Source organism: Equus caballus, chromosome 10 (assembly GCF_041296265.1).
Source record: "Equus caballus isolate H_3958 breed thoroughbred chromosome 10, TB-T2T, whole genome shotgun sequence".
In the NCBI taxonomy this organism is placed as follows: domain Eukaryota; kingdom Metazoa; phylum Chordata; class Mammalia; order Perissodactyla; family Equidae; genus Equus; species Equus caballus.
In genome coordinates, this window is record NC_091693.1 from 19229502 (window position 1) to 19342786 (window position 113285).

General features: G+C 51.0%; 6 protein-coding genes and 2 long non-coding RNA genes across 34 annotated transcripts; 3 read left to right on the forward strand and 5 right to left on the reverse strand.

Annotated features, from left to right (window-relative positions):
• Positions 1-16756: 16756 nt before the first annotated feature.
• On the reverse strand, positions 16757-25610 carry LOC102148037 (uncharacterized). The gene is made up of 4 exons (XR_287838.4): positions 25496-25610; positions 21882-23145; positions 20082-20210; positions 16757-17121 (listed from the first exon to the last, which is right to left on the reverse strand). It is a non-coding gene; the product is annotated as an uncharacterized lncRNA (long non-coding RNA).
• A 733-nt stretch (positions 25611-26343) lies between these two features.
• BCAT2 (branched chain amino acid transaminase 2) lies at positions 26344-41433 on the reverse strand. Of its 8 annotated transcripts, XM_005596383.4 has the most exons (12): positions 41319-41433; positions 40719-40875; positions 37042-37116; positions 36515-36718; positions 31865-31975; positions 31665-31784; positions 31405-31568; positions 29574-29716; positions 29324-29409; positions 28980-29120; positions 28833-28907; positions 26344-27768 (listed from the first exon to the last, which is right to left on the reverse strand). In XM_005596383.4, the coding sequence occupies exons 4-12, from the start codon at positions 36695-36697 to the stop codon at positions 27730-27732; spliced, it is 1062 nt and encodes a 353-aa protein (XP_005596440.1). In that variant the 5' UTR covers positions 36698-36718; positions 37042-37116; positions 40719-40875; positions 41319-41433; the 3' UTR covers positions 26344-27729. The 8 variants fall into 8 exon arrangements, with proteins under 8 accessions (XP_005596440.1, XP_070080779.1, XP_070080781.1 ...); XM_070224678.1 differs by having other exon boundaries at positions 31405-31784; XM_070224680.1 differs by having other exon boundaries at positions 40719-41423.
• Positions 37376-41782, forward strand: LOC138915938 (uncharacterized). Its single transcript, XR_011422445.1, has 5 exons — positions 37376-37496; positions 37902-38034; positions 39600-39720; positions 40129-40302; positions 40537-41782. It is a non-coding gene; the product is annotated as an uncharacterized lncRNA (long non-coding RNA).
• Positions 41771-55981, reverse strand: HSD17B14 (hydroxysteroid 17-beta dehydrogenase 14). Its single transcript, XM_023650074.2, has 9 exons — positions 55464-55981; positions 54961-54999; positions 54495-54577; positions 53867-53933; positions 50905-50996; positions 42990-43094; positions 42676-42743; positions 42464-42560; positions 41771-42367 (listed from the first exon to the last, which is right to left on the reverse strand). The coding sequence occupies exons 1-9, from the start codon at positions 55549-55551 to the stop codon at positions 42194-42196; spliced, it is 813 nt and encodes a 270-aa protein (XP_023505842.2). The 5' UTR covers positions 55552-55981; the 3' UTR covers positions 41771-42193.
• On the reverse strand, positions 55960-79152 carry PLEKHA4 (pleckstrin homology domain containing A4). Of its 7 annotated transcripts, none has more exons than XM_014729679.3 (20): positions 78208-79152; positions 77662-77848; positions 76405-76512; positions 74469-74541; positions 74256-74356; positions 73989-74098; positions 73189-73404; positions 72547-72826; positions 71833-71919; positions 71114-71161; positions 70900-70980; positions 70585-70734; positions 69278-69376; positions 66703-66843; positions 65572-65671; positions 65424-65500; positions 58235-58396; positions 57249-57307; positions 56738-56850; positions 55960-56390 (listed from the first exon to the last, which is right to left on the reverse strand). In XM_014729679.3, exons 2-20 carry the CDS (start codon positions 77743-77745, stop codon positions 56128-56130), a joined length of 2352 nt encoding a protein of 783 aa, XP_014585165.2. In that variant the 5' UTR covers positions 77746-77848; positions 78208-79152; the 3' UTR covers positions 55960-56127. The 7 variants fall into 7 exon arrangements, with proteins under 7 accessions (XP_014585165.2, XP_005596443.2, XP_070080767.1 ...); XM_005596386.4 differs by having other exon boundaries at positions 77662-77751; positions 78208-78719; XM_070224666.1 differs by having other exon boundaries at positions 70900-70998; positions 77662-77751; positions 78208-78719.
• Positions 79153-79776: 624 nt separating this feature from the next.
• PPP1R15A (protein phosphatase 1 regulatory subunit 15A) lies at positions 79777-83673 on the forward strand. The gene is made up of 3 exons (XM_005596389.4): positions 79777-80297; positions 81038-82816; positions 83242-83673. The coding sequence occupies exons 2-3, from the start codon at positions 81047-81049 to the stop codon at positions 83590-83592; spliced, it is 2121 nt and encodes a 706-aa protein (XP_005596446.2). The 5' UTR covers positions 79777-80297; positions 81038-81046; the 3' UTR covers positions 83593-83673.
• Positions 83674-84660: 987 nt separating this feature from the next.
• TULP2 (TUB like protein 2) lies at positions 84661-92882 on the reverse strand. Of its 13 annotated transcripts, none has more exons than XM_070224670.1 (14): positions 92446-92476; positions 92214-92346; positions 91932-91964; positions 91419-91470; positions 90615-90741; positions 89688-89825; positions 89318-89434; positions 88374-88495; positions 87406-87717; positions 86407-86519; positions 85768-85882; positions 85584-85682; positions 85188-85359; positions 84662-84942 (listed from the first exon to the last, which is right to left on the reverse strand). In XM_070224670.1, the coding sequence occupies exons 3-14, from the start codon at positions 91961-91963 to the stop codon at positions 84809-84811; spliced, it is 1533 nt and encodes a 510-aa protein (XP_070080771.1). In that variant the 5' UTR covers position 91964; positions 92214-92346; positions 92446-92476; the 3' UTR covers positions 84662-84808. The 13 variants fall into 13 exon arrangements, with proteins under 13 accessions (XP_070080773.1, XP_070080772.1, XP_005596445.3 ...); XM_023650068.2 differs by lacking the exon at positions 92446-92476 and adding an exon at positions 92721-92882 and having other exon boundaries at positions 84663-84942; positions 92210-92346; XM_070224669.1 differs by having other exon boundaries at positions 84663-84942; positions 92210-92346; positions 92446-92490.
• Positions 92742-112927, forward strand: NUCB1 (nucleobindin 1). Of its 2 annotated transcripts, none has more exons than XM_023650072.2 (13): positions 92742-93026; positions 93429-93565; positions 96401-96508; positions 98515-98647; positions 103765-103868; positions 106554-106739; positions 106992-107082; positions 110178-110236; positions 110470-110562; positions 110644-110736; positions 111028-111198; positions 111658-111754; positions 112009-112927. In XM_023650072.2, exons 2-13 carry the CDS (start codon positions 93440-93442, stop codon positions 112119-112121), a joined length of 1374 nt encoding a protein of 457 aa, XP_023505840.1. In that variant the 5' UTR covers positions 92742-93026; positions 93429-93439; the 3' UTR covers positions 112122-112927. The 2 variants fall into 2 exon arrangements, with proteins under 2 accessions (XP_023505840.1, XP_070080782.1); XM_070224681.1 differs by having other exon boundaries at positions 92891-93026; positions 93429-93595.
• The last annotated feature ends 358 nt before the right edge of the window (positions 112928-113285 follow it).

Consider the following 113285-nt stretch of genomic DNA (forward strand, 5'->3'; position numbering starts at 1 on the left):
GACATGTGATTGCATTTGGAACTCACCCAGATAATGCAAGATAACCTCCCATCTTGAGATCCTTAATTTAATCAGACTTGCAATGACCATTTTGGTCATATAAGGTAATGTAGGGGAGGAAGACAAATTCTCTATTCTCTGGTTCTTTCTGGCTGGGCTATCAATTAAATTGACATGAGACAGAATAACAGGAGAAAATCAAACAAAGCTTTATAACATGTATACTTGGGAGAGACCCAGGAAAACTAAGCAACTTGCCGAAATAGCAGAGGCCGTCATCTTAAATACCATCTTCAGCTAAAGACAAAGGAGGATGTTAGGGGTAGGGAGAGTCAATGATGGGGGATTACCAGAAAAACACAGTAAACAAGAGTAAGGTTATTATGCAGATTTAAGTCCTTAACTTCCACATTGATAAGTGTTTCTAGAGATAAGGCCATCCCCACTTCTTCCTGGTATAGAGAGGCAAGTTACAGATGGAGATTTCCCTTACAGATGTAAATGTCTCTTACAAAGGGAAAATTCTACTCTGCAGAGCTTCTCCCATGTCTGCAGTTTTTAAAAGCAACCAGCTCAAAATAATCATCAAGCCAAAGAGAAACATCTTGGAGTGGCCAATTCTGTTCCCCCACAGTCCCACCTTTGAAACTTTAAGAAGGCCAGAAGCTGAGTGGCAGATTGTTCCATCTCATTGAACACATTTCTTAGTCCTGATAATAGATCAGTCCACTTAAATTCATTTTAGAAGGCAGTGATGGAGGTGGGCTCCAAAGCTATGCTTATATTGTGGAAGCAAGCAATCAGGTATTTAATAAGAAATATTTATATGGAAATAAAAAGAAAAACAAGGTTAATGGTTGGAGCAAATTACAAACCAGTTTCTGAGCTCAGAGGACAGCCAGTTAAGAAGATTTTTAGATGTCATGGTCAAAGCATCTCTTGCAGCTAAAAACGTCTCTGCTGATGTCATCAAGTGTTCAAGCATCATTTGAGTGGCTTACACAGCAACAGGCATGCTATCATGGTGATATCTAAGTTTATATCAAGTTGTTCAGCTTCAGTTTGCAGGACTTTAGGAACAAGGGTGGTTTCAGTCCTTAATAATTTCAAATTAAAATGATGGGGGAAAATTGAAAACATTTTGGAGATTTGTAGTCAGATATTTCAAGAGACTAGAAGAATTCAGAATCCAGTCCAGTTTAAAGGTAGAAAACAAAAGCCTCAAAGACCATGAACAGAACTGGGATCTAATATCCACAAATGTGTATTTGAGTTTTTACTGAAACATAATTTTTGTCTCTAAAATCACCCTCATTTTTACCAAAGATAGCCAAGTTAAGTCTGATTGGTTTGTAACGTAAGTCTAGTTCAGTAAATTTGGCCCAATTATTTACCTAAGCACAGCAAGAATAGCAATTGACCATAAGGGGTCTTTTAAACCTGCTTTGCTGGAACTTTCTATGAGGAATCTCAGATTGAACTTTAAAGGCCTCTTGAGGCCAGGAAAGCCAAAGACTTATCAGACAAAGGCTGTAATACTTACATATTTGGGTGAATTTTTCTCTTCTCGAGGTCCCCAAAATATTTCGAGGTTCTAGGCACCGGCCAGATAAATGACCTTCCTTACTTACCCAGTAAGGTTGCTGGGAACCCCATAAAAAGGTACCAGGCCAATATTTCCAAGTAGATTTATTCCATAAAGTCCAATCTTTGTTTCTCAAAAGCTGTCTGGTTATATCTTAGTCTATGCATGTTCCTCTCAAATATGAAATTCCAGTTAAAGCTTTGGTAAGATAAGCAATATTTCTAATTATTTCCTGTTATAAGGAGAACAGATTCTTATTGAACTTCTGCAAATAACTATATTGCCATGAAAATAACAATACTTACTCACTAAGAGTTTCCTAATTCTGGAGGGATCAGGTAGGAAGAAAAAGATAAATGTTTCACTTTTGTTTACAAAAGTATAATTTACCAAATTGTTCAGCCACAGATGCCTCAAGAGAAAAGAGAAAGTGTTCTCTTATTCTGAAAAACGAAACATTTGAAAAATCAGTGATACTTCAAATGAAATCATAAAAATTATAATCATCCTCATCAGTTCATTCAGTCCTGTGTAATCAATTTTTGATCTTAGTCTTGTTAGAGGTTTTATGGGGTCATCAGCTTCTCCATTAGAGTTCTGTAATTTCTTTCCCAGTCCAGTTTTACAATCTGAAAGTTTGTCAGACACCTGTATTTTAGAATAAGTTTCAGAGTCCTTTCCATGAATCTCTAACGATGAAAACATTCATAAAAATAGAGTAAAACAAACCTGTCTGTAAATGAGTAGAGACTTAAAAATGACAATTGACAAAGAAACTTGGTTATTTCTGTGACTTACAATACCTTAAGATAATAACTAGAATTATGACTGACAACCAGGACAGATTAGAATTTTTTGGAATGTTATATAATTTTTAAAACACATCAATATCATTTACCTGCACAATATCATAGGTCCATGTGAGATGATGCTTACTTATCCATTTAACCATGGTGACAGTTAAAGAATTTTAGGTGAATGCAGAGAATTAAACAGCTGGAAGAAAAACCTTCACATCTGTGATTAAAGACCTGATTAAAACAATGTGTGTTTTAAATCCCTACTTTTCTGGTATACTACTCAAAGAAAAAAACTTTCATAATCTCTTTACCAAAAGCAGACTAAAAGTTTATAAAAATTATCTTTTAAAGAGAGGGAAAAAAATTCTAATTTTGCACCGGCTTACTTTTGATATTAAAAATTATTTACTTAATTAAATTCATTTTAATTTTAGCCAACTTGACCATGCACAAAACTCTTTTTTCAGAAGTTCTTTTTCACAAACCTTCTTTTACTTTCTTTTTACATTCAGAATTTGTCTCATGCCTCCTTTTTTTCTTCTAGTACTTTAGGACAAATTTATCTTTCTTAACCCAACAAACAAAAATATTTCCATTTTTTATACTTTCTTTACTAAAAACATACATCTTACTTTCCTTGAATACAAATATATTTTCCTTACGTTTTAGTAGCTTTAACTATATATATTAATTAGAATTTTTAAACCTTAGAAACCTCAATTTTTAGTGAAAGCTAAGCAAGCAATTATAAACTGTCTTTTACATCAGCATTCTGTGGCTGGACAAATCTATAAACATTTTTTATAATTTTTAGAAACACATTACTTTATAGCACAATCTTTTTGTAAAACACAAGACATGTTTATCAGTAGACCCAAACACCTTTTAGTTTCTCTGTAATAAGACAAAAGTAGGCAAACTTATATTTAGTAATTAATATCTAATATTTTATCGTATTCAGAAATAATGTAGATATTCAGTGAATTTTCTATCATTCAATTGAGCAAAACTTTAAAGTTTCAAATGACTAAAGAGATTACAGAAGTTATTAAATACATGTCATAAAATATAATTATTGCTAAAAGTTTAAATTCTTATCTCATTTACACTTAAGTCAGTTGTTCCCAACAATTATGTTTAGATTACCCACAAAAACTTCATTAGACATTAGACAAAATTAGCTATCATTCTAAGTTATTATGCTGACAAATTTGTAACAGGGATAACATGAGCTTTTTTAACTAGTGAACCCAGGCTGCATGCCTGCATCATATCCAATGCTGATAACTCTAAGGATCTCTTTATTTTAATCAAACCAACAACCTTAAACAAGTTTTTCATTTGCCAAAGGTTATTTCATATCACGTTACCTTGAAAGACATTTGGGTTAGTTGCATTTAGAAATAATTTTTGTAAGCGCTTACATTAAGACAATTAAACAGAGCTCTTAATTTTGGCCATACCATCCGGAGGCAAAATATCACACACCTATAACATACCTAGAGACACATAAACACACAGGTAAACACAGACAGAGAAGTTCAATTTTTGTTATGAATCAGGTGCAATACAAATCTCACTAGTTTCTGAGAAACGTTTGTATTTCAAAGAATGGCTCTCAGGTCCTAGAGGAGATGGGAGCAGAAAATCTGCATCATAAAGGCACAGAGAAAGAAGTCAAGTTTCCTTCAAGATGGAGTTTCTGGGGCACATTTGCCTTGTCTGTTTCTAATGTCTCAATCTTTTGTCTCAGTCAACATCTAGGCGCATTCTGAGGAACAGGGGAAGCTTTGGGTTGGCAAAAGACAGGTGAACTTTGAGCTGTGCCATACCTCCTTCCTTGCAGAGATTTGCAAGACAAAGACCACTGCTTCCATTTTCCCAGAGAACTGGATTACAGTCTGACGAAAGAGGCTGACTCACTCCTCCAGCCACACCCTTCCAGTTGCTCTCTTCTATCAGGGAACTTTTTAACTTAAGATGTGCATGAGTGATTTGCATGTTCTAAAACTTTCAGGACAATGTATCACATCTTTAAAATTCTGCACAAAGCATTTAACAAAGGTCTTTTCTGTAAGTGTACAATTTAACCCTAGACCAATTTACCTTCGGGGGGGGGGGGGACTTATCGTTATCTTTTTTATTAGCACCTGGTATTAGCCTCTAGCTTTTATCTCATACAGTGTGGGCCCAGGCAAGCCTACTGAACTCCCTTTTGTAAGTTTAATTAACACTGCCTGAAGGGCAGATTTATATGCTGTCTTACAGTCAGGCAGGGGAAAGCTTCCTCAGCGAGCCACAATGTTTATCCCTACAATACAATCTACAATGCCATCAGGCAGGAAGAGATACAATCATTTTGATGAGGATCAAGGGTGCCCCAGGGAAAGAAGCCCAAGGTGTCCTGGCCCACAGCCAATCCACACCACCTTCCAGGAAGTATAGGACGTCGTGACCAGAACCCCACTTGCACTGATACTATTTAATGACTTTTTTTACATGATCTTTCCTTTGTCTGGGAAAAAATAACTTACATACCTGTGCCTTATAAATTTAGCCCTAATCCTCAACCCATTGCAGCTCTTACTGCCCGTGGGTCCTGTCCCCATGCTATTCTCTGAATAAAAGAAGATTACTACCCGACCTTGAGAGTCCAAGAAATCTTTCTTTCAACTCCCCAGCTCACCAAGCCTGAAGCAACTTCACATAAAACCCATAAATATATCAGTTTTTCTGCAAAATTTTATTTGAATTCCATCAACTCCTATACCTCTAATCATAGCTTTCATTGGGACTTTATCAATAGCTCTTGGTCTTATAATTTTGGACAAGGGAAGCATCCTTAGTCAGATATTTTAAAACATACTCAGAGGGCTAAGCGGTTAAGTTCCTGCGCTCCACTTCGGTGGCCCAGGGTTCACCGGTTCAAATCCCGGGTACAGATCCATGCACCACTTGTCAAGACACGCTGTGGCAGCGTCCCACACAAAATAGAGGAAGATTGGCAGCAGATGTAAGCTCAGAGCTAATCTTCCTCAAAAGAAAAAAAAAATAGACTCAGGCAAAGTTGATATAACCTCTTCATATAAAATAAGCTCAAATATTCCAACCTTTATAATCTTACCAATACTTACACTTTTATATGTTCTCAATTTAATTGCAACCTGAGTCAGGGTCTTAAGTCTAGTCATTTTTTTTCTTCTTTTTTTTATTTGGCTTTTTTATAGGTACCAATACAACAATTACGATGAGAGCTCTCACAAGTTTTTTCCCCTTAATTTAGAAGTTTTCTCAATTTATTTTTTTTAATTTATTTTTTATTTCTCTCTCTCTCTTTTTTTTTTTTTTTTTGAGGAAGATTAGCCCTGAGTTAACATCTGCTGCCAATCCTCCTCTTTTTGCTGAGGAAGACTGGCCCTGAGCTAACATCTGTACCCATCTTCTTATACTTTATATGTGGGGCGCCTGCTACAGCATGGCTTGCCAAGCGGTGTGTAGGTCTACACCCAGGATTTGAACCAGTGAACCCTAGGCTGCCGAAACAGAATGTGCAAACTTAACCACCGGGCCACCAGGCCAACCCCAGTTTTCCCAATTTAAAGGATCCATTGTCTGGCCACATTGACAAGTAGGATCTTAACAACAACTCATACCAATAAGCTTAACCATGGACACAAGAAGCACCCCCAAAAGAGATCCAGAAAGTTCACTCCCAAAAATAGTCTAAGAAAGCAAAGGCCTTCATTGCACAACAAGCAACAAAGGTTGAGATGACAAAGGCCCCTAATGAAAGCAACTGGGATCCCTTTATGACAAACTTCCCTGAGAGCTGACACAGCTGGATAAAGAGAGTGTGTCCCAGAACCCCAGTCTACTTGACTGGCCAACAAGATGCATGCTGGTACATGCATCCACCAGATGGCGGAGACCAGAAAGGTCACAAAGCCAAGCTCACAAGACACAGAACAAGACAAAAGAAAACACCTCATCTGACGCACATTAACAGCTTTAGCTGAGCCTTGGATCTCCTGGAGCCAGAATAATACCTAGGAGGGAGGTGCCATGTAGGTGGGGATTGTGTGTGCTGTACAGAGTGCCTCATCATTGCATAGACATTTTCTTTTTTCTTTTTTTTTTAAGATTTTATTCTTTTCCTTTTTCTCCCCAAAGCCCCCTGGTACATAGTTGTGTATTTTTAGTTGTGGGTCCTTCAAGTTGTGGCATGTGGGACGCCACCTCAGCATGGTTTGATGAGCGGTGCCATGTCCGTGCCCAGGATTCGAACCAATGAAACACTGGGCCACCTGCAGTGGAGCACGTGAACTTAACCACTCGGCCACGGGGCCAGCCCCGCATGGACATTTTCTTGAAGTTGGCAGGGGGACCTGTGTCTACCCCATTCTGTGATCCAATTTATCCTTCCACAGGAGGCTTCTTGAGGTGGGGAGCCCCCTAATGGCTCTTAACTGCTTGACCTGCATCCACCAAATTTGTGGTCTTTTTGGCTTCCGAGATGCCCTCAGCAAACAGCTTTCACCTCATGTGCATATTCCCAGACAACAGGCTTACAGAGATGCCTGCGTCTTATGACAAATAACAAAAAGAAAAAGACAGAGACAATGAAAAATACTATCTCTTGGAGGAAAAGGATCTACAACCAATGAGTGCTCAACCAAATCCTAGAGTCGCTGAGTCCAAGAAGCTAGCTTCACCATTATGTTCTCCTGCTGATCTAAATTTAGAAAAGCAGAAAAATTCAACCCTCTTGCTTCCATTGGACCGTGCAGGCAGAGATCTGGGAGACGGACGTGGTAAGAACTCTTACCTCCCGCCAGCTCTTGTCAGGGGTCCAGGATCTCTTGCCTGCAGTAGTTAAGGAGCGAGCACCGTCCAGCCAGTGAAGCTTTATCCCATCCAAGTCACCAAACTGTAGGGGAAGAAGACATTTCCTCTACCCTCTGTGTCCTTCTGGTTGGGCTACCAATTGAATTGACATGAGACAGAATAACAGGAGAAAATCAAACAAAGCTTTATAACATATATACATAGGAGAGACTCAGGAAAACTGAGCAACTCACCAAAATGGCAGAGGGTCTCATCTTAAATACCATCTTCAGCTAAAGACAAAGGAAGATGTCGGGGGTAGGAGAGTCAGTTATGAGAGATTACTAGAAAAGCACAGTAAACAAGAGTAAGGTTATTATGCAGATTTAAGTCCTTGCCTTCCACAATGATAAGAGTGTCTGGAGATAAGGTCATCTCCCCTTCTTCCTGGCTCAGAGAGGGAGACAGTCTTTACAGATGGAGAGTTCCCTTACAGATGTAAATGTCTCTTACAAAGGGTAACTTCTACTTCTGCTTGGTTTTCAGAGCTTTTCCCATGTTTGCTGTTTTTAGAAGCAACAAATCCGAAATAATCCCTATGCCAAAGGGACACATTTTCGGGTGGCAAATTCTGATCCCCGACTGGAACAGTCTACAAAATACTCAACTGACATTCCTCAAAACTGTCAAGGTCATAAAGGACAATGGAAGACTGAAAAACTCACAGCTTGGAGGAAACCGTAAGGACACACAACAACTAAATGCAATGTGGCAATCTGGATGGATCTTGGAAGAGAAAAAGGACATTATGGAAAAATGGACGACATTTGAATAAAGCATCTAGTTCAGTTAATAGTATTGTACTGTTAATTTCTTGGTTTTGACAAATACACCGTAGTTATCAAGAAGCTCACATTAAGGGTAGCTGGGCAAAGGGTATAAGAACTCTGTACTATCTTTTCAACTTTCCTGTAAATCCAAAGTTGTTCCAAATTTAAAAGTTTGTTTTTAAAAATATCAGCACCCCACCAGAATGGAAAGATGAAAAAGAAAAAGCAAAAGTCACACAAAATAACCTAAACTGAACTAAAAATAAAAACAAACCTGAAAACAGCAAGTGTTGTCCAGCAGCCAGAACCTGCATACACAGCTAGGGGGTGTGAACTAATGAACACATCCACTGCAGGACTGCTGACTGATATAAGCTAAAGCTGGACATACAAACTTTATTCACGAAGGCCCCAAATTGGAACCCACCCTGTGATATTGTGACTTATAATAAGACAGATACATTTGGTCTTGTCCTGTTTCTGGCACACAGCTCCTAAAACACTTGGAATGTCCTAAGTGGTCAGAATGATAAAGGTGTCTCGTTATGCATACTAAGCCCCTTTCAACCACATTTGAGTTTATGCTAATGCAGGTGACTTTTGGAAAGCACTTAGGGATGGGGGATGGTTGCCAAGGGAACCAACCACGTGACCAGAGAGTGAGAACTTTCAGCCCCACACCCACCTCCCAGGAAGAAAGAGGGGCTGGAGGTTGAATCAATGGCCAATGGCCAGTGGTACCTATGTAAGGAAGCCTGCATAAAAACCCAAAGAGACAAATTCAGAGAGTTTCTAGGTTGGTAATACACAGAGGTGCTGCCGGAGTGGCATGCTCAGAGAGCATGAAAACTTCGCGTCCTTTCCCCATCCCTTGCCCTGTGCATCCCTTCCATCGGGCTGTTCCTGAGTTGTGTCCTTTTATAATAAACCAGTGACCTAGTAAGTCAAATGTTTCTCAGAGTTCTGTGAGCCACTCTGACAAATTAACGGAACCCGTAGAGGGTGTGGTGGGAACCTCCCGCCAGTCAGAAGCACAGGTGACAACCTGGACTTGCAATTGACACTGAAATGGGGAGGAGGGCAGTCTTGTGGGACTGAGCCCTTAGCCTGCGGGCTCTGACGCTGTCTCCAGGTAGATAGTGTCAGAACTAAGTTGAACTGTAGCACACCCAGCTGGTGTCACACAATGGCTTGGTGGTGTTGGAAAACTCACATGTTGGAACTGGTGTCAGAATCGTATCTCCAAATGTTCGTTGACAAGGGAACGGGTGATAAATTGAGATGTCTTTAATGAGCAAACCAAAACTGCACAAAACGGTGAAAAACATCTCAGAGACCAACACTGAAGGAAAGAAGTCCTATTTTATTTCTCTTTCTCCTCTCACACACGGCTGGGAGGGGTGTGAATTAATACATCTAGCCTATCCCCGAATTCCGCTGGTCTGACCTTCAAAACGCGCCCACAGTCTGATCACCTCTTGCCCCTCCCACAGCCATCACCCTGGTCCATCACTGACCAGTCTCCTCACAGGAAGCTCCCTGCTTCCGTCCTCACCTCCCTCTGTCTGTTCCCCACACCGCCAACAGAGGGAGCCTTTTGCCACTTACGCAAGGTCCAGTTCCTTTTCTGCTCCATTATGTAGCTTCAAGGTCACACCTAGAAAAGTCTAAGAGATCACAGGAGCCCACAAGGCTCTGAAGCATCTGGCGCCTTCCCTCTCTGCTCTCTTATCCCACCCTTTCCCCCTGGCTTGTTCGCTCCATTTCAGCCACACTGCTCTCCTGGCAGTTCCTGAAACACGTAGGACACCTTCTAGCCTCAGGGCCTTTGCACTGGCTGTTCCTCTGCTTGGAATCTTCTTTCCCCAGACACCTACGTGGCTCGCCCCTCCTGCTTCAGGTGGTTGCGCCAATGCCCCTGACTACCTGGAATGAGACAATATTAGAGAAGCGTTAATTTCATTAGGTGTGGTAAAGGGATTTACAGCAGAGGAGAACACTTTCTGGTAAAAGAAAGAAATAAAAACAAGGCCAGAGTTGAGGTGACGACATTACCACCTCAAAGCTGAACTATGAGCAGACATAAATAATTACATTTTAACCTTGACTGTCACCAGGTGGCCAGAGAACAATGCCGTGGTTTTTTCCTGCAGTTAGGACATTTAGAAAGCTCTGGGCACAAGATATGCTGTAACTGGAAAAGGCAACCAATCAGAACTGGACTCGGACATAGCCTTGCAAACTCTTTACTTTTTGCCTTTAAAAACCAGCCACTCTAAGACGGAGTGGGGAGGTCACCTATCAACTTGTGGCATGAGGTATACTTCCCGGACTTGCAAACCATTTTTTTTTTTCTTAAACCCTGCTAACTTTTTTTTTTTTTTTTTTTGCAGGGGAAGATTTGCCCTATGCTAACATCTGTGCCAATCTTCTTCCTTTTTTGTTCCCCCCTAAAGCCCCAGTAGATAGTTGTATATAGTTGAAAGTTTTTCTGTGTGAGCCACCACCATAGCATGGCTACTGACAGACGAGTGGTGTGGTTCCACACTCAGGAACCGAACCCGGGCCACCAAAGCAGACTGCCCCGAACTTTAACCATGAGGCCATCAGGGCTGCCTCTGCAAACTTTTTAGGTAAGAAAGCCTCTTTTCCTTTAAAATTACATTTTTGCCTTGTAAAGCTGTTTATTTCACTTAACATTTCTGGTGACCAGGATGGGATGTGAAGCGGCTGCCTGATCTCCTCCTGGGGGTCGACTGGATGCTGCATGAGGGCACAACCCAGAGCCACCTGACGGCTCCCCCACAACACCAATGGACCCAGGAGGACGACCAATGGAAGGCCCTCTCCTGTCCTCGACCTCCCACGCTTTGGTAGAGGTCTAGAGGCTGTTCCAGGAGGGGAATCCTTCATATAGTTCAGCTGCAGCTGAATTACAGGGAGGTTCCCCCTTTGGGATGGGCACCTTTTCTTCTGAAGTTTGCTCTAGAGAAACAGCAGATGGCCAGCCACCTGCCACCCCTCCTGCCTCTTTTATGTACAAAAATTATGGGCCAAATACTTGCAAGTCCCTTCTTACCTGGGTCCAAACCACCAAAGATGATCTAAGATTACATTGGCCACAATGGGGCTCCTCTGACATTTCCCAATTGGTTTATTTGTGTGCTCAATTAGAAAAAAGGGGATGTCGCACCTCTCAGAAACAATGGGAAACCTGTTTTAATTGGTACCTGGAGGCTTCCAAAAGGGGAAATGAATCCGTCCTCAATTCTCTGAGAAAGAAGCACTCTAAAATAGAGGAAAGACTTAATCAGTTAGGAGCTTCAAACTCCGGTGATGACTGGATGGAATAAAAAAAAATCTGAAGATCTACTCGTTTCTCCTCCTTCCCCCACCTCTTCCCCTTCATCTACCACCACCTCCTCGTGCCCCCCACTTACCCGGATCTGTCAGAACTCCCTACTTCAACTCCTCTGAAAGGCCTGACCTAAAATTAAGCAATAAGGGAGCAGGCTGCATGGCCTAGTGGTTAAGTTCAGCATCTTCCACTTCAACAATCTGGGCTTAGCTCCTGGGCATGGAGCTGCATCACTTTTCAGCAGCCATGCTATGGCAGAGACCCACATACAAAATAGAAGAAGGTTGGCACAGATGTTAACTCAGGGTGAATCTTCCTCAGCAAAAAAAAAAAAAAAAAGTAGTAAAAATAAAATAAAATAAAGCATGTAAAGATGGGTAAGCTTTTGAGATAATTCAAGATCGTAATGGCCATTCTGCGGAATCTTTGTTTCCGATAAGTCCACCTTAGGGATTACCCTTAAAAGAGAAGATTCAAAACCTCTCCTCATGGAATGCATTCTTTGATTAATATGCAGAAGCTTCGGAAAGACACAATGACTTCAAAAACAGCTCTAAAAAGAATCCTTCAGCAAAAAGAAAATAATCTTTAATAGAAATCTTTGGCCACCTGAACGAGTCCATCTGCCAGGGAGCAATTTGGATCCAACTATTCTTTTGAGTTTTATGCCTGAGACACGGCTAAAATTTTAAAGATCTCTGTTCGGGTCTGTCTGTGTATGTTTACGTATGTGAGCTTCTCTCTCTATGTATTTGTCTGTCTCCAGATGATATAATTTCTAAGAGTTCTGTTTAATTGGCTTGAAGTAAGCACTTAGAAAAATTAGTTCTAAATGTAATAGATACTAGCCCAGATGACCATAAAAGATAACTTACATTTGTTAGTTTAGGGGCCGGCCCAGTAGCATAGTGGTTAACTTTGAGCACCCTGCTTTGGCAGCCCAGTGTTCACCAGTTTGGATCCCAGGCACCAACCTACACAGCACTCATCAAGCCACGCTGTGGCGGCGTCCCACAGAGAAGAACCAGAGGGACCTACAACCAGGATATACAACTACATACTGGGGCTTTGGAGAGAAAAAACAAAAAGAGGAAGATTGGCAATAGATGTTAGTTCAGAGCCAATCTTCCTCACCAAAAAAATGCATACCTGAAAAAAAAAATTTGTTGGTTTAATAAAAGCAGGCATGTCTTCAGAGTTATCAATATTAAATATAATGCAAACACAACTTTTTCTGCCTGGGTTTACCAGTCGGGTGTGTTCATGCTGTTTCTGCTGTGGAATTTGTCAGCAGGGGGAACGACTTGGGGTGATGGTTAACTATTTAATGTCTAGTTCAAACATAGCTGTTAAAATCAAATGTTCAAATAAATGTAAATAAAATAGAAGCTTATACTAAGTTAAACTAAATAATGGATATTTATAAAATATCTAAATCATTTCTGGATAGGCTGGTATACTGAGACATTGATTGCTAAACATAAGTGTGTCTAGTTTTGGCTTTCTTTTTTTTTTTACAGAGACGATGTTTGAGTCTATCAAGAGACGTGTTTTGTGCCACATTGAAAAGTTTTCTGTAAGGAGAAATATGCTTCTAGAAATTATAAAATATGTTTATGGCCTTGCTAATCTACTACAGGATGGTAAGATATGATAGACAGTTCATAATTGTCTTCTTCCTAGTTTTCACTGGAAAGCAAAGATTACAAACCGTTAAAAAAAAAAAAAAGCTGGAAGAGGAGCTGAGCAAACAAAATGAAACAAAGAGAAAATGTCAGAAAACTTAGAATAATAAATGTAAATTAATTCTATGCAAACTAGGTGCATTGATGCTGACAGAATGCAGACAAAGCAGCAGGAGCTCCTTTGAAGGTAAGAAGCTGGGCTGGCCCGGTGGCGCAGTGGTTAAGTGCGCACGTTCCGCTTCAGCAGCCTGGGGTTCCCTGGTTCGGATCCTGGGTGCAGACATGGCACCACTTGGCAAGCCATGCTGTGGCAGGCGTCCCACATATAAAGTAGAGGAAGATGGGCATGGATGTTAGCTCAGGGCCAGTCTTCCTCAGCAAAAAGAGGAGGATTGGCAGCAGATGTTACCTCAGGGCTAATCTTCCTCCAAAAAAAAAAAAGAAGAAGATAGAAGCAATGAAACTCTCAAGAGAACTTTCTCCTACTGTGGAAGGATTTACTGTAACTTATTTTTCAAACCATGGTCATAGACCATTGGTAAATTATGAGAAACATTTATTTAAATAAAAAATGTATATGGTATCTACATTTATCAATATAGATAAATGAGTAATACATATATCTTCAATTTTATCTGTAATACATAGGTAAATTTATTATTAAATTTTTATTTCAATTACTTATATGATTTTATATATATAGGTATATGCTGGACCATAGTATACCATATATTTCTTGCTATGAAATGATGCAATATGTTCAAAAGCCACTGATCTTTGGGGCTAGCCTGTGGTGCAGCGGTTAAGTTTGCATGCTCCACTTGAGTGGCCTGGGGTTCATAGATTCAGATCCCAGGAACTGACCTACGACCACTCATCAAGCCATGCTGTGGCAGCATCCCACATAAAACAGCAGAAGATTGGCACAGATGTGAGCTCAGTGACAATCTTCCTTAAGGAAAAAGAGGAAGATTGGCAGCAGATGTTAGCTCAGGGCAAAATCTTTATCACCAAAAAAAAAAAAGGAAGCTGGTACAAAATTAGAATTTTATTTTCTCTCTCGTAAAAGGAGCATTTTCCTGAACTTCTAGTCTGCTGTCTATAAAGAGATTACAAAAAGTTTTTCCTTATTTTTGAGTAAGTCTAATCAAAAGACAGGAAAATCTAGATTTTATTAAAATAATTTCCTGTATTCAGAAAGCCTGAGGTCTCTCTATTAGGGTTTATTTATTTATTTATTTTTAAAGATTTTATTTTTCCTTTTTCTCCCCAATGCCCCCCGGTACATAGTTGTATATTTTTAGTTGTGGGTCCTTCTAGTTGTGGCATGTGGGATGCTGCCTCAGTGTGGCCTGATGAGCAGTGTCATGTCCACGCCCAGGATCTGAACCAGTGAAACCCTGGGCTGCCGAAGCAGAGCATGCGAACTTAACCACTCGGCCACGGGGCCGGCCCCTTGATATACTTTTTTTTAGTTCATAATAGTTTACATCAGTTGTACGTTATTTCTTGTCTGTCACCACATAAGTGCTCCCCTTCACCCCCTGTGACCCCCATTCCCCATCCCCTGGTAACCAATGAACTGTTTTCTTTGTCCCAGTACTTGTTGATATTCCACATATGAGTGGAATCATCTGGTGTTTGTCTTTCTCAGACTGGCTTATTTCGCTTAGCATAATTCCCTCTAGGTCCTTCCATGTTATTGCAAATGGGGTGAATTTGTCTTTTCTTCTGGCTGAATAGTCTTCCATTGTATATATATATCACATCTTCTTTATCCAATCATCAGTCAGTGGGCACTTGGATTGTTTCCATGTCTGGGCTATTGTGGATAGTGCTGCAATGAACATGGGGAAGCATCTGTTACTTTGGATTGTTGATTCCAAGTTGTTTGGGTAGATACCCAGTGGTGGGATACCTGGGTCATATGTCATTCTGTTTTTAGTTTTTTGAGAAATCTCCATGCTGTTTTCCACAGTGGCTGCCCCAGTTTGCCCTCCCACCAGCAGTGTGTGAGGGTTCCTTCTCTCCACACCCTCTCCAACATTTGTTATTTTTAGTCAGTGATTATAGCCATTCTAACGGGCATAAGATGGTATCTGAGTGTAGTTTTGACTTGCATTTCCCTGACAATTAGTGATGTTGAACATCTTTTCATGTGTTTATTGGCCATCTGTATATCTTCTTTGGGAAAATGTCTATTCATCTCCTCTGCCCACTTTTCGATCAGGTTGTTTGCTTTCTTATTGTTCAGTTGTGTGAGTTCCTTATATATTATGGAGATTCACCCCTTATCAGATATATGATTTGCAAATATTTTCTCCCAGTTGGTAGGTTGTCTCTTTGTTTTGATCCTAGTTTCTTTTGTGTTGCAGAAGCTCTTTAGTCTGATGAATTCTCACTTGTTTATTTTTTCTTTTGTTTTCCTTGTCTGAGAGGACACGGTATTTGAAAAGATCCTTTTTAGTTAGATGTCAAAGAGTGTACTACCAATATTATCTTCCAGGAGTTTTATAGTTTCAGGATGTATCTTCAAGTCTTTGATCCATTTTGAGTTAATTTTTGTGTATCAGGTGTGAAATAGTGGTCTACCTTCATTCTTTTTTTTTTTTCTTTTCTTTTTTTTTTTGGGGGGGGGAAGATTAGCCCTGAGCTAACTGCTGCCAATCCTCCTCTTTTTGCTGAGGAAGACTGGCCCTGAGCTAACATCCGTGCCCATCTTTTCCTACTTTATATGTGAGACGCCTACCACAGCATGGCTTGCCAAGTGGTGCCATGTCCACACCTGGGATCTGAACCAGCCAACTCCAGGCCCCCAAAGCGGAATGTGCAAACTTAACTGCTGCACCACCAGGCTGGCCTCCACCTTCATTCTTTTACATGTGACTGTCCAGTTTTTCCAACACCATTTATGGAAGAGACTATCCCTTCTCCATTGTATGTTCTTGGCAGCTTTGTTGAAGATTAACTGTCCATAGATGTGTGGTTTTATTTCTGGGCTTTCAGTTCTGTTCCATTGATCTGTGTGCCCGTTTTTGTACCAGTACCATGCTGTTTTGATCACTATGGCTTTGCAGTACATTTTGAAGTCAGGGATTGTGATGCCTCCAGCTTTGTTCTTTTTTCTCAGGATTGCCTTAGCAGTTCGGGGTCTTTGATTGTCCCATATGAATTTTAGGATTCTTTGTTCTATTTCTGTGAAGAATGTCATTGGGATTCTGATAGGGATTGCATTGAATCTGTAGATTGCTTTGGGCAGCATGGACATTTTAACTATGCTTATTCTTCCAATCCATGAGCAAGGAATCTCTTTAAGTCATTATCAATTTCTCTCAGTACTGTCTTATAGTTTTCATTACATAAGTCCTTCACCTCCATGGTTAAATTGGTTCCTAGGTACTTTATGTTTTTAGCTGCGATTGCAAATGGAATTATGTTCCTGAGTTCTCTTTCTGTAAGTTTGTTATTGGAGTATAGAAAAGCAACTGATTCTTGTAAGTTGACTCTGTACCCTGCAACTTTACTGTAGTTGTTAATTATTTCCATCAGTTTTCCAATGGATTTTGGGGGGTAAAACCTTTTGATATTTTTAACAAACTTCCCCCAGGCTTCAAATCCTGGGTAAAATCTTTCTTTTGACTTAAAAAGGAACTTTGGGAGTTTTCAATGAGCTCTGAGACTTCTCAAAGAATTTATTCTCTCTACAAAGAGGGAGATATTAAATGAATTAGATGCTTGGTATATTAAATTACATTATGTTATGTCTTTATAAATATATGTTGTGATTTCCAGAAATTATGTGAAATTCCTGGAAATCTAATACGTCCTTGTATACAATGTTGTCTGCACCAAAACTGAAGATCAGGAAAGCTCCTTGGCTGACTTTCACACAAAGGCAGAGACAACAAAATGTACAAAGTTTATGACACATGTGGATGAAAACCATTCTGCTTCTCTTGCAAAAAAAAAAAAAAAAATGACCCCTCATTGCCAGACTTTTGCCATCCTGATGTCCTTGTAACACAGCAACAGTCTGCTCCTGGATAAGAGAAATTAAGATGAATGAACAATGGGTATAAATTAAACAGTCAGTGCTATGGGAAACCCAAGACAGCCACTTGATTCTTCCCAGCTCCCTTGCAAACCTCGTTTTTTCATTTTTACATTCCTTCACCCACTATAGTGTGCTAAGAAAAACTATTTCTGTCCCCAGAGGCCTCAGAACTCCTCCCTCTGTGTGCTTTGAACACCTGCAGCTGGATTTCATTCAAATGCTACTTAATATGCATTATCATAATTATCATTATGTTCCAGTTATTGTATGTGTGTCTTCTTGATAGGGTAAAGCCCTCCTTTGCCATAAAGCTGACAATCTCACAATGGCAAAGAAGTTATTAGAAAAATGTATTTCCCACTTTGGGTTTGCCTTCCACAGTCTCCAGTGATCAAGGTATCCACTTCACTGGGCAAATCATACAAACCTTAATGAAAACCTTTTCTTTTTTTAAAAGATTTTATTTTTCCTTTTTCTCCCCAAAGCCCCCCAGTCCATCACTGTGTATTTTTAGTTGTAGGTCCTTCTAGTTGTGGCATGTGGGACACCGCCTCATCACAGCTTGATGAGTGGTGCCATGTCCACACCCATGATCCAAACCAGTGAAACCCTGGGCTGCCGAAGTAGAGCACGTGAACTTAACCACTCTGCCATGTGGCCAGCCCTGAAAATCTTTTAAATTTCTTGGACTTGTAAACTTTTTGGTTCCTATCATTCTCGATCATCAGGCAAAGTTAAGACAACTAATGGAAAAACTGGATTCAAGTAGAAAACAAATTAAATTAATTTTTAATTATGTAATCATGAGATTACATGAACTCAGGAAGATGCTCTAATGTTTTGTTTTTCCAGATTTAAAGAAATGTTTTCTCTTAAGCTAACTAGGACTTATAGCAAGTTATAAGCAGAATTGAAGCATTTATCTTTTTCTCCCTACCTGACCCCTCGAGAATTTGCAAACTTTTGATAAGTGAGTATGCTTATTTTCATGGCAATATGGCTGTTTGCATAAGTTCAATAAGAATCTGTTCTTCTTATAGCAGGACACATTTGGAAACTGTGTCATATAGCCCAAATTTTTGGTATCCTCTCTATAACGGACCCCAATCAAATATGGAATGTCATATTTGAGAAAAACATGCATAAACTTGGATATGACCAAATAGCTTTGCAGAACAAGGACTGACTTTATAAAACAAATAAAGCCACTTGGAAATGTTGGCCTGGTACCTTGCTTACAGGGTTCCCTTCAAACTTAGCAGGTGAGTAAAGAAAGACACTTCCCTGGCAGGTGCGAGAACCTCAGGATATTTTGGGGACCTTGAAAAGAAAATAATTCACCCAAATCTGTAGGTGTTGCTGGTGGATTCTAATGACAAGTCCTTGGCTTGTCTTTCTTGGCCTGGAGAGTTCTTTAAAATTCAATCTGAGATTCTTTTTTTTTCTTCTCCCCAAAGTCCCCCATTATGTAGTTGTATATTCTAGCTGTAGGTCCTTCTAGTTGTGTTATGTGGGACACCACCTCAGCATGGCTTGATGAGTAGTGCTAGGTCCACGCCCAGGATCCAAATCAGTGAAACACTGGGCCACCAAAGCAGAGCTCATGAACTTAACCACTCAGCTGTGGGGCCGGCCCTGAGATTCTTTATAAAGTTTCAGCAAAGTCAATTTAAAAGAGCCCATATGATCGATCATATTCTTGCTGTACTTATGTAAATAATTGGGCTAAGTTTATTAAAACTAGACTTATTTTGCAAGCCAATGAGTCTTACTTTGGCTATCTTTGGTAAAAATGAGGGTGATTACAGAGAGAAAAATTATGTTTCAGTAAAAACTATAATACACATTGGTGAATAATGTATTCTAATTCTGCTAATTATCTTTGAGGTTTGTATTTTTTATCTGTGAACTGGACTGGATCTTGAATTCGTCTAGTTTCTTCAAATATCCGGTACAGATCTACAAACTAACATTTTCAATTTTTTCCATCCTTTTCATTTAAAATCACTGAGAACTGAAACCACCCTTTTGTCCTGAGGCTCTGCAAACCGAAACTGGACAGCTTGGTATAAACTTAAGAGAGAGCACCACAATTGCCCATGTTTAGACAATCTTCATGCTGTTGCTGTATAAGCCACTCAAAAGGTTTACCTGAACATCTGATGACATCATGAGAGACATTTAAAACTGCCAGAGATGCTTTGACCCTGACATCTAGAAATCTTGACTAGCAGCCATTGACTGGATTCTGGAATTAATTTATAATTTTCTCCAGCCATTAACCTTGTTTTTCTTTCTGTTTCATCAGATTTCACTTGAGTTTCCAGGCCCTAACCTTGATTGGTTTACAAGCCTCTTCTGGATTCCCCAAGGATTGGGGTCCGTTATAGAGAGGATACCAAAAATTTGGGCTATTTTGTTAATAAATGTGGTCATCTATTTAATTATCAAATGTGGTCTTAGGTGTTGTTCCAAAGCCGTTGATAAGAATCATGCAACTAAAATATTAGTCATGCAAAGCATTCCTCACACCTCCCACCTGGTACCCAGAAATATTTTAAAATACAGATACAACAGTTTCATTTTTCTGACCCTGATCTTTGCCCTTTCCCAGCAGGAAGCAGCTTTCCCAGCAGGAAGAGGTCTTTGCCCCCATTTCCCAAGATTGAGGAATGATCATAATACAGTGAGGACTAAAATCGAGAATGAAGGAGTTAAAATTTCCCTGGATTAGGGTGAAAGTGTGCCTCATACCCACAAGGTTGACATGGGAAACAAAGTAACCAAAATTTCTGAGCTTGTTTTGCAGAACAACAAGAGGATCACTGATAAGAGAGCAGCTTGCTGGCAGCTCCCCCCTCACCTGAATAAACACTGCACAGTGGTGTCTGGACACCACCCCCCCACCGGCAACCCACATGATGCTGGTTCCAGCCACAACCTACCTTCAGCCCATGCCACCCTCTGATGCCTCCTACGTGGGACTGGATGGGACCCAAACAGTGTAGGGAGCACTTGGGCATCAAGCAAACTGCATACGCCTCAAATTGATCCAAGGAGTCACCCTGGTGAACCTATGAGCAACAGGGGAAAACAATAAAGAAAGAGAGAAGAATAAGGCCACAGTCAACGTGATGCTTATCATGATCACTTCAAGGCTGAGCTATGAGCAGAAATTTAAAATTACATTTTAACCTTGACTGTTGCCAGGTGGCCAGAGAACAATGTGGTAGCTCTTCCCTGGTTAGGACATTTAGAAAGCCCCGGGCACAAGATACATTGTAGCTGGAAAGGAAGACCAAGCAGAACTGGGCTCAGCCTTAATCTTGCACACTTTGTCCTTTTTAGATTTAAAACCCAGCCACCCCAAGGCCGAGGGGGGGGTCACCTATCAACTTGCGGGTTGAGGTGTACTTCCCTGGTTTGCAAACCTTTATTTTTTTTTTTATTAATGTTATGATAGATTACAACCTTGTGAGATTTGAGTTCTACATTATTGTTAGTCATGTTGTGGGTACACCACTTCCCCCTTTGTGCCCTTCCCCCACGCCCCCTGTTCCCTGGTAACCACCGATCAGATCTCCTTGTCAATATGTTAACTTCCACCTATGAGTGGAGTCATATAGAGTTCATCTTTCTCTGACTGGCTTATTTCGCTTTGGCGGCCCAGGGTTTCACCAGTTTGAATCCTAGGCGTGGACATGGCATCGCTCATCGAGTCATGCTGAGGCAGCATCCCACATGCCACAACTAGAAGAAGCCACAACTAAAAGACACAACTATGTACCCCAGGGGCTTTGGGGAGAAAAAGGAAAAAATAAAAAAACGTTTTTTAAAAAAAGTGTTAAAAAAAAGAAATGTAAAAATACATAAATATATTTATGTAAATATATTATACAATAGAAAGTATATAATTTGTAATATTGATTTTACCAGTGTGTCCTATTTACTCTGTCCCCCCTACTCCACTCCATTGGAACGTGAGCCCCAGGAGGGCAGAGGCGTCCTCTTGACTTGTTTCCTGTTGGATCTCCATTCCTAGCCCAGGGACTGGCACACAGCAGGAGCTTAAGCATTGTTCATGGCATGAATTAATTCCCTTTGAAAGCCCCTCCCCTCGGGGCGGGTATTTGCTTCGCTCCAGAAGTGAGAGGTTCCCAGGGGCGGGGCCGGGTTTCTCCTGCTCAGCGCATCTCGCTAGGCCCCGCCCACTTTCAGTGCCGGGAGTTGCGCTCCCGCTGATGCTCCAGAGCCTCCCAGGCTCCGCCCGGTCCAGGTCAGTGTACCAGGCACAGCTGTCCTCTTTAATCCTCCCAACAAGCCTATGAGTGAGTTGCTATTATGACCCCCATTTTATAGATGGGGAAACTGAGGCCCAGGGAGGGAGTCACTTTACCCATAATCCATACAGCCAGAAAACAGAGGAGCTACGATTTTAACCCACACAGTCTAGCCTCACAGTCTGCGTTCTTAACTAGGAACCTTACTGCCTGTGGAAGGCCCAGGGAGGCATATGGATTAAGTCTAAAACGCTATGCACGCTCTTACCGATACCAAATTTAGTTTCTTGGAAGAAATACTTCCTGGCCACTAGGATTTGGGTGTGTGTGGGAGGAGGGATCCCATTAGCCTTCCCTGTCCGATCGGACTGTCCACCGCCCCTTATATAACGAAGGCCCAGGGCATGGGGCGTCCGCCTGGGTCACTGCCAGCCCCGCAGCCCCTGAGACCCCGGCCACTTGCACCTGCAGATCCTCATCGACCCAGGGGACAACCATCAGTTCACCAAGCACCCTCGCCGCCTCGGTGTCCGCGCCTCTGCTCAGCGCCTCCTGCAAGCTCGCTGGGGGCGGGTGGTGGGAGCCAGCGGACGCCTCCAGGAGCGGAAGGTGAGCGCCGGGGAGACTTTGGACCCTAGCGTGGCAACCAGTGACGTCATGAGATTTCAGCCATCCGATTGGCTACGGTCTCCAAGTTTCCGCTTCTCGGTCTGAGGAAGGAGCAGAGAGCGCAGGAATAGGGATTCTTAACGAGGGGTTAATGAATCAGGACTATGCATCTTCTTTGGAGAAATAGCTATTCAAGGTCATTGCCCATCTTTAAACTGAGTTGTCCTTCTGTTATCAAGTTGTAGGAGTCTTTATGTATTCTGGATACGAGACCCTCATCAGATAGATGATTTGCAAATATTTTCCCCATTTCATGGGTTGTCTTTTCAGTCTCCCGATAGTGTCTTTTGATGCACAAAATTTTTAATTTTGATGAAGCCCAGTTTACCTATTTTTTCTTCCATTGCCTGTGATTTTGCTGTCCTTTCTAAGAAACCACCACCAAATCGAAGGTCACGACAACTTATCCCCATGTTTTCTTCTAAGAGTTTTATAGTTTTAGCTCTTACATTTAGGTCTTTGAGTTAATTTTTGTCTATGGTATGATGTAGGGGTGCAACTTCATTCTTTTGCATGTGGGTATCCAGTTGTCCCAGCATTGCTTGTTGAAGAAACTCTTCTTTCTCCATTGAATGGGGTCGGATTCCTTGCCAAAAATCAATTGGCCATAGGGTCTGGCCCCGTGGCCGAGTGGTTAAGTCTGTGTGCCCCGCTGCAGGCAGCCCAGTGTTTCGTTGGTTCGAATCCTGGGCGCCGACATGGCACTGCTCATCAAACCACGCTGAGGCAGCATCCCACATGCTACAACTAGAAGGACACACAACGAAGAATATACAACTATGTACTGGGGGGCTTTGGGGAGAAAAAGGAAAAAATAAAATCTTTAAAAAAAAATCAATTGGCCATAGATGTCTGGGCTTGTTTCTGCATTCCCAATCTATTCCATTGGTTTATAGCTCTGTCTTTATGCCACTACCACATTGTCTTGATTCCTGTAGCTGTGTAGCAAGGTTTGAAATCGGGAAATGTGAGTCTGCCAACTTTGTTATTTTCCAAGATTGTTTTAGTATTTGGGGCCCCTTGAAATTCCATATGAATGTTAGGATCATCTCTTCCATTTCTGCAAAAATAGAAAAATAAAAAGGGGAGTTTTTTGTTAATTTGTTTTGTATTTTGATACATATTACATTGAATCTCTAGCTTGCTTTGGGGAGCATTGCCATCTTAATAATATTCAAGTCTTCCAATCCATGAATACAGGCTATCATCCCATTTATTTGTATTGTCTTGAACTTCTTTCAGCCATGTTTGGGAGGTTTCAGTGTACAACTCTTTCCTCTCTTCGGTCGAGTTTTTTGTTTTTGCTTTTCTTTTGGCGAGGACGATCGGCCCTAAGCTAACATCTGTTGCCAATCTTCCTCTTTTTGCTTGAGGAAGATTGTTCCTGAGCTAACATCTATGCAATCTTCCTCTGTTTTGTATGTGGGACACTGCCACAGCATGGCTTCATGAGCTGTGTGTAGGTCCAAGCCCACAATCTGAATCCATGAACCCCGGGTCTCCGAGGCAGACTGCACAAACTTAACTGCTACACCGCCGGGCTGGCCCCACATTTTTAAGTATTTTATTCTTTTTGATGCTCTTGTGAAAGGAATTGTTTTCTTAATTTCCTTTTTAGATGTTCGTTGCTGGCGTAAAGAAATACAACTGGTTTTTACATGTCGATCTCATATCCTCCAACATTGCCGAATTTATTTATTAGCTCTGATAGCTTTTTGTGTGGACTCTCTAGCATTTTCTCTATAAGGATCATGTTACCTGAAAATAAATATAGTTTTACTTCTGCCTTTACAACTTGGATATCTTTTTATTTATTTTTCTAGCTTAATTGCTCTGGATAGCACTCCCAGTACAGTATTAAACAGAAGAGGCGAAGGCAGGCATCCCTTTCTTGCTCCTGATCTTAGGAGGAAAGCTTCCAGTCTTTGACCATTGAGTATGATGCTGGCTGAGGGTTTTTCATAAATGCCCAAGCCAGTGTTTCTTAAACATCTCTTAAAAGGAATCTTCCCAATCAGGTGTCCCTCGAGATGTTTGTAAGTTTTTTAGTGCCGTAAAACTGTTTTTAGCCAATCACACTTTGAAAACTGCTGAAACTGTGCTTGGATGCTGGAGCTGGAAATCACCTCTTTCCTTTCTCTTCCCGCCTTTGATACTTTATTCCAACACTGGCCGCTAGATGACGCCATAAGCACCTCTCAGCAGCGCCTGAGACCAGAGCTCGCCGTAGCTGGGTTATGACTGCAGGTGAGATTTACTTACCATCTCGCATATATTTTTCTAATTTTATTTATTTATTTATTTATTTTGAGGAAGATTAGCCCTGAGCTAACATCTGCTGCCAATCCTCCTCTTTTTGCTGAGGAAGACTGGCCCTGAGCTAACATCCGTGCCCATCTTCCTCTACTTTGTATGTGGGATGCCCACCACAGCATGGCTTGCCAAGCGGTGCCATGTCCACACCCGGGATCCCAACCGGAGAACCCCACTGAAGCAGAACATGCGCACTTAACCGCTGCGCCACCGGGCCGGCCCCTGAATTGTTGTTTTTTTAGAAACCAGTAAAATCGATCATACTCAAAAGCATGATTGTGGAACATGAGTAGTGAAAATGAGGCGTTTACAGCTTTAGAAAATCAAATTTGCCATGTGGATTTATTATATATGAATCTCAGGATATTTTTTGTTTTTTTCAGAATTTTGATCACTAAATGAAAATTTACATTTTGGTTCTTTCCACTTAGTGTGTATTTATTATTTTCGAATGAAGAACATCCTTAAGCATGAAGATGACAAAATATTTTTGAAAAAAAGCTATTTTCCGAAGCCATTTAAGCCTACCATCCCTTAAGTATTGTATAATTAAACACATTTAATCTTTACAGATATTCATTTTCCCACAGAATTGGACAGCTTTTTGAATAAAGCTGGAGAATCAGAATCACAAGGCAAATTCAGTTATCAAAAGTAATAAGAGCAATTTTCTAGTGCTTTCCATATGCCAGGCCCTGTTCTAAGCACTTTACATATGACAACTCATTTAATCCTCAGCACGGCCTTAAAGAGTGGGTACTATTATCTTCATTTTAAAAATGAGAAAACTGAGGCCCAGAGAGGTGAGCTCACTTCCTCAACCTCACACAGCTATTAGGCAATAATTTTAAAAAAAGAGTTGATCTCTACTTAGGCAATGGAAGAGTGTTATCTGAAATGTGAATGTGTATATGCCTATAATTCTCTTCTTCATCCTATATTTGCCTTGAAAAAATAATCAAATAAAGCAATAATGCCAAGCAAACCTGCTGGCATCTTCTCACAGAATGTCTGTCTCACCCAGAAAAAGCTTGAACCCTTTTTTTTCCTAAAGATCTTATTTTTCCTTTTTCTTTCCAAAGCCCCCCAGTACATACTTGTATATTGTTTTTAGTTGTGGGTCCTTCTAGTTGTGGCATGTGGGATGCCACCTCAGTGTGGCCTGATGAGCGGTGCCATGTCCACACCCAGGATCTGAACCAGCGAAATCCTGGCCCACAGAATCGGAGTACGTGAACTTAACCGCTTGGCCGTGGGGCGGGCCCATCTTGAACCCTTTTGAAATGGGAAGAAAAGAAGACATACCTCTCCTGGATTCTTTCATCACATGAAGAGGTTTCCCAGAGGCCTCCAGGCAAATTTCTCTTTGTGTCCCCTTGGCCCATGACCATCCCTTGAGCAATTCTTGATTAAAAGGAATGAGGTGTGACAATGGTTTGCTGCTGCCGCAACAAATCAGAATTCTAGTCCTAAAGCCGATGGCTGCTGGATGGGCCACAGACGGAGTCTGCCCAGTAGTCCCACATTCTCCCTCCAACTGGATCAGAGGTAACGTGACAGGTTAAGCTGATAACAGAGACAAATTTGACTCCAGCTCTACAACTGGATATGCCTGGTCCTCATGTCCTGGTCCTAGTGCCCGGCTCTTTCTACACCTCCACATACCATTATTCAAGTGTGTGTGTGAAAGGGCCAAAAATAGCATACAAAGAATCACAAAGGTAACAGGGACTACGTTTTACAGACTTCTTGATGTTCACCCCCTCCATCAAGGGTCCAGCCTCACTCCACACCCACCAGGGCCCACGATCAGCAGCATTGTCTGGGGAGCTGGGAAGCCCCGGAAGAATGAGCAGGGGTAGCTCTGGGTGTAGAAAGACCCCTTTTGTTACTGAACCCCATTTGTTTTTGCCCATCGCCCAGAAAGCAAATTGCCGAAACAAGATTACAGCAGACAGAGAGTTTATTCACAAGGCAGCCAAGTGAAGAGGTGAGAGAACAAGTCTCAAATCCGCCTTCCCAAAAATGGGCACTCAGGGATATTTATGGGGTAGGAGGGCAAGGCGGTCTGACGTGTGGGGATAGATAATTGGAGGTGAGAAGAGGTGAGATAATTGATCTGCACAAGCATAGTCAAGGTTCATGGCTCTTCAGAGGACGCATGTTCTCAAAATAGTGGTCTTAGCATGATCGGAGGGTGGAGTTTTCAGCCTCGTGACGTCAAAAAAGGTCACTTATCAGGCATCTGCGTGGGCCCAGTTGGTGGGTTGGTGCACTCAACCTGTGTGAACTGGACAAGGGGTCCTAATTCCTGGAAAACAGCTCAAACGTCCATTACCACGGTGACCCAGGCACCAGGGAGCTGTTATCTGTAGGAACCTAGTGGGAGACGGATAATATATTGCCTAAGCAGCACAGCTAACGTGGGGGGGGGGGGGGGCGCAACAACTAAAAGCTATAATTAATAATTGTAAAAGAAATATTTGAATTACTAGCCACCTAATCAGTAATGACTATCTGTTTACTGGCGTCACTTGGGGGCCAAAATTGAGGCCAGAGAGGAGGCTGGGACAAAGACCTAGGCAGGAGAAGACAAGGTTTGAGCCAACACAGGGCCCAAGAGACAGAGAGGAAGAGACAGACAGGGCAGAGTGACAGGGCTTGGGGACTGATGGGGAAGGGTTACAGTACCAAGGGGTCTGGCCTAGTGACTGGATGTATGGTCAGCTGTCCCCAAGATGGGGACGTGGGGGAGGCGCTGATTAGCAGGGGAAGATGGTAAACTCAGTTTGTGATAAAGTCGAAAAACCTCTCACATCAGAGAAACTGCCAGGACATTCGGGGCTCGGACCACTGGGTCCTTGAAAATGAAACAGGCTGAGGACCGCGATTCCTGGTTAAAATCCTAGAGTCCCTGACTTGCATCATTGGAAATGACAGCTACCATCTTGTTCTTTGGCATTGTATTTCAAAATTGCAGCAAGAGGAGGAAAAAAATATGTTATCAACGGCAGCACCGGGAGATCCGGCTTGAGAACGGAAAGATGCGGAGTCGGGGGCTAAGTGCATCCTTGACCCCACAACACGGAGCAGCCGGGAGTCCAGATTCTCGAGGCCTGAGAGATGGGACTAGGGGCCCAGACGCTTGGGTCAGGCCCTTAAGGCTTTGGGAGTGTAGCGACCACGGGGGCACGCCAGAGACCAAGGCGTCCGGGCCCCTATTTATTTTATATTGCACTTCAGGTGAGTCATTGGTAGGGAAGCGAGGGTCAGGCAGACTAGATGCGACACGTCAGTGGATCCGAGGAGTGGTCGGGCACAGCCCGCTGCGTCACACTGGGAACATCCACTCGTGGGCTCCTGTTCCATACTGCAGAAAATAGAGGGCGGGCATGAGAGGGACGCCATACTGCAACTCCCAGCAGGCCCTGGGGCGTCCCAGGCTGAGTGCTGGTAGAGTTGCACCCCCCAGGACCTCATGGGAAATGTAGTCCATTTCCCGGAATCCTGCAACAATCACGGTGGGGGGGGGGGGGGGGAGAATCGCAGCAAACACGGCGCAGAGGAAGAAGGGAAATGTAGTTCTCCAAAGACGAGTAGTTGTTAGGCCCCAAAGGCTCTTGGAAAAAAATCGTTTTCAGCTGAGAAAGCCCGGATAGTCAAGAGAGGTGTGGTTCTAGGACCCGCTGCACAGGAGTTTATGGAAGCTAAGAGGAAAGATGGCTCTAGGTCCAGTGCAGGAAAGGAGCCCAGAAGTTCTCAGGAGAGATATCTCAGCTCAGACGAATGGAAATACCTCCAGAGGCTTATGAGAGGAAACATTCCTGGGGCAGAGAGGGGGCCAAGGTCCAGAGGCTTGTAGAGGAACATTACTCAGGCCAAAGGGGTAGCCCAGGGCTCTAGGGTATCCACCAGGACGGACTTCGTGGCCAGAAGGCTGGCTTAAAGTCCCAGAGGCTCATGGGAAGGGGATTTCAATCCCGGGAAGGACACACATGTGCAGCAGAGGCTCACGGTAAGGGATTTCTCCCACTGGAAAGATACTCAGGGCCGCAGAGACTCGTGGGAAAGGGGTTTCTCCCACGGGAAGGATACTCGGGGCCGCAGAGACTCATGGGAAGGGGGGTTTCTCCCACGGGAAGGATACTCGGGGCCGCAGAGACTCATGGGAAGGGGATTTCTCCCACGGGAAGGATACTCGGGGGCTGCAGAGGCTCATGGGAAGGGGATTCCTCCCACGGGAAGGATCCTCAGGGGCAGCAGAGGTTCAGGGAAGGGGATTTCTGAAGCCAAGGGTCCAGAGGCTCGCAGGAAAGGGTCATTTAGCCCCAAGAGGGATTCTAGGCCACAAAGGCGCTCAGTTCAAAGGCTCGTGGGACATGAACTTCTCTGGGGAACAAGCATCTAGTGCATTTCCAAGCGAGTGCACCTCACCTGAATCGCCTTCAGCTCCTCCTGGAAGCGGAGGATAAGCTCAGGCCCATTTTCCATGGTGGGAATGTGGAGGTGCTGGGGAAGACAATGCCGTGAGGACGGGCCTCCTCCCCCTTCTTCCCATCTCCAGTGGCAGCCCCTCCTCACCTTGCCTTCGTACAGGATTTGGTGCACAGGGCAGACCTGGCAAGCGGTGCCTGAGCCAAAGATTTCCCGGACCCGTCCTTCCTCCAGCGCCCGCAACACCTCTTTCATGGTGATCTTCCGCTCTACCACGCGGAACTCACCCTGCAGGCCAGAGACAGAAGCATAGGAGTCCAGCCTCTCCCTCCCTAAGGATGCTGAGAAAGACAGAGAGCCAAGCGAGGGAGACACACACCCAAAGAGAGGGGGGCAGGGACATGCCAGTGTGCCCCAGCCCCATGATGCTCTGGGCCCCCAACACAGCAGCATCCCACCACTCCCACTGCCCGAAGACACCACGTCCTCACCCAGGACTGAGCCAGGTCCAGCAGACTCTGTCTAACCACTCCAGGCAGGATGACACCGTCCAATGGGGGCGTCACCAGTTCCAGCACTGGATCAGGTGTAGGGAAGGGGGTGTTACCCCACACCCTCATGCACACCCTCCCATCCTCTGAGGAGGCCCCCACCCCCAATCCCTGAGACCTGCAGTCTGCTAGGAATTTATGGTACCACCCACTTCCACCAGGGCTTGGGTTGGGTCATGGGTGGGCTCACCCCCATCCTCGTGGGTCCAGTAGACGAAGATGTTCATGGTTCCCACCTCAGTGAGCTGGTGGTCAGGCCCATACAGCCAGAGGACCTGTTCACAGCCCTTCCTTTTTGCCTGCTGTTGCACAAACACCGTGGGCGCATAATTCCTGGTAGAGAGCAACATGGATGACCAGGGCAAGGGACCCCCATCCTTCCCCACTGTGGCCTTAGATGGGTCTTTAAGTACCAGGGCTGACCCTGCTCTCCCCAACTCACAGCCCTCCAATGACTCCCCAGGGCCCCCGAGACAGAATCCCTGGGCTGTAGCTTGAGGTCACGGCTCTAGGTTGTCCGTCTCCCCTCACCCCCCTTTCCCCACTCTCCAGATCACAAGTGCATCACTGTTTGCTTTGCTGAGATCACTTCCTTACCCAGCTCCCCAACTGACCAAACCCCCAAGTGTCCTTCCTTCAAAACCACCTGTGATGTTGCCTCCTTTCACAGCCGTTTCCAACCCTCAGGCTGGGTTCCAGGCCTTCTCTGGGCTCCCCCAATAAATTAAGCCCCCTCGATGACTTCCCATATCATCCTTTCAATACTGTCTCACCCAAAGCCGACCCTTCACCTGGTCACAAGCCACCCATGGCTCCCTACCACCTTGGGATAAGATCCCAGCCCTTCAGTCTGGTGTTCAGGGCCTGTCCTGGTCAGTGACTACTTGTTAAGCCTTTTGCAAAAACCAGACTTATTTTTCTTTGCTGCCAACTTCTTTTTTTTTTAAGATTTTATTTTTTATTTTTCACTCCAAAGCGCCCCAGTACATAGTTATGTATTTTTTTAGTCATAGGTCTTTCCAGTTGTGGCATGTGGGACGCCGCCTCAGCATGGCCTGATGAGCGGTGCCATGTCCACACCCAGGATCCGAACTGGCAAAACCCTGGGCTGCCGAAGCGGAGCTCGAACTTAACCACTTGGCCACGGGGCCGGCCCCTGCTGCCAACTTCTGTGACTCTGCCCCCCCAGCCTGTCCCCACACATGTGGCCCCCAGGATTAGAAACTGTTTACCATCTTTTGTACCCAGGAAATCATCTCCTTTCTACCCATCACACTCAGCTGAGGTGTCACCACCTCCTCCGTGAAGACTTTCCCAATGCCCCAGTCACCTCCATCAGAGCACATGCTGCCCTAGATATTAGGACTCCCACAAGCCTGGGAGGCCCTGGAGGGCTGGGCCTGGATCTGACTCATCTGTATCCCCAGCACAAGGGCTGGGCCCTCAGGAGACATCACAAGATGTGTGTTGAAAGGACCTGAATGAACTACCAGCTGGGGCCACACTTGCCGTCCCAGCATACCCTTACACCCCCACCCAACCTGATCACCATGCAGGAGCCCCTTCCTACTACTGCAGGAGCCAAGGCCCCTGGGGACAGAGAGTTACTCAGACAGTTCACACACAGGGTGATGGGCGCTGGAGGCCCAGGGGACTGTAGAGCTGGGCCTGGGGGCACCGGCAGAGCCTGGGTGTTCAGGGGAGGCCACCTGGGGGAAAGATTCATTTCTGGAGGCTTGGGGGGGGCGATCCTGGTTCCCCCACTGACCTCTACCCAACCCCTTCCCATCTCTGAGACAATCTGTCCACAGCACTTAGCACAGACCCCCCTCCGCAAGTCCCCCCCACACATTGCCAATGACATCACATCCCAGTGTGCGAGCAGAGCTGTCCCCAGCCATGAGAAACAGGAAGGGAAGGACAGGAGACATCCAAAGACACACCCCAAAGTGCAGGCACTATACCCTGTGTCTCTGAGTCGGGTGCACCAGACTTTTGGGGGTGGGGGAGGGACTACTTACCCCCCCAGCTTGTAGTCGCCGACCCCACCCACCCAGGCTCGGATGAATGTCGGGTCAGCCAGGAGAGAGACAGGGTTCATGATGCCTCCAGGGAAGTATGAGCCCACGGGGCAGAGAATGACGTACAGCAGGGCTTGTGTGGAACAGCTGACACCTAGAGTGGGCTGCGATGGGCAGGGGGCATCAGGGACCACAGACCCCCCCACCCGGGTCTGGTTCCCCAGCCCCACCGTACGCCCAGTCCCAGGAGGCAGGCCCACCTCATTCCCGATGAACACAGGCCGCACGTAGAGGCTGGTGCCAGCACTGCCAGGAACCCAGTCCTTGTCCACTTCCACCAGGCGGCGGATACACTCGAGCAACTCGGCCTTATCAAAACTCTGGGTGGGATCCAGATGAGTCAGGGGGCCCTCACCCCACCCCATGCCCTCCTCCCTGAAAGCTGGCCAGGGCCCCTCACCGGCAGGCAGAGGCGCAGGGCCGAGCGCAGCAACCGGTCTATGTTGAGCCAGGGTCGGAAGAGGCGCACCCGCTGGTCACTGCCTCTGAATGCCTTCATACCTTCAAAGATCTGTGGGGGACAGGTGGGTGGGGGGCAGAGACCACCTAAGACAGTCATGGAGAGACAATGAAAGACACCAAGACAGAGACTAACACACGAGGATACAGACACAGAAGGATGCAGACACAGGGAGCTGGGGAGACACTAACATGCTGAGCACAGTGATGGAGAGAGAGAGAGAGGAAAGAGAGACAGATACAGAGACCCAGAGAGACCTGAGAAAGCAAAGGACAGAGATGAGAAAAAGCAAACAGAGAGACCCAGAGACAGAGGTACAGAGAGAATGCCCTGTTTAAACCCTTCCCAGGTTACTGCTACTATTTCTCAGGAACGATGACTATGTGGGAGTGATTTTTTTTTTTTTTTTTTTGCAGGGAAAGATTCGCCCTGAGCTAATATCTGTTACCAATCTTCCTCTTTTTTTTTTTCCTCCCCAAAGCCCCAGTACACGGTTACATATCCTACTTATAAGTCCTTCTAGTTCTTCCATGTGAGCCACCACCACAGCATGGCTACTGACAGAAAGGTGGTGTGGTTCTGAGACAGAAATGAACCCAGACTGTTGAAGCAGAGCACACCAAACTTTAACAACTAGGCCATCAGGGCTGGCTCAGAATTGATGTTTTTAAAAAGAGTCCTTGTGTTTTAGAGGAAGACTGAAATGGCTATGGATGAAATAATACAACATCCAGGATTTGCTTCAAAATCATACAGAAAGGGGAAGAGAGTGGAAGTCTGCATGAAACAAGATGGTGCCCAGTAGGTGCTCACCGATGGAGGAGGGTGATGGGGGAGGGGGGATGTTATATTCTTCTACTTTTATGTTTGAAACTTCTCATAATAAAAAGTTTTTTCAAAATACAAAAGGAAAAAATTTGATCCCCACCCCACCCTGTTGTGTCCCCTGGCCTTGGAGGCCCCACAAGATCTGGTCTCTCTCACCTCAGCCTCCCATACTAACAACGCCCACTGGGTCCCCACTGTTGGCCACTTCCTGCTCCCAGGTTTTGCACTTGGTGGGTCCTCTGCCAAGAAACTCTCCTCCTTGCTTTTACTTCATGTCTTCCAATTCACCTCTTAGGGCTCAGCCCTAATGTTACATCCTTCACGGTGTTACGTCCTCATCCCCGGACAACTCAAAGCAGCCTGATTTCTGCCCCATGCTTACCTTTTTCCTTCTTCACTGTTGGCGTCACTACAAATGGGAAGTGCCCCAGGGTCCCCTGTGTCCAGGGCAGTGCTTGGCACAAAGTAGGTTTTTGCTGAATGAGTGAATAACTGAATGCATGAATTAAGAACGAAAAAAAAAATTAAAAGAATAGGGGCAAGAGGTGTGAGGGGGAAGAAGCTTTATCAGATAGTAAAACAGATTATAAACCTACAGTACTTAAAACAGCGTGACACTGATATATGAGTAAACAGAATGAACAATGGAAGAGACTAGAAAGTGATTATAAAGCAATGGGGGGAAACATGGTTAATTCAATTAAATAGTCTTAGAACAACCAAATATCCATCTAGAAAAAAGATATTAAATTGGATCCCTCCCTCACACTTCACACTACAAAAAAATTCCAGGTGGATTAAATATTTAAATGAAAAAAAATTAAACCATAAAAGCTATAGAAGAAAACACAAGATAACTGTTCTATATCTTGAATTGGCTATGGTATTCTAAATATGAGAAACCACAGGAGCCAAAAAAAGAAAAGATTGATACATTCAACTGCATAAGAATAAAACAAACTAGGGAGAGATTTTCAACTCCTATCACAAATGGTTTATCTAACATGTAGAGTACTTCAACAAATAAATTTTTAAAAACCCACCCTGATAGAAAAAACAGCCAAGAAAATGGACAGTTCACAGAAAGGAAATAGTAATGGCTCTTATGCTTGTGAAAAAATGGTCAACTTCATAACTGGGGTGTGTGTGGGTGGGGGAAGGCAAATTAAAATCACTTTGAGATACCTTTAAAACCACTCAGGAGATTGTGAAAGATCTAAAAGTTTGACAAGGGTTGTCCAAGATATGGGGTAAAGAGGCTCTGCTGGTGAGTGTGGAAACAGATACAACTTCTGAAACAATGGATATGGCAATGCCTATAACAATTAAAAGCACACATACCCTTTGACCCCATGGTTCCAGAAATTGAAAAGAGATAAAGATACACTTGCACTTGAAGGAAGTGATGTGTTTACTAGATTGTTTATTGTAACATTGTTTATAATAGTACTACAAGAATAGAAACAACCTAAGTGTCCAAGAATAGGGGATTACCTAAATGAGGCATTGTTAGGATGGAATACTATGCAGCAGCAAAAAAGAAGGAAAAAGTTCTTCAAGAGCTGTTCAGGAATCTCCAAGGAAGAAAGCAAGATGCCAAACAGTGAGTGGACAGGATGCTACTTTCTGTGTGGCAAGAATGGAGTGGACCAATTATACACATCAATGCTGATATCCAAACAGCAGAACTCTGGACGGACATGGGAAGGGGTAATTGGCGCTGCCTCTGGGGGCGGGCAGCTAGGTCGCTGGGAAACTGGGGGGTTCTATACCCTTCTGTACATTTAGAATTTTGAACTGTGTGACTATATGACTCATTTTTTAAAAAGATGTTTTTAATTAAAAAACACCCTGGATGGTGAAGTGGTGCACCTACAACATGACTGACAAACATTAATGTACCATTGAAATTTCACAAGATTGTAACCTATCAATAACTCAATAAAAAAAAACTGAAAAAAAAAACTGACGTAAAAAAAAAAAAAAACCACCCTGGATAAGATTTAAAATTTAAAGATACAGGGAGATAAGGGCATAAAGTAGATTAATGGTTGTCAGGGGCTGGAGCAAGGGGCATGGGGCACGACTCCTTAATGGGTATGGGGTTTCTGTTTGGGGTGATGACAAAGTTCTGGAACTAGACTGTGGTGATGGTTGCACAACACTGTGAATATGCTAAATTGATACTGAAATATAGGCTTTAAAATGGTTAAAACAGTATATTTTATGTTATGTGTGTTATTATCTATGTGTATTATTACCATGATAATAAAAAATAACAATACAAGTGGTTCACTTGTCATTCCACGCGTGGCCCAGAGTGAGGATGACATGGGACGTGACTTTCCCGTGCCTTTGGCTGGCCTCAGTTCCCTAGATGAGAGGGATGGCAAAAAAGTATGTTTGTACACCAGGGCCTCCAAACCTCTTCATGTGCACTCACTCAACTGAAGGAAAGGTACTGGGTCCCCAGCTGGACGACAAGCTGCTGTGTTGGGCTGAAAGGAGAAGTAAATAAATGGTGGTCTCCCCAAACCACCTTCCCGAGGGCATCTGTGGACAGAATCCCGACTGTCTGTCAGTATCTAACTGCCACCGAAGGTGTGTCTCCTCTGCACAAAGTTGACTGGTTCTAGTTAAATGTCCAGAGTAGGTGAGAAAAAAAACTCCTCAAAATTCTGGGGGAAAAAAAAAAAAGAAAGCAAAACACACCCAATGTCACAGAACCCTGACCCAGGGACAAAAATTAGTCAAACGGCAAAGCAGCTACCAGAGCTGCAATATGTTTACCTAAACCTTGTCCCAACTAAAGTTTCCTAAGGTAGACTCCGCTTCCAGCCTTAGCTTTAAGTTGTAAGCCAAATGCCTCCCGGGTCTCTCTCCTCACTGGCCCCTCACCAAGTCCGGCAAAGCCGATCCGCTCCTGAGTCCCTATCTGGGGACAGTCCCATGCTCTACCCGGTCCCTGGCCAAACCCCTGAGCACCCTCACCAGCCCTCCTTTGCCCTCTCTCGCCCAGCCTCCCAAAGCCCTCATGTCCCTGAATCTCTCAGCCTCGTCCCCTCCAGGCCATCCCTTGGCTCCAGCCCCAGCTCAGGCCCGCATCTGCCTATTCTCTTCTCTCTTGACCTTCACCCCAGCCTGACCTCCAGGCCTCCAGCTCATCCTCCACATGGCCTGAGAGGGGTCTCACTATACCCAGAGCTGCCCCTGCCCCTCCCCTGCTCAGAGCCCTCCACGGCTCCCACTGCCCTTGACAAGGTCTTAGCCCCTCAGCTCCTCTGTAGCCCTGATGACATCCTCAGCCTCTCCCACCACACTCCAATCCAACAATTCCCCCAAAATATGCTGGGCTCTTCTTGTACTACCTTTGTACTGGCTGGCCCCTCTCCCTCTAACATCCTAAGCTCCCCTCTTTGCCAGGACAGACCCCACTTTCTTTCAAGTTAGAGGTAGGATTCGGTTAGGTTCCTCTTCTGGCCCCCCACAGTGACTCAGCTGCCTCCATCAGAGCACAGATCTCACTGCGCTGGAGCCAAAACATGGAGTTTTTAAGTGAAGAAACTGGGTCTGCTCATCTCAAGGAAACTGGCATCACCCAACACGGGGCCTGGAACATGGGAGGCCTCAGAAAATGCATGATGAAGGCATGGAAAGAGGAAACACACAAAACGCAAACCCAGGAAGGTGGCCCCAGCAAGAGACACAGCAGGAGGGAAGAGATGTAGAGAGGAATGGGAGAGAGGTCGGCTGCCATGCTACCTGCATTGAGTAGTGAAGGCCGGAGCAGGCCGGGTGCAGCATGAGGTTCTGGAAGGGCTGGATTCGGGGCTGGCCCCAGCCTTTCTCCTCCTTCCATTCCACCATCAGCATGTGGTCAGTGAATATCTTCCCAAACACCAGGGGCTTGCTGAGGTCAGGCTTCTGATGAGGCGCCTGCGTCATTTCCAGCTGCAGATCTGCAGCCTGAGAAAAGACAGGGACACGGGGTGTCCTAGAATCCGGCCACAACCTCTAAACTGAAAAACTGCAACTCCCATGAACCCCTGGAGCTAAGACCTAGAGAGTAGAGGGACCTGTAGCCCCACGGGCTTCTGGGACATGCAGTTTCACTTCTCTCCCACTAGCTAATGGCAGGCCATTAGGCTACCCTATTGCCACCCACCTTCACCTTTGGGCCCTGGACCTTCTGCAGATGCCCAAATCTAGCCCCCAGCCCTCTCCTCCCTCAGACCGAGGAGTCCCAGCCCCTCCTCCTTAAGATGCAAAAGTATATCTCCTCCTTTCACCTTGAAGTCGGACGAGGCATATCTTCTGGGACCACACAGAAGCCAAGTGACAGGGAGAAGTTTTCGGGCGCAAATCTGGGGGTGGGGTCAGAAGTAAGAAAGGTCGTGAGGCCAGGAGAGAGAGAAGAGGGCCCTGGCACCCCTTTTGCCACCTCTTGCACATAGGAGGTCCCTCTGGCCTGCTCTGTCCCAGGTCCAGCACATCCGAGACAGGGCATGTGGCCCTGGCCAAGACCTTTTCCCTGTCCTGATCAGCATGCAGCAGCAGGATATCCTGAAGGAGGCCAAGTCCCCTTTATGCCCCTACAAGGGCCATCCCTAGAAAGAGTTGAATCAGCCCCCATTCCCTCCTCCACGTTGGGGCAAAGTCAAACGCAGGCACCTCCCACCCCGGGGAACTTTGGCCCCAGCCCTGAGAGCAGCTCAGACCGAAGACGATGAGGGAAGGTGTGCAGGTAAGTGAAGCCCTCCCTGGGGGACCCAAATCCTGACAAGAGTTCGAAAAGTAAGAGACCTATGTATAGATCATGCTCCCCAGGAATAGCCCCCAGCCCCCTCCGCCCTCAGACCCAGGAATCCAAGCCTTTATTCTTTCAGGGTATTCGATCAACTCGGCTCAGATTACCTGAAGCTCCTAATCCTACACCTTGGACATCAGTGATTCCAATTTTGTTCAGATCTCAGGGCTGAGGGGCAGCTACATGGACCTGGGGGCCACCCTAGTCGTCAACAGATACTGCTCAGATGAACACTTCCCTTGTGGTCCTGGCCGGGGCGAGCAGGGGAGAGCAGTTCTGGCTGTGTCCAGCAGGGTGGCCTCTCCCCAGTGTTCTTTGCCCTCACAGTGCCTCTTTCTCCAGCCCGGCAGGAAGGCAGCTGGCTCATGAGGATGGGGGAGACGGAACAGCCTAGCCTGCTCCTGCCTTGTGAGCTGGGTGAGCTGACACCAGTCAGTGAGAATGGACGTGAACGGCCGCAGTCGCTGGTCGGTAGGTGAGTCATGGGGAGAGGGGGGCTGCAGTGCTGCAAAGTCCTAAAGTCTGAGCCATGAAGTCTGAGGAGGGGCCCTGGATGGTGTGGGGTCCAAGGGCTTCTGGGATGATCAGAGTGTAGGTCCTTGGTATGGCCTCTAGGTGGCGATGTGTAGCCTGCCCAAACCCGTGGGTACGTTTCTGTCCAGCACAGGACACTCACAGTATGGAGAGAATACGGACACACGCGAGAAGCCAGCCAGCATCTGGGTGGGAGAGCGGCCCTCAGAGGGAGCCAGAATGGATAACGATAAAAGAGTATGAGAGGGAAGACCATGATTGTGAAAATGACAGACATGCAGCAATAAAAACACAAACATTAACAGACAGAAATCAGGGCCAAGAGATGTCAAAACAGATATGATCTTAAAGAGAGAGAGAGACTGAGACAAGAGACAAAGGGAGAGAAACTCAGGCAAAGCAAAACCTGGAGAAATCAAGAAAAAACACTGAAGGGGGGCATAAAGAGAAGTCATGAGAGAGAGAACAAGGGAAGAGGAGAGAAAGACGAAAACCAGACTTCAGGTGACAGAGCACAAACTGAAAGGGAGATGCAGAGAAATGAAGAAAGACTAGGAGAGACAGCGATGCTAACATCTGGAGAGAAACTGTCTCAGTGTGACTTAGATACAGAGATACCCAGGAGGGAGAGAAAGCAGAGGCAGAAAAACACACCCACAAAGCAGAGACAAGGTGCTGGGCTCGGGGTCCCATTTATAAATCTGCACTGGCCTTAGAGACCCTGTCACACTAGGAGAAGCTACCTTCACCCTTCCAGGATATTTCTCTAGGGACAGGGGTCTTGCCTCAGCTCAGAGAAGGTGCCCCACCAGGTGACACCCCAAGCCACAGGGATTGGGCCCAAAGGAGACTCTCAGATGGTAGATGGGCTTTGGGACAAAGAATGTACAAGGACTGGGGCTGAATTAAGAAATGGAGAAGGCGTGAGGCGGAGTGCCAGGGCAGGCCTCTGTAACAAGATGGAGCCTCGTCCAGTGTCTCATGACAGCCCAGGACTGCCGCCGCCACAGTTCAGGACTGTCCTCCCATCACGGCCCAGGAGTGTCACCATTAAAGCCCAGGATTGTCACTGATAGCTTAGCACTATCCTCTACATGTCAGGACTGCCCTGAGAAGAGTCCCCGTCGCAGTGGAGGGCCACCCTTGTCTCAGCCTGGGACTGTATCACAGCCCCAAACTGTCCTTGTCACCGCCCAGGATAGATCCCGTCACATGTAGAACTGTCCCATTGGAGCCCAGAACTCTCCCATCACAGACCAGGACTGTCCTACGACAGCCCAAGACCCTCCACATCACAACCCCCAGACTGTCCCTGTCACCGCCCAGGACTGCCCCATCACAGCCCAGGAGTGTCGCCATCAAAGGCCAGATTGACCCAGTCACAGCCCAGGCCTGTCACCATCAGTCACCGGGACTCCGAGAAAGTAAAAATCGAGCCTGTTATCCATCAGATAAGAGTCCCAGATAAAGTCAGGTGCAAAGTTAACAAGTAACCCTTCTCCCAAGGTTATGCTGCAGCTGTCAAGAGTAAAGACTTCCTTCCTTGAGTTCTTGCTGTTTCTTTCCTCACTGAGAAACCTTGGCTGTATTCATAGACTCCTGGAAACTGCTGGTTGACATCCGATCAGTAAGAACGGACTGTCCCCCTCCCTCTCTGGAACATCCGTCCCTTTGATAATGAGAAGCTGCCTCGATTGCCAACTCCCCGGGTGCACAGCTTCTGATAAGAGGTTTTAGGAACACAACCTCCCACATCTACCTTAATCTTTAGTTCCAAGAAAGTATGGTCTCGGGTCCAATTCCCAGTCCAGCCCTGAGGCTGAGCGCGGTGCCTTCATCCTGGCCCCGCCCCTCGAGGTCCTGGGGGTCTGATCCTGGCTCCCCCACAAGCTGACTCTTCATCCCCCTACCCCAGTCACGTGCCTCTCCCGTTACAGTCTCCTCCTCCATGTTTCCCTCTTCATACCTCCCATGCGCGTCCCCTTCCCACCATTTACCTCCCCCTCCCCCCATCAAGCCTCGTGCTCTTTTTCAGGGAGCCCCCTCCTCCTCGGCGCCCCACAGCGGAACCTGAGCGCCGGAGGAACGGCTCCAAGCCGGACGAGTGGTCCTCCCGGAAGTGCGCCTTCCCGCGGGGTTCCCCTGCCCTCGGCGCGGGGCCGCAAACCCACCTGACCCACAGAGGCTGTTGCCATGGTCGACGTGGCGGGTAACTGTCCTCTCCCCGGACGCGGTCCCGAGGAAAGACGTCCCGGCCACGCCCCGCTCACAGCCCCTCCCGCGGGATGGCCGCCCGCCCGGCCCCCAAGGCGGGCCCGGCCTCCCCAATTATAAGGCGCCTGCCCGGGGCCGGGCTCTGCTGCAGAGCGCATGCGCTGGAGCCCGTGCCGCGTGGGGGGGGGGGTGGAATGGAAACCCACCCTCTTCCCATCCCCCCACCCAGGATCCTTTCCCGCCACGGTGATACAGAGCGAGAGAGCCCGTGCAGCGGTCCCCAAAAAGGCATTTTAATGGATACTGTCATGAAGCGCTAAGGAGGAGAAGCAGCCCAAGGTAAAAGAGTGGAAAGGCCGGGGGCAGAAACCTCCGCACGTCTCCATCCCTTAGAGAAAAAGAAAAGCTCACTAGATTTGTCGGCGGGCGCAGATCCCATGGAAGAAGGCACAGATGAGAAAGGACCCCTCGGAGGGTGGCAGGTGGGGATGAAGGGGTTGCGGTCAAACCCTGTTTAAAGGTAGTTTTTGTTTCCAGCGAGAAGAATTATGTGTATTATTCTTTGTACCTGTTTAAGACATCAAAACACACACGGTTCACCAGGGCTCCTTGCAGTCTCTTTCCTCCGTGAGGCCCGAAAACTTTCGATACCCAAGCGCCCCTCATCAGTGAGCCTCTAAGAACAGCCCCGGGAGCAGGATTTCCTGGCTATGCCCCTTCCTGAGTGACACCCCAACTTCAGGACCCCCCGAGGCAGAGGGAGCCAATTACAGCCCCTCAGGATCCCTCTCATCTCTAGCAATTCAAAGCCCGCATCCGTGCCCCGTATTTGGCACTCCTCGGTCACGGTGCCCCCAAAATCTTCAGTGGTCAGAGTTCCCTCTACTCCCGCATCCACGTGACACCAAAATCGTGTTCCTGCTGAATCCTCAAAGGCCGGTTCCTCGGCCATTGTGCCTCCGTAATTCTACCCTGGGACGTTTTGCCCCCCAAACCCTGTCCCCGGGTCACCGTCCCCCAGCTCGAACAGCCACAGGCAAATTCCGATCCCTCCCGCTCAGGGCGTCGCCCAGATTTCTTTCTTCTTCCCCAGCCCTCCTCCCCCAGCACCTAGCCTGGGGCCAAGGGGGTGCGGCGCCCACTGACCGCGCCCCTCCCACTCGGCCAATCAGCGATTGCCGCACACCCCCCGGCGCGGCCAATCCGCAGCAGCTCTGCAGCTCCACCCCGTCGCCTGGGGGACTTGCCAGGGACTGGACCCCCGGCCCCACCTGGGGAAATCCAGGGTCCTCGCTTCCCTTGCCGAGGAGTTCACGCCCCCCAGTTTCCTCCTCCCCCAAACCCAAGAGTCCCCACCCGAGCCTTCTCTTCCCTTAGGACTTTTGGCTTCGGCCACCCTCCTACTATACAGGCAGCGATATCAAAATAATTTTCTTCGAAGGGCCAGGAATAAAGACGAGGCCTTTTTGCGTCAATTCCTCCATTATCTTTTAATTAGAGTTTAATGTACTCTTCCCTGCGGGCCTTTTAATTAGCGCACAGCCAAAGCCGACCAGCAATACTTTTCCCAGGAACCCCTGGAGACCGGCTCCTGCTGCAAGGCCTGCCAGGAGTTGAAGTCCCTTGGGTGGAGGCCACGCGTGGGAGCGCGTGGGGCGGGGTCCTGGTGTGGCAGGACCCATAACGGGTGAAAAGTAAATGGAATGATGCCCTCCGCCTCCGGGCTGCAAATTGCTTTATGGGGCCCTGTGGGGTGGATTGGCACATGGGAAGTGGTAACATCCGGAGGTGCACCTGAGCGGCAGCGGGTAGAGGCTGGAATTTGGGAGACTGAGTTTGGGGTGGGAGAGTCCTAGTCAGTGAGGCCCAAGTGGAAATGTAGGCAATCAGGAAGGCATGGTGGGGGCCTCCACTGGGGTGCCCCGCCTGGCCTTGCGCCCATACCCCAGCTCCGCACCCCCGGTCACAAACAGCTCGATCCCTGTGCAGAAGTTGGCTTCAGACGCCAGGAAGACGGCGGCAGCCCCCACCTCAGCTGGCTGGCCCATGCGGCCCAGGGGCTGGGGAGAGACAAGGCAAAAAGGAGGTCAAGGGGAACCCCCTTTGCCACCCCCCAAGCCACCCCCGTAGCACCTGGCTGTGGCCCCCACTCCCACCTGGGCCAAGGTGCCCTCTCGGACGGTGGCGGCGGGGTCAGGCGTTGAGGCTGCCAGCTCCTCCCACAGTGGGGTCCAGATGTTTCCTGGGGAGATGCTGGGGAAGGGAGAAGAGGGGATCAGGGACTTCAGCCGCCAACACTGCCTCTCAGGCTCCCTCCCAGTCTTCCCAGTTCCCCCAGGGGGTTCTCAGCCCACTTGGAGCTGCTCACCAGTTGACACGGACGCCATATTGACTCTCATCCAGGGCCAAGGCTTTGGTCATGGCTGTAACTGCGCCCTGCAGAAGACGGACAGATGGGGAGAAAGCTCAGGCCAGGGAAGAGAAGGCTCCTCCCACCCTCTCCTCCCACCCTCTCCTCCCACCCAGGGGACATCAAGCAGGGGCAGCAGAATGGGAAGTCCTGCCCTCCTGCAGGCTTCGTGGGGATGCACCAGGCTCTTTTTCTGGGGAGACACAGGTTATTAGGCCTCAGGGCTGAGGCCCCGAGCCACCAGCTAGGGAGTGAAGGAAGGGGCGGGGTACCTTGGTGGCCACATAGGGCACCGCCTGGGACTGGCCAATGGCCCCGACGAGGCTGGAGATGTTGATGACGTTCCCCCGGCTTTTCCGCAGGTGGGGGAGGGCGAGCTGGGGAGACAGGAGGCAGAGGAAGCACCCCAAGGCCCCCGGATCCCCTCCAGCCCCATGGAAACCCAACCCGAGGTCTGGGACGACAGGCCCCCTCCCTGACTCGTCCAGTAGTTGATCTGGGGGCCTTGTAGGGACAGCATGAGAGCTCCAGCGCACACCTGCTGGAACTGGTCTGCCCCAGGGTCTCTGGGTCCCAGCGCTCGAGGAGTCTCTCCTTGTCTTGAAGGGACTTTTTTCTTTGCCTCTTCTACTGCCTGCCTCACCCCCTCTCCCTCCCTCTCTCTTTCTCTCTCTCTCTCTCTGGGTCTTTGATGTTACTCAAACGCCTGCCTGTATCAAGATAGGAAAATGCAAGATGGCTGCATATTTTACAAAAACAGGAGGAAGCTCTTCTCTCCATGGAGGGGAAGATGGTTGCTCTGAGTTTCAGGGAGACCTCTGTGGTCAGAAAGTGATGGCAGAGGGCCTCCCGAAACGCACCCCATATTCGGCCGACTTCTCCCCTTCAACTCCCCAGCTCCCTGGAGATCCCTAGACTAACTCTCTCAGCTCTCTCCCTCTCCTGTTCCCACCCTCCCTCTCCGCCTCTCAGTTCTTTCACTACACATGACCTTGAATAAATTCATGTTTTATCATTCCCCCACTAAAGAATTATGAACCAAGCCTGCTGCCCTAAGGGGTTCTCACAGTGGGGATCAAAATTAATTCCTGCTCCGGCTCACCCGACCAGCCCTTTCCAACCTTCTCTACTTGCACAGAAACAGCCTCTGCCCCATTCTCAGTGCTTCAACATGCCCTGAGTATTCCAACCTCAGGGCCTTTGCACTTGCCCTTCTCTCTTCTTGGAACACTTTTCCAGAGATAGCCATGTGACTCACTCCTAGAGTGACTGACCATCCCGGCATGCCTAGGACTGAAGGGTTTCTGGGCACATGGGACTTTCAGTCTGCAGTTTCGGTGCTAAACTGGGACAGTCCAGGTAAACCCACTCCCCCAGCAACTTCAAATCCTGTTCAAATCTCACCTTCTCAGGGAGGCCTTCCCTGACCATCCTATTATTTTTTAATTTTGGGGGGAGGAAGATTGGCCCTGAGCTAACATCTTTTGCCAGTTTCCTCTATTTTGTATGTGGGACGCTGCCACAGCCTGGCTTGATGAGCAGTGTAGGTCCACACCCGGGAGCTGAACCTGCAGACCCCGGGCTGCCAAAGTGGAGTGCACAAACTTAACTACTACACCACCAGACAGACTGGCCCCCGACCTTCCTATTTAAAATGGCCACCTGCCTACCCCGGGTGCCCATCCCATTTCCTGATTCCTTTTCTCCCTGGCACACACCCCTTCTGACACACCATCTATATCTTTCTTACTTAGTAAAAATAAGATACCAAAAGATTATCTTTTGAATGAATAAATTAATTGAGCACCCACTATGTGCCTGGTCCTGTTCTCAGCTCTTTACACCAATTAGTTTATTTAACCCTCACAACAAGCCCAAGAGGTAAGATGGATAGCCCCATTTCACAAGCAAGGAGACTGAGGCACAGAAGGGTGACTGACACTCCAGTCACTCACTCACAGAGGGTCACGTGACACCCGACAGAGCCCAGATTGGCGGGCTGGGTGGTCTGAGACCAAAACCCACACCACGAAGAATTTCTGACAACTCTAAATGCTAAGAACTTTAAGATTGGGGCAGGAGTGAGGGGAGCCTGTCGCCTTGGGGGCGGATTCTAATGCTCCAGCCTCCTCCTCGGGGACCACCCCTCCTTCATCCCTTCTCCCCTCGCTCCCACCAGCCCGGAAAATGACCAGGGGCTCACCCAGCCCCGCCCCCAGGCCCTGCCCCTCCCATCCCAGCCACTTAGCCCCACCCAGCCCCGCCCTGCCAACAGGAGACCCACGAGGGCTGAAACAACGGTTCATTCATTTGCCACCAGCCTCCCAGCACTGGGCACACAGCTGGCGCTCAATAAATATTTGTCCCACACTCCCTGCGGCCCCTTCCAAGCCCTCCTTCCAGAGCCCTCCAGCGCATTCCTTGGCGGGCGTCCTCCCCCACCTCCTAAGGTCACACAGCACCTAGTGTAGCTGGCTGGACTCTCACTGACCTGACTCTCCCTCCCCGCCTCCCTTCCCCGTTCTCCTGCTCGTCCTGACAGCCTCACTCGGGCCTGACTCCGTTTTTCCTCATGTTGGGGTTCCGGGGTCTGCTTCTCACTCTCTTAGCTCTGCTGGGAGAACCCCACCGGCACCTCTTAAATCGACCCGGCACCTCTTAAATCGACCCGCCACCTCCTTGGGCGTCTCCATCTCAATGTCTCAAGCGTAAAACTCACCCCACTATCGCCCCCCAAAACCTGCCTCTCTCCCTGGTTCCCAGCCTCAGACGTGGGGCCCACACCCAGCCAGCGTCTCAAGCCAGAGACCTGGGAGTCTTCCGGAGCCTTCCCTCAGTTCCTTGTCCCATCCCATCCATCGCCCAGCCCCAGCCATTGTGCCTTCTCAGGATCTCTTGAATCTATACATTGCTCTCCACATCATTCAGTCCTTCAACAAACATTCACTGGAATGAATTATGTGGCAAGGATATCGCAGGAAACTAGACAGGGAGAGGTTTCTGCCCTTGTGAAGCCCATGTTCTGTGGGGGAGGCAGCAGTAAACAGATACATGGGTGCATTATGGAATGTGCCAGAATGTGATCAGGAATATGAAACAAGACGCAGGGCAGGATGAAGGGATGGGAGTGTTGGGCTGGGTGCAGTTTCAAACGGGGAGCTCAGGGAGAGCTTTGAGAAGGTGACAGCTGAGTGTTTTGAGTCCATGTGTGAGCTTAGGGGATGTCTTGGAGAAGACCATGCCAGGCAGAGGGAAGAACAGGTGCAAAGGCCCTGAGGCAGGACCAAGCCTGGTGTGTTTGGCGGTGACAAGGCCACTGTGGTGAGAGGTAAGGTCAGAGAAGGAACAGGGGCCAGATCACGTGAGGCCTTGAAGGCCATGTCTTCTCACCTGTATAAACAGGACTGTCTCTTACTTCTGGTTTCCCACCCCCACCCTTTGCCCTCTGATTTGTTCCTCATACAAGAACCAGAGTGATCTATTAATATTAACAATCTGTTGGTATTAGTGGGATCACATTGCTTCCTTGCTCAAATACCTTCCATGGCTCCCTATTGCTCTTGAGATAAAGACCAGATACCTCAGCATGGGCCTCAAGGCCCCATGTGATGTGACCTCCCAACACCTTCCTGCACCACCCCCTGCGCCCACTCCACTCAGCCCCCCAACAGCGCCAAACTCTCTCTCACTGCCAGGCCTTTGCACAGGCTGTTCCCTCTGCCAGGAGCACCTGCACCCCCCATGTAGCCACATCAAGGATCCACTGGACTCATTGATCGGACTCTCCCTACCCGCTCCCTTCCTCTGGACACCCCACCTAGAAAGCCACCTCCCACCCCCTCCCCTAGTTAATGCTGTTCACCTTTCACTTCCTCCAGGAAGCCTAGCCTGACCCCCAGAGCCGGTGTCCCTGTCACACACAGCCCAGGACCACACCCACAAAAACTCATCTCTGCGTGCCTTTAGTAACACTGGCTGCCCCACCACTAAATCTCTACAAGGGCAAAGACCACATGTGTATCCCTAGCACCTAGAGCCTTCCTAACGCTCAGTCAGCATTTGATGAACAGACGAATGAATGGATGGGTCTCTAAAAACCGATCCAGCTCTGTGCCTCTACAGTTGACACTCATGTGTTCACACACCTTCTGTGGATCCCTACTGCCCCCAAGACCCCATTTCTTTGACTACAGACATATCCCTAATTCCTCCATTGTTTTCTCTAGCCTGGGGAATCACAAACTTTGGCTTGTGTCAGAATCTGCCAGGGAAGCCAGAGAGCCAGAGATTCTGATGGAGGAGGTCCGCGCTGGGGCCCAGAATCCACATTTCGAGCGCTTCCAAGGGATGGTGGTGGTGATGCTGATGATGCTGATGGTGGTGATGGCGATGATGATGGGGATGATGGTGATGATGGCAATGAAGGCAATGACAATGCTGGCGATGATGATGATGGTGATGACGGTTATAATGCTGGTGATGGGGATGATGGCGATGATGGTGATGGTGGTGGTGACGGTGGTTACAATGATGATGGTGGTATTGACGATGTTGGTGATGGTGATGACGGTAATGATGGTGATGAAGGCAATGACGATGGTGATGATGATGATGGTGATGATGGCAATGATGGAGATGATGGTGATGGCGGCGATGATGGTGGTATTGATGATAGTGGTGATGATGATAATGACGGTGATGAAGGCAATGATCATGATGGTGGTGATGATGATGGTGATAATGATTATGACGGTGATGACAGTGATGATGACGGTGATAATGGCAGCAAAGTACACATGTTGACAGATTTCTTTGCAACAGGCACAGTTTCAGGTGCTGGGATAGAGGTACAAACAAGCAGACAAAAATCTCTGCCCTCTGCAAAACCAAATGCAACGAGCAGACCTTGTCTGGAGCCTCGTGTGAACAAACCAACTGTGACAAGCCATTTGGAAACAACTGGGTGAATTTCAATAGGTCTTGAGTAGTAAATAGCATTAAGAAATTACTGTTAATTCTATTAGGAGATCTAATGGCAGTCTACTTACGTTAAAAGTCTTAATTTTTTTTTCGAGGAAGATTAGCCCTGAGCTAACGTCTGCTGCCAATCCTCCTCTTTTTGCTGAGGAAGACTGGCCCTGAGCTAACATCCGTGCCCATCTTCCTCTATTGTATATGTGGGCTGCCTACCACAGCATGGCTTGCCAATCGGTGCCATGTCCACACCGGGGATCCGAACCGGTGAACCCCGGGCTGCCAAGAAGTGGAACGTGTGAACTTAACTGCTGTGCCACCGGGTCAGCCCCTACAAGTCTTAATTTTTAGGAGATGCTTACTAAAGTATTTGGAAATGAACTGTCATGCTGTCACAATATACTTTGTAATACATTGGCAAATATATCCATATATATATTTATGTGTGTGTGTATATATATATGACATAGCAAAATGTGAATAATTGTTAAATACAAATGATGGATATAGGGTCATTTGTTATACCACTCTATTTTTAAAATTTAAATTAAAATTAAAAGTTAAGGGGCCAGCCTAACAACTGTTGCCAATCTTTTTTTTTTCCTGCTTTTTCTCCCCTAATCCCCCTAGTACACAGTTGTATATCTTAGTTGCAGGTCCTTCTAGTTGTGGCATGTGGGACGCCGCCTCAGCATGGCCTGACCAGCAGTGCCATGTCCACGCCCAGGATCTGAACCAGCAAAACCCTGGGGCGCTGAAGCAGAGCACGTGAACTTAACCACTCAGCCACGGGGCCGGCCCCTGTGCCTGGTATATTTTAAGGGACTTGTGAGCATATAAATTGAATCTTATTCAATTTCCAGAACAACCCTGTGAATTAGGTACTACCACCAGCCCCATTTTTTAGATGAGAAAACTGAGGGGCAGAGAGACTGAGTAACTTGCCCGATGTGGCAGGTACAAAGCGGCAGGTAGGCCCCGGATCTAGACCCTTCATTCCTACGTGTGGCTTCTGTACCAGCCACTCCCAGGTCACAGAGTCAAGTAGTCCAATAGGGAGAGGTGGGGACTGGGGCACAACGGGGAGCTGGGCCACAGATAGCCGACTGTCGTCCTGCCCCATGGTCCAGCTGGCCAACTTGTCAAGAGAAACCAGAAATCTGGTTGTTTATGAGAAATCTCTCTCTTTTTAAGTGCTAGCTACTAACGAGAGAGAGAAATACCCTTTCCAGGCTGTGGCAGATGTGGGTCTTAGTGTATGACAGGCCAATTTCAGAAAGCACACAGAAACCGGAGGCAGGAACAGGGTTTACCGGTCCAGCAAATGATTACCCAACTGCCCGGGGACAACCTGCTTGGATCTGCGGTGGGATCTCAGGCACCTGAGCTTCCGCATGCTGGTGACCCCTGGCCCACTCCCAGGGCCCTCCACTCTCTGTCCACACTTGCTTTTCTAAGCTCCTCCACCTTCAAGCTGGTGAACACCAGGCTGATGTCTCCAGGCCTGGCCCCGCGGACTCAGCAACCCGACGTGGACGCCTGGTGGGCCTCTCCCACTCCACGAGCCCCCCAACCCGCCTGCTCCTCCCAGGCTGCCCCATGACCGTGCACGGCGGGTCTGTCCGGCCAGTGGCTGGGGACAAGGATGGGGGAAGCAACCAAAAAAACCCACTCCTTTCTTTCTCGAGTCCACCCCCTCATGTAGTCTATAAGGAAATTCTGACAATTCTACCTTCAAAACAGATCTGGAATAGGAACCACTGCTCACCACATCCACGGCCGCCAGCCTGGTGGGATCCGACCTCACCTCCCGCCTGGACCCTCCGGCCACCGCCTCCCTGTGCCCCTGCGTCAGCCCTCGCCCCCGGGCTGTCCCCCCATGCGGCCGTCAGAGGGCGCCGGTTCCCACCTACAGCCACTTTGCAGGCTCCCAGCTCACTCAGGGTCCAAGCAAAACCTTCTCCGTGGTTTACGAAGTCCCAGATCCTCTAGGCCCCTCGGATCCCTTTCTGCTCTCACCTCCCACCCACTCCCCCTTGCTTCAGTCACACTGCCCTCGTCGCTGTTCCTCCTACATGCCAAGCATCCCAGGGCCTTTGCACTGGCTGTTCTCCTGCTGGCCCGCTCTTCACCCCACACCTCCTTGGGGTCTGACTTAAATGCCACCTCTCAGGGAAGCCTTCCGACTACCCCACCGTGTCTAAAAGCTCAAAAAAAAAAAAATACATTTTTTAAAAAAACCCTCATCTGGTAAAGATGTCTACTGAATTATTTACAGGTGAAATATGATGTCTGGGACTTGCTTTCAAATACACCAGCAAAAAAAACAAAGAAAGAAAGAAAGTGAGTGGACGACAAGAAGCAAGAATGACAGAATGTTGGTCATCGTTGGCTCGGGGCCTGACGGGCACGTGCGATTCAGCACGTGATTTCCCCTGCTTTCACACATGCTTGCAAAATGGTAATAAAGTTCCATAAAACAGCATTTGCACTCACAAATGGCTCTTTCTCCCCTTTCTTCCCTCCAGTTTTTTGCACAGCATTTAGCACCCATTGCCACGACAGCCTACATTCACCGGCCCTGTCTGTCTTCCCCACAGGACATCAGCTCCCCAGGGGCAGGCATGTTTGGGTCTCTTGTGTTCTCGGCTGGATGCCCAGCGCTTAGCACATTGCTGAACGCTCAATCAATATTTGTTCAATGAATGAATGAATGAAAAAAGCGCTAAGATGAAAAGAAACAGGCTGTTCGGATAGAAAATGAACGTGTCTGTGCAGGTGCCCCAGCAAGGACAGTCGGGAAAGGCATTTCTAAAGAGGTGACATTCGAACTGAGATGACCAGAAGGAGGAGTTCCGGGAAGACTCTGAGGAAGGGTAGAGGGGGTGAGGGGCCGCTCTTCGATCCTAAGAGCTATGCGCTGGGCGGCAAAGCTGCACCCCCGTCTCAGTCCCTCCCGCCATGTTCTTCACATCCCCCATCACTACCACACCACTTGGGAAGGTTCTAGAAGGTTCCTAAGAAGGCAAGCGACTACACAGGTAACTTGTGTGGGATGAAGAGATTTGGACCCGTTTCTTTTCTACAAAGAAAGGAGTCCTTTTGGACTAAGATCAAACCAAGGCGCAGAAAACATTTTGCTCTCAGAGTGGGTCTGACCATCTCACTGTCAGGAGGCCACCCGGGCCTGGCCGCCGGGGCCCCAGCCCTCACCTTGGTGAAGGTGTACGTCCCCAGCAGGTTCAGCTCCAGCAGCTGCCGGAAGCCCTGGGCAGAGGTCTCCTCGGGCCACTGCGGCGGTGGATCTAAGGGTTGGGGTGGAGAGAGAGAGGGGAGAATGAGGGAGCCCCGCGGACAGGAGAACGCGGAAGGGAAATGGGGATGGGGGTGGGAGGGGCACGGGGTCGGGGGAGCAGACAAGCAGGTCAGGGATCTGAAAGGAAGGGAGGCTGCAGAGCGGCTGATAAAAAAGCAGTCTCGGGGGGCCAGCAGGCCTGGGTTCAAACTTCAGCCCTGCCACTTCCTGCTGCGTGGCCTTAGGCAGGTCCCTTTGCCCCTCTGTGCCTGTTGGCTCCTCTACAGAATGAGGATAGCACCTTGTTTTCGGGCTTGGAAATTTCACGGGTCAATATTTGAGCTAGAGACTTAGTACCATAATGTGTTTGTTAAATACACAGAAAGAATGGCAGGCTGGGGGTGTGGGGTGGGGGGGCCAGAAAAATGAACATTGGGAAGGAGCTGAAAAGCTAGGACAGTGAGAACAAGGAGAAAAGACAGACAGTGGGAAGGGAGCAGCCTGCCTGCTCCAAAGGCCTCAGGAGAGGAGCGGGTGAGGGGACAGAGGTGGGAAAGCAAACAGAGAGCAAAGAGTCGGGGAAATAATGGGCCACTCCTCCCCAGAGACCCGGGCCGTGGCCTCGCTTCCTTCGAGGATCTGCTCAAGCATCTTCAGAGAATCCACACGGCATCCAGATCTTCTGTCCAAAACAGCCCGTGCCATTCCGTGGCTCCTCAGTCAGCTTTATTTTCCTTCACAGCCTTTCTTCCTGCCCGACACGCCAGTACATACAGTGGTTCTCATTATTCAAGGCAGTCACGGTCCATAAAGTCCCCACGAACACTGAGTTGGTGAAGCCACTGGTCCCAGGGGAAACATGTACACATACTATCATATAAGAATATGCACACGGTACGGACTGAACGTCTGTCCCCCCAAAATCCGACTGTTGAAATGCTACCCTCCAGTGGGAAGGTGTTAGGAGGTGGGGTCTGTGGGAGGTGACAAGGTCCTGAGGCTGGAGCCTCCTGATGGGTTTAGGGCGCTTAGAAGAGAGACCCCAGGGAGCACTGTCGCCCCTTCCGCCACGTTAGGACACAGCGAGAAGCAGGCCCTCACCAGACACCCAGGCTGCTGGTGCCTTGATTTCGGACTTCAGCCTCCAGAACTGTGAGAAATACTCGTCTATGGTTGAAGCGCCCCGGTCTGTGGCGTTTGTGTGAGAGCAGAGAGAACAGACGAAGTCAGCACATGCAGGGGGACATACGCATATAGAGAAACAGAGGGGGCCGGCCCGGTGGGGCAGCGGTTAAGTGCGCACGTTCCGCTTCGGCGGCCCAGAGTTTCACCAGTTCGGATCCTGGGCGCGGACACGGCACCGCTCGTCAGGCCATGTTGAGGTGGTGTCCCACATGCTACAACCAGAAGGACCCACAACTAAAATATACAACTATGTACTGGGGAGATCTGGGGAGAAAAAGCAGAAGAAAAAAAAAACAGATTGACAACAGTTGTTAGCTCAGGTGCCAATCTTTAAAACAAACCAAAAAAAAGAAACTAATATATAATACTGTACACCTGAAGTTTACACACTGTTATAAGGCAATATGACCGCAATAAAATTTTTTTTTAAATGCAGCCCAGAGAGGGTGACCCACTTGCTCAAAGCTGCCCAGCCAACAAAGCAAGCTTCTCTCTACCACAGCCTTGCCGTGTGACCTCCGTGCAATCAGCTCACCTCTCTGAGCCTCGGTTTACTAACATGAGACCTTCTTATGACGGGCAGTCATTAAGCTGATGGCAATTTCCCTTGGAAGCCACCACACTAAGCCCTATAACCACGTGCTGTGAGCACATCTTCACAGTCGTCGGAACATACAGACATACCAGTATGTCTGGCTCGGATCCCCAGTGCCCACATGGCACCGCTTGGCAAGCCATGCTGTGGCAGGCGTCCCACATATAAAGTAGAGGGAGATGGGCACGGATGTTAGCTCAGGGCCACTCTTCCTCAGCAAAAAGAGGAGGATTGGCAGCAGATGTTAGCTCAGGACTAATCTTCCTCAAAAAAAAAAAAAAAACCACGAAAAAGAAAAAGAAAAAAAGAAAAGCAATGCGGGATATGAGGAAGCCATTTGGTTTAAAACTAATTCGACCTTGACCTTGTTTTTCCAGAAAGGCCTGAAGCGGCCCGTCCAGCATGCATCGCACACCTGCTTTAGACATTTACAACATCCCAAAGCAAAGAATGTCGTCTTGGTAAAGATAGGGATGGGTGCGCCCCCCATATTAGCATTTCTTTAGAGATAAGCATTTCCTTCCAGAACCTAAGGGTCAAACTGACCAGCTTTGCCCATCTTGTGACCACTGACCCGCTGGGCTAGCAAAACATCTTGTGACTGTAGGAAAAGAGACACTCCTGTCACATGTGATGTCTGTTCCGTGTCCCAGGACGGTGGTAACCACACTGTTTACCTACTTCTTTGGGGAGCTTCCTTCCTCGGAGAAGGCGATCTCCTGGGCTCTATGGTCTTCAGATTAACTCATATATCAGCTCACCCCGATTTTGATTTATAGAGCGAATATTTGCCTCCACAAGCCTGAGCACTTTCCCTTATTCAGTCCTTGTAGCAACCCTGGAATGAGGTCGATCTTCATTCTCATTTTAAAAATGTAGAAACTGAGGCACGGCGAAGTGAGGGCAAAGGTCGGGGCATGCAGCAGGGGGGGGACAGGGCCGGAGTTGAAGGCCAGGCATGGACGATTCCACAGCGGCCCTCTCCTGTCCAAGGAGACAGAGGGGGAGGTGCAGAGAAAGGGGAAACTGAGGAAGGGGTGGAAAGCCAGGAGGTGGGTGGACACTCTGGTGGAGAATGGCCCTCGGGCCTCACAACTCACGGTAGCCAGCGTTGTTGACCACACAATCCAGGCGGCCGAAACGGCGGACGGTCTCAGAAAGGAGAGTCTGAGGACAAAGACGTCTGTGAGGGAGCGGGGTTGGCCTTGTGGAGCCCACGATCCCAAAGCCGGGGGGGGGGGGGGGGGGGGGAGGGGGAAGCTGGAGTCACAGAGGGAACAGGAGCCAGAGCAAGTGGGGGACCCTCTGCCCCCCAAATCACCAGGCACGGCAGGAGAAGTGACAGGAAGCCATGGGTGCCAGAGACCAGAGCGATATTGACTAAAGGGAAAGGACAAAAACCCTGAGCCAGGAGAGGGAAAACTCTTACAGAAGGAGACCCGCTCTGAGGAAGCTTTTTGTTGCAATCCTCGTGACAGGTGTGACAAGAGCTTTGCAGAAGTGGGAGATAAAGGAGAAGCTTCCCAGGAGACACAGGACCTGGCCAACAGAATCAAGGAAAGCCCGGGAATGACACTGAGCTGAAACCTTTGGGATCAGTACAGTTTAGCCAGGAGAAGAGGGAAAGGTAGAGGGAACAGCCTGTGCAAAAGCCCAGAAGAGAACAAAGTGAGCGAGAGAGAGAGAAACTGCTGGAGATGGGAAGTAGGGACAGAAGAATACGCTTACCCTCACATCTTCCTCCCGAGTCACGTCACAGAGGAGAAAGACAGTTCCAGGAAGCTCCTGCTCCAGGGCCCGGCCCCCAGACTCTGCAGAGAGAGGGCAGAGGGGTGGAGGGACAGGACTCCTGGGTCTGGGGAGAAGGGGCTGGGGACCTGGACCCCTGGGTCTGAGGGAGGCGGGGCTGAGAGCCAGGACTCCCGGGTCTGAGGGAGGAGGGGCTGGGGCCCACAATCCCGGGTCTGAGGGAGGCGGGGCTGGGGACCTGGACCCCTGGGTCTGACGGAGGAGGAGCTGGGGGCCAGGACTCCTGTATGTGAGGGAGGAGGGAATGGGGGATGGACTCCTGGGTCTGAGGGAGGAGGGACTGGGGGCCAGGACCCTCGGGTCTGAGGGAGGAGGGGCTGGGGCTGGACTCCTGGGTCTGAGAGAGGAGGAGGGTAGGGGTGAGGACTGAGGGACCCACACTCACCGTCTTTGTCGCAGATAATCACTTGGGCCCCGCTTTCCACTGAGAACAGAACAGGTTACCGCAGCACAGGCCTTGGGGAAGGCCTCTGCTGCCCTCTTGTGGGCATCTGGAGTGGGGACTATCTCCCTCCCTGCTCCCTTTGATCCCTAAGTCTCATGATGATCCCCTGGATCAAAGGGCAGAGGCCTTGACACATATTCTCCTTGGCTGCTCCAGGGGCCTGCTGGGGCTCCCAAGCCCCCATCCCTGGGGTCCAGAGCAAATTCTAAACCCGCAAGAGGCATTCCCCACCCACCCGTTTTGTAGCTCTAACCGAAACCCAGGGGGAAGGAAGCAGCGTTTGGGGACACGCAAAGAGCTCAGGCCCCAGGCTACCCCTTCATTAGCATCGCAAATTGGGTTTCGTGCGATGGAATCTTGCCTCCTGTACTGAAGCCCTTCTTCCCACATCCATTAGCCTCCAGGATCCCTCCAATATTTCCAGCAGCCAGACCCCCTCTCACCGAAGGCTCGCACGATCCCGGCTCCGATGCCGCGCCCGCCCCCTGTCACCACGACCACCTTCCCGGCATAGCGCGTTCCCGTGGCCATTCTGCCTCAGTCTGTCTCTCCCTCTGTCGCTCACTCTGCGCTTCTTTCCACCTCCAAAGTCCGGGAAGGCCGAACCACAAATAGGGGCTGGACCCTGGAAGCCCGGCCCTGGGGGGGGCGTTGCCAGGAAGACCAGAAGCCTGGAAGTTTGGCCCCAACCCCCTCCTCCCTCAAACCCAGGAGTCCGGGACCCCAATGCCCTCCTCCCTCAGAACCAAGATTCACGGCGTCCGGCCCTCTCCTCCCTCAGACCCAGCAAATGAGGCCCCCAGCTCCCTCCTCGCTCAGACCTACAAGTCCGAGGTCCCTGTCCCTTCCTCCCTTGGGACCCAGGAGTCCAGACTCCAGCTCTGCCCCTTAGAGACCCCAGTGTCACAACCTCAAACAGACAGAGAGAAGGCTATTGACTAAAAGTTCAAAGTTTTAATCCGAATTTGGACAAGTGTTGGGAAAACCAAATTTCGGCCACCGGAGGGGACTAGATCACGCCCCCAGGTGCCCTGAGTGGCTCCAGATCTCGGGCGGTACCTCCAGGCCACGCCCTCACGCTCCGATTGGCTGCCGCGCTTGGGCGTGTCAGAAGCTGGACTGCAGCAGCGTGACCCGCAGAGGCCACGCCCCCTCGTCTTGCGTCAGGGCGGGAGGGGCGGCCCCAGGGTCCCACGTGGACTCCCAGGAGGCGGGGCCTGCGCCACGCCCACTACCTCGGCGGGAGAACCCCGTGGAGCGGGAATTGGCCACCCGAGGAGATCGTGGCGGCGAGGACACCTGGGGCGTGGGGTCTGACGGAGGCGGCGGCGCAGGGGGAAGAGGGTCTCCTCGGGAGTCCAAATTTCCCCCTAGAGAGGACGAGTGGGGAATGAGAATGGCAAACTTTGGGATTCGGGAGTGCAGACCCCCAAGGCCTTTCCTCTCTTAGACCCAGGAGTCCAGGCCCCCAGCCACCTCCTCCCTCAGACCTAGGGAGGCCCACCCCTCAGTACCCTCCTCCAGATCCAGTAGCCCTGGACCCCGATGTCCTCCTGCCTGGGATCTAGAACTTCCAAGGCCTGTCTAGCTCCTTCTTCATCAAGACAAAGGATTCCCAGCCACCCTCAGACCCCTCCCCACCAGCACCTAGCATTCTGGGCCTCTGGCTCCCTCTTCTCTAAAACCCAGGAGCCCAGGGTCCCCAGCCCCTCCTCACCTGTCATCATTCTGTGCCACTGCGACGCCTCAGCAGCCAGGGCTTGCGAGAGGCTAAGGACTCGCTCCCGGTGACCTTCGGATGTCGGCAAATAAGGGGTGGTGTTCCTTGGACTAGAAAAAAAGAGATCGGGGGACGTGTACAATTATATAATGCAGCGAGGCCCGCGGTGCTGCGCGTGTCCTTCTGGGAGTTGTAGTCCCTAGCACGTGTCTTTAAAGGACTTTAACCATGGCGCGGCCCTTATAAAAAGCCCGCGTGCATTATGGGATTTGTAGTCCAGTCGTCCTTAAACTTCACCAGATTTCCCGACCCAGGGGCGGAGTTAGATACCTACCCAGTTTTGCAGTTTTGGCAAATGCAGTTCTCAATGCGGATCTAGGGCTTTCTGAACTAGAACAGGTTCTGCGACCTGCACTTCAGTACTCAGGAGACATTAATAATCACGCTTCTCCCTTCCCCTTTGGCAAATCGATTTCCCAGCTCCCTGCCCAGCCCTGGAATTGCTCACCTGCTCCAGGACCCGGAGCTTCTGAGCCATTTCTGGGCTCCAGAGTGTCCTGGGACCGCCTGCAAAGGAACTGGGGCATTAGATTTCCTCGTCTGGAAGTCCTCACGTTCTCATTTTGAGGAGGAAATGAAGGGGGCTCAGAGAGGGGATGAAACTGCCCCCAGAGACACTGACAATGATTAACTTTACATGCACTCCTGAAAAACAGCGAGGTTAAGAAACTGCCCCCGTCCCCCACACACGCCCTTTTGTGCTCTGGAAAACGGCTTACTTCGAAGAACCCCTGTTCTCCTTATGACTTAGATAAGACTCAGACGACTCCCCCGCCCCTGGTTCACCCACGGCAAGGCCAGAAACAGGCCCTCCAAATTCACATTCTTCATCTCACAAATGATTCCCAGAACTGTCTCCCCAAAACTAGGTAGACACAGAGATAAAAGTTTGGTGTTCAGCTGACTAAGACGCCGCCCATTACAAAATCAATCCCAACCGGAAAATCACGCCACCTATGACTTGTCTAATTGCTCCCCAGAAAAGTCTAAGATGAAACCATCCTGCCGAGACGCTCGGATCTTCAGATCTGGGGTGCTCCCCCCACTACAATAGCATGAATAAAGTCGATTTCCCTCCTTGCTCAAAAGAAAAATGATTATTTTTTTTGCCTTTGATAACACATAGTAGCTGAAAAAGAAAAACTGGGCTCCTAATCCAGACTCGTGACCCCCATCCTGAAGGGAGAACGCTGGTGAGGTGGAGATGTTGGCTCTGTCCCCCTCCTCCCCTCACCCCATTCCCCACCGCGAGGGAAGCCAGGGTGCTGATTTCAGCACAGGTGCAAGCTGGGGTGAATCTGGAAACCCGATTCTGGGTAAGGAGGTAGGGGACGTCCCCCTTTTACAAGGAGAGAAACTGAGGCTCTAACTAGGAGCAGAGGACCCATTACCACTCCACCCACCACCCCACTTTGCACTCCCTGTTCCCCTCACCCTTTGTTCCATGTCAGGCTGGCGTCTGGCTGGGGACAGCGCCCTGCCCAGGGTGAGGAGCCGAGGCGAAGCAGGGCGAGGGAGCGGCCGGCCACACTCCTGGTTTCTGCGTATTCTCTCCAGCTGCTCCTGAGCACTCATCCTCGGCCGGGCCACCGGGGGCTGGGGAGATGAGAACACCTTGAGATCCGAACCTTGCGCCTCCCCTTTATGTCTTCCCTGAGCCTCTCTGCCTCCAGTCTTGCCCTTTCTAGTAAGTCCACCACCGGACCTTGGAGGGGGTCTTTCTACACCCACCGTCCCCTCACTGCTGGCATCCTCTCATGGCCCCCAAGAACCCCCCAGACCAAAAGTGTTCGAGGTCCTGTGTGGCCTGTTCCCTACCCACCTCTCTGGCCTCAACTCCATCAGCTGCCCTATTTGGACCCAAAGACCGAGCCTAACAAACACCTACACCTCCCTAGATGTATCAAGCTTCTTCACACTAGTAGTCAGGACCCTGGGTGGCTTGTGTGGGGGATCAGAATTTGCCACCCCAAAATGTATCTCTTCTCCCTGCTTATTTTTAAGAACAAAATTCTCAAAAAGAAACTTTGACCTTTCCCCTAACTGCCTAAAGGAATTTAAAATAGAAGGCATGCCAGGACAGGCCACCACCATAGATAACTCTGAGTATGGTAGACAGGGAGGATCCCTGCTAAGCCCATTTTTATCAAAGTTCTCTCTCTCTCTTGGGTCACATTGTCTATCGATGGCCCAGCAAACATTTGTTTACCAAACATTTGCTTTTCCATCTCCATGTGAATTGTCTTCCTCCTCTTTGAAGTCTCAAATCACTACCCCCAACATCCTCCTTTGTCTTTAGCTGAGATTGGTATTTAAGGTGGTGGCTTTCCCCATTTTGGCTAGTTACTCAGTTTTCCTGGGCTTTTCCCATGTATTCACGTTATTAAACTTTGTTTGATTCTCTCCTGTCATTCTGTCTCATGTCAATTTAATTCCTAGACCTGCCAGAAGGACCCAGAGGGCAGAGGTATAGTTCCTCCTCCCCAGCACTTGTGATGAAAAACAATTCTGAGTCCTCTTGACAATGACAAATGGAGGAAGGGGATGCATTACCTAAACGGTCGAGAGGATCACTTTGGGTTGGCCTTGGCTTCCAGAGCTCTCTCTGGCCCTCAAAACCAGAGAGAAGACACACTCAGGGAGAAGGCCATGTGACAATGGGCGTCGTGCTACCACAAGCCAAGGAACTACCGGAAGCTAGGAGAAAGGCCCAGAACAGATCCCTTCCTGGCATCTTCAGAGGGAGTGTGGCCCTGCTGACACCTTGATCATGGACTTCTAGCCTTAAGAGCTTAAAATACAAGAGGGTAGAGATAAATCGAAGAAAACAATATTCACCAAAAAGAAACCAGAACTTGAAAATTTGGGAAATTCTCAGCCTATCCATATTGCAAAAAGTGAGAGCACATGCTCTGGAGAGAAGACCAAGGGTGTGGCTGGACAACCTGTTTGCGAAGAGATTAGGCATGTGACATGTGGAGTCCATGAATCATCTCAGCAGAAATGCTGCCAGCTTGAACTGAAGGGCACAGAGAGGGGATGAAACAAAGGAAAGCTGTCAGACTTCCGGGGTGCTAGAGGCAAGGAACGGGGCGATACGGTTATCCAGCTGCTAAGATGTGTTATCCTTCAGGAAAGGGGGCAATTTGGGAACAGATGTGTATACTGGAAAGACTGTACATGACAGATGGAGTTACGCTGCCACTAGTCAAGGGAATACCTGAAGCCTGGAACAGACCCCCCCCCCCCCAGCACCTTCAGACAGAGGACACCCCTGCTGACACCTTGGTTTTGGACTTCTAGCCCATGAAACTTCGAAAGACAGCAGATGTGTTGTTTAAGGAAAAAAAAAAAAAAAGCCAAAAATCAGAGGGAGGAGAACTCTTAGCTGCCGTCTCCAACTAGAAAATTCTGGGGAGACAGGTTGGATCAGCTCCTTATTGTGGGACCAGTCACGGCAGTTTACCCACTTACTCTGATTTGGCCACTCTTGAGTCACATGTCCACCTATTAAATAAGTAATGGCCCCTGAGTATCGGCTGTATGTTACTTCTTCACAGCAGCCAGATCATCGGCTAGACAGCCTGCTGTCACGCAATCCCAACTGTTACACATCCACTTGTTTTGAACGTAACCCAAATAGGCAGAGAACTTTAGCTATCTACAGCCTGCCTGATCTGAACGTTCCACAAAACTGTGCCTAACATCTGCTCGCCATCGATAAGATAAACTTGTGGGGGGCCAGTGGCGCAATGGACAAGCATCTGACTAGGACCAGAAGATGAGATAAATTTGTAGTTGTAAAACACCCCAAGACCAGTGCTGTTCTCTGGAGCTCTCCCGCCCAGAGACTCCCCACAGTGCTGTGGGGCAACAACACCTAGACCTTAAGCCCATTCTGGGATCTCCCTCTCTCCTGAGATTTCCCTTGCCACCCACCCCCTCTTCCCGTCTGGGCAGTGGCCCCCAGGCAGTAACCTCTGGAAGGTCTCACGCTGTGACGGACTTCTCCCACGGGCAAACCCGTCAAAGTGTGGACCAAATAAAGCCCGCGTGTGCTCCTACCACAACGTGGTCATATAATTTTCCTTGCTCAACTCTGAAATCCCTGGAACTCGCTACACACCCGCTAAGCTCTGGACAGCGGCAGCCCCCGGAACCACGTGGCTGAGGGGAAGGAGGAGCAATGGCCAAGATCCGTGTTGTTCGGAACCGTCGCAACAATCCAGATCCTTGACAGACACCCCTGAATATTATAAAGTCCCTCCCTTCCTGGGAAACGGTTGATTGCTTTGTATCCACAGTAAGAAGTAAGCACCAGAGACGCTTTTAAATCTGTTTGATGGAGCAATCGCCACGCACCTCAACGGGCTCTTGAAAGCCAGCCAATCCGGGATGAGCCCGTGTTTTACCAGCCAATCAGCAACAGACACACAACTCCCGCAGCTCGAGGTCCACCAATCCCTAAACACGCCTGGCTCTGAAAGTCCACCAATCAAATAGCGTGAACTCCACGCTAATTGCCATCAGCTCTCTGCTTTGCTGGGGGAGACTGTGTCGCCCAAGAATAGGTCTGTCTGATTTAAGCGAGGAATAAGTTCAGCTTTGTTTCTGACCTCTTTCTTTAATACCTCCACGGTTCCGTCTGTTTGGAGTACCGTTTTCTGCATGGCCAAACCCTTTTTTCATTCACCCAGACTCAGCTTACCTTTTAACAGGCTTCCCAATGCTCTGAGTCCCCGCCGTGAAATGACTTAGGCCAGTCGGATACGCACGAGGACTGCATTCGTGCCTCTCCGCCCTCAGACTGCAGAATCAGCTCTGATTCACGGCTGGGTCCCCAATACCTTCCACAGGGCCTGGCCCCTAGGAGACCTCAGGAAATGCACGGTGAGCAAATGAAGGAATTTGGGGTTTCTTCCGGCAATGGCCACATCTAAAAGCTCAGGCGGAAGAGGACAGGGGCAGCTCCCTGGCCCTTCTGACACCCTACTCGGATTGGTCATTTGCTGATGTCTTTGTAGGCATCAGAATGGTCCTGTTAAGTCCATAAGACATATTTTTCCCGCAGGAACCCTTTGCCAGCTTCTGGATGAGGGAAGCCACAGAAAAATAGGGGTTATGATGCAGAAGGTCACTACAGAGCAAACTCAGCTCAAAAGTGTAAGTCCTTGAAAACAGGGACTGGTCTGGGGACACAGCCTTGTGGGGCCTGGCACTCAAGAAGGGTCTGAGACGATGTTTGCTGACCTGAATTGAACAACCTTTCAGTTGGCAGAAGTTCTGGAGGCCAGAGTTCTTTGCTCCCAAGATACCATGTACAGTTGTATGGGTTGCTCACTGCCCAAGGGCTGAGCCCTCCACTGGTGCCAAGCTATGTTCCACCCACGCAGAAGGGGCACCTGTCTCTAATTCACAAAAAGGCATCCTGTAGATTAGCAGAGGCTCTGGCTTCCTAAATCCCCACCTCAGTCTGAATATTCACACCAGCTGTCTGCCTGCTTCCCCATTTGGCGAATTCTAACTCATTCTTCAAGGTCTCTCCGCCTCCAGGAAAACATCTCCAACGTGCCCAGGCTGTCAGGGAGTTGTCCTCTGGAGTCCCCCAATGCCTCGTGCTTTCACCATCACAGAACACAATTCCCTCTGTTCTGATTGTGTCTGAAGCTCCTCGATGCCTGGGATCTGGCCTGATTCAGCTCAGGAACCACAATGTCCAGACAAAACCCAGTACACAAGAGGCCAGGACTACAACAGCACCAGTGAGAATAATCGCAAACAGGAAGCTCCGAATAATTAACGTATTCAAACCTGAACTCCCCTCCTTCCCCCGCCCCTCTCCTGCCTGGTAACTCCATTCCTCCAAATGCCCAGGCCAAGAACCTTATGGTCATTCTCCACGCCTCACACCCCATCTCTAATCTGCCAGGAGATCTTGTTGGCTCCACCTTCAAAATCAGCTCCCCAAATCTCTTATCTGTAACTCCAAAAAAAAAAAAAAATCCCAAATCTGAAAATGGACATTTGACATTTGTTTTCCTAAATCTGGTGCCAACATCCACCTGGTCCTATTTACGTCACATCACACACGAGGTATCTTGCGGGTCATATTCACTGAGATGTCCCAGCAGACGCTCCACAGCCCTGTTCCTGAAGCCATCCTACTTCCTCAGCTCTCGGAAGGGACAGATGTTTCTCTTGCCTCTTTTCACCGTCTTGTCTTCAGGCCTATCTTTGGCTCTTTTTATTTTTTCACACTGGCAGCCAAGCTAACATATGTTGCTAATCTTCTTTCTTTCTTTTTTTTCTTCTTCTTCTCCCCAGCGCCCCCAGGTACATAGTTGTATATTGTAGTTGTGGGTCCTTCTAGTTGTGGCATGTGGGACGCCGCCTCAGCATGGCTTGATGAGCGGTGCCATGTCCACGCCCAGGATCCGAACCGTGAAACCCTAGGCCCCCAAAGCGGAGCTCGTGAAGTTAACCACTTGGCCACAGGGCCGGCCCCCAAGACCCTTTGCCAAGGAGCAGATGACACAGCCTAAAACTGTATGAAGGCCACCCGCGTCGTCCCCAGGGACTCCCCCTCCTAGCCCTGCCTGAGACATCCACCTCCAGCTTGATGACGGCGCTGATGGCTCGACCAATGACCCCTCTCTCCAGAGTCTCAAGCCACCAGACGTCAAGAGCCGTGATGGCATGTGTCCACTGAGCTGTCTGGCTTCTTTTGTACCTGGATGTGTGACATGATGTTTGACTAAACCTTTTCCTTAGAAATAAAAAGTGCTTGATACGTATAAATCTATTTTATTCCACTCCGACTCGCTCATTCCGTAGCTCATTGCTATATCAAAAAAACTTACAACGTTTAAATTGAGATGTTATTTAGAGCCTTTATCCCATTGAGTAGGAATAGTCAGACGTTTTATTGACGAAATGTTAACGTGTTGGACTAAGGGGGCTGCGCCAGACGCCGCTTCAGCTTTTTTATAACACACTGTAGACGCACTGTTTGATCTGTCTAGAATCTGCAAAGTTTTGCATTTTGAATTTCGTCTGGTCCCAAGGGTTTGGGATAAGGTGTGAAGCCAGGTATGTCTCGAATCCGACTGCCTCTCAACCCCTCCACTTCTAAGTTAGCGGAAGCTACTTGGTCTCTGCCTCCTGGACGAGCCCAGCCCCGGCCCCCACTGTCTCCCCACACGGCCACCAGAGGGCGCCCGTTCCCACTCACGTCCCTCTGCTCAGAACCCTCATGGCTCCCTTCCTCCTCAGAGTCAAAGTCCTCACCTTGGACCAGAAGGCCCAGCACCATCTGCCCCCATTACCCACCTGTCCTCACATCCAGCCCTCTCCCCATGACTCGTTTACTCGGTTCCAGCCTCACTGCCTTTCTTTCTTTTCCTTTCTTTTTTTTTTTTTTTGAGGAAGATCAGCCCTGAGCTAACATCTGCTGCCAAGCCTCCTCTTTTTTTGCTGAGGAAGACTGGCCCTGAGCTAACATCCGTGCCCATCTTCCTCTACTTTATATGTGGGACGCCTACCATGGCATGGCTTGCCAAGTGGTGCCACGTCCGCACCCGGGATCCAAACCGGCGAACCTCCGGCTGCCAAAGCAGAACGTGTGCACTTAACCGCTGCGCCACCGGGCCGGCCCCCACACTGGCTTTCTAGCTGCTCCACCAACAGGCCAGGCCCGCTCCTGCCTCAGAACCTTTGCAAAGGCTGTTCCCTTTGTCTGTCACACTCTTCCACCAGATATCCCTAAGGCCCCCTCCCTCCCCTCTTTAGGCATCTGTTCAAACATCACCTTTCCAGACCAAGCCACTTACAACTGCACGCCTTCTCCAAGCTTCCCACATCCCCTTACTGAGTCCTTTTTCTACTTATTCAGCATTTACGATGTATAAAATAATGTACAGTAAGGTGGTCGTTCATTATCTGCTTCTGACACCCAGTAGATGCCAGATCATAGGGGAAGGGGTTTTTTTTCTCATTTTGTTCGTGTTTGTGACCTCAGCGCCTAAACAGCTCTATGAAATAGAACTTTCTGCGATGACGGAAATGTGCCATATCTGCACTGCCCGACAGGGTGGCCACGGGCTACGTGTGGCTCTGGAGCACTTGAAATGCGGTCAATGTGAACGAATTTTTAATTTTATTTCATTTTAATTCATTTAAACTTACAGAGCCACACGTGGCTACTAGCTACCTTACTGGAGAGCAAAGAGGATATTTAATACATATTTGTTGAATGAATAATTGATAAATGAATGAATGAATGGAGTCCTTACTATATCCAGATACTATTTTCAACCCTTGATAGGCATTCATCTAGTCTGGATCCTCACATCAGCTCTGGATGGCAGATACTGTGATTAGCTCCATTTCGCAGATGAGAAAATGGAGGCACAGAGAGGTTTAGTAAGTGACCCAAAGTCACACAGCTTAGAAGTGGCAGAGACAGAATTCAATCTCGACCCTCTTAACAAATCGTCTTCTCTCTGCTCTGAGGTATGGCCTTAAAACTTCCCTCTCCCAGTGTTTCCCCAAGAGTGGGGGTGTCTGTGGCAGTCAAATGAAAGGGTTACAAGATGGACCTTCGGGGACAAGATGGACTGCCTACCTTCGTTCCTGGCTGTGGGGAAGGGAGGCGGCGACCCTCAGGGCTGGAGGCCCGGGAGGCCCTTGGAGACCCAAGACCTGGAAGGGCAGAACAGGACTTGGTGAGGACAGGGAACTCCAGCAAGTCCCACCCAACCCAGGACACTCACCTGAGCGAGGGCTGGAGAGGTCTCTGTCGCCCCCGGGGGGCCGCCCCCAGTCAGCCTCAGGGGACCGGGGCGAGCTCAGTTCCACAGACTCAGTCAGGCTCTGGAGGGGTCGGGAAAGGGGAATAATGATTATCACTATCATTATTATTCCCATTTTTCAAGCACTTAGCAATTCAGACACAGCGTGAGTCAGATTAAGATTGAAAACCAGGAGCCAGATGACCTGGTTTCAAATCTCAGCTCTCTGCCATTTATTAGCTGTGTGACCTTGCACAAGTTACTTTACCTCTCTGGGCCATATTGCACGTTTGGAAATAAGGATTGAATCCACACATGTAAGGCACTTAGAACAGTGCCTGGCACATGGCAAGGCATTATAAGCGCAAGTTTTATAATGATTTTGTATCTGGGGCTGTGCTGAGCACCTTATCAGCGTTATCTCATGAAATCCCCTCAACAAAGCTATGAGGCAGCAATTATGATCCCTATTTTACATATGGGGAAAGTTAGACTCAGAGAATGAGGTCAACAATTGATGTCACAAAGACAGCAGAGCTGGGATCTGAACCCAGGTCTCCTGGGCACGTGATCGGATGGTCAGGATAAGCAGTGGCTCTAACCCAGCTATGACAACAGTGGCTCCTGCTTCCTGAGGGCCTACTCTGTGACAGACACTTTCCAGTCACAATTTCTCCTTACAGGATCCTGCAAGGTGGGGGTGATGATCAGCCATGTCTGGTAAATGTGTATCGAATGCCTCTCTGGGAGGAAGGAGCCCCGGTGAGTAGCGTTTGCCAGTTTCTGTGGTGCGAACACTTCCACCACGGTCAATTTCAACGTGACATCAATTGCCGTCACGTGTCGTCAATTGCCGAAGTGACACTGTTGAATGTGGAACTGAGAAGAGACGCACGCAGTTGGCTCCGGGAGGTGCTGGAAGCTGACTCCAGCACACACTGGACTATGGTCACAATGTAACAAATAAGGGAAGAGAAGCTTCCAGAGCTTAAGAGACTTGCCTGAGGTTGGTTAGCTGATCAAGCGAGAGAGAAAGAGGCAAGTGGGTGATGGGTGGGGCCGGGGGCAGAAGGGACAGGAAGCTGGATGGGGACAGAGGGGTGTGAGTCTCACCTCCCTCTCCGAGGACTCCTCGCCTTGGACTGCAGGGGATGGGGAGTCGGGCTCAGTGTGCGGGGGCGGTTTCTGCGGGTCCCCCAGACCCGCCAGCGTGTCCTCCACCATCCACAGCTGCTGCTGAGCAGATGCTCTGTCCTGGGGGGAGGAGAGGAATTTATCACTCAAAGGTGGGAAAATGCGAGCAGGCTTAAAGTTGATAGACCGCAGAAAGGGCCTGAAATCAGCTGGAATCTATTTATGGAGTCATAGATGGACTGTGGGTGCAGACGGAGGCTATTGTGTGGATTTCCACAAATGGATATCCTATTGACCCACCACACGAACACTGTTATCATAAACGCCGTCTTCTCCATGCTGTTCTTCAGCGTCACCTCTGTCATAAATAGGTGATCCTATAAATATATATTAGTCTGTTTCTGAATACCCTATTCTATTCCTTTGGTCCATTTGTCTAACCTCACATAAATACTACATTGTCTTCCTAACTGTAGCTTTACAGTCAGACTTAACGTCCGGTCGTGTTAGTCCTCCAGCTTCATTCCTGGAGGTGGCCTTGGTTACCCTTGGCCTTTTGGACTTCCTGATACAATTTAGAATTGGTCTGTCAATCTCCCCATACAAACCTGGATATGTATTGGGATTGCAGATCCCCATTGGGGAAATCAATTTGGGGAGACTCCAATCTTTATATTATTGTATCTTTCTATCCATGAACATGGTATATCTCTCCATTGCTAAAGGTCTCCTTTCATTTCTCTCAATGACGTTTTGTGGCTTTCAGAGTAGATGTCTTGCCTATCTCTCATTCTATTTCTTCCTAGAGATTCAGATGGTTTACATTAATTGCAAACGCTACTGTTTATAAATATTTATTTTCTAATTGTTGATGCTAGCATACAGGAAGACAACTGGTTTTTGCAAACTATCCGTGCATTCAGTGACCTTGATGAATCTGATTATTCTAATAGCTTATCTGGAGGTTATTTTGGGTTCCCTACCTATATATGACAGTTGTGTCATCTGTAAATAACAACAGCTTTACGTCTTCTCTGCTCCTTATACCTTTGGTTTATTTCTCAGACTCACTTGCACAGTCTAGGACCCTGGTACAATGCTGACTAGAACTAGTAATAGCAGACACCCTTGTCTTATTTCTGATATCAGGGGGAAAGTTTTCTTTTTCTTTTCTTTGTTTTTTTTAGATTTTTTATTTTTCCTTTTTCTCCCCAAAGACCCTCAGTACATAGTTGTGCATTTTTAGTTGTGGGTCCTTCTAGTTGTGGCATGTGGGACACCACCTCAGCGTGGCCTGATGAGCGGTGCCATGTCTGCGCCCAGGATCCAAACTGGCGAAACCCTGGGCCATGGGGCAAAGTGGAATGCATGAACTTAACCACTTGGCCACGGGGCCGGCCCCGAGGGGGAAAGTTTTCAATATTTCATTGCCAATTATAATGTTTGCTGTGGGTTTGTTACAGACGCCTATCAGATTAAGGAAGTTCCCGTGCATTCCTACTTTGCTGAGAGTTTTTATCATAAACGGATGTTCAATTGTGTCAAATGTTTTCCCTGCATTTATTGAAATGATCATGTGGTTTTTCTCCTTTATTTTGTTAAATGTGGTGAAACACACGGACTGATTTTGAAGTGTTACATTAACCTTGCATTTCTATAATAAACCTAATTCGGTTGTGATGTATTGCTCTTTTCATATATTCCTGGTGCTGAGTGATATTTAACACCAATAGGTGGGGGATTAGGGTTGAAGGGTGGATTTTAAGAAGAAGTGGGAGGGGTTTAGCATGAAGAGGGCAGGGCTTAAATCTGTGAGCATGCATTTAATACTAGAAGTCAAGGTTTTTAACTAAAGATACATGATTTAGAAACTCGCTTGCTAGGCTTAGAATGAAGAAGTGGGTCTGAGGCTAAGCAACGGGGTTTATACTTTGGGAGTGAGTCTTGAACCAAGGGATTGGATTTAGAACTGGAAACTCCAGAGGATAAATTTCACAACAAAAGTTAGGATGCAGAATGCAAGACAGGAACTCGCAGGATGGGGACAGGGCTGAGGGGTGGAATTTTGACATGAGGGCAGGGCTTCAAAATAAGAAGAGAGATTTAGAACCAGAGGGGAGAGTGGTTCTGAATCTGAAGGAAGGACTTTATTATTATCATTTTTTTTTTGCTGAGGAAGATCGGCCTTGAGCTAACACCTGTGCCAATCTTCCTCTATTTTAGGTGGGATGCTGCCACAGCATGGCTTGACTAGTGGTGTTAAGGTCCATGCCCAGGATCTGAACCCATGAAGCCTGGCCACCAAAGCAGAGCTTGCAAACTTAACCACATCACCACCGGGCCAGCCCCTGAAGCTAGGTCTTAAAATGAAGGATGTGGTCTTAACTACACTAAAGTGGGGTTTAAAAGGAAAGGAAAGGACAGAGGGGTTGGAGCTTGGGATAAAGTGGGAGGGGCTTTGATTCTGTGGGAGGGGCTTAAATGCCAGGTTTTCCGGGTCAACTTGGAATGCAGGGTGGGGTTTGGGGGTTTGGGGGTTTGGGGCAGGATGTACCTGGGGGGACCCGAGGTGCAGCAGGTACTCAAGGGTCTCTCTCAAGGTGCCCAGCTCCTGCTCCAGGCCGCTGTATGTGTCCCAAACCCGCTCTCGTTCCTCAGGTCCCAAAAAGAGGAGACACAGAGTTAGCCTGCCCACCCACCAGACCTTGCCCCACTCCATCTCTTCCCAGCTGAGGAGGAGGAAGGAAGGCCTGGCCCCTGGTGCCCTGGAGGTATAGGGACTACAATTCCCAACAGCCTCTTTGCTCCAACTCCTGGGAACCCCAGTGTCTATATGGAACCTGCCATTCCAATGAGCTGATAGTGCAGACAAATAACAGCTTTGCCTGAATCCTCTGGATTACCTCTGCATTCCCCTAGGGTGGCAGAGTCTACAGAATTCTTGGGACACTCAAGACCACAGATCCTATGCACCCCTGGGCAAAAGAAATCTCCCTGCCTTTTTTTTTTTTTTTTTTTTTAGGAGGATTAGCCCTGAGCTAACATCTGCTGCCAAGCCTCCTCTTTTTGCTGAGGAAGACTGGCCCTGAGCTAACATCCGTACCCATCTTCTTCTACTTTACATGTGGGACACCTATCACAGCATGGCTTGCCAAGTGGTGCCATGTCTGGACCCGGGATCCAAACCAGCGAACCTCAGGCCACCGAAGCAGAACATGTGAACTTAACCGCTGTGCCACGGGGCCAGCCCCATCCCTGCCATTATTAATAATAATAAAAATAATAGCAGCTGCAAATCTTTACTAAGCACTTACCATGTGCCAGGCACTGTTCTTAGTGCTCATCTAATTCTTGTGAGGTAGGTACTACTGTATTAATGTTTTCATTTCTCAGATAATAATAAGTATAGCTAACACTTAAATATTCCTTACCATATGCCAGGTACCTAAGTATCAAATGTTCATTCACTCATTCATTTACATGTATTTATGAAATCTTCACAATGACTCTATAAGTAAACACTATTTTTATCATTTCAAGTTTACATAAGAGGCATCCAAGGCCCAGAGAGGTTAAGCAAATTTTCTAAGGTCACACAGCTACTATGAGTAGGAGCTAAGATTCAAAGCTAGGAAGCCCAGATCAAATTCACCCTCTTAAACCACTAAACTAAGTTCTGCTGTTTCTTGGCTGCTAGTCCCTCACCGCCTAGGACTGTCAAGACCACTGGTTTAAAATTTGTGGAGCGGGGAATTCTCAAGAACTATCTTCCCATAAGCCTTTGGGGGCAGGTCCCCTTCAATAACAACCTGTAGAGTCCTGGAGCCTCCTGGAAGGGCATGCCCATCCCCAGATGCTCACCTGAGTCAGGTGACAAAGAGTGGCCCTCACGCTGACCAGTCGGTCCTGCAGGAGGCGCTGGCGTCCCCAGGCCCTCCCTGGAGCTGCGGCCTCCCTGGTTGTTTGGCTCAGCTGCTGCCTGGTCAACTCCAGGGCTGCTTCTAGCTGCTCCTACACCGAGAGGGAAGGTGGGTAGACTCCTGAAGCCACACCCAGCCCCAGGGAGAGAGAAAAGAGGAACTCTCCCATATCCTCCACAGGCATGCTGGGGATCAGGAAGGGCTAAGGACAGGTGGAGAGGCCAGGTGGCCCTTCCCCCATCCCAGAGCCCAGTACCTTCTCCTCCTGCCTCTGGTCTATCTCCTCCTGTAGCCTCCTCAGGAGCCGGTCCTGCCCACACAACTTGGTCAACAGAGTCTGGAGGAAGAACGGCAGCTATTTACGTACCAGATCTGGCTCTTCTCCCTGCCTCCCTCCCCCCACCCCCCATCTAGAGCATTCTCTCCTTAGCTCTGGGAACTCAGCAGGGGTTGGATCAGGGAGCACTTACATCTGTCTCCAAGCTTTGCTGGAAGGTTGAGTCCAGGGGGGGACCTGGCTGAGGAGAAGGAGAAAAGGCAGGTCCCTATTGTAGGCCAGTGCTGAGCCAAGCCCTGTTTCTACTGACAGACACCTCTCTCCCTATTAGCTTCATTCTAAGCTTCAGTAAATCTCAGAAGACCGGTTTCCAGATTCTTGGCTTTAGGAAGATCTAATGGACTATTACCAAATAGCTATAGAAAATGTTATAATTAACAGAGAAAACTGAGACATTTCCTTTATGACTGAGAATAAAACAAGATGCTCACTACCACTGTTCCAGTTTAACACAGTATTAGCAATCTTGACCAGTGCTATAAGATAAGAAAAAAAAAACAGAATTATAAGGACAGGAAGGGGAAAGATAAAACCATCATCCTCTACAGATGATATGTTCATCTACCCAGAAAAACTAACAGAATCAAAGAGTAATTAGAACAAATAAGAGAATTTGGCAAGGATGCCAGGGGCAAGATGAAGCCACAAACATGAATAGCATATCTCTATACCATCGATAACTAGAAAATATTACTTAAAAAGAAAAGGAGATACCTTTCAAATAGCTATTGAAAATATCAGGAATTTAGGAGTTAACTAAGGACCCATAAGATCTCTATGGAAAAAGATCTCCATAGCAAAGAAAGCAAAAGAGGGGACTCCAGCAGACTGGAGGTGCCCCAGGATACCTACCAATAAAACCATGGAAGCCCGGGTCCCAGGAGGTCTTGGGGGCAGCTGGAGATATGTGGAGGCACCAGAGGGGACCTGGGGGGGATACTGAAATAAAGATGTTTAGAGATTGGCATGTCTTAGTAACAAATATTACAGTGGATGTGTCTAGATTAAAGTGCCTTAGGAGACACTCTGAGGTTCCAAACTGGGCCCCCACAATTTCCTCAACCACGTGTTCTCCAGCTGTGCGCCACTGTGGGGACACAGAGGATGATAATAAATGGACAAGCCTGCCTAAACAGCCCCAGTGGCCAATGGGAGTTGCAATCTACTCTCACTCTCATATTTGTGGTTAGCCGTGGATATTCTGGGCTACAATCCCATAATGCTCAGAGAAAATAGTAGGTGACCAACTTGGAAGGATAAACTGGAGACACAAAGCAGATGCAAACCACACTACCCTTCTGAGCGCTGTGTTGGAGTAGAGCATTCTGGACTACAATCCCCATAATGCTTAAGGGGTAATGACCAGAGACCAGCCTGAAAAGACAGCCCTGAGGACTGATAGGAAATAAAGTCCACTCTCTCTCACATCTGAATCCAGCTGTGATTATGATGAACTACAATCCCCATAATGCTCAGAGGGCGATGTCCTAGAGCCCAGCCTGGAAAGACAGCCCTGAGCGCTGATGGGAGATGTAGTATCCCCTCCCCTTCACCTCTCCAGCTCACCTGTGTTCTGGCCTCCTGACTCCAGTGCTGGGGACTCCTGGGAGGCCTTCCTGCCCCAGCCTCAGAGGAGGGTCCTCGGCGGGGAGTGGGTGGCCGGGAAAGGGTCTGGCGCTGGCGGCCCCAATCCAGGGGAGGCAGGACATCGATGCGACTCAGTGGGGTATGGGGTCTGGCAGGGGGTGCTGTGTCACCTGAGGAGGGAGGGGGTCTGCGTGCAGGAGCAGAACGGGGCCGGGGGAGGCTCAGAGGGGAGGGAGGGCGAGAGAGGGGAATGAACAGGCTGTGGGAGGAGAGAATCGGAGAAGTGGGTCAACTAGAGTCCCCTCACTCCACTCCCTGCCAGGTCAGCCTCAAGGATGTGTTTCCCTTCAGTATGTGTCACTATCCCTCTAGAGTAGAACCCTCCTCTACTGCCCAGATCCTGAATAATTTTCTCCTTTGTGGCATCTCCTCCTTGAGACTTCACCCGTACAGTTTCAACCCGCAAGACCCAGCAACTCCCAGTCACAAGACAAAGCACTAAGCCACGCCCCTAGTCACTGCCAGTCCCCGCCCTTCTCAGGCCACGCCCCCAACATCTCTTTTCGTCTGAAGCTCAGCCCTATAGAACCTTCTCATCCCAGACTCCTGCGTCCAACTCACTCCGGGCTCCTCGTCCTCCGAATCCGGGGTCCAGATTGGAGATCGGCCGTGGGGCTGGGAGCCAGCAGCCCTGGTCGGCCACGACCCCTGGAGAGCCGAGCCACCTCCGGCGATTCTGAGCTGCGCCCCTCTTCCCCTCTTCTCACCTCCGGGGGACCACCGGGGCCGCCAGGGCCCTCCCCAGGCTGGGGACGTGCAGGTGACCTGGGTCGCCCACTAGCAAATGGGCACAGAAAAAGACATCACTCCTTTGAAACTCGTAAGAGCCTTTATTCTCGGTTCACACGTAAGGACATAGGGAGCTAGACAGAAAAAAAGGGGAGGTGGTGCGCTATAAATCATTGTCCCCATATTGCAGACGGGGAAACTAAGGCCCAAGTATGAAGTGACTTGTGCAGGACCATAAGGTCCATCCAAGTGGCTGGACCCAATGTCCCAGAGCACTATGAACCTCCAGCCTGAAAACTGGGGCCTGCCAGGACTGAAGCTTTTCTTTTTATAGCTGACATTGTTTAAGCGACAGCCCCCAGGGGGTGGAGACTTCTGAGGGAGCCAATCAGAGAGTGTGGAATATAGACGGAGGGGCGGGACCAAAGAGTGGGCTGAGCTTAGAAGAGACTTTTTGCTGATTGGAAGAGAGGAAGTTCCTGGAGGTGGGGCCTGGAAGGCGGAGTCTCCCAAGCTAGAAGACGAGTGATTGGACGTCGAAGGGGCCGTGCCTCAAGGGGAGGAGCTGGGGATAATTAACGGACTAGGATTGGAGGTCCAGGGTCAGGGGCGTGGTCTAGACCTATACGCACCAATCGTCACCCTCCGCGCGGGAGGCCCGGCCCAGCGCCCGTAGCCAGCCTCTCAGGTCCTCTAGCGTGTCAGCGGCCAAAACGTAGGTCCTCATGCCTGGGTGCTCTGCCTGCGGGAAGAGAAGCTGGGGACCCAGACGCCCAGGCCCTCTAAAACGGGGGATGCCATGGACCCTGGTCGAGATCTTTTATCTCCTATAATGGATGCTCCAAAGCCTGCCCCCATCACCTAGTGCCTTAGTGCCCATGGGGGATGAACGGACTCACGGTGAAGGTGAAGCGCCGTCCTCGGGGGGCTCCTGGCCCATCTGGCCTGATACTGTAGCTAGGGAGTAGGACGCTGCCCAGGACGCTCTCCTCACGGCTGTCTGCAAAAGAGGGGCTGGGGTCAGGGATCACAAGGGATCTGGAGGCCGAGAGGCTAGAGGACAGGGAGGGTGGGACAGGGGCCCGTCCACCCCTCCCAACTGGGGCACTGACCCTTGTAATAGAAGAGGCAATGGCCGGAGAGCACGAACCAGCGGCGTTTCCAGAGTCGAAGCCCGGAGCTGTCCTGGGGAGAGAGAGTGGGAGGAGAGGCCTGAGTAGAGGGGAGAAGGAAAAAGGAGACAGTGACACTTAGGGACAGAGACCCAGAGAGAGGGGAAGAGCAGAGACACATGTTTGATGTGATAGATTCAGATGGAGAGCTGGAAGCCAGCGTGTTGTGGCTGAAAGGACACAGATTCTGGACACAGTCCGACCTGAGTTTGACTTCTAGCTCCACCACTTTTAAACTATGCCCTTCAGCAAGTCATTTCCTCCCTAGGTACCTCATCTGTCAATTGGGGATTGAGAAGTTACAGGAAGGTTGGAACGAGATATTGTACCACATGTGGGTAGGGGCTTCATACACCAAGACTTGGTCCGATTATTCTGGAGCCTGAGACAGAGAGGCCAGGAAGGTGGCACTGAGCCATAACCCAAATCCTGTGTCTCCCCATTGCTTCTGCTCGAACTGCTCCACCATCTTCAACCCTACGCCCCTCTTCTCCTCTTCAATCCATTCCCACGGAAGCCACCACAATCTTTGAAAATTATGTCAGATCATGTGAGTTCCCTGCTCAAAACAGAGTTTACCACCACACTTAGAATAAACCTCAAATTCCTTACCCTAGTGTACTGGCTGGCAGGGAATCTAGATTTGGGCATGCGTAAAAATTACCAGGAGGCCTTCTTAAAACACAAGTTCCGGGGCCGGCCCTGTGGCACAGTGGTTAAGTTCGCACGTTCCACTTCTCGGCGGCCCGGGGTTTGCCGGTTCAGATCCCAGGTGTGGACATGGCACCGCTTGGCACGCCATGCTGTGGCAGGCGTCCCACATATAAAGTAGAGGAAGATGGGAAGGGACGTTAGCTCAGGGCCAGTCTTCCTCAGCAAAAAGAGGAGGATTGGCAGTAGTTAGCTCAGGGCTTATCTTCCTCAAAAAAAAACAAAAAAAACCCCACAAGTTCCTAGAGGCCAGCCAGGTGGCGCAGTGGTTAAGTTCGCATGTTCTGCTTCATCAGCCTGGGGTTCACAGGTTCGGATCCTGGGCGTGGACCTATGCACCGCTCAGCAAGCCATGCTGTGGCAGGCATCCCACATATAAAGTAGAGGAAGATGGGCACGGATGTTAGCTCAGGGCCAGTCTTCCTGAGCAAAAAGAGGAGGATTGGCGGCAGATGTTAGCTCAGGGCTAATCTTCCTCAGCAAAAAACAAAACACGGGTTCCTGGGGGTCAGCAGATCCAGGGTGGGACCTGACAGTGTGCATTTCTAGCAGGTTCCCAGGTGATGTTGATGCTGCTCGTCTAGGATCACACTTTGAGAACCACCGCCTTGCCAAACCTCCTTTCCCCTCGCCCAGCTCCAAACCCCAAGCTCTGACCTGCTGCAGCGCCTTTTGCTCTCGGACTCCCTCTGCCCCCCAGACCTAAGCCTGATGGGCTCCTTCTTGGCATTTACTTCTCAGCTCAAATGTCATCTCAGAGATGCCTTCCCTGACCAACTGTCAAACGTAGCTCTCAGCCCTCAGCCACTTTGGAGCACATCCCCCTGTGTCATTTCTTCACAGGACTTCCTACTCTAAAATCAACCAGTCCATTTATTTATACATGAATTTATTATCCATTCCTGCCCCACCCGCATCTTGAATGTAGAGTACATAGACACTTGTCTATCTTATTTGCATAATATGTGCCCCAGGGCTTGGCACATTGTAAATATTCAAGAAGTCATCATTGAATGAATGAATGAAACGATGACAGAATAATAGGAGAAGCAGTGATAGAAAAAAAAAGAAGACTCGAATGAGAGAAACAGCAGACAGCCAGAGGCACAGCCTCTAGTGTCACTGGGAGCGTCCTTTCCCGTCTCCCGTCTCCCGCTCACCCCACCTGCTTGTGAAGCCAGCCTCGGATATGCACGGGGAGGTTGGGATCCCTTCTGAGCGCATTGCCCCTCTTCCCGAAGGCATGGACCTTGCTGACTGCCCGGGTGGGCTTCTGAGGAGAGAAGGAGGACAGAAGTGAACAGGGCCTCGGGATGGGCTTGGGGGGGGGCAGTGCAGCAGGACGAAGACAACCTGAGGCCCCCGCTCAGCTGCCCTCAGAAACCAGGTCAAGGAGGGAGCTGAGTCTTGAGATCGGAGTTGGGTGTGCATTGTGCAGACTTGAGAGATGCTCTGGATGGGCAGACGGAGGAGTTCGGAAACAAGGAAGCGGCTACTGGCTGATGGGGAAGGAATTTGGGAATCAAGAGTTCACTGCCAAGGAGAGGATGCCCCTGGCCTCCAGAGTCAGGGATGTAGTAAGTACATCCTTTGGGATCTGAACTGGAAATCCTGCCTGAAGATTCCCATCATCAGGAGGGACCTCCATGCTGAGTCCCTGGAGATGGGTCACCCAGAATCGAAGGACGCCTCAGTGCTGGGTAGTGACATCCCTTAGCAACCATGTCCAGGGTGGAGAGATGGCTCGGAACCTCTCCCAATAGACGGAGCCCCCTCCACCGGCCTCCCAGGCACCTATAGCCAGAATCCCACAGGATGCCCTGCCTTGGGGATGGTCCTGATCAAGGTCGGAATCGAATTTGCGGATTCTGAACTTGGGAAACTGGAAATGAGAGAAGAGAATGACAGGAGGACAAGGAAATAAGTGTCCTCACTGAACTTTGGGCTGGGGTGATGATTTGGGACAAAGTGTCTCAGACCCCGTGGGGTCTTACTGTCAGAGAAAGGTCCTTTCTTATTGGATTTCAGAGCTGGTTAGATGGGATGGCCAGAGATAGGCCAGGGAGTCCTCAGTCATAATCGAGAGTAGCTGCCACTTCTGAGTTCCCGGGGTGGGAGCAGGGGGGAACCTCATGGCTGGGGAGTGGCTCTATCTTAGCAACCAGAGTCAAGCCGGATTATTCCTCAGGCTTCAAATTAGGAAAATACAAGGGGTGGGGACAGTTGGGAGTGGCTCTGAATTCCTAGCTGCAACTGGTAGGCAATTTGGGACCTTACTTGGCCTGCCAGACCCCAGCGCTAAGGATCCTTGCTCTTAACAACCAGAGTCCCTGGGGTGGCACCGAACCCAGGCCTAGGAACCAGGGGGATGGGGCAGCCCACAGCCCTGCCCCGCTCCCCAGCCCCACCAAGAAGGTCCAACCTTAGTGCTCAGGCTGCCGAGCGAGGAGATGGTAGAGGCGCTGCTGGCCAGGCTGAGGCTGCTCCGAGGTCTGCCCTCCTCCATCGAGGGCTTGGGAAGAGAAAGAAAGGGACTGTGTGCCTGTCTCTGCAGCTGACCCGGCTGGGGACAGAGACGGGGTCAGGGGCTCGCAGGTCGGAGGAGGAGGCTGAGGAGAAAGAGTCTGTTGTCTGGGGCCTGGGGGGCTGGGGGAGGCCCTGGCCCTGACCGCATACCGAGAGCGATGCCAAGAGAGGTGGGCGGCACTGGCAGCTGCGGGGAGGGGGCAGCTGTCTGCAGCCCAAGACAGAGAATAGGGGCTCCTTTATTCTTGCCCCCTGCACCCTAGGCAGGAATTTGACCCTCTCTGTTCTTAGGGACCCCCATTCCCTGCCTCTTTCTGGTTGCCCCTAGCTACCTGTCTCCTGCCCTCCCACACACACCCCTAAACCATCCCCGCCAAGCCCTGGGGCACCACCCAGGAATGCACAGCCAGGCAGCCCCTCCCAGCCCAGCCAGGAAACTTACCAGCTCCGGGGTCCCAACAACACAGGACAAGAGAGTGGGTGCTGGGGCCACAGTCTCCCTCCTTCCCTGTCTGTTAGGTGCTGCCTCTCATAGTCCTCAGTCTCACTTCTCACCTGCTCCCTCACGCTCTTTTTGTCTCTGTCTCTCGTCTCTTACGGTCTCTCTTTCTTTCACACTCTCCCTTTCTTTTAGTCTCTCTCTGTCTCCAGTCTCACCTTCTGTCTCTCTCTCTAATCTCGGTCTCTTCCAGTCTCTCTGTCACTCATTCTCTCCCCCTGCCCCCATATCACTTTCTCTCCCAATCTTTCTGTTTCTGTCCAAATCTTTTTCTCTCGCACTCACGAGAGTCTCTCCCTCTCTCTCCCCCTCAAGATCTCCTCCTCTTTCTCTCCCTCTCTGGCCCTCCACGTCTTCTCTTTCCTCCTCTCTCTCAGATTCTCCTTCTCACTTTCTCTCTTCCTCTCTCTCCCAGTTTCTCTTTCCTCTCTGCTGGTCTGCCAACCGCCCACGCTGCTGTCTCCCCTCCCAATCCCGGCTGACCCCGCCCCTCCTGGCCTCCCCACCACAGCCTGACCCCTGGCTCAGCTGCCCCCACAGCTGAGGGGAGGGGCCCGGGGGGGCCCCCCTGACTCCTGGGTCCCTGCTGTGCTGGGGCCTGGAATACCGGAGTCCCATAAGGGCTGAGACTGGGATTCCTAAATGTTTGGAGAGTAGGAGGTGGGCCTGGACTCCAGGGTCCCCGTGGGCTGGTTGTGGTGAGGGGACCGGGTCATTGGCAACCGGCATGGAGGTAGCTTGGATCTTGGAAGGGGTCGGGGGCTCAGACTTCTGGGCACCTGGGAAAGAGTGAACTAGGAGTCAGAACTCCTGCGTTGTGAATGGAGCTGGGAGCTCGGAAGCTTGGCATTCAGTGGATGGGTCCAGGTCCTGCAGGGAGGAGGGCGTGGTCCTGGATCCCGGATCCCGGCTGGAGGAAGGTCAAGTGGCCAGGGCCAGATGTCCGCCTCAGATCCGGGTGAGACCGAGGATGTTCTAGACCGAGGAGGAGACGTGGTTCCGGGATGTACTTTGAGGAGCAGAATTATGGACCAGGTCGGGGAGGTGGGGCAGGGAATTGGGAGTGTGTCCCTGGGCCTGGAACTTGTGGCAGGAGACCTCCCATGTGGTTGATGGATGCTACCCAGCCAGAATTTCCGTTTGTGTCACAGCAGAGCTTTTGTACGAGTTTGAAGCAGGTGAAAAGCAGGTGTGGAGCCTCGTGCCTGAGGCTGGGAGGGGGTCTGAGTTTTTGGATTAGTACCCACTCAGCGCATTTGTTGAGCACCTACTGTGTGCCAGGCACTGAGAAGAAAGCAGTTAAGAAAAGCCAAGTGCCGCCTTCGGGGTGCTGACATTCTTCTCCTTTGCAATGAATCTCATCTGCATTGCAAATTCTTCTCATTTGCAATGAACCTAGACTCTGCTGTGATCACCTCAGGGTACGTGACTTCATTCCCAAGCCTCAGTTTTCACATCTGTGAAATGGAAACAATAATATTCTCCCACACCGGAGAGGATGTGAAGGTGCGAGAGCCTAGACTGGAGCCTGCTGGTTAAATTCGGGAGGGAAGGCGTTTGCCTGGAGCACGAGTTGAGGGAGCTCACTGCCCGTTGAAGCTGTTCACGCGTTTGATTGACAGCTCACCGGTTTCCGGGCGTAGCTACGCTCGGAAACGCCGCCGTGACGTCACAAAGCGCGGAGTTTCCGCGAGAATTCCAACCCTATTTTCCCTTCCCCCACGTCTGCGTTTCGAAACCCCGCCCATCCTTGCGACGTCATCACGTCCGGCCGCGTTAGACTATAAAAGTGTTGCGGGCGGCGTCAGCGGTAATTGGATCAGCTCCCGGTTGTTGATTACATGCTCCATCTTGCGCGACCCCGCGGCCCTTTGTCGCGACAGCGCTTGCTGTCTTGAGTAACCTGAATCCCCGAGCCCGACGCCGGAGGGCGAGATGAACGCGCTGGCCTCCCGAGCCGTCCGGACCTGCGATCGCTTGTGGAAGACCGAGCCGGCGCTCCTGCCCCCGGGCTGACGCGCAGCCCCGAGCCGGTGAGTGAAGGGGTCCGAACGCCTGGGCCCCGAGGGGCCTGGGGCCTGGGGCCTGGGGATCAGACTCCTGGTCGGTAATGAGGAGGGAGCCTGGGCTTCTGGGTACCCAGACAGGCGGGTTCGAAGCCGGGACTCCCGGGTCCTGAGGAAGGAGGGCCTGGGAGCTTGAACTCCAGTGTCTGGGGAGGCGGGGGACTGGGACAGACTCCAGAGGTCGGACTTAAGAAGGAAAAGGGATTGGGAGCCTGGAGTTGCCGACTCTAACGGAGGAGGGGTCCGGGTGTCAGATTCTTGGGTCCCCAATGAAGGAACCATATGGGAGTCGGAATTTTTGAGTCTCGGAGGGAGGCGGGTGAAGTGGGCCTGATTTGTCAATCCTCGGGAGGATGGGAGAACCGGGGTAGGACTTTGTCCCCACGGGAAGCAAGCAGAGGACCTGCCTTCTCAGTTCTCGGGACTGGGACTTGTGGGGCTGAGGGAAGATGGGGCTGGGGGCTTGGACTTTTGGGTCTAAGGAAGGAAAGAACTAGGGCCCCAGACTCCTGGTGTTCAGAGAAAAGAGAGGTGGGAACCAAGGCGTAAAGATGGGAGCGGCTGGGATCAGAAAAGAATGTGGGCGGGGACTCTGGCGTTGCTATTTGTGTTACTATGCCCTTTGCTATGACTCAGGAGTCATCCCCTGATGCTCTTCCATAAATGGCTTCTAAACTTTATTCTTTTTTTCTCTCCCTTTTCCCCAGCCCAGACAGATGGCCCCAGGCCAAGCGCCCCATCACCCCTCCCCCTGGAGGGATGCCCACCCCTTCTTCCTCCTGTCTCCGCTGATGGGCCTTCTCAGCTGGGCCTGGAGCCACCTGAGGGGCCCAGGATCTCCAGAGCCCTGGCTGGCGGAGGCAGTAACGAGTGCACATCGGGCACAAGCTGGCTTGGAGGGCGTAACTAAGGCTTCTCTGGCCACCCACCATGCCCCCTGGGGCAGGCGCCCTCAAGAGGAGGGTGGAGACCCTGGAGCGGCTGAGGAGGATAGAGAAGCATCGTGGGGGGCCTGCCCTGACTGGAAAGCCAACACTTCTCCTCTTGAAGCCTGGGGACTTTCAGATGATGAAGGCGAGGAGGAAGCCACCGAGGTCCCTAGAGAGCAGGGAAGTGAGTTTATAGATGGCCGGCCTGCTCTCCGGTCCCCCAGCCTTCTGATAAGAACCTTGCAAGACGACCCTCCGAGGGAGGAGGAATCTGCGGAAGGAGGAGTTGCTGAAGATAAAGAAGTGGTCACGTTCTCTCTTCCTCCGTTCCACTGGGAGTGTTGTCCAGGGGTGGAGGAGGAGAAGGAGGGAGACTCTATAAACAAAGAAAGTCCCAGAACATCCACTTGCCCCTTATCTCCAGGATCCAAACCCAGAGCTTGGGTGGATTGCTCAGGGGAGGAGGAGAATCAAGCCACAGAGGAAGAAAGAACAGAGAGTAAAGAAGCCACAAAGACCTCCGTATCCCCCTCAACTGCAGGCTCCCAGCCCAGGCCCTGGGAGCGTTGCTCAGGAGCCGAGTCCGAAGAGGAGGACGACGAAAAGGCTGAGCAAGGAGAAGCCGACCCAGAGCCACTCTCTTCAGTTCTAGCCCAGAGGTCCCTGCTCAGGACGAGGCAGCATCAACCCAGTAAGATCACAGAGGAAGAAGACGAAGAGCAAGATGAATTCAGTGATTCAGGAGCAGCTGAGGAAGAGGGAGAAGCTGAGGGTCCCTCGTCCATCCCCTCTACGAGTGCCTTCCTCAGGGCCTGGGTGTATCGGCCAGGAGAGGACACAGAGGAGGAGGAGGAGGAAGATGAATTCAGTGATTCAGGAGCAGCTGAGGAAGAGGAAGAAGCTGAGGGTCCCTCTTCCATCCCCTCTACAAGTGCCTTCCTCAGGGCCTGGGTGTATCGGCCAGGAGAGGACACAGAGGAGGAGGAGGAGGAAGATGAACTCAGTGATTCAGGAGCAGCTGAGGAGGAGGGAGAAGCTGAGGGTCCCTCTTCCATCCCCTCTACAAGTGCCTTCCTCAGGGCCTGGGTGTATCGGCCAGGAGAGGACACAGAGGAGGAGGAGGAGGAAGAGGAGGAAGATGAACTCAGTGATTCAGGAGCAGCTGAGGAAGAGGGAGAAGCTGAGGGTCCCTCTTCCATCCCTCCCACAAGTGCCTTCCTGAGGGCCTGGGTGTATCGGCCAGGAGAGGACACAGAGGAGGAGGAAGAGAATGAGGATGAAGATGACTCAGAAGCAGCTGTCTCAGGGCCAAGTCCCTCCCTTCAGGCCCAGAGTGCCCTTCTCCGACCTGGAGAGGAGACAGAGGGAGGGGAAGCTGCTGAGGAGTGGGGAGAAGCTGAGCCCAGCCCCTTCCAAGTGGCCATCTATCTGCCTGGAGAGAAGGCACCACCTCCCTGGACTCCTCCTCGGCTGCCCCTCCGACTGCAAAGGCGGCTCAAGTCCACAGAAACCCCCACCCGGGATCTGGAGCCTGAGACCCCGCTAAAGGCCAGAAAGGTGGGTGCTGAGGACTCAGATTCTTGAGTCTTAGGAAGGAGGGCGATGGGAGCTGGAACTCCTGGGTCTGGGCGATGAAGGGCTGGAGGCCCCAGTTCTTGGGTCCCCCGTGTGTTGCAGAGGGTTGCATGTGCATTCTGTTGGGAGGGCTGTGTTCACTGTAGTGCAATCCTTTGCAAGAGGCCGGGCCCCTGTGGGAGAAGGGAGCAGCTGTGGCTCATGTCAGCCCCAGGGACTCCACCTCCACCTCAGTGAGTCAGATGGAGGATCCGGTGGCAGGCAGGTGACTAGCCAGATAGCAAGCATTTTTGTGTAACTAATTTTTGGTTCTCTATCTCTCTCTCTCTCCGCCCCCTCTCCCCTCTCCTGTGGCCGTGTGTATCTTGCGTCTCCCGGTCCTGCCGTCTGTGCCGGTCCGTCTCCAGGTGTGCTTCTCTGAGAAAGTCACCATCCATTTCCTGGTCGTCTGGGCGGGACCAGCCCAGGCTGCCCGCCGGGGTCCCTGGGAGCAGCTCGCCCGGGATCGCAGCCGCTTTGCCCACCGCATCGCCCGGGCCCAAGAGGAGCTGGGCCCCTGCCTCACCCCTGCTGCCCGGGCGAGGGCCTGGGCACGCCTCAGGAACCCTCCCGCTTCTCTGGCCACCATACCTGCCGCTACCCATGCCTTGCAGACATCCTCCATCCAGGCCATGCCCTTGAGCCATGCTGTGGCCTCTCCCTCCCCTCCTTACGTGTCTCTATCTCCTTGCCTGGACCTCAGTGGGAGGCGTGGCTAAGATCATGTGGTTTGCATGTTATTAACTATTTATTTTTTTTAAGTGTTGGTTTATATAAGGAATAAAGCCTTTTGATTTGTAGTGAGCAATGTCACTGTGTGTATCTAAACTGACAGTAGCCACTGCTCATGGGTCCCTGAAGTAGTTGAGGGGAATAGCATAAAGGGGAGTGCCTCAAAGGTAGGATAAACTACATTTCCCATCATCCCTTGAATTTGCCTCTTCCAGTCCTGAAGCTTCTTTGGAACTAAGGGCTGGTGGGTTTTGTAGTTTTTCTTTGGCTTCCACCGAAATTTTATTAAACTTGGGACAATTATCTCCCTAAGGGGGCTGAGCTAGACTCACTGATCCCTAAACAAAGGTTAAGCTCCAGTTTTCTGTGCCTCCCTGGAATATAAAGACCCATCCTCCTACTGGTCTTTCGATGTTGAGTTCCTTGAGGTTTTCAGCTGCCTGATTTCACATTTATAAGCCCGGTGTCTACAGACCCCGTTTTCTTATCTCCTAAAGGCTGGCTAACAATTGCACATACGTTATGGGACTGTAGGGCCCCAAACGAGTTCACATTTAAAACAATGCTTGTCAAATAACGTTCTCTAAGTGTAAGCTAGTATTGTACTTATTCTATCTCACTCATACATGTCTTCAAATACCCATCCAAGTTTATGGCTCCAGCTCAGAACTCTTCTCTGACCTCCTAAGATCTGTGCAGCAATTCAAACAAGAGTGGCCCAAATGTCCTGCACTCTGTCCACTGCTTCCCGTCTCCCACTACACTATCCTTCCATTTTCCCAAACGAACCAAGCCCCCTTCCACCTTAAGACCTTTGTAGGAGCTGTGCCTTCTGCCTGATGTTGCCATCCCTCACCCCGCTAGCTCAGCTAGTTCCTGGTGATTCTTCAGATGTAGGATGAAAATCACTTTTTTAGACATGCCTTGCTCTGACCCAGCCGACTGGTGCCTCCATGGGCTTTTCTCCTTAGAGCCGACTAGCATTCTGACTTTTTGTTGAGACCCATCTCCCATGATCCCCTGTGAGTCCCACAAGAGCAGATGCTTGTTGAACAGCCCGATCCCTAGAGGACAGGACTGGGCACCCAGGCAGCGTCTAATAAGGGTTGGTTATGAGTAAGCTGGTGCAAAAGAAGCCATGCTGGGGCCCTGTCTCCAAATGAGCAGGCACGGAAGCTGATGAGAGTATAGTATTTCATTCAATTACTCACACGCCAGCTTCCCGTCGAAACTGGATAAGCAGATGGCGAAGGCTTGCAGCGGGCAAAGCGGGAAGCGGAAGTCCATGGTGAACGTGTCCGGCGCCACGCGGCCGAACTGGAGCACCAGGTAATCCGCTGAGGAGGAAGTCAGGAACCTTGTTTCCGCGCTGCGCGCCTCTGAGCTGCGAGAACTACAACTCCCATGAGGCTGTGCGGCGCCCTGACTAAGCCTGGAAACCTTCTGAGTTCCAGACAGGCTTCCCAACAGCGTGGAGTCGGCCCGGCCTAGGAAAACGCTCAAGTGCTGATGGGAGAAGTAGTTCCCGTCCCCGCTCATGCCCCACCCCCATGCCCAGGTAAACCGGTTCCTAGGAGCTCACGGTCATCCGGATGCACGATCTGGAAGTTCTTGACCGAGGCCCGAGTGACTCGACCATGAAAATCGAGCACGTAGGCGCCGCTCTCGTCGCTCCACGATGGGGCTTTGTTTTGCAGCAGGACCAGCCCCCGGCTGGCGCCCCGCTGGAGGCGACTCAGTAGCGACTCCTGTTCCTAGAGGGCAAAGTAGGGGGCGTGGCTGACCCACCACCAATTGGTTTTTTTCCTCCGGACTCAGAATTTTGAGTCCCTAGTCTCTCCTTCCTGAGACACGCAAGTTTGATAAAGTCCTCCCGGCTTCGCATGTGACCTTCTGCAACCCATCGGCCCCCTCCTCCCTTAGGATGTAGGGCCGGTCCCCCAGCTGACCCAGAGATTCTCAGCATTAGCTCACTCACATTTTGTGGCTGGATGCTAATTCTCTGGTTCTGGGCGTCGATTCCTGGAATGATCACAGTCATTTTCCGGGGCCCTCGGAATCCCAAGACGTTTGTCTCCTGGAGGTATTATGCTCCAGTTGGCCTGGTTCTTTCTCCCTCCCCACCGTCCTGCTCCATTCACTCTCGTCTTCCAGACACTCACATAGCACACAGCCCCCAGCTCCTCCCTGATCCGAGCAGTTTCCGGGATGACATTCTTCTTTTCGGGATTCACCCCATTGTTGAAGATAGTGAACTTGGTGCCAAAGACATTGGATCTGCTCCAGGAGGGGAGTGGCCAGAATAAAAATAATAATTGTTACCGTTTTGTTGTATGCTAAGTGCTTAACTGTCATCTCATCAACTCTTCCCATCAATCCTCTACATAAGACTCATGTTCTGTGTTCCAGGTATCCATGGTCCCAGCCCCCTCTCTTTGGTGAGCCTTGATTTTTAGCCTCCTGCCTTGACCCTTTAGGAATGCTCTTCCCTCTAGGATGCAAGAACTCACACATCCTAGCCCTCTTCTCCCACAGGAATTTGGAGTCCTAGCACCTTGCCTCCCAAGAAGTCAAATGTCTTAAATGCCAGCCTCTGCTCCAAAGCCTTCAGTTCTTTTATTCCCAATCACCCTGGAGCTACAATCTGAAGAACTACAAAACCCATCAGTCCCTAACAGAAAAGGCCCTAGAGCAGGAAGAACTTGTGCTCTAAGCCCTGCTGGGAAATGTAGTTCAATTGTCCCCTTTTTCCCCTAGGCCCCCTGTCACGTGTTGCTCACACACATCAGGGCTCTGCCCACCTGACTTTGCCCACAAAGTTGTCCCCATCCCGAGACAGGTCTGTGGGGTCCAGGGAGATGAGATAATTAGAGGTTTTGCTCCTTTTCCTCTTGCGCCCAGCCAGAAGGAAGTGCTGTGGATGGGAGGAACAGCCCATCAGAATGGATTTCTGGTATCTGGCTAGGGCTAGGGGTCCAAAGACAAGGAAACACCATGTCCCCACGACAGAGGAAAGGGTAATGGAGCAATAAGCGTCCCACGGCTTGCTCAGAGATGCGGTTCTCCCTGAGGGAGGTCATCAGCTGGGTCCTGAAGGGGAGCTTCACATCTTAATAGCTCCCCCTCATTCCTTCCGCCACTGGGTCCAGGGTCAGGGCTAAGCCCAGGCAGGGCCTGGCTTTGGAGAATAGGGAGGACCCTCACTCGGAACACTGCAGCAGGACTTCGGTAGGCGTTTCTTCCGGGAAAAGCAGGGCTGGCACTGAGTAGGGAAAACACCTCCTTCTGGGAGGGATAGAGTACCTTGAGGAGAGGGGGCCACACAGGGAATGGAATGGCCAGACTGAAAGGGGCGTGGCTTGGCCTGGATGGGAAATCCACGAGGGGCGGGGCCTGGTTCCTGAGGGGCAGGACTTATCCCAGGATTGGGTGGGGCCTGACAGCAAAGAAGCCTCAGTGAAAGGGCCAGTCTCGGACCTACAAAGATGGGGCCAACACCTCCAGGGGATCTGTGAGGGCTGAGGTTTCCGATCCTGAGAGGGCATGGCCTGACTTTGAGAAAGGCGGGCCCGCCTTGAGAGTGGACAGGATTTGGTTATGGAATGGGTAGGGCCTATGCCACTGGGCTTTATCAGAGAAGGAGCTTAGTTCTGCGAAGGGCAGGGCTTGGCACCGGAGTTGACAGGTCCTGGCTCAAGGATGAGCAGGGCCTGGATTCATGTAAGTCTTGACCTTGCTCCGAAAGGGGCGGGACTTGCCCCTGGGAGGTGGGACTTGCTCCTGAGACTGCCAGACCGCACCTTCCAGCCGTCAGCCGCCTCCAGGTAGAGGTAGTAGATAGGGAACATGCCCTTGTCTACACCACGCTTGTCGCGGCTGATGCGACACTGCACCGTGTGGCCGCGCAGCGCTGGCCGCAGCACATACGCTTCCATGTCCTCGCCCAACCGAGGGCCTGGGGCGCGGGGAGGCGAGTGGGGCGAACTCCCCACATTGCTGCTGCCAGCGTCGCCCTTGCTTTCCAGGGCCTCGGACATTTCCTCGTCGGCCACCCCTGGAGAGTTCCTCGCTGTAGACTCCGACTCCTCTTCCTTCTCTTCCACGTCTTCGCCCTAGCCCACGCGCCAAATTTAAGTTGAGGGACGGCCGAGAAGTCCCGCCCCCTCAGCCTTGCTAACTACTGATTGGCCATCCCAGTTCAGGGTGACGCCCTCTCTCGACCAAGTTTTCTGCCTATTGGCCAAACATCCCGGCCAACTGCTGATTGGTCAATCCGTTCAAGGGGCCCACCCAGCCGAGCACGCATCATCTGTTGATTGGCCAGCAACATTAGCTTCCCCTCTGCAGCCACACCCACTCCATCTACCGATTGGAGAATGCTTTTGAAAGCACTGCCCATTCAACTAAAACCAGCGTTGATTTGGTCTGGGTAGCATATAATAGGGCCCAGATCTACTGGACTGAAACTGTGTTTCTCACTTTCATCAATACCATAGTGAGTGGCGCCTGGCCCTTCTGTTTCACCCTCTCCGAAGCGTACTGCCTTTCGGTAAACTGGATTTGCATGTATATGCTCACATTTTTCAAATTGTGAGTAGATTGACTTCATAAATGGTACACACACAAAGCCTCTGCTAGCCCAATCATAACACCGATCTGCCAGTAAAAAGGGCCTCTGACTGGGCTGCAGAATTTTAGCCCCACTCTTTCTAAAGTCCAAGGTTGACCCTCCTCCTCCAATATCCTCACTGGCTGGGCCACATCCCACCTTGCTGGAAGCCAAGTCACCACGTCCCCCGTAACCATCCATTCTAGGATTTGGTTCCGCTCTGAGCGTCTCGTATTCATCTCCAACATCCCGAGATTCGCTCTCCTCTTCTGCACTCGCCCCTAAGGGGTGGAAGAAGCCAGAAGGCTGAGCTCAGGACACCTGGGTTCCAGGAGCTTGGGAGAAGGTCACCAGTGATAGCTAGAGAAGGCCAGAACTCCCGAGTTTCCACCCCTACTTAATACTCGTCGCCCTCACTTGCCAGATCCACCTCCTCCCCCACGTGCACGGGGTTTACACGGGCTGAAAAGTCTCTGACTGCCCTGGGTAAGGACAGGGAGGAGTTAGCGTCCTGCCTTTCCCTTGTCCCAAAGAGAGCATCAGAGAGACCGGGGAAATAAAATGAGAGGGTGGAGTGGAGTGTGAAGTGATCATTAAAGAGCCCTGTTATTGAAATCGTTGGTCATGTCATGAGAATAAAAGGAAATGTCATTACAGTGGAATACTACTAAGAAATAAAAAGAATTAAGTACTGATAATGCCACAACAGAGATGAACTTTAAAAACATGGTTAGGAAAAGAAGCCAATCACAAAAGATCATATCCTGTATGATTCTATTTATATGAAATGTCCAGAATAGGCAAATCTAAAGAGGCAGAAAGTAGATCAGTGGTTGCCTGGGCTGGGAGAAATGGCAGGGAGGGAGGGGAAGGGCGCAGAGATCGCTCAAAGGTACTGGTTTCTTTGGGGGTGGTGACAATATTCTAAAATTGTGGTGACGGTTGCACGTCTCTGTGAATATACTAAAAACTATGGAACTGTAAACTTGAAATGAGAATTGTATGGTATGTGAACTGTGTCTCAACAAAGCTGTTACAAAGAAGGGGAAGGACTTGCCACATGGCCCAGGGGGCCAAATTTCACCCAATGTCTCCCAAATTACCAGATCGTTGGAGGGCTGGCCAACCCCTGCGTCGAGTCCCCGGAGGCTCTTTATAAGGAGGGGGAAAGGCAGGAACATCCTCCACGGAGACTTCCTCCAACTCCAGATCGGAACTTTCTGGCAGCCAGGATAGGGAGGGGGACTGGAGACGGGGATTTTTGAGTACCAGGGAGGAAAGGGCTGGAGATTCAGATTCCTGGGTGTTGGAGGAGGAGGTTCAGGACCTGGACTCCTTGGTGTGGGGAATGACGGGGCCTGCGGGGGCCTGGACTCCTGGGTCCTTTAGAAATCAAGTACTGAGGTTCCAGATTCCTGGGTTCTAATGGGAATGGAGTTCTAGGGTATAGGCCGTCCAAGGACTTGAGAATACCTGCTTCTGTCGGCGGCACCAGGGGACCGCGCTCACCGCTGCCATCTCCACTGCAGCTCACGGTGCTCAGGTCACTGTGGGCACCAGAGCGCGGATGTGTCCTGGGCACGTTCCTCTGGAGGAAAGGGTTCCCGAGGCCTAGGAAAATGTGCCGCGAGGCTCCTTAACACGATGTACAAATTCCGGTCCTCTGCGAAGAAGATGCGCCTCCTCACTGGGCTCCCAGACGTCGCCCGGGATTGCCCACCCAAACCCCCAAGACCCACGCAGAACCCAAACTCCATCCTGAGACGCAAACAAGCACAGCCCTACCGCTAAATTGTTTTTGACTCGGTTCGTAAACAGTCCCACACAGGGTTCTCAGTCTCTCCAGGACCTTGTCTCTAAATTACCCAGGCCCCGCCCCCGCCACCCCCTCCCCCGCTCTGCCAATTTCAGCCCTCGGGTTCTTCCAGGCCCCGCCCCCACACTCTCTGGGCGGTCCCCGGCTCTCCAAGGCCACGCCCCCGGGCTCCCTAGACCCCGCCCCCGCACTCTCTGGGCGGTCCCCGGCTCTCCCAGGCCACGCCCCCGGGTTCCCTACTCCCCCCTCCCCACCCGGGCTCTCTGGGCGGTCCAGGGCTCCCCCAAGCTCCGCCCCTGAGCTCTAACAAGCCCAATCACGGGCTTCTCTCGGGCCCCAGCCTCTCGTTGCACCACGCCCTGCTCCCCGTGTTCTCCCTGGCTCCGCCCCGGAACTCTCACAGGTCCCGCCCCAAGGCCCCCACCTGTCGCGCCCTCGGGCTCTTCTGAGCCCCACTCCCGCGCTCTATCAAATCCCCGCCCCGGGGCTCCGCCCCTCTGAGCCCTTTAGGCCCTGCCCCCATGTTCCCACAGACCTTCCCTCCAGGCCTACGCTCCTGCCAGACCCTAGGAACCCTTCCTCACCGCTGTCACCCCAGAGGCGTTCCTCTCGCCACCGCAGTCGCCCCTGCCGCAGGGAAGTGTCAGAATTGGCCTGAACCATGAGGGGCTCTTGGCGCTTCCGTCGCTGCTTCTTCTCAAACAGCCGCCGCTGCGGGAGCAGGAAAGGAGTGTGTGGGGGCCAGGAACCGACCGAAGACAGGGGTGAAAGGGGCCCGGAGCAAGGGGGGGCCTGCATCCGTGGGAGAGGTCCAGGAGTCCAGGCCCTCAATCCTTCAGGTCCTCCTTCCTCAGATCCAGGAGTCCTGGCACCCAGTCTCCTCCTCCCCCAGGACCTAGGACTCCTGCCCTCCAGAACCCTTGCTCCTTAGAAATTGTGGAGTCTCATCATCAAGCTTTGTTTCTTTTCTTTTTTCTTTTTCTTTTTTGCTGAGGAAGATTTACCCTAAGCTAACATCAGTTGCCAATTTTCCTCTTTTTGCTTGAGGAATATTGTCCCTGAGCAAACATCTGTGCCAATCTTCCTCCATTTTGTATGTGAGTCACCACCACAGCATGGCTGACAATTGGTGTAAGTCTGTGTCGGGGAACCGAATCTGGGCCACCAAAGTGGAGCACACTGAACTTAACCCCTAGGCCATGGGGCTGGCCCAAAGTTTGTTTCTTTAGGATCTCGAATTCCTATTTTCTCAGTTCCCAATTGCAGAACTTGAGGCTTCAAGAGAGCCAATGAAGGCCAGGAGTCCCAGAGCGAGTCATGGGGATGGGGCCCCTGGGAGTTATGGAAGATGGAAACATGGGCAGTAGCAGGATTCCTGGGCATACTACCTGCTGTTCCAGCTTCTGCAGCCTCATGGCAGCAAGCTCATCCTCCAGGACCCTGAGAGAGATGCAGGCTCATGGTGACAGCAAGCAGGGCACCTTGTTGCCCCAAAGCTCCTCCCTCCCCTCCTTCCCCCTGCCCAATTTAGGGTTCTGAGCACTCCTGAGGTCACAGAAGGGGCAGAACTGGAGTCTACTCCACCAGGTCTGAAGCTTTCTCCCAGCACTGGCTCGTCTAGAATCCAAGAGTCAGAGATCCCGGGCCCCTCCTGTCTCAGGACTCAGGAGCCCAAGCCCCCTGCCCCTCCTCTTTCAGACCCATGAGTCTTCATCCATAGCTCCCTTCCTTTAGGTAGGACCCAGAGGTCCAGGCCCCCAGCCCCTTCCTGCAAGGCTGATGGTGCTGGACCTGCCAACACCGTTATGAGGCCAGAGCTGAGTGGGTGTGGGCAGAATCCGACTCTGGGTTCCCGGTTGCACCCCCGTCTCCACCCCTGCCCATCCCGTGTCCCCACTCACTCTTTTTTCCAAGTGTCATTCTCCTGAGACATTCTGGAGAAGCAAGAACGGGGAGTCAGGACCCCACCCAACATCCCAACGGACTCTGCCCTCCAACACCTGATCCCAGGCTGTACATTTTCTCCAGGACCCAGGCAGCCCGGATTGCAGCTTTCATCAGTATCAGGGGTCCAGGAGTCCAGTTCTCTCTTCCCCAAATACCTCTCTCCTACACCCAAGCCTGGGAACTCAGGACCCCAAACACCCAACTCCAGTGACCCCAGACCCCCAGCACCCACCTGCCCGGAATCCAGGAGACCCCCTCGTCTCCTCTCGTGCCTAGAGAAGCTTTTCACGTTCACGCCTCAATGCCTTGCCTCCCTGGCCAATTTCTAAACATACCCAACCCTCTCTTTGGAAGCGGGGAATTTAATCTCTGAGAAATAAGCAAGGGAAGAAAGACAGGTCAGAGGGAAAGGGGAATTCCCGCTGGGACCTGCCTTAATCCCCTCCCTCCTGGCCCCCCAAGCTTTACTTCCAACAAAGCAATGACCCCTGGCCTCTGCGGCAACCGGGCAACGGGGCTCCGGGGATTCTGAATTGGAAGGGCATGCGGGTGTTCCTTAAAGGGACCCAAGAGAGGCCGCATCGCAGGCTCGCTCTAAACCACTCCCTTATGTAAGAAACTTATAAGGTGCCTATTGCTACCGATCTGTAACTCGCAGCCACTTCTTGGGGAGAAAATAAATGGGAAAACTACAACTCCCATGAGGCGAAGGGGCCAAGGCGCCCGCGGAAGTTGACTCGTACCCCCGGCCTGCAGGGAGTCGTAGTTCTCTTTGAAAGCCTCCGCTCTCCTTTAGCCTAAAAGGCAGGAAATGCGACGTCAAGAGGTAGGGCTTCCGAGGAAGGAGACGAAGCTTTCGAGAGCAGCCGAGCAACTTCGACAAGAGGCGGGGCCATTAGACAGGGACGAAGGGGTCCGGAGCTAGCGTAGACCAATCAGGCTGCTGGGGGCGGGGCCACCGCGGAAAGTGGGCGTGGCCTAGGAGGGAAATCGCCAAGAACGCGCCGGAGGTCCCAGCCCGGGAAGAGGCCCTCTGCGGTGCGGGAAAGGTGAGGGTCTGGGGGCTTCTAGACTCTTGGGATCCTGGGGAGGAAGGGAGACGGGGGACCAGAGGGTTGAAAAACTGGGTCCCCGGGGAGGACGAGCTGGGCACCAGTACTTCTAGATTCTGGGAAAAAGGGAGGCTGGGGGCCTGGATCTTTGGATCTGGGGAGAGAAGGGGTCGAGATCCCGGATTCCTGAGTCTGAGCGAAGACGGTGCTGGGTGCCAGGACTCCTGGGTCTAAGGAATGAAAAGCTGGAGGCTCGGAATCCTGGCTCCTGGGAAACGAGAGGCTGTCTTGATTCCTGGGGCGGGAGCAGGGGTGGCGGCGCCGAGGGCCCAGACTCCTGGGTCCGGGGGAGGAGGAGGCTTGGGACAGACATTATTCAACTCTCCGTCCCCCCGCCAGATCACGCCGCCATGCCTCCCTCTGGGCGCCGCGCAGCCCTGCTCCTCCTGCCACCGCTGCTGCTGCTCCGCGCTGTTCTGGCCGTGCCTCTAGAGCGGGGGGCGTCCAAGGAGGAGAGCCCCGCGACCGAGAGCCCCGTGAGTGGCCCTGCCCTGCTATCCAGCCAGGTGTTTGCAGTGGTACTACAATTCCCGCAGACCCCTTGCGTGGATACTCCCCCTACGGATGCGGCTTGGAGTTTGCCTGTCATTCTTTGCAGTCCTGGGGCATTGACGTGGTGAAAAACTAGAGGGGAAGCGGAGCGGACAGCTTTCTAAGTCCCTGACTCTCAGGTGTGGGAAATCAGGTCAGATTTTAAGTGAAAAAGCTGTGTCACTTCCCCCTCCCCAAACCTCTCTGTTCTTTTTAAGACGCCCCTCCGCTCAGAAGGAATCTGAAAAAAAAAGAACTACATTTCCCAGTAACACCTTGAGCAGGTGTTGTTAGCTAACTAGGGTGTTCTTGCTTCATGGAGCTCATGGGAGTTGTAGTTTCAATTATGAAGGGGCACATAAACTGTTCATTTATTAATTCCAACACGTATTTATCAAACACTCTGAAAACTTTGGTTTTAGGGAATTTGGAACTTTAAAGATCCTCAAAGTCAATGCCCTGAGTTGTGGCCTGAATCCTCCTACAGCTCCCCTTCGGCATGGACCGGTCACTGTCTCCGGCACAGATCATACCGTGCTCCTGTGTGGCAGGTCGCCACCCAGCGAGTTAGGCCTTTGCTCCGTGAAATCTTTGCAGACATCGAAGGGCAGCTTGAGTCCTCTGTTCCTTCATTCATCCCACACATTTCCTGAGCACCTTCCATGAGCCAATCACCGTGCTGGTGCCAGGCCCCTGCCCTCGCAGACCAGCCTAGCTCACTGGGAAGACAACCAGAGGTGACAGACAGCGAGGAAGGGTCCCTTGAGCTGAGATCTGAAGTGCAGGGAAGAGCATTCCAGGCAGAGGGAACAACCTTGGGCAAAGGCTGCGTGGTGGGGGAGAGCAGAGTGAGTGGGGGGACTTGGCTGGAGGAGGCCAGTGTGGCTGAGCAGAGCGAGCGAAGGGGAGATGAGGTCAGAGAGGGGACAGGGGCACTGCCTTGGGGGCCACGGTGGAGAATTTCTTTATTCTGAGGCCAATAGAAAGCACAGAGGGTTATAAACATCAATAAAAGCAACAGCAATCATAATAACATTGATAGCTCCTACTAAGTACCAGGCACTGTGTTTAATATTTAAAGATATTAACTCATGGGGCCGGCCCGATGGTGCAGTGGTTAAGTTCTCATGATCCGCTTCGGCGGCCTGGGGTTCGCCGGTTCGAATCCCAGGTGCGGACATGGCACCGCTTGGCAGGCCATGCTGTGGCAAGTGTCCCACATATAAAGTAGAGGAAGATCGGCACAGATGTTAGCTCAGGGCCAGTCTTCCTTGGCAAAAAAAGAGGATTGGCAGCAGATATTAGCTCAGGGCTAATCTTCCTCAAAAAAAAAAAAAAAGATATTAACTCATATAATCCTCACAAGAGCCTCTATGAGGTGGGTACTCATTAACCTTACTTTACAGACAAGGAAACCAGAGCTCAGAGACGTTAAGTAACTTACCCAAGGGCTGAGGTTGCCAGATTTAGCCAATAAAAACACAGGACACCCAGTTAAATCTGAACTTCAGATTATTCAGTAAATAATCATAAGTGCACGCCATGCAATCTACTTATACTAGAAGTTATTGTTTATTTAAATTTAACTAGGCGTCTTAGCAGTCCTGTCAAGATCACATAGCTAGTAACTGGCAGATTTGGGATTCTAGGCAACCATATTTGGCTGAATAACGGCCTGCAAAGATGTGCCCGGCCTAGTTCCCGGAGCCTGTGACTATATTACCTGGTATGGCAAAAGTGTTTGCAGGTGTGATTGCGTTAAGCCTCTTGAGGGGAAGAAATGAGCCTGCATTGTCCAGGCGGCACCAATGTAATCACAAGCGCCCCCTCAAAGAGGGAGGCAGGAAGGTCAGAGCCAGAGGCGACGTGATGACGTCAGCAGAGGTCAGCGTGATGCGGGGCCAAGGGGGGCGGGCGCCTCTGGAAGTGGACTCTCCCCTGGAGCCTGCAAGACAGGCTCCCCCCCGCCAACCCAGTTTGGCCTTCCGACTTCCAGAACTCCGAGAGGATCGATTTGCGTGGCTCTAAGCCCCTGGGTTCTCATACTTCCTTACAGCAGCTGTGGGAGACGAGTGCACCCACAGTAACGTAGCCGGGTTGCCCCGCTGCCGTTTAGCAAGCACCTGCAAGGTGTTTCTCAACCTATATAATGGCAGCTGGAATAGATGGAGTAGCTTTTCTATGCTTTCCACCCTGCCAGACCGCTCATCTCAGTTACTGCGCGCCTCAGCTCTGAGAGGGATCCAATTTATTGCCTATGTTTCAAATGGAAGAGTGAGGCCCAGGAAGAGGAAAGTGCCACCCGCCTAGGCATGGCAGAGCTGGGACCAGGAGCCCAGGGATGCCCATCTGTCTTGTTCACTTACTGTGTCCCTTGGAACAGCACCTGACACGCAGTAGAGGCCGGGTGAACGGTTGTTGAATGAATGAATGAATGTATGTTTCACTGCTTGGCAACAAATGCCAGTGTGTCTGCTCTTTAAGCACCTACTCGGAGGGCGGTGTTGTCCTGGGTGTTTACCTGTGTGATTTTCATCTCGTCTCCTCTGCAGACGTGGGAAGAGCTGAGAGCTGTGGCCCAGAGGGTCAGGCAGACGTGGATTGGAAGTGGGGTCTGCTGACTCCAGATCCTTTGTCCCGTGGGGCAGGCCTGCTGCTCTGGGGGTGGGGGGGGGGTGTCTCTGGGTCCCTCAGCAGGTGCCCACGGGGGCAGGGCCTGAGTCCTCCCTGCAGGGAGGGGCGGAGGCTGGGGGCTGCTATGTTAGTCCTTGTCACCTCAGGACACGGGCCTGTACTACCACCGGTACCTCCAGGAGGTCATCAACGTGCTGGAGACGGACGGGCACTTCCGGGAGAAGCTGCAGGCCGCCAACGCCGAGGACATCAAGGTGCGGCTGCGGGCGAGCGTGGGGGGAGGGAGGCCGAGGGAGATGCTCTTCCCACTCGCCCCTCCTCTAACTGTCACTCCGCCTCCCAAGGAGCCGCCATTATTGCCGTCTTACAGAGGCGCACACTGAGGCCCTGGTAGCGGTGTTTGTCCTTCCCGGGCTGAGCCCACAGCCCACGCCCCACCCCATCCCCCGGGAAAGGATGCTGGCCCTCCCCCGTGAGGTGAGAGGACCGTCTGCCCCCACCCGTCCTCCCCACTCTGCCACACACGGCCCCCCAAACACCAGCCCAGGAGAGACCCCGGGGCCTGGGACTGATGAGGACGTGGCCCTGCTCCCCTCACAACCTCTCAGCATACCTGGGACTCTGTCCCCATCAATGGATGGGCAGCACCTGAGACGGGCCCAGCCCCTCCCACTGCCCAGCTCGGGAAACCGAGGCCCAGGAAGCCACCCGGCTTGCCCAAGGTCAGACCACTGGCAAGTGATGTCAGAAACAGAGTGGCCACTTAGGCAGGCGGGTTCCGGAGTGGGACGGTGCCGGCCCCATCCCAGCTCCGCCTCGGTCTCCTGGACAAGTGGCCACCCCTCTCTGGGCCTGGGTTTCCTTCTCAGAAGACAAGGAGGCTGGTGCAGGCGTCTTCCTGTGGGGTGGGGGGCGGTTGGGCGAATCAGAGAGAATCCCCACGTCAAGGGCTCAGCCTGCCACATCGGAAGCCTGCAATTGATGTCAGTCATCATTGGTGGCAATAACATCAGCCCCCGTTTTGAGGTCCAGAGCAGGAAAAGCATGTGCTGGGGTCACGCTGTGAAGTGGTGACAGGGCTGGGACTTGAATGCTGGCCCCAGGACTTCCAGGCCCTGGGAAGATATGACACCAACTTGGTCATCAGGCTGGAAGCTCGCCTCCCCTCGTCACTGTCTGAGGGAGCTTGGGCAAGTGGCTTCTCCTCCTGGGCCTCAGTTTGTTCATCTGTAAAATGGGGCCGTGGGCAGGAGTAGAGGACGGACTCGGTGACTCCAGGGCAGGGCTTGGCCCATCGTAGGTGCCTGGCTGGTTAGGGTTAATATGACTGTTATTGTGGTCACTTCGTCCTGTTGCCTCTGCAAGAGCCACGCCCCCCATGGGCTGGAGAGACCCATGTGAGTCATGAGTGCCTGGAAAAGCGATCGGGCAGTAAGAGAGAGCAGAGGGCGTGGGGAAGCCATACAGAGGGGCCAGCCCAGTGCGACAAGCGAGATGGGGCTTGTAAGGCGAGGACTCCCTCCTCTCCCCGGGAGGAGCAATTCCGAGTGGGCGTGTCCGTGGTACAGAAGGTGAAGTGTGTGTGTGTTGGGGGGCTGGCATTTCTGGCAGTGGGAAGTGTGTCTGCAAAGGAAGCATTCTGGTACCTTCACCTGGCTGCTGGTGGTTCCTCATAACTGACATGAAGACAGGGGAGCCAGGGCTGGAGGGGCACATGGGTGCAGGGTCTTGAGTGCCAGGCTCAGGGATTCTGTCCTGGGGGCACTGGGGAGCCATGGGGGACTGTGAGCAGGAGAGGGGTCAGCTCTGATGGAGAAGCAGATGTAATCCAAAAGGATAATAGAGGTAGCTCAGAGAAGGCATCCTGCTCAGCACAGTGTGTGTGTGTGTGTGTGTGTGTGTGTGGTGGGGACAGCGAGGATCTGGTTAGGCTTGAAAAGCGGTGGTGAGAGAGCATCCCAGGCAGAGGGACCAGCATGTGCAAAGGCCCAGTGGTGGAAAAGACCCTGAAGCATGGGGGCCTCCTCCCAGTTAGCATTGCTGGAACCGAGAGTGAAATTTGATGAGTGATGAGAGAAAGGGCTGCCGAGGTGGGCAGGGCCTCGAATGCCAGGCTCAGGGGCTGGGACCTTGTGTCCGGCTCTGAGGAGCCTCAGGGGGCAGCAGAAAGCTTGTAGAAGGTTCCAGAGAGGACAAGGCTGCCCAGCATGCCCTGTGCTGGGCCTCCAGCCTGACCAGTGTCCCCTCTCTCTGCGGGCAGAGCGGGAAGCTGAGCCGCGAGCTGGACTTCGTCAGCCACCATGTCCGCACCAAGCTGGACGAGCTCAAGCGGCAGGAGGTGTCACGGCTGCGGATGCTGCTCAAGGCCAAGATGGACGCCCAGCAGGAGCCCAGTAAGGGGGAGCAGGGTGGGGGTCTCCCTCCAGGGCTGCAGGTGATTTTTGAGCTGGGCAGGTGGGGCCCCCTGGGGCCTCGTTCTTCCCCCCCTGTAAAATGTGCGGGGAAGATTAATCGAGATTGTTTGTGGTGTTTTTTCTGGTGTTTTTTTTTTTTGTTTTGGTTTTTTTTTTGCTGAGGAAGATTGGCCCCGAGCTAACTTCTGTGCCCATCTTCTTGTATTTTATGTGGGACACCACCACAGCATGGCTTGACAAGCAGCGGTAGGTCCGTGCCCAGAATCTGAACCCACAAACCCTGGGCCACCAAAGTGGAGCATGCGAACTTAACCACTACACCACTGGGCTGGCCCCTTAATCAAATTTTCTTCCTAGCACAATCTACTATTGACATTCCTCTATTGTTGGTTGGTTTTTCCTGTTTCAGCTTATTTTTATTTTTTAAAATCAGGCTTCTTTAAAATTTTGATGTCACCTCCAACTTACCGAAAATTGCAAGAACAGGACAAAAAGCTCCCAAATACCTTTAACCCAGATTCTCCGATTGTTAGCTTTTGCTCCGTTTCCTTTTCATTCTTGTTGATGCATTCCTTGCAGACACTGTATCCTTTTATGCCGACATATTTCTGTGTGGTTTTCTTTAGAACAACGGCCTTCACCTCCATAACCACAGTAGGTCAAAGTCAGGAAGTTCACCAGGTGACTGTGTTTTTCCTTGCTTAGTTGTTTTCTCTCTCCCCCACAAGAATGATTCTAATTTCCTGGCATTTATATCTGAGAATACATATATATATATATATATAACTTTTTTTTTTTTTTTTTGCTGAGGAAGATTGGCCCTGAGCTAACATCTGTGCCAATCTTCCTCTGTTTTGTATGTGGGACGCCACCACAGCATGGCTTGATGAACGGTGCATAGATCTGTGCCCAGGATCCAAACTGGCAAATCCCGGGCTGCCAAAGCAGAGCGCGTGAACTTAACCACTACACCACCGGGCCAGCCCCCTGAGGCTATATTTAATAAGTCTAATTATTGGCTAAAAAGAAAAAAATGTGTCTGGAGAAGAGAGGTTTGGGTGGGTTTAGATTCTAAGATCTCATCCAATTTATAACATTCCTAGATATGGCTTGTTGGGTACGTATCTGGACTGTGCCATTTCTTTTAAACCGCTTTATTGAGATATAATTCATAGAGCGTACAATTTACCCATCTAAAGTGTGTAATTCAGTGGGTTTTAGTATATTCAGAGGTATGTGCAACCATCACCAAAGTCCATTTTAGAACATTTCCATCACCCCAAAAAGAAACTCTGTAGCTACCACCACACTCTTCCCACACCCACCCCTGGCAACTGCTAATCTACTTTCTGTCTCTATAAATTTGCCTATTCTGGACGTTTCATATAAATGGAGTCATACGATATGGGACCTTTCGTGGCTGGCTTCTTTCACTCAGCATGTTTTCCAGGTTCATCTATGGGGTAGCGTGGATTCTTGCTTCGTTCCTTTTCAGGGCCAAGTAATATTCCACTGTACGGATCTACCACATGTGGTTTATGCATTCATCTGTCGGTGGTCATCTGGGTTGTTTGTCCCCTTTGGCTACCTACAGACTGTGCTGTTTTACTCATTGTGGCCCCGTGGTACGTTCTGGTCCTGCTGGGGCACGTCTTGGCCCATCACTGACTGTAAGAACATGCCCCCTTTATTGAGATTCACCTCCAGCTTCTGTCATTTCCTGACACCCCGTGTGACAGACGGGGACCCTGAGCATTGGTGGATAGTGTTGAGGGTCAGTAGGAGAGCTGAGCTTCCTTTACATTCCTATCTGACTCTTTTTACCCATTGGCCAAACCTTTCTGGAGTCCTACTGTGTGCCAGGCCCTGACTGGCTGCTGGAGCTCTGAGGTGACCACACAGGCCTGGTCTCCAGCCTCCTTTGGCTGTAAGCATCCACGCCTTCCCTGCCAGGCTGTTTTTTCCTTTTTGGGGGGGATTTTTTGTGTGTATGAGGAAGATTATCGCTGAGCTAACATCCGTGCCCATCTTCCTCTACTTTATATGTGGGACACCACCACAGCATGGCTTGACGAGCGGTGTTAGGTCTGTGCCTGGGATCTGAACCTGTGATCCCTGGGCCGCTGAAGTGGAGTGCACGAACCTAAGCACTACGCCACCGGGCCGGCCCCTCTGCCATGCTGTTTTAATTATTACAGTTTCAGAGTCTGATTTGATCTCTGGTAAATTACGTGTCCCCTTGTCACTAATGAGAAACATATCTCCTGTTCAGTGGCTGCTTCTTATGTCCCACATGCTGTGCTGTGTCATTCAACTGGTGGCCCTTCAACCGCTCACAGTATCTCCAGACCCCGACCACTTCTCGCCACAGCCGTGGCTGCCACTCAGGTCCCACTGGATCACTGCCATCGCTTCCCCCCCGGGCTCCCTGCCACCACCCCCACTGTGCCCACTTGTTCTGTTTCCCTGCAGCAGCGGGGGTGATCCTGTTAGCACCTGTGTGAGATTCCTGTGGCTGGCGTGACAGATTACCATGGACTTAGTGGCTTAAAACAACACCCATGTATTTTCTTACAGTTTAGAGATCAGAAGTCGGAAATCAGGGGCCGGCCCTGTGGCCGAGTGGTTAAGTTTGGGTGTTCCGTTTCGGCGGCCTGGGGTTCACCGTTTCGGATCCTGGGTGCGGATCTACACACTGCTCATCAGCCATGCTGTGGTGGCGTCCCATATATTAAAGTAGAGGAAGATGGGCATGGATATTAGCTCGGGGTCAGTCTTCCTCAGCAAAAAGAGGAGGATTGGCAGCAGATGTTAGCTCAGGGCCAATCTTCCTCACCAAAAAAAAAAAAACCACCACAAAAACTGAAATCAGTCTCAAAGGGGCCAAAATGCAGGTGTCAGCAGGGCTGGATCCTTCTCAAGGCTCCGGGGGAGAATCTGTTTCCTTGCCTTTTCTGGCTTCTAGAACTACATTCCCGGGCTGGTAGCCCCTTCCTTCATCTTCAAAGCCGGCAGCATGGTGTTTTTCCTCAGTCATCACACTGCTTTCCACTCTGGTCAGATGTCCCTCTGCCTCCCTCTTCTGAGGACCCGCCTGATGACACTGGGCTCACCTGGGTAATCCAGGGTCATCTCCCCATCCCAGGATGCTTAGTCTGATCACATCTGCGAAGTCCCTTTTGCCACGTGAGGTCACCTATTCCCAGGTTCAGGACCAGGACGTGGACACCTTGGGGGCCGTTATTCAGCCCACAACAACACCCCATTCAAGTCCTGTCCATCCTCTGCTCAGAGCCTGCCGTGGCTCCCCTGCGCCCTCGGGATCAAGGCCACACTCCTCATTGCTTCTTGGAGGCCCAGCCCTGCCCTCCACCCCGGTGCCCTCGCTCACCCTCTGTCCTCAGCACTTTGAGGAAGTGCTGGAGTGCCACGTCCTCCTCGCCTCAGGACCTTTGCCCGTGCGCTTCCCTCTGCCGGGGACATTTTTCCTCAGGGCTCTCCGTGTGGCTGACTGAGCTCAGGTGTCGCCTCCTCCCAGAGGCCTCCTGCCCTGACCGTCCTGTGTGACGGAGCCCCTGTTCGAGTCCTTTGTGGTCGTGTGTTCGTCCCTTAGCCTCCCATTCTCGTCTCTTGACTCAGGGCTCCGGGAGGCAGATGCCGTCACTGTTTGGTTCCTCCTGTGTCCACGGTGCCACGGACGGGGCCGGCCTGGAGTGGGGGCTCGGTGCACGTTGGTGGCATGAATAGGGAATCATGAGATTCCATCTGTGCCCGTCTCCTGGGCGCCTGTCCCTCCTCTGGGTTCGCCCGGGCCCCGAGCTGCCTCGCCTTCAGCCCAGGCCACTGGATCCCAGCCACCTGTTTGGGTGTCTTTCACCCCCACCGGGCCAGGAGCCGCTGGAGGGCCGGCCTGGGTCTCATTCACCTCTGGGCCCCTGGGAGGCCTCAGGACCAGGGAACAAGTGGGTGCTGAGCATGCATGTGTGTGTTTGTGCGCTCCCTTCTTGACTGCCTGGAAAGTTCTGGACAAGGAGGCTGCATTACTTTGCTGGGGCTGCTGTAACAAAGAACCATAGACGGGGTGGCTTCAACAACAGACAGTTATTATCTCTCAGTTCTGGAGGCCAGAAGTCATGGTGTCAGCAGGGCTGGGGGTGAGCCCCATGGCATAGTGGTTAAGTTCATGTGCTCTGCTTTGGTGGCCTGGGTTCCTGGGTTCAGATCCCAGGCATGGACCTACACCACTCTTCAGCCATGTTGTGGTGGCAACCCACATACAAAAGAGAGGAAGATTGGCACAGATGTTAGCTCAGGGCCAATCTTCCTCAAGGGAAAAAAAAAAAAAAAAGCAGGGTTGGTTCCTTCTGAGGGCCATGAGGGGGATGTGTTCTACATCTTTTTTCTCCTTGGCTTGGAGATGGCCATCTTCCCTGTGTCTTTTCACACCGTCTTCCCTCTGTGTGTGTCTCTGTGTCCCAATTTCCCCTTCTTATAAGGCCACCAGTCCTATTAGATTAGGGCCGCCCTACTGACCTCATGTTAACTTGATCACCTCCATGAAGACCCTCCCTCCAACTAAGGTCGCACTCTGAGGTCCTGGCAGTGAGGACTTCAGTGAATGAATTTTGGGGTACACACTTCAACCCATCACAGTGGTCGAGCACCTGTGCTCTGGAGCCCAACTCGTTCTATTCCTCCCTCTGCCGCTTCCTAGATGGTAACCTAGACAAGTCACACGCCCTCTCTGGGCCTCAGTTTTTGCATCCCTAAAATGAGACAACCATGGAAACTATGTTGTAAGATTTCTGTGAAAAGTAAATGCATTAATATATTTAACGTGCTTAGAGCAGGGCCTGGCACAGAGTACGAGTGAGTTATTATCATGGTGATTATTATTTTAAGCATCAGACTCGGCCATGGCATTGCCTCCTCCAAGAAGCCCTCCCTGATTGCCCCAGGCTCATTCAGGCCGTCCTCTGGGCTTCCTCAGTGCCCTCTGTGACCTCTTTTAGAGCCTGTCTGCCCCAGAATAGGGGTTTTGAAGGAAAGAACATTCCATGAGTTGCTTTGTTTTTTTCCTCTTCCCCTTCATCCAGATGTACAGTTGGATCACCTGAGTCTCCTGAAGCAATTTGAACACCTCGACCCTCAGAATCAGCACACATTTGAGGCCCGGGACCTGGAGCTGCTGATCCAGACGGTAGCGTGAGGGGGGCCCAGAGGCAGAGTTCGGAGGGGGAGACGGGAACGGAGCCTGGAACGGGAGCCCGCTCGCTTGCTCGCCCTGCCTGGCATGTTCTCTGAGGTCAGAGGCTGCAGAGGGCCAGCAGTGTCTAAGAGCCCTCCTCAGATTCTCTACAGGAAAGCAGAGGGGGCCGGCCTCGTGGTGTAGTGGTTAACTTCACATGTTCCACTTCAGCAGCCGGGGGTTCCCAGATTCGGATCCCAGTCTCGGACCTACACACCACTCATCAAGCCACGCTGCAGCAGCATCTCACATACAAAATAGAGGAAGATTGGCACGGATGTTAGCTCAGCGACAATCTTTTTAGAGGAAGATTGGCAACAGATATTAGCTCAGGGCCAATCTTCCACACCAAAAAAAAAAAAAAAAAAAGGAAAAGGAAAGCAGAGGTGTAGGCAGGACAGACTTGGCTCCACTCAGATCTGGCTTTAAATCCCTCCCCAGTTTTGTCCTTCCCATATGACTTGGGATGGAGGCCGTCCCCTCTGTGTCCTTGTGGGAGGCAGACTTATGGTCCCCCAAAAAGATGTCACATCCTAGTCTGAGAAACCCGTGGCTGTGTGACCTCACATGGCAGAAGGTACTTTGACTCCAGTAGGAGAAGAAAACAATGGGACAGCCGAGGCAGGAAGCTGTGCTGGTGGCCTTGAAGATGGAGGAAGGGGCCACAAGCCTGGAATTCGGCTCTAGAAGCTGGAAGAGGGAAAGAAAAGGATTCTCCCCAAGGGAGCACGTTCCTACTGACACCTTAATTTCAGCCCAGTGAAACCAGTTTCAGACCCCTGGCCTCCACCGTGTAAGATGATAAATGTGTTGGGTTTTTCTTTTCTTTTTTTTTTTTGAGGAAGACTGGCCCTGAGCTAACATCCATGCCCACCTTCCTCTACTTTATATGTGGGACGCCCACCACAGCATGGCTTGCCAAGCGGTCCCATGTCCACACCCGGGCTCCGGAACCCCGGGCCGCCAAAGTGGAACGTGCGCACTTAACCGCTGCGCCACCGGGCCGGCCCCCTGTCTGTTTTCAGCTACCATGTTGATGACACTGTGTTACAGCAGCCGTAGGAACTAATACAGTTCTCATCCGGGAACTGGGATCCACAGCCCGGCCGCGTGGGGAAGGCCAGGGGTGGGCTGGGGGAGTGGATGGGGATGCCCAGGCCCACCCCTGCCTCGCCCGGGCTCACAGCCCTTCTGTGGCCCCTAGACGGGAGATCCACCCTCAGCCAGGCCTGGGCCCTGCTTTTCTGGCTACCGGAGCTCCACCTAGTGGCCGTGAAGATCATAGCAGTAGCCATTGGACGTTTTTGCTGCTTATTTCTAGAACATTCCAGAAGCTGTGTGCTCTTCTCCAGCCCCACTGTCATCTCTCACAGCCACTTCCTCACCGGGCTCCTTGCCTCTGCCTCCCTCTCCAGAAGCGTTTCTCCGCGCTCTTGACATTTGGGGCCGGATCGCGCTTTGTTATGGGGGCTGTCTGTGCCCTGGAGGATATTCAGCAGCCTCCCGGGCCTCTGCGTCACTGACAACCGCCCCCTGCGGGCCGCAGTCGCCCCAGGTTCAGGACCCGGCCCTGCCGTCTGTTCCCCACACAACAGCTGTATTCATTTCCCACCGCTGCCGAATAACAAATAACCGCAAACTCAGCAGCCTAAAACAACAGGAATTTATCTTAGAGCGTGGGTCAGAAGTCAAGGCGGGTCCTCCTGGGTGGATTAACTTCCTGTGGCTGCCGTAACAAGTCACCACAGGCTCGGTGGCTGAGAACAACAGAAGTGTGTTCTCTCACGGTTCTGGAAGCCGGAAGTCCAAAATCGGGATCACTGGGCTCGCCGGAGGCGCTGGAGGCAAGTCTGCTCCTTGCCTCTTCCAGCTTCTTGGAGCTGCCAGCATGGCCTGGCTCGTAGACACATCACTCCGACCTCTGCCTCCGTCGTCACATGGCGCTCTGCCTCCGTCGTCACATGGCACTCTGCCTGTGTCTCCCTGTCTTTTCTGCAGCCTTCTTATAAAGACCCCAATCACTGGGGTTAGGTCTCCCCCTAATCCAGTAAGACCTCGTCTTAACTAATGCCATCCACAAAGACCATATTTCCAAATAAGGTCACATTTGAGGTTCTGGGTGGACGTGAATTTTGTGGGGATACTAGTCAACCCAATAGAGTATGTTATCTCCGTTTTACAGACGTGGAAACTGAGGCACAGAGAGGGTGAGTAACTTGCCCAAGATCACACAACTAGTGGGATTTGTTCATACAGCAGAGCCTGGATTTGAACCCTGGGCAAAAAAATTAGAGACCTCATGTTCTTTACTGCCTACTTGTACTGCTCTCCATATTAAGCCCATTTCCTGACGTTGTTCCTTATTACTTATTTCTCCAAGATCTTGAGATGGTCGAGGACTTGAGAGAGGTGGGTTAAAGCTGCTGTTGTGTAACTGCCCTGATCTCTGTTGAACAAACAAACAGAGGAGGCTGTGTTATGAGGCAAGAGCAGATCACAGAGACCGAGGGGTGAGATGAGGACGTGAGACCCAGGACAGGGTGGAGGCTGGCCAGGTTCAGACCCTGGCGTTTGGAGGCTGGAACTGGGGCGCTGGACAGAGAGGTGAGACGAGAGTGACCGTCTGCCTTTCCCCAGGCCACCCGGGACCTCGCCCAGTACGACGCCGCCCATCACGAAGAGTTCAAACGCTATGAGATGCTCAAGGAGCACGAGAGACGCCGGTATCTGGAGTCACTGGGAGAGGAGCAGCGAAAGGAGGCAGAGAGGAAGCTGGAAGAGCAACAGCGCCGGCACCGAGAGCACCCCAAAGTCAATGTGCCTGTAAGGACCCCCATTCGTGCCCACCCCTGACCTTGTCCAAGTCGTCAAGCACCGCAAGACAAGAAAGTAGCTGAAGAACTACAACTCCCAGCAGACCCTGAGGCAAAAAGTACCTTTTATAATATGCCCAGCTACCCCAGGGGCTGCTGGGAGTTGTAGTTTTCTTGGTTTTCTTGCTTGAGGGGAATGACATTTGAGGGATGGGGGGACCCAGACTTCTTGCTCATGAGCCCCTGGCTCTCCCCTCCACAGGGCAGCCAAGCCCAGTTGAAGGAGGTATGGGAGGAGCTGGATGGATTGGACCCCAACAGGTTTAACCCCAAGACCTTCTTCATCCTGCATGGTAAGGTGGGGAGCGAGTCCCAAGACCCAGGCTGAACCCTGGGCTCTGACCTTTCTGGGGCCTGAATGCTAAGAAGGGGTCTCCCCATCCCGGCAGGGCTTCGGCAGGCTGAAGAGGTCAGAGCCCATTTCCCCGGGGGGTCTGGAAGGCCCTCCCCCTCCTGACTGCTAGCATCTGCCGAGGAAGAGTTAGACGTCTTCTGGGAGGCGCCAGATCTCTGGGTTCGGAGGACTGGCTGGTATCCTCTGATGGAGCGAACCAGGCTTCGCCAGGCCCGGGCCCCCCTCCCACGCAGCCCAGAGGCCCTGGTCTCCTCTGGGAGCCCTATGGCTGAGCCCTAGTCAATAGGCGTCCGGGGACCTGGGAAGCCCCTTCTCCGTGGTGGCTCAGACACACATCCTCCTTCATTCTCTTCCTATCGGGAAACAGCCTGGGTCGCCAGGCCCCCTCGGGTGTGCCCAGGACCCTGACCCAGAAGCTACAGCCTGTCAACAGAGCTTAGCAGGGCCCGATTCATTCATTCAGCAAACGCTTACTAAGCTCCAAAGACCAAGCTGCTCAGAGATGCTGTGGATCCAGCCGGGGACAAACGCAGTGCCCCTCGCAGAGCCAGCGGTCAGGCGAGCAGCTCCTACTGGGTTTCGGTGAATCTCAGAGACCATGGAGTGTAGGATACACTAGAGATTTACATAAGCCGCCCATTAAGCTGACACAGGTGATAAGATGCCGCCCGATTTCGGGGATGACAAAATAAAGGGAAAAAGAAAAAAAGGGGGGGCCGGCGCCTTGGCTGAGTCGTTAAGTTTGGGGGCTCCGCGACAGGCGGCCCAGTGTTTTGTTGGTTCGAATCCTGGGCGCAGACATGGCACTGCTCATCAAACCACGCTGAGGCAGCATCCCACATGCCACAACTAGAAGGACCCACAATGAAGAATATACAACTATGTACGGGGGGGCTTTGGGGAGGAAAAGGAAAAAAATAAAATCTTTAAAAAAAAAAAGGAAAAAGAAAAAAAGGACATCTTAGAATCAGTGAAGTAGGTTCTATGGGACAGTCTCAGGTAGTGATGTGTACCCTGGAAACAAGGACAGCAGGCTTAGGGGCCTAGAGTGACAATTTTAGATAGCCTGCTCAGAGAAGGTTTTACTAGACCAATAGAACTTTCTATGCTGATGGAAATGTTCTAGTCTGTGCCGTCCAGCACAGCAGCCACCAGCCCCATGTGGCTACCAGGCACATGAAAAGTGGGTTTGACGACTAAGGAAGTGAATGTTTTTGTAGTTTTATTTATTTTTTATTTTTTGAGGAAGATTAGCCCTGAGCTAACATCTACCGCCAATCCTCTTTTTTGCTGAGGAAGACTGGCCCTGAGCTAACATCCGTGCCCATCTTCCTCTACTTTCTATGTGGGATGCCACCACTTCGTGGCTTGATAAGTGGCACATAGGTCCGTGCCTGGGATCCGAACCAGTGAACCCCAGGCTGCCGAAACAGAGCGTGCAAACTTCACCGCTGCGCCACTGGGCCGGCCCCAAGAGGTGATATTTGAACTGAGACCTCAGTGAAGTGAGGGGTTGAGCCTTGCAGATGTTTGGGAAGAACGTTCTAGGTGGCGGGAACAGCAAGCACACACAGGGAAGAATGAACTTGGTGGGTTTCCCAGGTCACTGGAAGCAGAATGCATGAAGAGCAGAGGGATAGGAAAGATGGCTGGGGAGGTGACAGCAGCCGGACCCCTCAGCGCCTTACAGCCAGGGTGGGGAATTTGGCTTTTATTCTTGTCTGTCATAGGACACCACAAAAGGGTTTGGAGCAGAGGACTCATGCCATCTGCCTGAACCCATGTGGGTATTGTGTTGAGGACAGGCTGTTGGGGGCGAGGGCCAAGCCAGGAGCCTAGTGAGACTGGACTGTAGGAAGTAGGAAGGAGAGGTCAGATTCTGGATTCCTCTCGAAGGTTAAGCTGAAGGACTCGCAGATGGGCTGGATGAGGATTAGGAGGAAACAAAGGGTCAAGGGTAACTCCAAGGTATTTGGCCTGAACAACTGGAAGGATGGGGAGGGAAGAGTAAGCATGCCTGGCAGGGAAAATTGGCGACTGTGTCTGCTCCTGTTAATGTAGAGCTGTCTGTTAGACGTTTACGTGGAGACGGAGGGTAGGCAGTTGGCTCTTCATGTGTGCAGGCACCTTAGGGATGGCACTGAAAGTTGAGACTGGAGAACCCATCTAAGGAAGTGCTGGCCAATCGAACTCTCTTTGTGATGATGGAAGATGTTCTGTGCCACCCAATATGGCGGCCACCAGCCACATGTGGCTATTGAGTAGAAGTGGGACTGATAAACTGAGATTTTAATCTTAATCAATTTAAATGTAAACACCCCGTGTGGCTACTGGCTACCATTGGACAGATTCCAAGATTAGATAGAGAAGAGGTCCCAGGCCGGAGCCCCGGGGTGCACCAATCGGTAGAGGTCAGAGCCAGCAAAGCAGAATGAGCGGCAGCTGGAGAGGAGAGAATGATGTCGTGGAAGCCAAGGAAATAAAGTCAGATAAGATGTGGGCTAAATATTAACCAGTGGATTTGCAAGGTCAAGGTTCTCGGCCATCTCCACGGGACCAGTTGTGGGTGCTGATCTGAGTAAGCAGAAGAGTGGAGACAGTGAGCGGGGCCCATGAGGCTTAGGAGCCTGGAGCCCTGTGGTCCGACGAGCTGGATGGGCAGGGAGCGGCTCCTCTGGCAACTAGAGTGGCCCCTGGATCCTGGGCAAAGAGGGCTGATCCTGTGCCCAGATCACCGTGTGCTAGGGATCAAGGCATCCTGCATGACAACAGCCCAAGAATGGTCCCAGTAAAGCCCCACCTTCACTTACTCCATTCTTGGGACCCTGGTTGGTAGGGAATGGGCTGTGCCAGTAACAGACCCATGGGGCGCCAAAGCCTAAAGGCCACCGTTTTACTGTCAGAGACCTGTTGTTACCTGTCCTCTGATGACAGACCCCGCAGCAGCCCCAGATTCCATCTCTAGCAGGTCCCTCAGGAACCTGACCCACCCCGTCCTCTGTCCCCCAAGATACCTTCTTATCTTCCCCTCAGACATCAACAGCGACGGTGTCCTCGATGAGCAGGAGCTGGAGGCCCTCTTCACCAAGGAGGTGAGCATCTTGGAAGCCCTGGGAACAGAGGATGCCCAGATCAGCCACGTGTCTCCTCGGATTCCCCTGAAAACAACTCCCAGCAGCCCCTGGGGCAAAAAGAGGCTGCCAGGAGGGGCAGGGTGCCCCGAGGACTGGTTGAAGTTGTCTGGTTGTTTGAAGAGGTGGAGTAACGTAGGGAAGAGGTTGCCCTGGACCCCTCCATATGTCCTGACTCTCGCTTGACCCTACAGCTGGAGAAGGTGTATGACCCAAAGAACGAGGAAGACGACATGCGGGAGATGGAGGAGGAGCGGCTGCGCATGCGGGAGCACGTGATGAAGAATGTGCGCGCGGGGGGGGGGGGGGGGGGGGGGGGGGATGGAGAGGTGCCCAGCTCTGTCGCTTACCCTTCCCTGGCTCCCCAGGTGGACACCAACCAGGACCGCCTCGTGACCCTGGAGGAGTTCCTCGCATCCACCCAGAGGAAGGAGTTTGGGGACACCGGGGAGGGCTGGGAGGTGAGGACATGGGGGGTGACCTGGGTCCTGAATACCCCTCCCTCCCAGCCCTAACTTTTCTTTCAGGGTCTCTGGCCACTTCTCTTACTTTCTGGGGGTCTGCTCTCTCTGCCCCCACCCCCTCTCTCTGGGTCTTTGTCCCCCTCCCCTGCTCCCACTCGAGTCTCCTCCATCCGCGCACATGGCCCAGGCCCCCGCCTTCTCCAAGCCCCTCCACCGGCCGAGCCCTCTCCATCGTGGGTGGGCCCCGCTGGAGTCACCGGGCGGCTGGCCCCTGTCCCCGCCCCGCAGACGGTGGAGATGCACCCTGCCTACACGGAGGAAGAGCTGAGGCGTTTTGAGGAGGAGCTGGCTGCCCGCGAGGCCGAGCTGAACGCCAAGGCGCAGCGGCTCAGCCAGGAGACCGAGGCCCTGGGACGCTCCCAGGGCCGCCTGGAGGCCCAGAAGCGGGAGCTGCAGCAGGTGACCGGCGGGGAGGCTGGACCATCCCCTGAGTCCTTGGTGGCCCTTGTCCTTGTGTGTCCAGAGGCTGGGAAGGCCTGAGGCCCGTGTGTTGATCCCTGGTCCCTCCCCAGGTTCCAGCCGCCATCTTGAATAAGGACAGACGTCCCCTCCAGACGGCGCTGCGGCTGCCATGTTGGATGATGGCAGCGGGTTGTGGGAGGGTCGCGCGGGAGGGCCCAGGAGAAAGAGGGCCAGAGCCCGCGTTGCTTCAGTGACGGCTTCCCTGTCCCAAGGTGTGACCCCAGCCGTGACAGGGGAGGGCCAACTGGGTCTTTAACTGTTGGGCTCAGCTGTCAATGAGAGAGAACTGAGGCCCATGGAGAAGGGCCTGCTCCACGAGCAGGAGCCGGTTGCCATGGAGACTCAGGACTCAGCATCAGACCCTCTTGCCTGAGCAACCTCCCTCGCCCCCTGCAGGCCGTTCTGCAAATGGAACAGAGGAAACAGCAGCAGCAAGGCCGCAAGGACCCGGTCCCCGGCCCTGAGGGACAGCTCAAGTTCCACCCGGACACAGGTGCCGGCCCCTGCTCAGGGGAGGAGAGGGGGTACTGGGGGCCTGACTCCCGGGTCTGAGGGAGGAGGGGCTGGGGCCCGGACTCCTGGGTCGGAGGGAGGAGGGGCTGGGGGCCCGGACTCCCGGGTCTGAGGGAGGAGGGGCTGGGGCTGGACTCCCGGGTCTGAGGGAGGAGGGGCTGGGGGCCCGGATACCTGAGTCTGAGGGCGGAGGCTGGGATGTCTAGTGCTACCATTTCCTACCTCCGTTTCCAGGTGATGCACCTGTGCCAGCTCCAGTTGGTGACCAGAAGGATGTAGACCCTTCAGAAAAGAAGGTTCCTGAACAGCCCCCCGAGCTGCCCCAGCTGGATTCCCAACACCTGTGACCCCTCTTGGACCCAGCCCTCTGCGTTCCTACCGAGACAGCTGATGCGAAGGGGATGAGGTGTCACAAGCAGCCTCCCCTGGGGGCCAGCAACATGTGTGGCCTCCTGGGGGTGGGGAGACAGGGTGGCACTTCCCGCCTTGTTGCCCAGGCCCCGTATCTGCCGCCTCAGCTTCCACAGCCTGCCAGTCTGTGGTCCCTTCTTTCTGTTCCCTTCCAAGGGACCTGCCTTCTCGTGTCCAGTCGGGCGCTCACTGGGTCCCTGTGACTTAGGGAAGCTCCTGTCTCCCGAGGGGTCAGCTCCGTGCCTGCCTTTCTAGATGATTTGGCTGTGCCCAGTTGTGGCCACTTCAGCATCCTGCGTCCCCACAGCTGCTGGCATCCTGCCTGCTGCTCTGCCCCAGCTTCTGTTGGTTTATGGGGCATAGGTGGTCCCTCAGACCTTTCTGTCCCTTCTGTGGGACCGGCAATGCATCAGAGACAGTGTCTTCCCCATGGCTGGGTGCGAGGGGCAGGAGAGTCCTCAGCGTGACTGGTCAGCGCTGACACTGAGAGCCCGGACTCTCCCTGATGCCTGGCTTCCAGCTGCCTCAGCCTCCTCCCTGACACCTTGGCCCCCAGCCCCTTCCCCACACAGCCCCAGAAGGGTCCTGGAACTGACCCGGCCCCAGGAGCCGGTTCCAGCCCTCAGCCTCGTGTGGAAGGCCCTGTGAGGTCGGCCCTGCCCGCCTTTCTGGCCTCATCTCACACTGCTCTGTGTCCTGCTCTATACGCCAGTTCCATCGAAATACACTTTTCTGGAACAAATCCATGTCTCTGTGTCCTTGTTTATACTGTTCCTTCTGAAACGCCTTCCCCACTTCACCTGCCAAAGTCCTCATTTTTTAAGATTCGATTCAGGCATCATTTCTCAGAGGATCCACGCTGGCATCTTTCTGTCCTCTCCATGAGGCCACTGTCTACACACACCTTCAGCTACAAGGACAGAAAACCCAAACCTGGGAGCCAGGTTCTCCCATCTCCTAGCTCTACCGTGGTGGGTATGGGGGGCTGCACTCCTCTTATGGTCCCAAAGTGGCTGCAGCTGCTCCAGATGTCACACCTGTCTGCACCAACAACTGACAGAGGCTCCATATCAGAGCTTCCCCACACCTATCCAAGAGAT

What these genes read in the sequence shown, in the direction of transcription:
- BCAT2 (XM_070224676.1), bottom strand. Translation starts at nt 40,288, where the DNA reads ATGGCAACAGCCTCTGTGGGTCAG. An exon ending in CAACAGCCTCTGTGGGTCAG is followed by an intron (nt 37,117 to 40,264) that starts GTGGGTTTGCGG and finishes CCCCACCCCCAG; the next exon opens with ATTTGCGCCCGAAAACTTCT. An exon ending in CTGGACCCACGAGGATGGGG is followed by an intron (nt 29,410 to 29,573) that starts GTGAGCCCACCC and finishes CACCTGATCCAG; the next exon opens with TGCTGGAACTGGTGACGCCC.
- HSD17B14 (XM_023650074.2), bottom strand. Translation starts at nt 55,551, where the DNA reads ATGGCCACGGGAACGCGCTATGCCGGGAAGGTGGTCGTGGTGACAGGG. An exon ending in TGCCCTATGTGGCCACCAAG is followed by an intron (nt 42,744 to 42,989) that starts GTACCCCGCCCC and finishes CGTCTTCTGCAG; the next exon opens with GGCGCAGTTACAGCCATGAC. An exon ending in TATGGCGTCCGTGTCAACTG is followed by an intron (nt 42,561 to 42,675) that starts GTGAGCAGCTCC and finishes TCCCTTCCCCAG; the next exon opens with CATCTCCCCAGGAAACATCT.
- PLEKHA4 (XM_070224666.1), bottom strand. Translation starts at nt 77,745, where the DNA reads ATGGAGGAGGGCAGACCTCGGAGCAGCCTCAGCCTGGCCAGCAGCGCC. An exon ending in TCGGCAGCCTGAGCACTAAG is followed by an intron (nt 76,513 to 77,661) that starts GTTGGACCTTCT and finishes TTCTCTCCTCAG; the next exon opens with AAGCCCACCCGGGCAGTCAG. An exon ending in GTGGCACAGAATGATGACAG is followed by an intron (nt 56,391 to 56,737) that starts GTGAGGAGGGGC and finishes CGTCCTCTCTAG; the next exon opens with GGGGAAATTTGGACTCCCGA.
- PPP1R15A (XM_005596389.4), top strand. Translation starts at nt 81,047, where the DNA reads ATGGCCCCAGGCCAAGCGCCCCATCACCCCTCCCCCTGGAGGGATGCC. An exon ending in CCCCGCTAAAGGCCAGAAAG is followed by an intron (nt 82,817 to 83,241) that starts GTGGGTGCTGAG and finishes GTCCGTCTCCAG; the next exon opens with GTGTGCTTCTCTGAGAAAGT.
- TULP2 (XM_023650070.2), bottom strand. Translation starts at nt 91,963, where the DNA reads ATGTCTCAGGAGAATGACACTTGGAAAAAAGA. An exon ending in GCCAGCCCTCCAACGATCTG is followed by an intron (nt 88,496 to 89,317) that starts GTAATTTGGGAG and finishes TCCACCCCTTAG; the next exon opens with GGGCGAGTGCAGAAGAGGAG. An exon ending in GTGACTTGGCTTCCAGCAAG is followed by an intron (nt 87,718 to 88,373) that starts GTGGGATGTGGC and finishes CGCGTGGGCTAG; the next exon opens with GGCGAAGACGTGGAAGAGAA.
- NUCB1 (XM_070224681.1), top strand. Translation starts at nt 93,440, where the DNA reads ATGCCTCCCTCTGGGCGCCGCGCAGCCCTGCTCCTCCTGCCACCGCTG. An exon ending in CTGCCCTGCTATCCAGCCAG is followed by an intron (nt 93,596 to 96,400) that starts GTGTTTGCAGTG and finishes TTGTCACCTCAG; the next exon opens with GACACGGGCCTGTACTACCA. An exon ending in ACCCCAAAGTCAATGTGCCT is followed by an intron (nt 106,740 to 106,991) that starts GTAAGGACCCCC and finishes TCCCCTCCACAG; the next exon opens with GGCAGCCAAGCCCAGTTGAA.